This window comes from Drosophila obscura, unplaced genomic scaffold (genome assembly GCF_018151105.1).
Source record: "Drosophila obscura isolate BZ-5 IFL unplaced genomic scaffold, ASM1815110v1 contig_137, whole genome shotgun sequence".
Classification (NCBI taxonomy): domain Eukaryota; kingdom Metazoa; phylum Arthropoda; class Insecta; order Diptera; family Drosophilidae; genus Drosophila; species Drosophila obscura.
The window spans coordinates 2,373,600-2,504,537 of record NW_024542721.1 but is presented as its reverse complement, the minus strand read 5'-3'; the positions used below and the strand labels follow the sequence as shown (position 1 = coordinate 2,504,537).

The window sequence follows — 130,938 nt, the reverse complement described above, 5'->3', positions numbered from 1 at the left end:
TTCTTTAAAAAATTTTAAATCCCCATATCTATCAGAAAAAGTCGGTTTGGATCCTTGAGGAAAAAAAAGTTCGATTTTGTCGAGTAGTGTAATCTAACAAAACCAAACCTTTCATACATGACGTCTGAAGCCGAGGGTCAATTCCAAACCGGGAGTCCTTCAACCCACCCAACTTCCTAGAACAATACTGTGTGATCGAGGAGCGTTTTCCTCAATATCGTTGTTCAAGGATGGGGGTGTGTCAATCTCCAAGTGAGCTAATTAACTCGATGCGAAGAAATCTGCTGGAATCCAATAATAATCCGAAAAGTCGAGGGGGTTCAGTTGAGTGCTAGCCAATGACTATTTATTTGGTTTCTAAGTGCATGAGCACTGAGCATAAGCGGGCTTCTGTGTGGTGAATTCAATTACAAATTTAGTGCAAGAGCGTAACAAAGAGAGTAAAACATGAGCGTAAGGTACTACAAGGCGAGGGTCATTTAAGTGATTATTATATTATATTATGGCCTTAAGAGTTTGATCGAACATCCCGGCCCCGTTGAAAGGATTGCTTTCAAACTACCGGAAGAATTGCCAGCTTGTGTACTGGCCTGCAGCAAGTTCTATTCGCGGTGCGGAGGTGCACCACGCGTACACGACCATCCCTTCCGAGCACTGTAGACTACACTCGGCCTAGTTTCCAGCGTAGTGGGGGCAGGTTGTCCTCATGAATGATGACCATTGTGCCCTCAGTGAGATTCGTTGAGGGTGCTGTCCATTTCGTGCGAGATCGCAATTCGTTGACGTAATCCATCGACCATTGCTGCCAAAACCGTTGCTTGACGGCGGTGATCATGTCGTAGCGGTCCAAATTCGACAACTTGACGTTTTCGAGGGATCTCTCAGGCAACGAACGCAATGATTCGCCAACCAAGAGGTGACCAGCCGTAAGAGCGTTGAAGTCGTTCGGGTCTGACGAGAGTGGTGATATCGGGCGCGAGTTAAGGATGGCTTCTATCTCCACTACGACGGTGCTCAGTTCTTCAAACGTAAACCTTGTGTTTGCCAATGTTCGATTCAAGAGCCCTTTCGCACTCTTGACGGCCGCTTCCCAAAGGCCTCCGAAGTGAGGTGCCCTGGGAGGAATAAAGTGGAAATTAATAAAATCTGTGGCGCAAAATCTATAAATTTCATCTTGGGTCTCCTTTTTGAACATAAACCTTTTGAGTTCAAGCAGTTGATTTGATGCCCCAACAAAATTAGTGGCATTATCGCATAAAATGTCTGCCGGAAATTTTCGACGACCTCCCATCCGCTTCAATGCATTCAAGAACGCCTTCGTTGATAAGTCCGAAACTACTTCAATGTGAACGGCTTTGGTGAGAAGGCAAACGAACACGGCCAAGTATGATTTTGTAGGCCCCTTTCCTCGAATCCGTAGATAGGTATTAATGGGTCCACAAAAATCCACTCCACAGCGTTCAAACGGTCAGGGCAGGAGAGAGTCGAGATGGTGGTAATGAGCCCATAAGTTGGTGTAGCAGCTTTGGTCTGTAGCGAACACAGTGTACACAGGAGCGGACAATTCGACGTGCCAAGTCTCTGGCGTTAACGATCCAGTATTCCAAACGAATGAGAGCGACTAAAGCCTTAGGGCCAGCGTGATAGTTGCGAATATGCAAGTGACGAATATAATTCCAAACAAGTTTAGACTGGCTAGGCAGCAGCAACGGATGTTTTTGACCGTCTGGTAGGTCTGAATATTCCAATCGTCCACCAACCTTGACGAGCTCGAATCCATTTACGAGTTCTAAAAAGGGAGTAAGAAACTTCAAACTACTCTTCAATGGTTTTTGCTTCTGAAGTAAACGAATATCTTCTGTGAAATGAGTTTGTTGAATGTTCCAAATAAGGCAGTGCGACGCAAAACGAAGCTCATTTGGTGTCGGTGAGGATGTGGTAGGCGTCGATTGCTTCCGACATCTCTTTATGAACCTTACCATCCAGGCAATGAGACGAAGACTATGACTGTACGAGCTGACATTATCGACTATCTCGAGGATATAATTTCTCTCCTGTACCGCGGTGAACATGCTTTTTCGCTTCTCCGAGTTGACCACGTCCATGTCAATGACAAGCTGTTTACTGCTGGTGGGCCATTTCAACGAATCTTCCAGCAGAAATAAGGGACCAGAAAACCATGTCGATTTGATAAGCTCGCTAACGTTGCAGCCTCGCGACAGAAGATCAGCTGGATTTTGATATGTTGGGACGTAGCGCCAGTTCCCACCAGACGTCATCTCCTGAATGTCAGAAACCCTATTCCCAACAAAGGTCGATAACGTGATTGAGTGTTGTTGCAGCCAATGCAATACGAGCTGTGAGTCGCTCCAAAAATATGACGTGATGTTGTGTTCAGAGAATATATCCTTGATTTTGTAGAACAGCTGAGACAGCAAATGTGCGCCGCACAGTTCAAGCTTCGGAAGAGACTGTTTCTTCACTGGTGCTACTCTCGACTTAGACGTGAACAATTTCACTGCGACCTGTCCTAGCGAATTCTCAGTCGCACATAAATACAGCAGCCGTATGCCCGAATCGAGGCATCGCAAAATCCATGCAGTTGAATAGTCCTGGCGTCGGGCTGCAAACAAAACCGCGGTACCGATAGTGACGAGAGTGAATTCAATGACTCCAAACAGTTGCTCCATGCATTGCTTAGAGTCTGTGAAATAGACTCGTCCCAATCCAGTTTTAACAGCCACAACTCCTGAAGAATAATCTTAGCGACGATGACTAGCGGCGACAGCAGACCGATTGGATCGAATAGCGATGATGCAGTGGATAAGATTGTTCGTTTTGTGGTGGTAGCAAAGATTTCGTTGGGAGTGAAGGTAAAGCTAAATACATCAATTTTTTGATGCCACGTTACGCCGAGTGTGCTACTACTCTCATTCTCTGATGTGTTTAGTTTCTTAATAGAGTCATCTTCCATCACGCCTGGATGATTGGAATGCCATTTGCATAAGGGAAACTGACCATAAGCGAGGGTAGCTGTGATTTCTGTTTTGAGTTTGAGAAGAGTTTCTATTTCATCAGCCCCTCCCAGAAGATCATCAACATAAAACGCCGTTTTAACAGCCGCAGCTCCTAAGGGCCACATATCCTTACAATCATCCGCCAAGTGATGCAAACTACGAGTTGCGAGGTATGGGGCGGACGCGGTGCCATATGTTACGGTATTGAGTTGATAGGTTTGAAGCTCGGCATTTGGGGACGTTCGCCACAAAATATACTGGAATTTTCGATCCTTCTCCCCCACAAGCACCTGTCTATACATCTTAGTGACGTGAGCAGTGATGCCGAACCTATGCATGCGGAATCGTAGCAATTGCAGGTACAAATCATCCTGAATGGTCGGACCGACTAACAGAATATCGTTAAGTGACTTCTGCGATGTTGTACGGCAAGAAGCGTCAAATACGACTCTGAGCTTCGTCGAGGTGCTGCTTGGCTTGAGAACGAAATGGTGAGGAATGTAATAATGTGGTTCCTCTAAGTTTGGCTTCGGTACTGTGGACATGTGACCAAGACTTTCATATTCCTGCATAAACGATAGATACTGCGAGCGAATCTCCGGTAAACGAGCAAGACGTCTCTCAATGGCATAAAATCGATTACGAGCTGTATCGACTGAATTTCCAAGACAGTTTGGGTCTTCTTGGAATGGCAAGCGCACGACAATTCGCCCACTGGCATCCTTCTGTGTTGTATCCCTATAGTGTTCCTCACAGCGACGATGAGTTGGGAGACTTTAAGCTCTTGAATCGCCGATTAAGTCAACCTTCCATAACTGCTGTAAGTTTTTGTCGATCGCCTCTTCTACAGTCACCAAGCACAACGATGGCTGTATATTCTGCTGGCGTTGGTACCTCCCAGCAACAACCCAACCGAACAGAGTCTTCTGCAACGTGGGAAGATTGGGACCAATGCGAATCTGGCCAACAGCAAGAGCTCCATAGAAGGCTTCGGTTCCCAATAACAAATCAATGCGCCTAGACCTAAAGAACGATTCATCTGCCAGTGGAGTATTGGCAGGTAGGTTCCAATTTGATATGTCGATCTCACTATCTGGCTGGTAGGCAATGTGAGAGGTTATTCCGAACTGGAGAGTTAGCTGATAGCCAGATGTGCGCGACTTAATAGAAGTCGTCGTACGAGCCTTAAGGTTAGTAAGGGACTCTCCGATACTGCGGATTCCGATGTGGTGCTTTTCACGACGAAGGCGAAGTTTTTGAGCGAAGTTCTCGGTTACAAAATTAACCTGCGAACACGAATCAAGCAATGCTCTACCAAGTTTGTATTCACCTGAGACATCCTTGACCAATACCATCGCTGTCGCTAACAGTATCTGATCCTCTGCTGCTACTTCCATGTGTGAATGAGACGCTGCTTGATGAGACTGACTAGCAGTAGGTGGCCAGGAGGGTAGCGATGATTGTGTTTCTTGTGCTGGAGTTGAGGTTTGTCCTTCTGACGATTGTGGTGTTTGTTGCGGCTGAGAGTGATGCAAGGTTGAATGATGATTCCGATTACAGGTACGGCAACGATGAGTCGATGAGCATTGTGCCACTCTATGGCCGTTTCCAAGACAATTGATGCAGAGACCGAGGCGTTTCACATTATCGAACCGTTGATTGCTGTTCATAGCCTTGAACTGCGAACAGTTCGTAATTTTATGACCAGAACTAGAACAAAGGGTACAAGACAAATTAGTAATGGCAAACGATGAGGTTGTATGGTGATTTGAATGACGATTGGACTTATTGGTTTCAGCCTTTCGTTGCGACGAAGTACCAGCCGAGGTTCCAGACGAATGGAGAAACTGACAGTGGCGTTCCAACAACTGTGTGCATTTTAGCCAGGTCGGCAGAGTCTTGTAGTCCAGCGATTCCTTCCACTTAATCCGAGTTGGCTGATCACACTTCTCCATAACTATATATATGAGCATAGCTTGAGCAATATTCTCAGGTTTGCCGATGGATTCCAAAGAGCTGAAGATAGCGGAGGCTTTATCCACTAAACTACGAAGCTGCTGACTGTTAGCCCTTTCCACAGGTTGCCTGAACTGTGTCTAACGCCGGCCCCTTTAGGCAGGTCAGCAAATAATTAAACCTTTCTATGTTAGACAGTCCAGACTCACGCACAATAAGTTGATCGAACGAATTTATGAAATTCTTATAATTCGCATAAGTGCCGTCAAACGTAGGCAGCGACAACCTCGGCAACGATGACCGCGCTGGTAGCGGGTGGTGATCCGGCGTCAATATGCTAGCGTTCAGATCTCCTCCTAGTTTTTCCTTTACGGATAGCTTTATTGCTATGTAGGTATCTTCCAAGTCCGCACGTCCTTCATCGTTCGGACTAAGATCCTCGATGTCAGATTGAACGTTTAGAATTTTCTTGAAATACGTTTCCAAGATGCTCAAGCGATAGCGAAGCTCATCATTACAAATTGGGTTTTCCGATTTGCCTTCCCCACAGATTTGATACGAGAAATATTGCGCTTTATATTGCTCCGTTGGCGTTTCAAATCTTCGAGCGTCGTCATTTTGTTGTGTAGTGTAAATTACACGCACACAGAACTGAGAGATTCCAAATTCAAATGCACGCAACAACAGCAAGCAGGCACCAGATCAGCAGCAGCAAAAGAACAAATTTAGAAGCGAGCGACGGCGACAAAAAAAAGGGTTGAGCGCAATTCCAGTCCAGAGAGTGAGCAAAAATTCCAACGACGGCAACGAAAGCGAAAGTGAAGCAGAGAAATTCGAAGAGATAGATGACTGCGTTGACCGATGGACCACAGCAGGTAGCAGCAATGCAAACGAAACGAGAGCGCAAGCGCCGTTAAATGCGATGTGGGTGATAAGCGAATGATAGAATTAAGCGAGAATGGCGAGAGCACACAGTGAGAGGTTGATGAACCCGCGATCGATCAGTTCGCTTCTGATATGATTTTCAGAAATTTCGACGGCGACTGCGAGACGAAACGAAAGTGTAGTTGTTGCACTTGCAAATTATGTACCGACGAAGCTGTTTGATGGAATATACATAAAATGCGAGTAATTTAATTGTTCACAGAATTAACACACGAGCCCCACGTTGGGCGCCAAAATGTTTGATCGAGGAGCGTTTTCCTCAATATCGTTGTTCAAGGATGGGGGTGTGTCAATCTCCAAGTGAGCTAATTAACTCGATGCGAAGAAATCTGCTGGAATCCAATAATAATCCGAAAAGTCGAGGGGGTTCAGTTGAGTGCTAGCCAATGACTATTTATTTGGTTTCTAAGTGCATGAGCACTGAGCATAAGCGGGCTTCTGTGTGGTGAATTCAATTACAAATTTAGTGCAAGAGCGTAACAAAGAGAGTAAAACATGAGCGTAAGGTACTACAAGGCGAGGGTCATTTAAGTGATTATTATATTATATTATGGCCTTAAGAGTTTGATCGAACAAATACCACAAATCAGGACCAAAACGGCTTACGATAGCCGAGTACAAAATACGACAGGTGCGCCGCCCAGAAGATAAAACGAGAAGGAACGTGTGAGTAGCTTCTGGGGACGCGACTCTACTTGTACCCGTACTCAGTCAGTATATAAATTTTTGAGCTTATGATTTTTTAGAATTTTAAAATAAAAAAAATAAAACTTTTACATTTTACATTTTTTGCTACATCTGTTATCTACATCTACAACTCATCTACAATGTATATTCCACATCTAACATGTAGATTGTACATGTACCATTTAGATTCTACATCTCCTCCGCTAGGGGTTGCTCGCGCACTGAAAGTGGCAGAGTGTGCGAGCGAGAAAGAGAATGAACAGCGTGTCTCTGGCTGGGGTGGCGGGGAAAGCAACAGAAAATTACATTTCTTCATTCTGGCTATAATTATGATCCGATCTGATTCAGATTCGGCAATCTGGTAGATATGGTCATTCTCTACGATACTGCGTTTTTAGTTTTATCGTATCTTTAAAATTGAGCCTGCCACGTTTTCCTAAATATACTTGTTCAAGGATAGGGGTGTTCCAATCTCTAAAAAACGAATTAGATTCGACGCGAAGAATAATAACAATAATAATGCAAGTTTGTATGATAGTAAGAGTTTGACCGAAAAGAATCGTAGAAATTGACCATATCTAACCGATTGCTGAATCGCCCGAACGCAGTGAGAGCTGACTAATCACTGCTAATCTAAATAAAATTGCATTTGTTAAGGAATCCCAAATCTGTTATGGAGCGTAACTGTATTTTAAATTTAATTAAGCGATTATACATTTTCACTAATACCTTAAAAAAAGTTTGTTGCTATTAGATCTCAACATAAGTAGTGGATAGATCATTTTTTAACTCTACATCTTTTTTAAAGTAAACATTTGCGTAAATTAATTCGTTACTCAACATTAGTATAGAAACAATAATTCCACCTACAAGAAATAAGTTTAAGCAAAACTAATTTTACAGAATCAATTTTAACTTACAAATCAACACAATGAAAGCTGCTAGAGCCCCTGATAAGGTTACTGGATATACAGTGTAAAATGATTGACAGGTAGGCTTTCTAATTTGTCTTCGCCGAAGGATTCGTTCCACGAAACCACTTTCCCGTGCCGAACACATTCTAAAATAAGGAGTTTTAAAAAATTAAATTTAAATGTTGTGAATGAAAAGTACTTACGCTACTCGGAAAAGTTCAGTATATTGGCTGTTTTTGTGCAATATCCAATTTAGCATTTCTACATCCATTAGGCTGGATATCTCGCGTAGATCACAAATTTCACTAGCATCAAATAATTCAGCAATCAAAGGATAGGCGTCCACTACCTCACAGTGAAATGCAAAACCACCTAATTTGATATATGGCACAGCTTCTTCAATATGTGCAAAGACTGATATTTTACCCAAAGATCTTGATGAGGACAATTTGGTTTTTATTAGTCTGGTTAAAGCTGGGCTTTTACTTTCCTTGAAAAATATATAAATAGTATAATAACAGTTTGTTTAATGACATGCTATAAGATAACTTACTCGAAAAAATACTTTATAGTAACCAATGTCTTCAAAAGATATTGTAAGTAAGCTAGATGTTATATCATCAACAGTAGCTGGGCCTTTATCGGAAGAACTTAACAATCCACCAACCACAGAAGAAGTATAATAGTTATACATTACAAGTGAAAATAAAAATATTGTTATTACGATGGATGATCTTTTGGGATAGGGTCCAAGCCCTGTTGGCATAGAGCTGCAAACGTTTGCAAGACCCGTTCAGCCCAACTAGATTTGGTTTGAATTTTTAATGTGTAATATTTCTGGGGTTCAGATATGTCCTTGATTTTGAAATTATGATTTGTAGGACTCAATTTGCTGTTTATAATTTCAAATAGCACCCAAATTATGCTAAACACTGTTAGCGAAACAAGAATCAAAATCCAAACCGCTTTGCTAAAGGGAGCCAAGAAATTACCACTTTTTCCATGAGTATCTAAATCTGGAGTAAATCTATAAATAAATGCGGTTTCAAATTTCCAGCTCTGATGTATTACATCAAACTCCGCAAAACGGTTAATTCGATTGAATGCTCTAGATGCTGCAATGTCTGCCTCGTTTCGTTTAATAATTCCTAGAAGTCCAAGGCGAAATGTAGTGTTACCTAGTCTTCCAGCCCATCTCTATCTCTTGAGTTACGAAAATTAACAGAGAAATTAAAACGATCCCGTAAAAGTCCCAAAAGTTCATAGTGATATTTTATAAAGGCGGCCACTCCCGAATCTTTTGTTGGCCGCGAAAGTATAGCTTCGATTTGTTTAGTTGTAGTTATATCCTCTTTGTCAGAACTAGATATTAATGTTGTTTATTATGTAATAAACTTATTAATAGCTAGATGTACCCAGCCACATTTCACTGCGGCACATTGTGGTTGCATGTATGAGAAGTGAGTCGAATACGTTCAACATAAATTTGGATTTGCAATAATTGGAGCATATAAAATATAAAATTCCATTCCCGTTTCCGGCATCTTCAGTTGATCGACTACCATTCCGTATCGTACGCATATGGATGCTTCATGTTATTATCTCTCGTACGGATTCCCGTTCTTCCTCATCCATATTTGAAAACCATCTTCTTGTGCAGAATCTTTATTAATATGTTTACTAGTGTGGGCCAAAATTTTACCAACAATTTTTTTTTTTGTTTTTGTTCAAGTAGACAATATTCAATAAAATTATACAATTTTTTTTCAAATTTTTAGTTTAATGTTTGGGGGTTGCTACCACGAAAAGAAAATATAAATTTTTGGGTAAATATACATTACAAAAAAATTTAATTCGTCGGTTTTATTAAATAATATTGAAACTTAGAAACTAGTTCATATTGATAATGGTATGTTTATTTTTTTTTTTAGTTTCTGTTAAAAAATTAACGATTGATGAAAATTAAGAAGTTTAGCTGAGGTTGATATATTTAGTTAACTAGTTCGCAACAATTTGTGCAGGTTTTTTACTGCCAATAACTGATTAATGACGATATGAATGGTATTAATATATATGCAATAGATTTCACCAATTATCCAACTCATTCAGCAACAATTTTTTTTTTTATTTTCTTTATTAAAATTTTTTGTAGAGTTCGGTGGCTACGTCTAAAAAATAAAAAAAATAAAAACATATAAATTACTATTAAATCCAAGGTAACAAAACTAGGGGGTGTCCCGTTTGAATTTCGAAAAAAAACGTTTTTTGGCCCAGCCTAGTGCAGGTGCATACATTTTTTACAGCGCTGTCGAAATGTACCCTTCACTTAAAAGTGTAAGTTAATTTTGCAAGACGATTAAACCGCAATATTAAAAAACTCTTGCTACCACGAAAAGAAAATAAAAATTTTTGAGTAAATATAAATTTAAAAAAAAATGAATTCGTCGGTTTCTTAAAATAATATTGAAACTTAGAAACTAGTTCATATTGATAATAAGGTATTTTTATTTTTTTTTTTAGTTGCTGTTAAAAAATTAACGATTGGTGAAAATTAAGAAGTTCAGCTGAGGTTGATATATTTAGTTAACGAGTTCGCAACAACTTGTGCAGATTTTTTACTGCCACTAACAGATTATTGACGATATGAATGGTATTAGTATATTTTCAATAGATTTCACCAATTATCGAACTCATTCAGCAAAATTTTTTTTAAAAATTTTCTTGATTAAAATTTTTTGTAAAGTTCGGTAGCAACCTCTAAAAAATAAAATAAAAACATAAATTACTATTAAATCCAAGGTAACAAAACTAGTGTGTGTACCGTTTCAATTTCGAAAAAAAAAGTTTTTGGCCCAGCCTAATATATATAGATACATAAATGCGAGTAATTTAATTGTTCAGACAATTAACACACAAACCCCACGTTGGGCCCCAAAATGTTTGATCGAGGAGCGTTTTCCTAAATAAACTTGTTCAAGGATAAGGGTGTGCCTAGGGATGGGTATCGTCAAGCAAATATCGATATTGACCTAAATCAAAATATTACATAGAATATCATATCGAAGATATGATATCGTAATGAATATCGCCATATCGCCTTGAATATCTATAAAATCGATATTATCAAGCTATATATTTTTATAGTTTTAATAGTATTTATTTACAATGTTTTTATAAGTATATATACACATATATTGTGAGGAATGGAGTTTCCTCACAAGGGAACCAAGTAAGGGTTAAGACGAGAATTCACGGCGAATTCACAAGAGAGTGAGAGCCGGCCGGGAGCCGGGGTTCGTTAGAGTGGCAGGGGTCCAGCGCATGACCATATATGGGCATGAGATCATGCCTCCGGTACGAGCCCGTGGAGGGAGTCGGGAATGGAGGAGCCCGCAAGGAGCGGCGCTCACGTCAGGCTAGGAACGGCGGGAGCGGGCTGGCAGCGGTCCAGCGCATGTCCATGTATGGACATGAGATCACGCCACCAGCCCGGTCCCGTTAAGAACGTGAGGGAATCAAGCGAAGAGGCCGATGGCAGCGGTCCAGCGCATGTCCATGTATGGACATGAGATCACGCCCCCAGGCCGGTCCCGTTAAGAACGTGAGGGAATCAAGCGAAGAGGCCGATGGAAAATTACCAGCGGCGCACGGATTTACCGCTGTTGCTAGGCAGAGGCGCGGACGCTAGCGTCGAAGCGAGGGTATAAGAGGAGCCCGGCAACAGTGAAGGAGGATGGTCAGTGGAGTGCGAGCAACGAGGAAAAAGCGTGAACACAAGCGAGTGCGAGAGACCAACTGACAAGGAAAGTCAACGTGAGAGTCGAAGGAAGAATCAAAGTGAACCATCCAACAGGCAGCAGTGCGCCCCGGCAAGGGGAACAAGGTCTGCGAGGTGCCAAAGGAGGGGCGACAGGTACCGCTTCCGCAAAGGCGATCAAAAGCGACTCAGTGGGTGCGGAGTTGTGTGTGTAGATCAGGCGTGAGCCAGGTCGGACGCATAGCCACAGCACCAGCGAGGAGCCTGAGGCGAGAGCGAGAGAGCGTATAGAGCTGAAGAAACGATCAATTGTTGTATAGAACGTAAGATCCCATAAGTATAAGATACCAATAAAACACCCACAGCCAGTAATTAAACCCACCCGTGCATTCTTTCGTGTCTGTGAGGCAACATACAAATTTGTTGCAACGAACCGTCGGCCGCTGAGCCAGCCTCGCTGATTTAGACGGACAGAAACAGTTCGTTACAACTGGCGCCCAACGTGGGGCCTTACGACAAGCAAAGAAAGGAGTGCATCGGGAAGGGCGGTACTGAGCGAGGTATCTATACACCATGAGGGGCCGACTATGGATCCATTCCCTGAGGAAGGAAGAACTGGTCCGGTGTGCCCTAGAGTTTGGGCTGGAACTGGAAGGCACCGTGTCCGAAATGCGGAGACAATTTAAGGACTGGGTGGAGAAGCACGAGGCGGACCCAGAGTGCGCAGACATGCTGGAGGCCTGGGGGCTCCGGGCAGGTAGAGCTTCACCCTTGCCAGCGGAAGATAGGCCCGACGCGTAGGAGCGTTTGCCATTGCCGGGAGGTGCGGGCGCGTCATCGGTGTGGAAAATGCCGGCAGAGGACCTCATAGCAAGCCTGGCGATACCAGACAGGAGCCGCTCCCCGAGGCCGTCCGTCAGTAGACCACGGCCAAAGAGTGTGGATCCAGCGGAGGCCCGGAACACCACGACGCGAGAACCATCGAGGAGCCGCAACGAAGAGGGGCGGGAAGTTCCCGAGGCGCAGGCCGGGAGGTAGTCGCGCATATTATACGCGAATGTAGCCAAACAGGTGAGGGAGTGGTCGTTCCGTTTCGATGGGACGGCGAAGCCCCTGGAGTTTCTGGAGCAGGTCGAATGGTCGGCTGATATGTACGGTCTGGACGTGAATCTGATTCCCAGAGCGATGCCAGAATTGCTGAAGGGCCGGGCGTTGATGTGGTTCATCGCCAATAATCGGCAGTGGCAAACGTGGGAAGCCTTCGCAACAAGCTTCCAGGCCTACTTCTTGCCGAGGGGGTACTTCGAGAAGTTGCTCCAAGAGGTACGACAAAGGAAGCAAAAATGGGGAGAGCCAAGGACTACATGGACTACATGGTGGACATGCAGACCCTCATGAGACCCCTCAAATGTACTAACGAGGAGCAGATGGAGCTCATCCGCGAGAATAGCATGCCAGACCTGCGTATATTCATCAGGCCACATAGGTGCAAGGACCTGGACCACATGATGATGCTAGCGGATGAGTTCGAGGCTCTGGAGAGGGTTCGCGCAGAGTTCCAGAAGGAGAGTCCAGCGGGAAGAGCGAAGGCGGCAAATCCCTTCTCGAAGTCGGCCGTGACTGAAATATGCCGGAGGTGCAAGGACGAGCCGGCCGCCGTAGCGGGACAAACAAAAGCGAAAGTGGAGGCACCGGCGACGGAAGACCAGACACATTCCAATATAGAGGGGGGATACGTTAAGAATCCCGCCCAAGCATGCCGACGAGGCGGAAGCGACGAGCACTGGTCACAGGCATGTCAAGGGCGACCGTTGACATTCTGCTGGAGGTGTGGGAAGATCGGCGTCACGACATGGCAGTGCTGCAAAAAGTCGGAAACGCCCCGCGACCCAAGCCGAGGAGGGCCGTGCCGGGGTCGCAGGCTGCAGCCCCCGAAACCTAATCGGTGAACTCACCGTGGAGGATGTGCAGCTGTCAGCCGTGGTGGACATCGCAGGGAGGAAATGGAAGGCCACGGTCGACACAGGGGCCACTAGCAGCTTTGTCAGCTGTGAGCTGGCGGAACAGCTGCGAGGGGAGGGGCGCGAGGAGAAAACCGACAAGCAGGTGCGGTTGGCTGATGGACGCCGTCGAACCATCGATACAAAAATCGAAGTGGAACTGGCGTTCGGAGACAAAGTGGTCTCAATGGCGCTTCTGGTGCTGCCAGGAGTCATCGATGCGCTGGTACTAGGCTGGGATTTCATTGCCGCAGTCGGAGAAGAGGTGACCTGTGCGGGGCACAGTGTCGTGATCCCTGCGAGAGGCCGACGGAAAGGGCGGTTGGAAGAAAGGCTGTCGGTGGCAGTAGTGGAGGCCAATGAGGAGTCCCCGGAACGAATGGCGGATGAGGAGTCCGAGGCCGAGTATCCCACGGGAAGCAGGCGCCGCGACAGTGCAGAGGAAGGCCCGTTCGAAGAATTTCTGGCCAAGGAATTGGAGGAATTCAAGAGGATGAAAGGGGTATCGAACGTGGCGGTGCATACGATCACAATGAGCGATGCGATACCGGTTAAGCAGCGATACTACCCTAAGAACCCAAAGATGCAGGCGGAGATCAACCAAAAGGTAGACAAGCTGCTGGAAATGGGGTGTATCGAGCCATCGAAGAGCCCTTATAGTTCCCCCATCGTAATGGTTAAAAAGAAAACTGGTCAGTGGAGGTTGTGCGTGGACTTCCGACAAATCAATGCAAAGTCTATCAAGGACGCGTACCCAATGCCGCGGATTGGCTACATCTTAGATCAGCTGAGGGAAGCACGGTTCATCAGTAGCTTGGATTTGAAAGACGGGTATTGGCAAATACCACTGGAAAAGGATAGCCGGAAGTTCACAGCCTTCACGGTGCCAGGCAAGGGACTGTTCCAATGGAAAGTGATGCCGCTCGGGCTACATTCGGCCTCGGCCACGTTTCAGAGGGCGTTGGACCAGGTTATTGGTCCGGAAATGATGCCGCATGCTTTCGCAATCCAAGACGATATCATCGTTATAGGCCGAACGAAAGAGGAGCACCAACGTAATCTGGAGGAGGTTTTCCGACGCTTAAAAAGGGTCAACTTAAGGTTGAATGTGGAAAAATGCCAGTTCGGCCGAAGGGAGCTGCGGTACCTGGGTCATTTGGTGACGGGAGAAGGCATCTGCACTGATCCGGAAAAGGTGGCCGCCATTGCAGAGCTGAAGCCACCGGCGAACGTGAAAGAGCTTCGCCAGTATCTGGGCGTCGCCTCATGGTATCGACGATTCGTGCCAGGGTTCGCCACCATGGTACAGCCGCTCAGCACATTGCTGAAGAAAAAGGTGAAGTGGGAATGGGCATCAGAGCAACAACAGGCATTTGAGTCCGTTAAGGGTCGGCTGGTAGCCGATCCGGTGCTAACCTGCCCGGATTTCTCGAAGAAGTTTGTGTTGCAGACGGACGCCAGCGACTATGGATTGGGAGCGATTCTCACCCAAGAAACGGAGAAGGGCGAAAGGGTGATCTCATACGCCAGCCGAACGCTGAACAGTGCGGAGAAGAATTACTCGGCTACAGAGAAGGAATGCCTGGCAATTGTGTGGGCCATCAGGAAGCTCAAACCCTATTTGGAAGGGTATCACTTCAAGGTGGTCACCGACCACATGGCATTGAAATGGCTCAACAGCATAGAGAGCCCGACGGGGAGAATCGCAAGATGGGCGCTAGAGTTACAGCAATACGACTTCGAAATAGCGTATAGGAAGGGGAAGCAGAACATGGTGGCTGACGGGCTATCTCGACAGCCCATGGAAGAGCGATGTATGCGAGCGGAGGACGTTGGACAGGAGCCCGAAGAGCAATGCTCATGGATAAAGAAGGTCAAGGAGAAGATGAGAAGGGAGCCGGCCAAGTTCCCAGATTATGTGGAGGAGGCAGGCGGGGTGTACCGGCATATCCCGCACCGGGCCGGCGACGAAGAAGTAGTAGCTTGGAAGCTTTGCGTGCCGAAGGATCGACGGGAGCGGGTCATGAGGGAGAACCACGATATCCCGGAGGCGGGTCACGCCGGCGGCAGGAAGATGATGGCAAGGATAGCTGCCAGGTACTACTGGCCGGGGATGCACCGAGACGTGAGGACGTAAGTCAGGAAGTGTGACACCTGCATGCGTTTCAAACCAAGTCAACCTGACACAAGTACCAGAGGAACCATGGGCGACGGTGTGCGCGGATTTTGTGGGACCATTGCCCAGATCAAAACGCGGCAACGCCATGCTATTGGTGCTGGTGGACCGGTTTTCAAAATGGACCGAGCTGGTGCCAATGAGAAAGGCCACGGCAGAAGCCCTGATAAAGGCTTTCAGAGAACGAATATTGGCCCGGTTCGGCGTACCCAAGGTGATGATCACCGACAATGGGGTACAATTCACCAGTCGGGCGTTTAAAAAGTTTCTGGATCAGATGGGAGTTCGACACCAGTTTACGGCACCGTACACGCCGCAAGAAAACCCGACGGAACGCACCAACAGAACGGTGAAAACCATGATCGCGCAGTTCACCGAAGGGGACCAGAGATGCTGGGACGAGAAGTGGCCCGAGTTAATGCTGGCCGTGAACTCTGGGGTCACTGAGTCCACTGGATTCGCACCAGCATTCATAGTGCAAGGGAGAGAGCCCAGGCTGCCGAAGGCGTTGTACGATGAGGAAACACTCGGCACTGGTCAGGAGACAAACACTCCGGACGAACACGCGGTAAAACTGAAAGAAATTTTTCAGCTGGTGAGGCGGAATTTGGAAAGAGCAGCCCAGGATCAGGCAAGATATTAAAACTTGCGAAAGAGAGCTTGAAAGCCCAAGGTCGGTGAAAATGTGTGGGTTAAACAGCACCACCTGTCTAACGCAGCAGAGGGGTTCGCAGCAAAATTGGCCCCAAGGTATGCCGGTCCCTACCAGATCACTGATTTCGTGTCACCGGTGATATGCAAGCTGCGTAGAGACAGCGATAGGCATACACGGACGGCACATATTGGGGATCTAAAGCCACAGGCAAACGACGACGGAAAATAAGGAATCAGAAACGGGCGGAGAGATCCAGAAGCCAAAGGCGTTCGGCTGACCGAGACCCGGGCGGAGAGATACCCTCGGGGGTCCAGTGAAGTGGGAGTGATAATCCGGGTCCTGGGGTCCAGTGTGCCTGGGTCATCTACAACCGTCGGGCTTGGCCGGGCAGAAGACACTACCCACGCGTTGCTGACGGGCGAGGAGTCGGATGATCCTCGGGTCCGAAGCAGCTGCATGGGGCAGAGGTCACGCCAAAGGCCAAACCGAAGGCGGCAATGAGGTGACGAGCCAGGGCCGATCGTCATGATGTAGTCAGGGGCAGGCATGACGATTGGCATCACGGATCAAGGATGCAAGATGGGCTGGACATGAGATCACGCCACCAGCCCGGTCCCGTTAAGAACGTGAGGGAATCAAGCGAAGAGGCCGATGGCAGCGGTCCAGCGCATGTCCATGTATGGACATGAGATCACGCCACCAGCCCGGTCCCGTTAAGAACGTGAGGGAATCAAGCGAAGAGGCCGATGGAAAATTACCAGCGGCGCACGGATTTACCGCTGTTGCTAGGCAGAGGCGCGCTAGCGTCGAAGCGAGGGTATAAGAGGAGCCCGGCAACAGTGAAGGAGGACGGTCAGTGGAGTGCGAGCAACGAGGAAAAAGCGTGAACACAAGCGAGTGCGAGAGACCAACTGACAAGGAAAGTCAACGTGAGAGTCGAAAGAAGAATCAAAGTGACCCATCCAACAGGCAGCAGTACGCCCCGGGAACAAGGTCTGCGAGGTGCCAAAGGAGGGGCGACAGGTACCGCTTCCGCAAAGGCGATCAAAAGCGACTCAGTGGGTGCGGAGTTGTGTGTGTAGATCAGGCGTGAGCCAGGTCGGACGCATAGCCACAGCACCAGCGAGGAGCCTGAGGCGAGAGCGAGAGAGCGTATAGAGCTAAAGAAACGATCAATTTTTGTATAGAACGTAAGATCCCATAAGTATAAGATACCAATAAAACACCCACAGCCAGTAATTAAACCCACCCGTGCATTCTTTTGTGTCTGTGAGGCAACATACAAATTTGTTGCAACGAACCGTCGGCCGCTGAGCCAGCCTCGCTGATTTAGACGGACAGAAACAGTTCGTTACAATATATATATATATACTTATATATAAAATATAAGTATTAGACTGATACTCTCTGCACACTGAGTCCATCCTGGGGGAACGGTGGGATATTTTGAAAGAAACACCGATTCACATTGACACCATCCACCATCCATGAGAAACAGCTGTTGCTCACAATTGCGTGCGGTGAAAATTTGTTTACTTTAATTAAAATGAATATAAATAACAATTTTAATGGTCGTGAATGTGATTCAGCAGCAAAACATATTCTTGCACAAGCTAATCATGTTGTTGGACATGGACGATGATGATGAGGATAACTTTGACGAGGAGGAGATAATAGAATGGATATCTGTTTTGAAAACACTGAAGCCCGGAAGGTTGTGGTCATTTGTGAGTGCTTCTAATAAATGCAACCAATGTTTAAAGTACAAATATATATGTTAAGTTTTTCAGAAGCGGTTCGGTACATTTTGGGAGAAGGATGTACCCGAAAACAACGAAGCGTTTTTTAAGGAAAGTTTTAGGATGGAGAGATCCTGCTTTTCTCTGTTGGTTACTCGCTTGGAAGTGCTACGGAAGAAGGACGCAAACTGCCGAGCTGCAATTCCTCTGGAGAAGCGTATCGCCATATCTTTATATACTTTGGGATCTTCTTCTGAGTACCGAACAGTCGGTAGGCTTTTCGGAGTGTCAGCCAAAATCGTCTGCAATATCCTGCATGAGTTTTGCAGAGCATTCATCAACGAATTCTCAGAGGAATACATGTCCAAAAACTATCTCACTTCAGAGAAAATTAACGAGTGTGTCCAACCATTTGAAGAAATTGGGTTTCCTCAGTGCCTGGTGCAATTGGTAATAATGCAATAAAATCATCCATAATATATGTATATACATATATGTAAATTAATTTCATCACTTAATTTTTATGTTAGATGGATGTCACATCGAAATAAAACCACCTGCAGCTGATATTTGATATTTTTTTTATTTTTTGCGTGCTTTGTGAGATCTGATGGGGTTATTTTGTTTTATTTTAATATTTTCCTGTCTGTCATTGTTTACATTTTCGTAGTGATCTCCGATTTTTTGTTGTGAAATATGGTTGCATTTGACAATTATCGAAAAAATACCGCACTGAAACGTGAGAATTAGGAACATCCCAGATGGATGGTGGAATAGCTGGAAAATTTTCGTAACGGCAAAACCTTACGGACCATCCCAGAAATGGATGGTGGATGGTCCCCAGTGTGAAAAGGCTATGAGGTCGAAAGTTAAATCCAAAAACAAATTTATTGCAACAAAATCAAAAATATAATATACTTCAAGAAAAAATAACTAAAATATAAGATGAATTCCTTTTTTCTCTATTTTTACCCATATGCTAACACGTAAAAAGTTAACTCAAATGTTAATTTGTCCAATCCTTTCGTTCCAAACTTTCAATTGTGACAATTTTTCTGGCATTAGACGATTTCGAAGTGGGGTGATTGTCCGACCAGCAGCAGAGAATAGTCGTTCGCATGGAACTGACGTAGCTACAATGGGTAATACATCAAGCGCAATTTTGTAGAGAGCAGGATATGTATCCTTGTTTGAAGCCCATACTTGTAGGGGATTCGATTTTGGATCTGCCAATGACGACGTTAAATAGTGAAACATTTCATCCCTTTCGTGCATTACTGGAGTTTGCTGCTTATGGAGCTCAGTTACCATTTGCCAAAACTAAGTTTGATTGTCGTCAACGTCCTTGTTTTCCCTTTGTTTGAGACGAGAAAATAGGTCGATATATCGTAAGAAATATCGATGTTTTCGGCTAATATCGCTGTGCATATCATATCGTTTTGAACTTAAATATCGCATTTAAGTATCGATATATCGATATTGCCATATCGATACCCATCCTTTGGTGTGCCAATCTCCAAAAAACGAATTAGATTCGATGCGAAGAATTTTCTGTAATCCAAGAGTAATCAAAAGTCGAAGGGGTTCGGTTGAGTACTAGCCAATAACTATTTATTCGGTATCTAAGTGCATGAGCAATGAGCATAAGCGGTGGTGAGAGTAACAAGGAGCGTAAGGTCGACTACAAAGCGAGGGTCATTCAAGTGATTATTCATTTAAGTTCAAACATATAATTCAAGATTTTATGACAGTAAGAGTTTGACCGAACAGAATCGTAGAAATTGACCATATCTAACCGATTGCTGAATCGCCCAAACGCAGTAAGAGCTGACTAATCACTGCCAACCTAAATAAAATTGCATTTGTTAAGGAATCCCAAATCTGTTATGGAGCGTAACTGTATTTTAAATTTAATTAAACGATTATACATTTTCACTAATACCTTAAAATAAGTTTGTCGCTATTAGATCTCAACATAAGTAGTGGATAGAGCATTTTTTAACTCTACATCTTTTTTAAAGTAAACATATGCATAAATTAATTCGGTACTCAACATTAGTATAGAAATAATAATTCCACCTACAAGAAATAAGTTTAAGCAAAACTAATTTTACAGAATCAATTTTAACTTACAAATCAACACAATGAAAGCTGCTAGAGCCCCTGATAAGGTTACTGGATATACAGTGTAAAATGATTGACAGGTAGGCTTTCTAATTTGTCGTCGGCGAAGGATTCGTTCCACGAAACCACTTTCCCGTGCCGAACACATTCTAAAATAAGGAGTTTTAAAAAATTAAATTTAAATGTTGTGAATGAAAAGTACTTACGCTACTCGGAAAAGTTCAGTATATTGGCTGTTTTTGTGCAATATCCAATTTAGCATTTCTACATCCATTAGGCCGGATACCTCGCGTAGATCACAAATTTCACTAGCATCAAATAATTCAGCAATCAAAGGATAGGCGTCCACTACCTCACAGTGAAATGCAAAACCACCTAATTTGATATATGGCACAGCTTCTTCAATATGTGCAAAAACTGATATTTTACCCAAAGATCTTGATGAGGACAATTTGGTTTTTATTAGTCTGGTTAAAGCTGGGTTTTTACTTTCCTTGAAAAAAATATAAATAGTATAATAACAGTTTGTTTAATGACAAGCTATAAGATAACTTACTCGAAATAATACTTTATAGTAACCAATGTCTTCAAAAGATATTGTAAGTGAGCTAGATGTTATATCATCAACAGTAGCTGGGCCTTTATCGGAAGAACTTAACAATCCACCAACCACAGAAGAAGTATAATAGTTATACATTACAAGTGAAAATAAAAATATTGTTATTACGACAAAACGCGATGGATGATCTTTTGGGATAGGGTCCAAGCCCTGTTGGCATAGAGCTGCAAACGTTTGCAAGACCCGTTCAGCCCAACTAGATTTGGTTTGAATTTTTAATGTGTAATATTTCTGGGGTTCAGATATGTTGTTGATTTTGAAATTATGATTTGTAGGACTCAATTTGCTGTTTATAATTTCAAATAGCACCCAAATTATGCTAAACACTGTTAGCGAAACAAGAATCAAAATCCAAACCGCTTTGCTAAAGGGAGCCAAGAAATTACCACTTTTTCCATGAGTATCTAAATCTGGAGTAAATCTATAAATAAATGCGGTTTCAAATTTCCAGCTCTGATGTATTATATCAAACTCCGCAAAACGGTTAATTCGATTGAATGCTCCAGATGCTGCAATGTCTGCCTCGTTTCGTTTAATAATTCCTAGAAGTCCAAGGCGAAATGTAGTGTTACCTAGTCTTCCAGCCCATCCTCTTGAGTTACGAAAATTAACAGAGAAATTAAAACGATCCCGTAAAAGTCCCAAAAGTTCATAGTGATATTTTATAAAGGCGGCCACTCCCGAATCTTTTGTTGGCCGCGAAAGTATAGCTTCGATTTGTTTAGTTGTAGTTATATCCTCTTTGTCAATCTACCATAAAAAAGAGAATAAACACAATCGATTAACTTCCGAACTAATACAGTCAAAAGTATCAAAATCTCTATATATGCTTCTTCTTTTATTGAGTTAGATTGAGAAAAAGAACAAAGTGGTGGTGGGGTGTGGGTTAGAGGAAGTGAAAGTTAGAGCAAGTGGTTCTGTGAATAGAGGGGTTGGCCTGTAAGTTACCGAAAGAAGAAGAAGAGAATATAATATAGAGATGAGGTCTTTTTTTTCGGTAATACTACTTCTACTGAGTTAGAAGGAGAAGAATAAGAGTGTTTGGGGGTTTGGTTTGCGTTAGAGGAAGAATTAAAAGATGAGGGGGTGTGTCTGTAAGTTAGCGAGAGAGGAAGAAGAGGCACAGAAAATAAAATATCGTTCGGAATGTCACTGCTGTACTTCTACTTCTAATAACATTACATTGGATTCAATTTTTTTTTGGCTAACAATTCGTTTTATATCATTCATTTTGGTATCAATGCAAAATTATAATGTGTTAATAATGTGCTGTGATCAGAAGAATGGTTGTGTGAGCGAGCGAACTGGGGCTGGCGCTCGAGCGAAGCGAGTGCGCAGGGAACTTGCCTCCTAGTATTTTTTACTACAAATAACACTATGCAACAAAAACAAAATTTTTTATCTGGAACGAAACCAATTATTTCTGATGTCTTAAACTTATATTTAAATAGTTGTGTATATAGTTGGAAATTCTTTTTCGTATTTATTAATAAATACATGTAATACATGTAAGCAGCAAAGGCAGAGGAATAACATAGAAGAGAAGAAGAGCAGCAGAAGAAGAGTAGTAAGAAGAGATTCGAAGCAGCTGGACGTATTGTTGAACAGCAGTAGAAGAAATTAGCCGATATCAAGCAGTTACAGAAAGCCCAATTATTCTTACAATTACCTGTGCACTGCGATTTAATATTAATAAAACTATATCTAAATAATATCTTACATTTGAAGGCTCAACCGGTCGCGTATTGCCAGCGTAATGAAAAACAAAATTTGTATAAAGCGAGACAGAAGAACAGTTGTGTGCAGAGGAAGCAAGACAGCACGTCATCGAAAAGAAGAACCGTGAACAAACGGTTTTTATACCCGTACTCAAAAAAGAGTTAAGGGGTATATTAGATTTGTGGTAAAAGTGGATGTGTGCAACGCAGAGAAGGAAACGTTTCCGACCCCATAAAGTATATATATTCTTGATCAGCATCAATAGCCGAGTCTATATAGCCATTGCCGTCTGTCCGTCCGTCTGTCCGACTGTCCGTCTGTCCGTCCGTCCGTCTTGATGAGCGCCTGGATCTCAGAGACTATAAGAGCTAGAGAAACCAAATTTGATTTCCAGACTCATGTGATATCACACTGCTACAAGTGTATTTCAAAATTTCGCCCCGCCCCCTTCCGCCCACACAAAGGACGAAAATCTGTGGCAGGCACAGTTTTAAAGATACGATAAAACTAAAAACGCAGTATCGTTGAGAACGCCCATATCTACCAGATTGCCGAATCTGAATCAGATCGGGTCATAATTATAGCCAGAATGAAGAAATTAATTTTCAGTTGCTTCCCCTCCCCCTCCCGACCTAGACAACGCAACTCATTTTCCTTCTCGCTCGCACACTCTGCCGCGTTCAGTGCGCGAGCAACCCCTAGCGGAGGAGATGTAGAATCTAAATGGTACTTGTACAAACTACATGTTAGATGTAGAATAGACATTGTAGATGAGATGTAGATAACAAATGTAGCAAAAAAATGTAAAATGTAAAATTTTTTTTTTAATTCTAAGAAATCATGCTCAAAAATGTATATAATGAATGAGTACGGGTATAAGTAGAGTCGCGTCCCCAGAAGCGACTCACACGTTCCTTCTCGTTCCAAGTAGGCATCCACTAAAATATTGCGCAGCAGAATTATAAAATAAAATAGAAGTGTACCACCAGCCGAGAATATGCAGCAAAACAAAGACCCAAAAGGATCAGGGGCAGGCGGGAATAATCGCCTAAACTACACAGGCAATGAAGCGATGAGTTCAACAGTCCTAGAAGAAAACACACTGACGCTCCAACAGCTGGTTTAACTTCTCTCGATGATAGCACTACCCGACAAAATCGAACTTTTTTTCCCTCCAAACCGACTTTTTCTGATAGATATGGGGCTTTAAATTTTTTTAAAGAATTATGGTTTTTTTTTATGCAGAACTTTTTTTGAAGAATTTTTTAGTCTACTATTTTTTTAAAGCTTTTTTTAGAGGTAGCGCTTGTTTTTTTCACATAACTCTAGTATCTTACGTCTGGTTGTAAATAACTTTTGAAAAGATAATTAAAACAGCTAGAAGTTAAGCCCAAACACTTTGTGATTTCAGTTTACCGTCCGGGAAATATAAAGCATTGAAATGCAAAAATGATGATTTTTGTGCGGTATTTTTTACGAAATTTTGACTTTAAAAACTCTGTCCTCTATTTTTTTGTGTATAGGTGCAGTAATTTGGCGTCGTTTAAGGTATCGCTCATTAAAATCTATGGAGAGACTTTGGAGCTAAAATTCGTTAACCAAACCTAAAAAATGAAAAATATGAACAAAAAATACCTTTTGGAAGGTTGCGTCATTTTTAACATTTTTTTAAATAATATGTCACTAAAAGTCCATTTCCTGCACTCCCACTTTGACTTTTTTCCGACAAACCTAGGCGACGTTAGTTATGAACACGGAGAGAGATTTGATCAACAATTTAAATCTATGGAACAACGTTATCAAGGTGTTTGGAATGAGAACATGATGGGCGACTATGTGTGGAATCTCATAAGGAAATCTGGTTCGAATACAAAAGGAAGACAGCCAGAAAACTTAAATTATTTAAAAAAATGTTAAAAAGCATTAGCAAACCAAATGTATCACTTATGTCTAAAAACTTGTAGCAACATAACACCAAATAAAAAAGTTTGTATATCCTTAGAATTGACTGAAAAGACTAAAAATTACTGATTGTTGTATGGGTTAAGGAATGCAATCCCATATCTCAGGTATTTCTACTTTGGTTTTATTGAAATATGATTAGGTAGACGCGACGAGATCCAATTTGTGTGGACCTGTACTTGTGAGAATATAAAGGAAACATTTGACCTGAATAGGTATCCTACCTCAGATAACGAAAAAAGGAACTGTCAACAACATTTCATACCAAAGGAACGCGATCAGGTACCAAATGTACAACCCTTTTTCGTTTGCTTTGTTCCCAGTTGTTGGCAGTTGGGCCCGCAACCTTCCAAAAGGTATTTTTTGTTAAATTTTTTAATTTTATAGGTTTGGTTAACGAATTTTAGCTCCAAAGTCTCTCCATAGATTTTAATGAGCGATACCTTAAACGACGCCAAATTAATGCACCTATACACAAAAAAACAGAGGACAGAGTTTTTAAAGTCAAAATTTCGTAAAAAATACCGCACAAAAATCATCATTTTTGCATTTCAATGCTTTATATTTCCCAGACGGTAAGCTGAAATCACAAAGTGTTTGGGCTTAACTTCTAGCTGTTTTAATTATCTTTTCAAAAGTTCTTTACAACAAGACGTAAGATACTAGAGTTATGTAAAAAAAACAAGCGCTACCTTTGAAAAAAGCTTAAAAAAAAATACCAGACTTCAAAAAGTCTTCAAAAAAGTTCTGCCATAGAAAAAAAAATATCATCAAACCATTTCTAAGCCCCAAACTTTAAGAAAAAGTTGGTTTTGTTCCTTGAGGAAAAATCGTGCGGGTAGTGTAGCACAAGGAAACAAAATTGAACTTTTTTTGTGTTGATTGAAAACTGATTGAAGTTGTTTTACTATATTGAGGTCGCTGATTTCAAATATGATCTCCATTTTTTTTCCATCAGATCGCGTTACAGGTATTAATAGTATTATTGAATTTTTTCCATCAACAAAAGTTCAAAGAGTTAAAACTTTACTCCTCATTCAGCGATTTTCAATATAATTATTTTGCAAAGCTAACAGTTACATTATTAACGAGAAGGAACGTGTGAGTCGCTTCTGGGGACGCGACTCTACTTATACCCGTACTCAGTCAGTATATACATTTTTAAACTTATGATTTTTTAGAATTTTAAAATAAAAACACAACACATTTTTACATTTTACATTTTTTTTACTACATCTGCTATCTACATCTACAATGTATATTCTACATCTAACATGTAGATTGTACATGTTCCATTTAGATTCTACATCTCCTCCGCTAGGGGTTGCTCGCGCAATGAACGCGGCAGAGTGTGCGAGCAAGAAGGAAAATGAGTTGCATGGTCGTTGGCAGGAGGGGGCAGGGGCAGCAACTGAAAATTAATTTCTTCATTCTGGCTATAATTATGATCCGATCTGATAAAGATTCGGCAATCTGATAGATATGGGCATTCTCTACGATACTGCGTTTTATCGTATCTTTAAAACTGTGCCTGCCACAGATTTTCGTCCTTTGTGTGGGCGGAAGGGGGCGGGGCGAAATTTTGAAATACACTTGTAGCAGTGTGATATCACATGAGTCTGGAAACCAAATTTGGTTTCTCTAGCTCTTATAGTCTCTGAGATCCAGGCGCTCATCAAGACGGACGGACGGACAGACGGACATGGCTATATCGACTCGGCTATTGATGCTGATCAAGAATATATATACTTTATGGGGTCGGAAACGTTTCCTTCTCTGCGTTGCACACATCCACTTTAACCACAAATCTAATATACCCCTTAACTCTTTTTTGAGTACGGGTATAAAAACCAAGTACAGGTTTGGATCAGCATCCCCAATTACCTTAAAAACAACATTCAGTTCTTAATCAACAAAACCATTGTTCCCTTGTGTAATTAGTGCTGATGAAATTGTCAAGAAAAACGATGCAAAGCTGGTAGTGGAAAACTTTGCCTAATTAGTCCAGAATTCAGTGGAGAAAATATGTCGGTACGGCAGTGGTTTAATAACTTCGAACTAAACGCTAAAGCATATGGACTTAACGACAAACAAAAATACGTACGAGTCCGAGCAAAAATGACCTGTACAGCTGCTCGTTTCCTCGATTCCACAGCAGTGTATGTACGGCCAGTTACGTCTCCAACTCATACAGGAGTTCGAGATTGATCGTTTATGCAGTGCCGAAATTCAAAATCAGTTGCAAATCCACGCCAGACCCGACTTGGCATTCTACATCCCATCCAGCCAGACCCTACTTGGCCTCCACTTAGCCTACAGGTAAAAAAAAGAAAAGTAACAAAATAGGCGCGTTGACCAGGAAAACTTGATCAGCGATCAGTGATGGTTGTTTCCAGTAGTGTTGGTAAACGCAAATGATTTAGTGTTTGTGATGCAAGAATTCATGGATCAGATTTTGAGAAATGGATCATGAAAATAGTACTATCCATTGGTTTCGTGTATGATGGATTGTTTTCGGCTTATATCGATAGCTTACATATCGATTAGAATATGAACTTAATCGCAAAGAAAAAGAAATAAAAAACCAAATTGATAAAAAATCATGAAATTGGCTCAAACTTCTTCGCGAAGCCAATATCAAAAGGTTCTGAGCCGATTGTAAATTATGGTATGATCCGTTCACCAGGCTGATGGCTGATCAAGTTGTTCTGGTGAACGCGCCCATTGTTTCCTTTGTTCAGTCGCAGAACTAAGTCTATATATAATAACTAGTAAATACTAAACATTGTCACATACAAATACTCATAATTAGAATTGTTCATATCATTTCATATGTTTCAAATAGGACTACACGAAAATTGCATAAGTCTATAAAAATAGATAGCACAATAGCACTTGTAAGTGAGAACCCTCTATAAGGGATCAAGCAATAAACAGTCTAATTTATTATGGACAAGTACCTACATTACATTAGATACAATAGGTTGAGCCAAAAAATAATTTTAAATGGGAAACCCCTAATTTTGTTATCTTGGGTTTGAGAGTAATATTAAAGTTTTTATTTTTATTTAAAACAATTTTTTAGAGGTTGCTACCGAATATTAAAAAATTGTTTTAAATAAAAATAAAAACTTTAATATTACTCTCAAACCCAAGAAACAAAATTAGGGGTTTCCCATTTAAAATTTTTTTTTGGCTTCTCACTTACAAGTGCTATTGTGCTATCTATTTTTATAGACTTATGCAATTTTTGTGTAGTCCTATTTAAACATATGAAATGATATGAACAATTCTAATTATGAGTATTTGTATGTGACAATGTTTAGTATTTACTAGTTATTATATATAGACTTAGTTCTGCGACTGAACAAAGGAAACAATGGGCGCGTTCACCAGAACAACTTGATCAGCCATCAGCCTGGTGAACGGATCATACCATAATTTACAATCGGCTCAGAACCTTCTGATATTGGCTTCGCGAAGGAAGTATTGAGCCAATTTCATGATTTTTTATCAATTTGGTTTTTTATTTCTTTTTCTTTGCGATTAAGTTCATATTCTAATCGATATGTAAGCTATCGATATAAGCCGAAAACAATCCATCATACACGAGACCAATGGATAGTACTATTTTCATGATCCATTTCTCAAAATCTGATCCATGAATTCTTGCATCACAAACACTAAATCATTTGCGTTTACCAACACTACTGGAAACAACCATCACTGATCGCTGATCAAGTTTTCCTGGTCAACGCGCCTATTTTGTTACTTTTCTTTTTTACCTGAGGTAGTGGAGGCCAAGTAGGGTCTGGCTGGATGGGATGTAGAATGCCAAGTCGGGTCTGGCGTGGATTTGCAACTGATTTTGAATTTCGGCACTGCATAAACGATCAACTCGAACTCCGTATGAGTTGGAGACGTAACTGGCCGTCTACACTGCTGTGGATCGGGAAACGAGCAGCTGTACAGGCTTGCGGCCGTCGATTTTGTTTGTCGTTAAGTCCATATGCTTTAGCGTTTAGTTCGAGTTATTAAACCACTGCCGTACCGACATATTTTCTCCACTGAATTCTGGACTAATTAGGCAAAGTTTTCCACTACCAGTTGATGTTTTCTACAATCATCAGCACTAATTACACAAGGGAACAATGGTTTTGTTGATTAAGAACTGAATGTTGTTTTTAAGGTAATTGGGGATGCTGATCCAAACCTGTACTTGGTTTTTTCCTATCAGATCGAGTTTTCGCGATAAACCTTTATATCCAAAATTAAGGCACTTCCCTTACATATAGTGGGCTAACGTGAAAACTGTTAACCGAATTCAGCTTAAAAATATCCAAAACTCGCCAACAAGACAGTCTTCAAGTCGTGCCTACATTGTTTTTGGATTTTCCCAACAGATGCAGTGATATCGTTGCAGTTTAAAAAAAACCAAAAATTAACGAAAACAAAAAATATTTTCTTGTTTAAAAATTAATAAAAACGAGAAGGAACGTGTGAGTCGCTTCTGGGGACGCGACTCTACTTATACCCGTACTCAGTCAGTATATACATTTTTGAGCTTATAATTTTTTAGAATTGAAAAAAAACATTTTTTTTCTACATCTGTTATCTACATCTGCACCTACAATGTATATTTTACATCTAGCATTTAGATTATAGCTGTACCATTTATATTCTACATCTCCTCCGCTTGGGATTGCTCGCGCACTGAACGCGGCAGAGTGTGCGAGCGAGAAAGAGAATGAGTAACGGTTCTCGGCAGGCGGAGGCGAGGAAACCAACAGAAAATTAATTTCTTCATTCTGGCTATTCTGATTCAGATTCAGCAATCTGGTAGATATGAGCATTCTCTACGATACTGCGTTTTCAGTTTTATCGTATCTTCAAAATTGTGCCTGCCACAGATTTTCGTCTTTTGTGGGGCGGAAGGGGGCGGGGCGAAATTTTGAAATACACTTGTAGCAGTGTGATATCACATGAGTCTGGAAACAAAGTTTGGTTGCTCTAGCTTTTATAGTCTTTGAGATCCAGGCGCTCATCAAGACAGACTCGGCTATTGATGCTGATCAAGAATATATATACTTTATGGGGTCGGAATCATTTCCTTTTCTGCGTTGCACACATCCACTTTTACCACAAATCTAATATACCCCTTAACTCTTTTTTGAGTGCGGGTATAAAAATAGCCACAAAAATCAAAGTTTTGGTCTAACAAAATTTAGTTAAACATATTTTAAATGAGATAAAATTTATTTCATTCCAATCGGTAGTAACTAATCAAAAAATTTTCTTTTATAAGATTTTCTTAAATTAGAATTATTTTGTTTAGAGATTAAATGTATATAGAAAGCTACTTTAATATGATTTTTCATAAAGCTAATAAAAGCCCAATTGCCTCCCCAGCCAATAAACTTGACGAAAAGTTAAATTAAAAAAATCAACCAATACTAAGTCATGTTTCATAGAACTTTGTTGAAGTTTTTTACTAATTTGAGGTCGCTGATTTCAAATCTGGTCTACATTTTTTCCATCAGATCGCGTTTTTAAGGTACAGGTATTAAAAGTACTTTTGAATTTTTTCCAAAAATGTCGGGCGATTTAAAAACTAGTTCTTTATTTTTATACCCGTACTCAAAAAAGAGTTACCCCTTATATTAGATTTGTGGTAAAAGTGGATGTGCAACGCAGAGAAGGAAACGTTTCCGACCCCATAAAGTATATATATTCTTGATCAGCATCAATAGCCCAGTCGATATAGTCATGTCCGTCTGTCCGTCCGTCTTGATGAGCGCCTGGATCTCAGAGACTAAAAAAACTTGAGCAACCAAATTTTGTTACCAGACTCATGTGATATCACACTGCTACAAGTGTATTTTCAAAATTTCGCCCCGCCCCCTTCCGCCCAAACAAAGGACGAAAATCTGTGGCAGGCACAAAATTAAAGATACGATAAAACTAAAAACAGTATCGTAGAGAACGACCATATCTATCAGATTGCCGAATCTTTATCAGATCGGATCATAATTATAGCCAGAATGAAGAAATTAATTTTCAGTTGCTGCCCCTGCCCCCTCCTTCCAACGACCATGCAACTCATTTTCCTTCTTGCTCGCACACTCTGCCGCGTTCAGTGCGCGAGCACCCCCTAGCGGAGGAGATGTAGAATCTAAATGGAACATGTACAATCTACATGTTAGATGTAGAATATACATTGTAGATGTATATGTAGATGTAGCAGATGTAGCAAAAAAATGTAAAATGTAAAAATTTTTTGTGTTTTTATTTTAAAATTCTAAAAAATCATAAGCTCAAAAATGTATATACTGACTGAGTACGGGTATAAGTAGAGTCGCGTCCCCAGAAGCGACTCGCACGTTCCTTCTCGTTTTTTAATGGTTTTTTCAGAGGTAGTGCTCCTATTTTTCAAATAATTTAAGCATCTTATATATAGTTGCATAGAACTTTGCATCTATAAATCCATCCCAGACACTTTGTAGCTGTACCTAACGCTGGAAGATATTGAGCTTTCAAATTACAATTTTATCATTTTTTTTAGGTATTTTTTCCCGAAATTTTGAATTAAGAAACTCAGGAAAAGTAAAAAAAAAAAAATTTTCTTGGCATGCATTTTTAGGTTTAGATAGATGCATTAATTAGGCGTCGTTTAAGGCATTGTTCGTTAAAATCTATGGAGAGATGGTGGAGCTATAATTCGTTAACCAACTGCCGATTGGGAACAAAGCAAACGAAAAGGGGTTGCATTTTTGGTACCTGATATTTGGTGTTATGTTTCTACATGCTTTTAAACGTATGTGATAAGTTTGGTTTTCTACTGCTTGTTACTATTCTTCAAATAATTTAAGTTTTGTGGCTGTCTTTCTTTGTCATTCCCCCTCGGAGAACTACCATCTTGCCGCGATGAGGGGGCTTAGTAAGCGTAAGGAACCCAAGAGCTTTACCGGCGGTAGCGTAATGCTGCCAGAAGGGCCACCTAAGCCGGGCAGGTCTTGGGGGAGCGCCGAAGCTAAAAGTAGTTCACCCTGGCGGTAGGGATAAAACGCATCCGTTATGGGGGAATGTCCAATAACGAAAAACCAGTTAAGGTGCAGGGAGTCGGAGACCCAGTACCGGCGGTGATTGGGGGTGCGAGCGCAGGCCCCCCGGCGTCGATATCCTGTGACTGCAGGAAACCCGAGATGGCAGTGGAGTGCTTGGCTGCCAAATCGTGTAATGCCACAAGCAACAGAAGGATCCGCAGACAGAAAGGGACGATAGAGGATCTGGAACCGGGAACCACAGACGGAAGCTTCGTCTTCGCTGGTCCCTCAGTGTCAGAGGCAGAGTTGGCTACCGCCTTCTCTCGACTCGGATACAACGAGGAGCCGCAGAAGGCGGAGCCACAAGTCACGGCTCCCAATATCCATGTCGACTCGGGTCCACTACCTGTGACGGATGAGAAGACGGAGGCTGAGACCCTACGCAAACGGCTGTCGGGATACAGGGCATCGGCAAAATACCTCCGTGGTATTAGCCAAAGACCCCCCGATACGCTGACGGCGAGGAAAAGGAGCCTCAAGAAGAAGCACGAGCAAAACGTGCGGAGGTACGAGCGGCTTAACGGAGTCGCTCCTACCAACGGAGACAAAGCCCCCCCAAGCGCACACGCGGCGGTGACTGGGGACCCCAAACCGTCGACTTCAGCGTCAGCATCAGCTGGCACGAAGACGAAGGTGGACCAACCCTCAAAGTCATCGTCTGCGAACGCGCGAGGGAGAAAGGGGAAAAAGTTGTCCGGGAAGCAGAGGGGGAAGACCACACCTCTGACGCAGAACACGGCGAGTGCCAAGGCACCACCAACGCCCTCTGTACAGAAGGCACCGGTGGAACCGACTGGTCGAGAGCCAAGGTTCAAGCGACAGAGAACGGACGACTCCACAAAAGCTTCCGAGTCGAAGAAGGCGAAACCAGAGGACATTCTGGCCAGCCTAGGATCGCCGGCCGAGCTGCAGGTAGCCATCATCGACCAAAGTCACCCAGAGGGGAAGATATCGGACGTCAATTGGCTGAAGGCAGAATCGGAGATCCTGACCGCCATGAAGGATGCCATTGTGCGCGCAGATAACCCGTTTGTCTGCGAGTTCAAGGGTATCAAGTGGTATAAGGGAGCCAAAGCAGTGGCCTGTGGCAATGCAGAAACTCTTGAGTTTCTCAAAACCACGGTCCAAGGTTTTGGTGAACTTTGGCCAGGAGCGGCACTCCGCGTGGTCCCGACGGATCAGATTCCCAGGAGAACGATCATGAAGGTATGGATTCCTCCCCCGATTAAGGCGGATGAGGACACACTCGTTCTGATCAAGGCACAGAACCGGATCCTGGAGACATCGGACTGGACCATCACAAGAGCGATAGCGCGAGACAAGGGGAACGGCAAGGAACTCTGGATCAGCATTGGTCAAGAAAGCCTGGCCAAACTCCTTGCAACGGACTGCCGCATATCCTTTGGTATGGGCACCCTGGCGGTAGCAGTACCGCGACACCCCAGGTCCGCTGAATAGCATGAAGGTGGTGAAGATTAATCTGCATCACTCAAGTGTACCATCGGCGGACCTGCTGCGGTTTATGGAGGAGAAGGCGGTGGACGTAGCCCTCATCCAAGAGCCCTGGATCGTAAGTGAAAGGGTTCGGGGACTGAACGGTCGCGGATACCGCCTTCTCACGCCACACCCCGCAGGTAAGCCAAGAACCTGTATCGTGGTAAGGAACGAGCTTAATGTTCTGTTTTCTTCCAGGTACAGCACTCCGGACCTAACGGTGGCACTATGTGAGAGGGAGGACGGGAAAAACCTATACCTAGCCTCTGCATACCTGCCGTACGAAGAGGAAGACCCACCCTCGGAGGATGTCAGGGCCCTGATCCACCAAGCGCGGAGGGAGGGACTTGATATTGTCTTAGGCTGTGACGCGAATGCCCATCACTCCCTCTGGGGAAGTACGGGCACAAATTCTAGAGGAGAGTCGCTGTTCGAGTACATTCTGTCCACAAATCTTGTTGTGTGCAACCGGGGAGACCACCCCACCTTCCGCAACAGGAACCGTGCAGAGGTTATAGATATAACACTGGCCTCGAATAGCGACTCCCTTACCATCGATGACTGGCACGTGTCCAGTGAGTGTTCCTTTTCGGACCACTACAGGATAGTGTACAGCATCAAATGGAACAAGGAGAGGCCCAAGGCCTACCGCAATCCCAAGCGGACAGACTGGAACCGCTTCTCCGCAACCGTACAGAAGGTGCTGCCTAACCCACCGGAAGGGGACATAATTCAAACGGAAGCACTAGAGAAAGCTACGCAGACCGTCACTAATGCTCTACAGATGGCGTTTCTCAAATCCTGCCCGATCAGCCGACCCCCAAAGTCCAATCACAACCCGTGGTGAACACGGGAGTTGAGCGAAGTCAGAAAGGAATCGAGGAAGCTCTTCAATAAAGCAAAAGTGACAAACACACAGGAAAGTTGGGACGAGTATCGCCGCAGCTTCAATACCTACAAAAACACCTGTAGGAGGGCGAAAAAGGGAATCATGGGCAGCCTTCTGCGATGCCATAGATGGTACCACTGAGGCCTCAAGGCTTCGACGCGTGCTGTCGAAGGCACCCACCACACCAGGCCTGCTCCGCAGCCAGGACGGTACCTTCGCAGAGAGCAGCCAAGAATCCCTGGAGCTCCTCATGAGTACTCACTTCCCGGGTTGCTCAGATGTCACCGGTGACGAATCCAACGCCACCAACGACACTGAGGATCATCCAGGAGAGGAAATCGAGGATCTCATACGAAATATAATGGCACCAGACAAGATTATCTGGGCCATTAAATCATTCAGTCCCTACAAGTCACCGGGACCGGATGATATCCGACCAGCCATGCTGCAAGCAACTTGCCTGCACCTACTACCATGGCTGAAGAAAATATTCGAAGGATGCCTCCTAACTGGGTACGTCCCCCATGGGTGGAGGGGAGGTGAGAGTGGTCTTCATCCCCAAGGCCGGGAAGATAAACCACATCTCCCCAAAGGACTACAGACCCATCAGTCTGTCGTCATTTTTGCTTAAAACGATGGAGCGACTAATGGATCTATATATAAGAACCAAGCTAGACAAACAAGTGTTCAGTGGAGCTCAGCACGCCTACCTCAAAGGTAGATCAGTTGAGACCGCACTACACGAAGTTGTTGGGCATATCGAAAAGAGTCTAAGCTATAAGGAATATGCCTTGGCGGCCTTTCTAGATATAGAAGGGGCCTTCAACAACGTCAGGATCGAGTCAATAACGGCCGCATTGGCCAAGATTGGCACACACCCGACGGTAACCGGATGGCTAGACAGCGTTCTCAGGAGCAGAACGATAAGCGCCAATCTAGGCTCCTCCTCGTCAAGAAAGACAGTCACACGAGGTCCTCCGCAAGGGGGAGTTATATCCCCTCTACTGTGGAACCTGGTCCTCAACGACCTCCTTCTTCAGCTGGGGAGGAGCGGATATAAGGTTACGGCCTATGCAGACGATCTAGTAATACTGGTAACGGGTAAATTTCTGCCCACAATCAGTGACCTTCTAGAATCTGCACTGGGCACTACCGCCAGCTGGGCATTCCAGAACGGTTTGGGGGTCAATCCTCAAAAAACAGAACTGGTGCTGTTCTCACGAAGATATAAGATACCGAGTTTCAAACTACCAGCAATCGGTGGAACGACACTCGAGCTATCGAGCGAAGCCAAGTATCTTGGTGTCATCCTTGACTCCAAACTCTCCTGGAAGAGAAACACGGAGGAAAGGAAGAAAAAGGCAATGTCACCTGTAGGAAGACTTTTAGACGAACATGGGGCTTACAGCCGCACATCATCCATTGGATGTATACAGCGGTAATAAGACCAATCCTGACATACGGAGGCATGGTATGGTGGGAAGCGGTTAACACCAAATCCCACCTGGAGAACCTCCGTAAAGTCCAACGGACAGCATGCCTTGGGGTCACCAGATCTCTCAAATCCACCCCACAGGCAGCTCTGGACACCATGTTAGGCCTGGAACCGATAGACCTTCATCTTAAGTGCAAGGCTGAGACAAGTGCCGCTAGGCTAATAGCTGCGCAGTTCTTCAAGCCATCGCCTTATGGCCACGCCACTATACTCCATATGGAATATAGTGGAACGGCCAGGTGGAGTGACTACTGTGTCTCAGAGTTCTCATGGAAAAGAAACTTTAAAGGACACATACCGGATAGGGAGAAATGGAAGAGTAACAATGTCCTAGGGCAGAACGACCTCTCCATTTTCACCGACGGGTCAAAGACGGCCGAAGGGACAGGAGCTGGAATCTTCTCCGAAGAACTAGCAACCAACATATCCCTAAGACTACCAGACTGGTGCAGTGTATTCCAGGCGGAGATATATGCAGTATGGCAAGCGGCAAAGTTGGTATACACCTTGGAGATACCTCCGAGGAACATAGCAATCTGCGTTGACAGTCAAGCTGCCATCAAAGCCCTGGTATCCTGCAAGACCACAAGCAGACTCGTACGTGATACGGTGGACGCACTAAACCAGATCAGCGCGCACTCAATCACACTCACGTGGGTTCCGGGTCACACCGACATAGCGGGCAACGAGAGTGCGGACGAGTGTGCCAGAACTGGATCGGCCAAGCCAATGGCGGACGCAGTCAGCGACATAAGGAGACCACTACGAGACATCATCTCGCAGATGATGGGCCGAGCCAGAACGAGATCGGACAGGAGGTGGAACACCACACCCAACTGTGAGATCTCTCGCTCGCTCTGGCCCCACTACGACCTTAAACGCACCAAGACTCTCCTAAGCTTCAGGAAGAGTCGGGTGCGAACACTGACGGGAGTTATAACGGGGCACTGTGTCATCGGCCGCATGGCCACAAGGTACAGACTGCCCCACCATGACTTCTGCCGCAGCTGCAGGGACGAGGAGGAAATAGAGAGCATCCAGCACCTTCTCTGCAACTGTCCTGCACTCATGGGGAGGCGTCACCGAATACTCGGTGGCGCCTTCTACGAAGATCTGGACAGCCTGGCAAACATGCCTCTAGAGAAACTGGTGCTCTTTATAGAGGCCTCGGGATGGTTCGCGAAACCTCCCTAGGCACCGGACAATATCCCGTGACGAGTGTGGGCATCACAATGGGCAGACTTGCCTCCGAGTGACCTCGACTTCAGTCGAGCAGCACTATAAACCTAACCTAACCTTCTTTGTCATTCGAATCACATTCCGTTATGAGAGTCCACACATTGTCACCCAACATATTCTCATTCCAAACACCTTGATACCGTCGTTCCATAGATTTAAATTGTTGATGAAATCTCTCTCCATGTTCATCACTAACGTCCCCTAGGTTTGTCGGAAAACAGTCTAAGTGGGAGTGCAGGAAATGAATTCTTAGTGCCATGTTGGCTCCAGTTTTTTCATAATTCTCAATTAGGTCTTGAACGATATTAACGTAATCATCACTAATGTTGTTACCAAGAAAATTTGTTGTAACCAGTCGGAATGAGTTTCAGGCTGCTTTTTATTCGTAGATAAAATATTTTCAAATCCATCATCTTTTAGTAGTTTTCGAATTTGGGGGCCATCAAATACACCTTCTTTAACTATTTCAAGCGACAGACGTTTAAAAACAGTTTTTAAGTAACTCATCGATTCACCTTCCTTATACAGTTCTTTAACAAAAATTTTCATAAGTCCCAGCTTAACCCTCTAAGCCTACTTTCCAGAATAATGAAAGAAACGAATTCAAATAATTTTTTATAAAGTGAATTGCGGCTCTTGAACTTAAATATGTACTCATAAAAAGTGCAAAAGCTTTCGTTTACCTGTAAGGTGAGAAAAAGTGAATAAGTGTCTCAAGACACTCTTGGGGCTCCGAGTGTACAAAAATGTCATTTCCAAGTTATGAAGTTGAGTTTTATTTATTTTTATGATACTCTGAAAAACAATTTTTTTTTTATGTGCAACACAAATGCAATTTACATTTTGTGCAAATGCACTGCGTTTGAGAAATTTTACAGTATTTGCACCATTTTCTTCCATTATCTCGATCCAACCAATCCGGAAAATGGTCAAACAGCAAGTACCATATTGATTGGTTCGCTTTTGCACCTAGTTTGAGGTTTAGCTGCGAAGGTCTCTGAGAGAGTGGAGACTGCATTGTCCACTCTGTCTGAGAGGATGGTGACTGTGTTGTCCGCCCTGATAGAGAGGATGGAGACTGGGTTGTCCGTCCTTGTGAAGATCGATTGATTGGACGACCTGAAAAGTTTTTGGTTTGAAATGTCACCAGACCTTCAGCAATCGATTCGCGAAATTCCGGGAGTTCAAGCAATTTGCCCATGTTCTCTCTTTCCTTTTCTATACGCCTATATAAAACATAAGCGTTTGTTGCTGCCATATTAATCAAGTGGTAAAAAAGGGGCAAGCATCCCGAGTTTTAGCTCTGATATGATAGCGGCCCATAAGTCCATCCATTAGGTCTACGCCACCCATGTGAGCGTTATATTTGCGAATAATTTGTGGGCAATCAACTTCGATGTTTCGCTTAGATTTCCTGTCGTAACGAGAAGTCTTTGCTATTCCTTCATGCAAATTAGCCCTTTCAAATGGCTGAACACCCACATAAGTCGACAACAAGCGAACTGCCTTGTTGTCTTTCCACAGCACATTACTTATTTCGACTCCATATGAGGAGCCTACGTACTCGGTCGAAAAACCCCTTGGTTTGTTTTTATATCCGTACTCAAAAAAGAGTTAAGTGGTATATTAGATTTGTGGTAAAAGTGGATGTGTGCAACGCAGAGAAGGAAACGTTTCCGACCCCATAAAGTGTATATATTCTTGATCAGCATCAATAGCCGAGTCGATATAGCCATGCCCGTCTGTCCGTCTTGATGAGCGCCTAGGCCCTAAGAGCTAGGGCAACCAAATTTGGCTCATGTGATATCACACTGCTACAAGTATATTTCAAAATTTGTCCCCGCCCTCTTCCGCCCCCACAAAGGACGAAAATCTGTGGCGGGCACAATTTTAAAGATACGATAAAAGCAAAAACGCAGTATCGTTGAGAATGCCTATATCTACCAGATTGCCGAATCTGAACTAGATCGGATCATAATTATAGCCAGAATGAAGAAATTAATTTTCTGTTGGTTCCCTCTTCTTTTCCAGCGCTGCTGACGCTACTGATTCTCTCCCCCAACCCCCCCTCCTTCGCCCCCCCGGAAACTCTGCCGCGTTCAGTAAGGTTCAGTAAGGTTTGTCGGAAAACAGTCTAAGTGGGAGTCGGCCGTGCCCAGTTTTTTCATAATTCTCAATTAGGTCTTGAACGATATTAACGTAATCATCACTAATGTTGTTACCAAGAAAATTTGTTGTAACCAGTCGGAATGAGTTTCAGGCTGCTTTTTATTCGTAGATAAAATATTTTCAAATCCATCATCTTTTAGTAGTTTTCGAATTTGGGGGCCATCAAATACACCTTCTTTAACTATTCCAAGCGACAGACGTGGAAAAACAGTTTTTTAGTAACTCATCGATTCACCTTCCTTATACAGTTCTTTAACAAAAATTTTCATAAGTCCCAGCTTAACCCTCTAAGCCTACTTTCCAGAATAATGAAAGAAACGAATTAAAATAATTTTTTCTAAAGTGAATTGCGAGAAGTGAAGGTGAGAAAAAGTGAATAAGTGTCTCAAGACACTCTTGGGGCTCCGAGTGTACAAAAATGTCATTTCCAAGTTACGAAGTTGAGTTTTATTTATTTTTATGATACTCTGAAAAACAATTTTTTTTTTATGTGCAACACAAATGCAGTTTACATTTTGTGCAAATGCACTGCGTTTGAGAAATTTTACAGTATTTGCACCATTTTCTTCCATTATCTCGATCCAACCAATCCGGAAAATGGTCAAACCGCAAGTCCCATATTGATTGGTTCGCTTTTGCACCTAGTTTGAGGTTTAGCTGCGAAGGTCTCTGAGAGAGTGGAGACTGCATTGTCCACTCTGTCTGAGAGGATGGTGACTGTGTTGTCCGCCCTGATAGAGAGGATGGAGACTGGGTTGTCCGTCCTTGTGAAGATCGATTGATTGGACGACCTGAAAAGTTTTTGGTTTGAAATGTCACCAGACCTTCAGCAATCGATTCGCGAAATTCCGGAAGTTCAAGCAATTTGCCCATGTTCTCTCTTTCCTTTTCTATACGCCTATATAAAACATAAGCGTTTGTTGCTGCCATATCAATCAAGTGGTAAAAAAGGGGCAAGCATTCCGAGTTTTAGCTCTGATATGATAGCGGCCCATAAGTCCATCCATTAGGTCTACGCCACCCATGTGAGCGTTATATTTGCGAATAATTTGTGGGCAATCAACTTCGATGTTTCGCTTAGATTTCCTGTCGTAACGAGAAGTCTTTGCTATTCCTTCATGCAAATTAGCCCTTTCAAATGGCTGAACACCTACATAAGTCGACAACAAGCGAACTGCCTTGTTGTCTTTCCACAGCACATTACTTATTTCGACTCCATATGAGGAGCCTACGTACTCGGTCGAAAAACCCCTTGGTTTGTTTTTATATCCGTACTCAAAAAAGAGTTAAGTGGTATATTAGATTTGTGGTAAAAGTGGATGTGTGCAACGCAGAGAAGGAAACGTTTCCGACCCCATAAAGTATATATATTCTTGATCAGCATCAATAGCCGAGTCGATATAGCCATGTCCGTCTGTCCGTCCGTCCGTCTGTCCGTCTTGATGAGCGCCTAGATCTGAGAGACTATAAGAGCTAGAGAAACCAAATTTGGTTTCCAGCCTCATGTGATATCACACTGCTACAAGTATATTTCAAAATTTCGCCGCGCCCCCTTCCGCCCCCACAAAGGACGAAAATCTGTGGCAGGCACATTTTTAAAGATACGATAAAAGCAAAAACGCAGTATCGTTGAGAATGCCTATATCTACCAGATTGCCGAATCTGAACTAGATCGGATCATAATTATAGCCAGAATGAAGAAATTAATTTTCTGTTGGTTCCCTCTTCTTTTCCAGCGCTGCTGACGCTACTGATTCTCTTTCTCGCTCGCAAACTCTGCCGCGTTCAGTAAGCGAGCAACCCCTAGCGGAGATGATGTAGAATCTAAATGGTACATGTACAATCTACATGTTAGATGTAGAATATACATTGTAGATGTGGATTTAGATAGCAGATGTAGAAAAAAAATGTAAAATGTAAAATTTTTTTTTTAATTCTAAAAAATCATATGCTCTTAAATGTATATACTGACTGGTATACGGGTATAAGTAGAGTCGCGTCCCTAGAAGCGACTCGCACGTTCCTTCTCGTTGATAGTACTATCGTTTGGAAGCTTGCAGTTAGGGATACGATTTACACGTTCAAAAGCTATAAATACCTTTCGCACGCAGATAGACCATCAAAGGCAGCGACGTATAAAAGTTATCAAAGTAAATAATGTGGTGCTTGAAAGTTTGTACGGTTTTTGTTAAACGTTCAACAATGTTGGCCGAAGCACCAAGATCTGGGTGACCAGGCAAGATCACGTTATCACCTGCGCCGCTGTATATCTCAAAGCAGTATGCATAGCCAAAAGAATCGCACAAAACAAATAGCTTTATATCCCACTTGTGTGGCTTATTGGGCATATATTGCCTCAAGTGGTGCTTCATTTTGGTGCTGCACATTTGCTCGTCAACACAAAGGCGGGCTTGCTTTGGAACGGAGTCAAACCTTTGGTTAAGACAGTCGACAAGTTTTCGCGTGCGGAACAGTGGATCGTATCCTGGCTCACCCTTTTTGATCCGCTCGTTCGCATCTCGCAGTGATGGCGAAGATGGCGAAGACATGTTTGCTGAATCGTCCATAATTGGTAATGGCGATCGAGGCCTTTTGGCGGTTTTCCGTGATGGCCCAGGTTCCTGTACTACATTTTGCACATTTTCAACATTACTGTCTATAAATGATACAGTCTCAGCGTCCTCTAGTGCATTGGTCAGAGCTTCTTCCAAATTCAAGTCTTCGTCACTTGATATGTCTGACACTTCCTCATCCGACGGGACTGACTCAAACAAGTCTAGCAACTGTTCATCAGTCAAGTCGGACAACTTGTAACGAATCCGTTTTGCCATATTTTCTAATATTTAACCTTTCTATTAAGAAAAATCATACAATAAACAAAAACCAACACAAAAATTGAACGTAGCTGTGAAACAGCTGCTAACAAAAAAATATAGCTTGGAGCCCCAAAAGAGCCTCCCGACACTTATCACTATTTCTCAGCTACAACACACATATTTATTATACTTGAGTGCCTGTTACTTGATTTTAAAAGCTAATAAACATACCTTTCACGAAAAAAAAAATAATGAGCTCGATTTGTTTTATATATATACTTTTATCACCACAAGAAAACATAAAATTCATCAGCTCAAAATTTACGCGAGAAATAACACATGTTCTGTGCACATGAACAAAAAAATCATAGCTTCAATTATTTGAGAGCTTTCAAAGCTTCTGCACGTAATTTCGTGTTTTTGTTAACAGAAAAACAATATTCAAATGACGTAAAAGCTCTTAGTTTTTTAGATAATGTCAATAATATGATAAGTGTCTCAAGACACCCTTACGTGTTAGAGGGTTAATGTGTAATGGTGGTAAAATAACGTCTATAAACTTCACGAGATCTTCATTTAGTATATTGTAATTTTCCAATGTATTTTCCTCCCGTTTTGGCCAGAGTTTTCTTGAGTAATGCTCAGTTCTTGCTCTCCTATCCCATAGGCACAGAAAACAGAAGTATTTTGTGTAACCACCTTGCAATCCCGTTAACATGGCTACGACTTTTTAGTTACACGAGACATTCCACTGGTCTTCCCTTTTTTTGATACTTTCAAACAATTTAGTCATTGTTTGATATGTTTCTTTAATCTTAACAGAATGGGCGATGGGAACAGACGGCTTTTGGTTTCCATTCTGTAACAAACCAGCATTTAAGCTTTCCTTGATGCTGATCATGATGCTGGGGTTGGAAACGTTTCCTTCTTTGCGTTGCACATATCCACTTTTACCACATCCCTTAACTCTTTTTGAGTACGGGTATAAAAATACGGAAAGTCTAAATGCACAAAACACAATAAAAGCTTGGCAGAATATGTTCCAAATCAACGATGCACTCCCTTAACATACAGAAATAATATACAACATGAGACTGCTCTTAACACAGGTGAAAAAAGCCTTAACAAGCTTTGTCTAGACAGCTCCCATTTTCTTACAGATGCAAATAACAATAATATGAACATAGCTTACTTCTTACTTCTAATAATAATAAGCATCTACTAGAAAATTTGATGACATTATATAACATAACACCTGAAATTTGGATTAAAAATAATGCCATGTGTAGTTTATTAAATTTCAACTTAATCTGTAGAAAGCGGGAGGATGGTTACGGAGGAGTTGGAATTTATATAATGAAAAATATACAATTTACAATTTTTAAATGCAATACTAGTCTTGAACTCACAGGTCTCTCCCAAAACATACATACATATGTATGCACTGTGCCCCAAACATCGACATAAAAAGTTTCGAATCAGGATGTAAGAATTCATTTACATAAAGCAGCTTCGTTAAATGGTCTGACTTTTATAGGAGCCGACCTTGTAGTGGGCAGTTTAGACCCTGAAAATCATACTGAACAGTTTAAGGGATATTGTCTTTACATTCTTGTAGAAGTAATATAAGAGAGCTGGACAGAGAGAGGCGATGGTAAGAGCTTCTGTAGAAAAAGCTTAAGCCGAGTGAATCGTTAGAAGTTAGGAACTCATATGTATATAAGCTTGGACTAGAATCGTATGATTACCCCGTTATTGGCAGATGCTTTAGGTAAGCTTTTATTATGATCATACGATTGCTCCGTTAGTTGGGGAAGTCAAAGTTTTAAAAGTAAAACAAAAGCTTATGCTAGAAACTAAAATTCTCGGTAGGTCATTGCCAGAGCAAAGCTGTTACCGATTAGAAGTGCCTCCACATAATATGATAAAAGTGAATCTGTAAAAAGTTACATAAGCAGACACGTGAATATATCAAACCGAAGACACATAATAAACCTAGTGGCTCGAATTGATCAGTGGTGTTAAATAACATAGATCCCAAATCCCATACTAGTGAAATCCTTCTAAAAAGTGTCCAAACTAGTGCTGGTAACCAGGTCTGTCAGTCCAACAACAACATGTGCGCCGTCAAAGCTTTTGAGTAGCCGTATGTGCTTCTCAAACTGCGGAACAGAACATAAACATGCTGACCGTGCATTATTAAAGCAGAGAGCCAAAACCATGAAGTCTTAATAATTTATTTACATTTTTTTTAGATAATCATATTTTTTTGTTCCTTATTATAAATTTTAGTTTCACATTTGTTTTTGCCTCCGCAAGCCAAAAACAAACCAAAATAAAACTGTATACCTTTGTATATTCGATTGTTAATAGTTTTAAGTTCTTTCCTAATGGAAAAAAGTGACTTCATAAAGGGCCCATATCCAGCAAAATGCTAGTTCCACCTACATGGTGGCTCGAAAGTAAAGACACATATATTCATATTATTTTTCCTTTCCTCAGAATAAGTGAGTAACAAGTGTAACAATAATTGTGTCACCAAACTTTGATTTTCTTGGATCTTCCATTAATTACCATTCTTACTGGATTTTCGCATTTTGGTATTATTATAAGGTCTCTTTCTATAGTTTATGAATTTTTTTATATTCACATTATTATAATTCAATATTATACCTACATACATTTAGATACAAATATACCTAATTTTGTAATATTTACATATCTTTCTTGCTACCCCACTATAGATAAGAACATGAAGTCTATTTTTTTTATATTAAATGATTATCCATAGATATTAATGAATTACTTAATCTGTTGTGTTTGTCCTGAGTAGAGCATGAAGAAGTCCGATGAAAACGAAAAGGGTTATACTGTCCGTAAGGTGGTATGATATATGTAGGTAGGGTGGGTAGAGGGAGGGTTTGACCCCCCTCAAAGTCCTGATTTCCCCGAGTGTTAAGGGATATAGCCTGACTATTTGTCGGTAGTCGATTAATCAGTATAACTAAATTTCCTTCGGTTATAAGTTTGTTCGAGGTTCCTTCTGAACTTTAATGTGTACCTTAAATATCTTTGCAATTGTGTTCGTATGGCACATAGGAGAGTAGGAAAGATCCCACGACATACCAGCGAGCTAGTTAGAGCATAGCTAGAGGTACACGTCCCAAATCCTGCTATACCATTGGTGTATGACCATCTAAATGATAGTTACCAGCAACATCGGTACTTACTATCTTACACCTCTTAAAACTGCACACTACAACCTTAATGCCAAATCGTCCATATGGGGAAAAATCATACAGAATGTTAGAAGTAATTATTTGGAGAGAGCTTTATTGATTTCAGGTTTTACTTGCATAAATAATGGCTCTCCAACTTTTTCACCCAATCCTAATTATTCTTCAGCACTGGACATTACACTGGTAAATAGATCCAATAATAACATAAGCTGGTTTGCTAAACACTCCAAAATTTCAAACAGCAACCATTTCTCTATAGTTAGTGATATTTCAAACTACTCTATCAAACCTAGCAAATAAAATTGTACACAAAAGAGAAATCGACGATTTCTCTAAGATAAAAATAAGCACATTAGAAAACCTAAACAATTCAACCAAAAACATAACCTAAACGAGAAGGAACGTGTGAGTCGCTTCTGGGGACGCGACTCTACTTATACCCGTACTCAGTCAGTATACACAGTTTAGAGCAACTAAAAATTAATTTCTTCATTCTGGCTATAATTATGATCCGATATAATTCAGATTCGGCAATCTGGTAGTTATGCTCATTTTCTACGATACTGCGTTTTCAGTTTTATCGTATCGTCAAAAATGTGCCTTCCACAGATTTTCGTTCTTTGTGGGGGCGGGCCGAAATTTTGAAATACACTTGTAGCATTGTGATATCACATGAGTCTGGAAACTAAATTTGGTTGCCCCTTATAGTCTCTGAGATCTTGCCGACAAACAAGACGGACAGACAGACATAACTCTATCGACTCGGCTATTGATGCTGATCAAGAATATATATACTTTAGGGGGTCGGTAACGTTTCCTTCTCTGCGTTACACACATCCACTTTTACCACAAATCACTATATCCCTAAGAAATACTGCGACGAGGCAAGTGAAAGACTTTTTAGATTAAGAAATGCTAAAAGACAAAAATATTACAAAACTAAACTCTTTACGGACGCATTTGAATATATTAACAATACTCTAAACAATTACATATATAAGATTAGAAAAGACAACATGAACACACTTTCTGATGCAATTTCAAATCCATCATCTCCAAAGGAAATGTGTCAAAAAATTAAAAGTCTTATAAAATGCTACTCTCTCTTGCTCTCTTCGTTTATAGTTAATTATTTGGAGAAAAGGGTTTTAAAATGCGGCAAATAGGAAAAAACTGTTCACAAGGGTGTGTGTCGAGGAAGCCGCCTTAGCCCAATACTTTTTAATATCTATTCATCAGATTTTCATTCTATAAATGATGAAAATTGTATTATTTTTCAGTATGTAGATGCATTTTTTTATACCCGTACTCAAAAAAGAGTTAAAAGGTATATTGTATTTGTGGTAAAAGTGGATGTGTGCAACGCAGAGGTAATGGTATAGACAATATATTTTATAAAATGCTACTCTCTCTTCCATTTGACCAACAAAAAAATCTTCTCTCATTATTAAACAAAATTTTCTTCAGTGGAATTATTTCGGATATTTAGCGAATAATAAAGTTGATTCCTGTACCAAATAAAAATTTAGACGTCTTCATAGTCTCAAACAACAGACTTATCTAATTATATTATATTTAAAAGCTTGGAGGGTATGATAAAGATTCGTATGGAATCTTTTATAAATATCCACAATCTACCGCCCAATATATCTTATGCCTTTAGAAAAAAACACTGCATATTGCATAAATGATGTAATAAATAATGTAGCCAATCTCAAAGCTTTCAGGTTGTTGCAGCGGTTTTGGATATAAGCAAGGCATTTGACGCAGTCAACATACCTCTGATGTGTCGGAAGCTTTGGATTTGGAGATGGACATAGACTATATTAGGTTTATAGTTAGTTTTTTGGAGAAAAGGGTTTTAAAATGCGGAAAACAGGAAAAAACTGTTCACAAGGGTGCGTGTCCAGGTAGCTGCCTTAGTCCAATACTTTTTAATATCTATACATCGGATTTTCATTCTATAAATGATGAAAATTTTATTCTTTTTCAGTATGTAGATGACTTTTTTTTATACTGTATTTATATTTATATATATACTATATATATATTGTGGTAGGATAACCCCTATCAGCCCCTTGGAATACTAACCCACTGCCAATACGGCGGCCCTATCGTATGTAAATAGCCCCTAGATAAAAGGTCACACTGAAGAAAATTCGGTCTCCTTTAGAAAAGTATGTAGAACGACGCGACGGCAATCGAAAAGAGACATTAAAAAAGAAAAGACGTGTTGGTCGGAGTTAAGGAAAAGAAAAAGTGCATACCCTTTTTTTACTTCCACAATCTCAAAAGTGGGCCTTACTCACAGTGTGCGGCATCGAACTAAACCAATTCCCGTCAGCGCAAATAAAGAGATGGCTGGCTGGACTCGGGCTACCAACTCAAGTCTCCAAAGCCGAACTGATCGCACTCGTAAGCGCAATCTCACCAAACGCACGCGGCGATCCACCAGAAGGTTCGATCGACCGAATGGAACAGCAGGAGGCAGCAGGCGAAGCACCAACCTTGGCATCGTCGGTCGAGGAAGAGGCAGCACCAACAACTCGAGCCATGCAGGAGAAAAACGCTCCAAGCTAGGGACAGTCGAGCATTGTGGAAGCCGAGTATGACGCTCTGATAATATTGCGCGCAGAGATTTTTTTTTTACGCGATTTTATTTATCTAATCTTCCCTATTAGAGACTTACGACAAGTATACAAATCTTAGCTTAATATATTTATTTAATTAATTACACTTAATTACTTAGAGTACGTCCCTAGCTAAGTATTATTGCTGGGTGGGGAGGTCTCTTCGCCGGAGTTGTGTATGGCTAGTGTGCCAAGTTAAAGACTGCGCAAGTCTATTAGGATGGGCTTGAAGCTTGGCCTAGTACTTTGCTTTCACTTTGGCAATTTCATCTTTAATTAATTCTACATTTAAGTCTTTATGGATATTTTCTTTCCGTATGTACCATGGTGCCCCAGTGATAGTTCTTAGTATCTTCGATTGAGCTGGATTATTTCTAATCCTGGATTATTTCTAAATAACTAACGCAATTAATTTCCCCATAGCTCGGAGCCGTATGTCCAGATGGGTTTGAGAACTGCATTGTACAAAAGTACTTTGTACTCCAGTTTTAGTGGTGAACGGGTGTTTATTAGCCAATGTAGATTACTAGCTTTAAATTTAAGTAGATTTCTCTTCGCTTCGATGTGTTTTCGCCAAGTAAGCCTTCTATCCAGATGAACACCAAGGTATGTTACTTCGGTGGTTTGTGGAATGTTGATATTGTTCATACATAATGGAGGGCAAGTTTGTCTGTTTAACGTGAAGGTGACATGCTTGCACTTTTGCTCATTTACATGTATCCGCCAGTCTGCTAGCCATTTTTCTAAGGCCACCAGATGAGATGATAAGTGATCCGTGGCCCTTCTTGGGCACTTGGAGCGACTTAATATGGCAGTATCATCAGCAAATGTCGAAGCTGTTGTTAGGCTGTTTGTCGGTAGATCTGCTGTGAATATGATATACAGTGTCGGTCCAAGCACACTGCCTTGCACCAGCTTCAATTGGATGATATTCAGAGAGGAAATCTTTGCATCTAACTGCGAAACTTCTTTGCTGTAGGTATGACGCCAATATTCCATGGATGTTCTGTGGAAGTAATATTTTGATTTTGTGGATTAAGCCATCTAACCAAACGCGGTCGAAAGCCTGGGCGACATCCAGTAAAAAAAAGGTCTTTCAAATCCATTTCGTATCTCAGAGGTTATACGGTTTACTTGTTCAATGGTTCTGTTTTTTTCGTTGCTTGATACGATTCTGGAGCAGCTTTTCAAATATCTTTGATAGGCAACGCAGTAGGCTGATAGGTCTATATGATGATGGCTTGGGCTTGTCTTTTCCGGCTTTATGGATCATTGTGATGACTGATTTCCTCCATTCTTGAGGATAATAGCCCCATTTCATCATGCTGTTGAATATCACAGTGAGGAAATACACTGCACAGCTCGGAAATTCTATGAAATCGTGGCCCGGAGCTTTCTTTTGCTTTGAGATTTGGTCTTTAATGACCCTTGTGACTTTTCCTGATTGGAATATGATAGGCGGAGTAGCTTCGGGATTGTTGGTTGGTGGGAGCACAAAGCTATTTGTTGCTGGGTGTGGTTTGAAGACGTTTTCTAGATGGACGGCAAATGGATTTGCCTTCTCTTTGTTGCTGCGAGCCCACTCTCCTGTTTGTGTACGCAAAGGTGATTCACTTTCGATTGGTGGGCATACGCCCGATTTTGCTTTCCACAGTGGGAATCGTTTGCTAGTTGGGGAGAGTTGCTCCATATAGGATATTTGAGCTCGGTTTTTTTCATCTTCTAGGGCTTTGCGTAGTAGGTGGTTGGCTATTTTTAGCCGCTCTCTCGAGGCAGGTGATCTGTGTGCTTGCCACTCTCGGCGAAGCCTTCTTTTATCGCGTAGCAGCACTTCAATGTGCCTAGAAATACGTTTGCTGTTGGAAAGTTTATTAGATGCTAATATTGGTGTTGAGTGTTTTGCCGCCAGTGACATTGAGGATACCAATGCTTCGAATGTCCTACCAATGTCCTCTTTACAGTTAATGTTTGGGCAGCTATCAATATGAGAGCTTATGTACTTCCTGTATTTGAGCCAATCTGTTTTGCTAGAAGTTAGAAAGTGTGGGCGTTCCGAAAGCTGTGGATGGTCGTAAAGGTGAAGTAGAATGGGCGAGTGATCCGATGATAGATCTGTTAATTGATCTACATTAATCTGAGCTTGCAGCACCCTTCGTGTAACTGCAAAATCAATCAAGTCGGATTGCTTGTTTGGATCTGTGGGCCAATATGTGGGCTTGTGCGGAGAGATAAAGTCTAGCTTGTTTCGTGGCGTTATTATATAGTTGTCTTCCTTTCGGGTTGGTAAGTCTAGATCCCCAATGGGTGTGCTTGGCATTGTAGTCACCAGCTGCTATAAATCGATCACCTAGTAGGTCGAGGAATGTTACAAATTCTGTTTCGGAAATGCAGAAGCGTGGTGGGCAGTATACTTCGACTAGGTTTAGGTAGCCGCTCTGAATTTCAATATGAATTGCTTTTGCTTGTAGATAAGGTGTAGCAAATGAAGGTAATGGATAATGCCTAATGCGATTCTTGATCAGAATGCCAGTACCTCCATGTGCCTTACCATCGGGATGATTTGTCGCATAGAAAATATAGATATAGAGATTTTGGTTGCGCATAAGCTCCTGCATCGTTTGTTGTATTGCTACCATTGTGTGTGATATAGTTACCAGCATTAACTCAATTCCACTAGGATTGGGATTGGGATGGGATGGATTAGCAGGGGTATGTTGGGCAGAGATTTCTGGGATTTGATTTGATGCCTGATGCTGACTTATTCCAGCTGTGGTGGGTTGAAGTGTCGGCTTAGAGACTGAGGCGTACGACCCGTTGTTGTAACTTAACGCCTGAGCAAAAGAAATACCTGGAGTCGTAGTTAATGGTATATATGGTAAGTTTTGTCGGACGACCGGGTTTCGAGCTGCAGCTATTTGTTGGTTTAGGCGATTTTTCAATTCTTTATAGACAGGACAACCTCTATAGTTGGCAGTATGATTTCCCCCACAGTTGCTACATTTTTTGGCAGATGGGTCCTCCTTATTTACGGGGCAGGCCTCAGTGAGATGAACATCACCACAAGTAACGCAGACTGCCCGTAGAGTGCAATAGGTTTTTGTGTGACCATATTCCTGGCAATTTGTGCATTGGACCGGTCCATTTCGTTTGTGTGGTTCCTCAACGGTGATCCTACGGTGCAGTACACATTGAAGCTTGTATATGGGGTGAACTTATATATTACTTATATGCATACTTTCAGGTGTCAGTTCTACTTTGAACATTGACTGGGGAATTTTATTTCTATTTATTATGTATATGGCCATTTTGACTTCGAAGCCCTTATCGTTAAGTCCATCTATTATCTCATTGTACTCTCTCCTCGTTCACTTGCAGTGATGCAGTTTTTGTTGGTACTGCTGCCTTTGGCGAGCGTATAGAGAAGTACGCGTCGTTTTTTGCATGCGAGAGCCGACGCTAGTCTTGTTGCTGTTGCTCATTTTGGCTTTGGTGACAGTGTTTGTGCTCTTTACCGAGCTGGTGCTCTTAAACGTTGACATTTGTTCTTTTCTATTATTTCTATTAATCTTTATTACACGATTGGATGGTATTCATGGGCAGCACAATCACTAGTATCCATGCCTACCCCGAGTGCTTTTTCGCGAATTAATTTACGACTTATCGCGATTAATGGATTTTCACGGCGGAGCGATACAAAAATACGTCTGAAGTCGTTGACGGTTGACGGTTTGACGCGCAGAGATTGAAGCAGGAAAAAACATGCTGCGGCAAATCCATGACGAAATAAACAAGATCGTTCACGTCGGCCAATCCAATGACGTCATCAACGAAGACAACGACGCAGTTAACAGCGACAACGATAACAGTGCTACAGTTAACAGCGCCACAGTCAATAGCACCGCTTGCGTTAACAGCACCAATGTTAATAGCACCCCTGACGTCAGTGATGGAAAAGACGACAACTCAGACGGTGTTGCAAAACGTCAAGACACAAATGTTAGACGTTAGCAAAGGAAGTGGCTATGGAATAAGATGGGACACAGTGTGCCAAAAACTGGGTCATACAGATGGAGAAAATTGCCCATATATACAATCTGGACAAAATTACCAAACGAATGCTGCTGATTGCCAAGCTCAAAGGAAACGCTCAGCGCTGGCTCCATGCAGATTCCTCGCGCATCTTGGAATCAGCTGATTACCTGTGCGAGCCATTGATCGTGGCATTCGGGACAACCATCACCAAAGGAGAACTCAGAGACAGGTTCCATAAGCGCCAATGGCTGTATGGAGAAAATTTTTCCACATACTTCGAGGAGAAAATGATATTGGCTAGGAACATCAACATAGACACAGAAGAATTGAAAGAGAAGATAATCGAGGGAATTCCAGCTTCGGGCTTGCGAGATCAGGCTCGCATTCAGTGATTCTCCGATCCGAAGCAAATTTTGCATGCTTTCTCGGAGATTCGCCTTCCGAAGCGTATGCAGCATGCCACATCATCACGGGGCCTGGAAAAGTTTTCGGCGACCAAAGAACTACGTTGCGCCAACTGCAACTCGCGAGGTCATTTCGCCAAGGACTGCCTTAAACCAAAAAGGGAGCCTGGATCCTGCTACGCCTGTGGAGCATTTGGACATCTGGTCGGACAATGCCCAGAGAGAAAGAGCGTAACATACAACAACTATGTAAGATACTGTAGGATTTTCTTTTGCAACAATGTCGTAACACCATTAATTTCAGCGTGCCTCATAGACTCTGGCAGCCCCATATCGTTCATCAAGAAAAGTTTAATTACTAGAGAAATTAGTTTGGAAACAGTTTTGGAATCATATTTTGGGCTAAATAAAAGCCAATTGAAAACATTTGGAAAAATTGTATGTTATGTTTTGAAAGGTAGAATATAATTTTACTTTTATTTGAACGTAGTATCGAACGAATCTATGAGTCATGGTGTGGTTCTTGGCAGAAATTTTATGAATGCATGCGAGTTAAACTTGGACTTAAGTACTTTAAATATGGTTACATTAGACGCTGTAAATTCGAAAGCCAGTGATAATTTGAGGACAAATTCAAAAATTAAAACGGTTGGAAAACGTACTAGTATAATAAGTAGTGCAAAGATTAGAGAAAATTTCGATAAAATAGTTAGAGATGAGGTGATTAAAATAGATAATATAAATGAAATTGTTAGTGATACCGTTCGTGAAGAAGTTAATGGAATTGCTAGTGATACTGTTAGTGAAGAAGTTAATGAAATTGTTATTAACACTGATAGGAAGGAAGTAAGTGAAATTGTTAGTGATACTATTAGTAAAGAGGCAAACGAAATTGTTAATGAAACCATGAGTTGTTCTGTACCAGAGTTTATATATATTTATATGTATAAAAATATATAGGGCCTCGATATCAGCAGATGACGGAAACTAAATTTTAAGGACGGCGTACAGAAAGGTTTGGTCGGGTGCACTCTTGCTAGGCTCGGATCTAGCTCGCCGGCTTGTCGGGGTTCTTCCTCACCAAACTGTACTTTTGTACTCCACTACATTTAATAAGTACACTTGTAGGGAAACTATATGTGGCTATTGTGGCTATTGTGGCTATGTCGCTGCATTGTCCCCTGTTCAACCTTTTTAATCAGATTCACCACATTTTATAAGATCCTGGCATGGATAATCGACAGACCATTACAGAGGTTTAAAGATTCATTTCATCTTTATAAAGCTTCATATTTTAATACAAAAGATATTTTCAGTTCGGGTAACCATAATGTTACAAACAAGAAGGAATAAATTAATATTAATACATAAAATAGGATACTAATTTATTAACTGCTAGGTATTATTCAATTAAATTCATTAAATCATTGTAAAGAAAGGGAAACTATTGGTATAGATCTATATATAGTAACATATCCATAATACCCTACACCAACATACGCATTAAGTATATGTACGTTAAGCACTTGACATATTCATAACCACACCCACACCTATACACGTTGTGCATATGCCCAGCACTCACCCCTACACCCATGTATTCGCATCTATATGAAATAAGATAAACATAAAAGAAGATACCCCAACACCTGAATAAACAACGCATGATTCGTCCATACCGAAATCAACAGGAAGGCCCATGCAACCCAAAACTCGGGAATGCAATAGAACGTCGCTGACCAATACGTTATCAGCTCGTTCCCACACTCCACACTATGACTAATTCAGAATCAGTCCCACACTCCAATAGAAGGGAGAACTCTTGTTAATAAGTGAGTTCTCAAGATGAAAGCTGACACCAATCACCAGCTGCGGCTGCCTGTTTCATCCAAGCCGTCGCATCTCCCAAGCCTCCCCACACATAGGCCAACGCATCGCTTATCAGCCGCTCTCACCAAAGCAACGCCTCTCGCAACCGAAGCTTCGTCTCTCTTAGCCGAAGCCATCATCACTCAATTACGAAGACGAAATATCAGCCGAAGCCGAAAGCTTAAGGAGATAAGCTTTAAGCTTCCCAACAGAGGTCTCGAGATCAATAACTCGAGAACAAGAAGACAGTTCCGTTTGAGACTTTCTAACATTGAGTTGGGGAATTCATTATCATATCCTATGTTCGGTTAAATAAAATATCTTTTTAAAAACCTACTTTTGAACTCGGGGATTCTTATTATATATATGTATATATGCGTAAGGCAAGGTAAGGGTAGACTTAATTAATTTGTATTATAAACGGAATTCATTGACACTCAGATTTTAGAGTTCTGTTAAATTGTATGGAAACTAAGACAAAAGTGCATTTTAGGCTCTGAGAACGGGATCAAATATAGTTAACCATAAATATGTATAAACGTATTCATACTGTCCAGCATGAACACAAATTGTAATAAAATGACGACATTCTTTTGTTTTTACTCACTTCGCCATAAACTTTATATTGCGTATTGTTGGGCCCAATGAAGACGTATGTGTTGGTGTTGTCTGTTTAAGATATTCAAATTCATTAAATATATATCAACAATAACTAATTCGAAAAAAACCGTTCATATATATCAGCCAGTTGTCTCAGTTTGCATGATTATTAATTTACGTTAATTGTATGATTAAATTCTACGGTCAAAAGAACAATATTACCAAATATTTAAAAAGCATTATTGCAGAAAGAAAATCAAATAAAAAGGGGACTTCATGGTGCATTTACATTTCACAATTCCTAGCCATTAGCGAGGAGTGCTTTTAAAGTTTCACATTCACTGAATCACAATGCTGACGTTGGCAGATGTTAATGGAACTATGAATTTCTTAGTATTTATATAAACTTAGACTGCGTGGGGATCCAATGATGAATGGGTTAGTCCGGGTTAGTCTGTGGTGCTTCGGAAATCGTCTCGAGGAGTTGTAAGGGCACTCGGCGATATATATGACTCCGGTTCACTATGTAGACTCTTGATTAGAGACGAGAGCCAATTCTATAGCCGCGGCCAGCCTATCTGTTCCAAGTGGAAGGGACATCACCTTCAGTAAAACTGTACACAGGCATTTTGACCATAGATGATCCACGAAGGGGGATTAAAATCCGCCAAGGAGGTTGCAGTTGGACTAAACTCGACAACTGTCTACCTCAGCCTGCCCCCAGGTTAGTCTTAGACAGACTTCACCGCGGTGGGGCAGGTTAAGATTTGACCTGCAACATAGGTTATGTAAGCACATGGGCACTGCACGAACATGGTAACATACCTTTGGCAAGAGATACACAGCAACCACTTCAATATAATATCTCAACAATTATCCCAAATGGAATAAGTAGTTCGCTTGCTCCTCTAAAATTCTCTGCGCGTAAAAGCAGGTACAAATATAAAGCACGTGTTCGATCAAACTCTTAAGGCCATAATATAATATAATAATCACTTAAATGACCCTCGCCGTAGACCTACGCTCAGTTTACCTCTTTGTTACGCTCTTGCACTAAATTGTAATTGAATTCACCACACAGAAGCCCGCTTAGCCAGTGTCATGCACTAGAACAAATATAGTCATTGGCTACACTCAACTGAACCCCCTCGACTTTTCGGATTATTATTGGATTCCAGCAGATTTCTTCGCATCGAGTTAATTAGCTCACTTGGAGATTGACACACCCCCACCGAACACGATATGAGGAACGCTCTCATCAAACATTTTGGCGCCCAACGGGGCACGGTGTTAATTCTGGACATTAAATTACTCGCATTTTATGTATATTCCATCAAACAGCTTCGTCGGTACATAATTTGCAAGTGCAACAACTACACTTTCGTTTCGTCTCGCAGTCGCCGTCGAAATTTCTGAAAACATATCAGAAGCGAACTGATCGATCGCGGGTTCATCAACCTCTCACTGTGCTCTCGCCATCTCGCTTAATTCTATCATTCGCTTATCACCCACATCGCATTTAACGGCGCTTGCGCTCTCGTTTCGTTTGCATTGCTGCTACCTGCTGTGGTCCATCGGTCAACGCAGTCACTACTCTTCGAATTTCTCTGCTTCACTTTCGCTTTCGTTGCCGTCGTTGGAATTTTTGCTCACTCTCTGGACTGGAATTGCGCTCAACCCTTTTTTTTGTCGCCGTCGCTCGCTTCTAAATTTGTTCTCTTGCTGCTGCTGATCTGGTGCCTGCTTGCTGTTGTTGCGTGCATTTGAATTTGGAACTCTAGTTCTGTGTGCGTGTAATTTACACTACACATAATGACCGCTCGAAGATTTGAAACGCCAACGGAGCAATATTAAGCGCAATATTTCTCGTATCAAATCTGTGGTGGAAGGCAAATCGGAACCCATTGTAATGATGAGCTTCGCTATCGCTTGAGCATCTTGGAAACGTATTTCAAGAAAATTCTAAACGTTCAATCTACATCGAGGATCTTAATCCGAACGATGCAGGACGTGCGGACTTGGAAGATACCTACATAGCAATAAGCTATCCGTAGGAAACTAGGAGGAGATCTGAACGCTAGCATATTGACGCCGGATCACCACCCGCTACCAGTGCGGTCATCGTTGCCGAGGTTGTCGCTGCCTACGTTTGACGGCACTTATGCGAATAGGAATTTCATAAATTCGTTCGATCAACTTATTGTGCGTGAGTCTGGACTGTCTAACATAGAGGTTTAATTATTTGCTGACCTGCCTAAGGGGCCGGCGTTAGACACAGTTCAGGCAACCTGTGGAAGGGCTACAGTCAGCAGCTTCGTAGTTTAGTGGATAAAGCCTCCGCTATCTTCAGCTCTTTGGAATCCATCGGCAAACCTGAGAATTGCTCAGCATGCCATATATAGTTATGGAGAGTGTGTCAGCCAACCGGATTAGTGGAAGGAATCGCTGGACTACAGACTCTGCCGACCTGGCTAAAGCACAAGTTGTTGGAACGCCACTGCCAGTTTCTCCATTCGTCTGGAACCTCGGCTGGTACTTCGTCGCAACGAAAGGCTGAAACCAATAAGTCCAATCGTCATTCAAATCACCATACAACCTCATCGTTTGCCATTACTAATTTGTCTTGTACCCTTTGTTCTAGTTCTGGTCATAAATTACGACTGTTCGCAGTTCAAGGCTATGACAGCAATCAACGGTTCGATAAGTGAACGCCTCGGCCGCATCAATTGTCTTGGAAACGGCCATAGAGTGGCACAATGCTCATCGACTCATCGTTGCCGTACCTGTAATCGGAATCATCATTCAACCTTGCATCACTCTCAGCCGCAACAAACACCACAACGTCAGAGGACAAACGTCAACTCCAGCACAGAACACAATCATCGCTACCCTCCTGGCCACCTACTGCTAGTCAGTCTCATCAAGCAGCGTCTCATTCACACATGGAAGTAGCAGCAGAGGATCAGATACTGTTAGCGACAGCGATGGTATTGGTCAAGGAGTCTCAGGTGAATACAAACTTGGTAGAGATTGCTTGATTCGTGTTCGCAGGTTAATTTTGTAACCGAGAACTTCGCTCAAAAACTTCGCCTTCGTCGTGAAAGCACCACATCGGAATCCGCAGTATCGGAGAGTCCCTTACTAACCTTAAGGCTCGTACGACGACTTCTATTAGTCGCGCACATCTGGCTATCAGCTAACTCTCCAGTTCGGAATAACCTCTCACATTGCCTACCAGCCAGTAGTGAGATCGACATATCAAATTGGACCTACCTGCCAATACTCCACTGGCAGATGAACGTCTTAGGCTAGGCGCTTGTTTGTTATTGGAACCGAAGCCTTCTATGGAGCCTGCGTTGGCCAGATTCGCATTGGTCCCAACTTCCCACGTTGCAGAGACTCTGTTCGGTTGGGTTGTTGCTGGGGGTACCAACGCCAGCAGAAATACAGCCACGTTGTGCTTGGTGACTGTAGAAGAGGCGATCGACAAAACTTACAGCAGTTATGGAAGGTTGACTTAATCGGCGATTCAAGAGCTAAAAGTCTCCCAACTCATCGTCGCTGTGAGGAACACTATAGGGATACAACACAGAAGGATGCCAGTGGGCGAATTGTAGTGCGCTTGCCATTCCAAGAAGACCCAAACTGTCTTGGAAATTCAGTCGATACAGCTCGTAATCGATTTTATGCCATTGAGAGACGTCTTGCTCGTTTACCGGAGATTCGCTCGCAGTATCTATCGTTTATGCAGGAATATGAAAGTCTTGGTCACATGTCCATAGTACCGAAGCCAAACTTAGAGGAACCACATTATTACATTCCTCACCATTTCGTTCTCAAGCCAAGCAGCACCTCGACGAAGCTCAGAGTCGTATTTGACGCTTCTTGCCGTACAACATCGCAGAAGTCACTTAACGATATTCTGTTAGTCGGTCCGACCATTCAGGATGATTTGTACCTGCAATTGCTACGATTCCGCATGCATAGGTTCGGCATCACTGCTGACGTCACTAAGATGTATAGACAGGTGCTTGTGGGGGAGAGGATCGTTCCAGTATATTTTGTGGCGAACGTCCCCAAATGCCGAGCTTCAAACCTATCAACTCAATACCGTAACATATGGGACCGCGTCCGCCCCATACCTCGCAACTCGTAGTTTGCATCACTTGGCGGATGATTGTAAGGATATGTGGCCCTTAGGAGCTGCGGTTGTTAAAGGCGTTTTATGTTGATGATCTTCTGGGAGGGGCTGATGAAATAGAAACTCTTCTCAAACTCAAAACAGAAATCACAGCTACCCTCGCTTATGGTCAGTTCCCCTTATGCAAATGGCATTCCAATCATCCAGGCGTGATGGAAGATGACTCTATTAAGAAACTAAACACATCAGAGAATGAGAGTAGTAGCACACTCGGCGTTACGTGGCATCAACAAATTTATGTATTTAGCTTTACCTTCACTCCCAAGGAAATCTTTGCCACCACCACAAAACGAACAATCTTATCCACTGCATCATCGCTATTCGATCCAATCGGTCTGCTATCGCCGCTGGTCATCGTCGCTAAGATTATTCTTCAGGAGTTGTGGCTGTTAAAACTGGATTGGGACGAGTCTATTTCACAGACTCTAAGCAATGCATGGAGCAACTGTTTGGAGTCATTGAATTCACTCTCGTCACTATCGGTACCGCGGTTTTGTTTGCAGCCCGACGCCAGGACTATTCAACTGCATGGATTTTGCGATGCCTCGATTCGGGCATACGGCTGCTGTATTTATGTGCGCACTGAGAATTCGCTAGGACAGGTCGCAGTGAAATTGTTCACGTCTAGTCGAGAGTAGCACCAGTGAAGAACAGTCTCTTCCGAAGCTTGAACTGTGCGGCGCACATTTGCTGTCTCAGCTGTTCTACAAAATCAAGGTATATTCTCTGACACAACATCACGTCATATTTTTGGAGCGACTCACAGCTCGTATTGCATTGGCTGCAACAACACTCAATCACGTTATCGACCTTTGTTGGGAATAGGGTTTCTGACATTCAGGAGATGACGTCTGGTGGGAGTGGCGCTACGTCCCAACATATCAAAATCCAGCTGATCTTCTGTCGCGAGGCTGCAACGTTAGCGAGCTTATCAAATCGACATGGTTTTCTGGTCCCTTATTTCTGCTGGAAGATTCGTTGAAATGGCCCACCAGCAGTAAACAGCTTGTCATTGACATGGACGTGGTCAACTCGGAGAGCGGAAAAGCATGTTCACCGCGGTACAGGAGAGAAATTATATCCTCGAGTAGCGATAATGTCAGCTCGTACAGTCATAGTCTTCGTCTCATTGCCTGGATGGTAAGGTTCATAAAGAGATGTCGGAAGCAATCGACGCCTACCACATCCTCACCGACACCAAATGAGCTTCGTTTTGCGTCGCACTGCCTTATTTGGAACATTCAACAAACTCATTTCACAGAAGATATTCGTTTACTTCAGAAGCAAAAACCATTGAAGAGTAGTTTGAAGTTTCTTACTCCCTTTTTAGAACTCGTAAATGGATTCGAGCTCGTCAAGGTTGGTGGACGATTGGAATATTCAGACCTACCAGACGGTCAAAAACATCCGTTGCTGCTGCCTAGCCAGTCTAAACTTGTTTGGAATTATATTCGTCACTTGCATATTCGCAACTATCACGCTGGCCCTAAGGCCTTAGTCGCTCTCATTCGTTTGGAATACTGGATCGTTAACGCCAGAGACTTGGCACGTCGAATGTCCGCTCCTGTGTACACTGTGTTCGCTACAGACCAAAGCTGCTACACCAACTTATGGGCTCATTACCACCATCTCGACTCTCTCCTGCCCGACCGTTTGAACGCTGTGAGTGGATTTTTGTGGACCCATTAATACCTATCTACGGATTCGAGGAAGGGGCCTACAAATCATACTTGGCCGTGTTCGTTTGCCTTCTCACCAAAGCCGTTCACATTGAAGTAGTTTCGGACTTATCAACGAAGGCGTTCTTGAATGCATTGAAGCGGATGGGAGGTCGTCGAAAATTTCCGGCAGACATTTTATGCGATAATGCCACTAATTTTGTTGGGCATCAAATCAACTGCTTGAACTCAAAAGGTTTATGTTCAAAAGGAGACCCAAGATGAAATTTATAGATTTTGCGCCACAGATTTTATTAATTTCCACTTTATTCCTCCAGGGCACCACTTCGGGGCCTTTGGGCGGCCGTCAAGGTGCGGGGCTTAACATTGAACACGGTTTACGTTTGAAGAACTGAGCACCGTCGTAGTGGGATGAAGCCATCCTTAACTCGCGCCCGATATCACCACTCTCGTCAGACCCGAACGACTTCAACGCTCTTACGGCTGGTCACCTCTTGGTTGGCGAACTTGCGTTCGTTGTGACCCCAAAACGTCAAGTTCGTTTGGCCGCTACGCATGATCACCGCCGTCAAGCAACGGTTTTGGCAGCAATGGTCGATGGATTACGTCAACGAATTGCGATCTCGCACGAAATGGCACACCCCAAGAACTCACTAGGGCACAATGGTCATCATTCATGGACAACCTGCCCCCTACGCTGGCTGGCGTGTCGTGTCGGGGGATGGTCGTGTACGCGTGGACCTCCGCACGCGTGAACTGCAGGCCAGTACACAAGTTGGCAATTCTTCCGGTAGTTTGAAAGCAATCCTTTCAACGGGGCCGGGATGTTCGATCAAACTCTTAGGCCATAATATAATATAATAATCACTTAAATGACCCTCGCCTGTGTCCTTACGCTCATGTTTTACTCTCTTTGTTACGCTCTTGCACTAAATTTGTAATTGAATTCACCACACAGAAGCCCGCTTATGCTCAGTGCTCATGCACTTAGAAAACAAATAAATAGTCATTGGCTAGCACTCAACTGAACCCCCTCGACCCTCGACAGACATCTTTAATATCAATTATATGGAAGATGAAAAAGTTGATTACATCTGCGGGGAGAGTATAAGTCATAGGCTTAAGTGTCAACTAAGGCAAACAATTGAAGACTCTTATGTAAAGACGGTTTAACCAAAGGAACCTTTAGTCCTTTAGTTCAAAAAAGGGTCTTTACGAAACTCGATCTCAAAAATGGTTATTTTCATGTATTCGTTAATGAGGAATCGATTAGGTATACATCGTTCGTGACACCTTTCCAGCATCAGCAGTGTTTCAAAGGTTTGTTAATAAAATATTCGATGATTTTATTAGGGATGACAAAGTTATTGTATATTTGGACGGCAAAGATACACAAGAACACTTAGAAACGCTGAAAGAAGTTTTTATTAGCTTAGCTCAAAACAAATTAGAATTGCGTATAGACAAATGTGAGTTTTATATATAAAAGATTTTTTATAAAAGATTTCTCAACTGTTGTCAAACCTCTTTACGATCTTCTGAGAAAGGATACAGAGTTTAAATTTGGTAAAAACGAATTAAATTGCTTTTTATCGCTTAAGGAAATGCTAATGCAAGCACCTATTGCAGCACTTTATAATCACAAAGACGAGAAAGAACTGCATTGTGATGCAAGTGCTCTTGGTTTCGGGGCAGTGCTACTTCAAAAAACTGCATCCAATCTTTTATTTCTCTAAGCGTACAACTGCAGCGGAATCAAAATATCACAGCTTTGAGCTGGAGACAGTGGCAAATATTTACGCATGAAAAACGTTTCAAGATCGTTACTGACTGTAATTCACAAACGCTAACGCTCAACAAAATCGAGCTTAACCCGCGTATTGCTAGATGGGCTTTAGAGCTGCAAATTTATGATTATGAGTTGAGCCAAAGAGAAGACAGCAGGATGCAGCACGTAGGTGCACAAACATTCTCATTGTAGAAATAAACACGTTTGAAGACAACTTAGTTATTTGCCAAGCCAATGATCAAATAGTTAGAAATGTCAAGCAACAGTTAAAAGAAAATGAACACAAGCTTTTCGAAATGAGAAATGGTGTAGTTCATAGGAAAAGTAATGACGGAAGATTGTTATTCTATGTTCTAAGCGAAATGGAAGACCACGTCTTATACAAATATCATAACGAAAAAAGACACATAGGCAGAGACAAAATGATGAATATAATAGGCAAAAGCTATTGGTTTCCAAATGTAAAAGAAAAATGCTCCGGTCATATTGAAAATTGTTCGAAAAGCGTAGCGTTTTTGCCTAAATCAGGAAAAGAAGGATTTTTACACTCCATTCGAAAAGGAAATAAGCCATGTGAACTAATCCACATCGATCATTACGGTCCGGTTGATTCAGGAAGATCAAAGAAGCACATCTTAGTAGTCATTGATGCCTTTACAAAGTTTGTGCGCTTATATGCAAACAAAACAACGAATACACGGGAGGTCATCGTTTCGTACAAAGACTATTTTAGAGCATAACAGCATAAACCCAAATGCATAATTTCAGATCGAGGAAGTTGTTTCACATCAAACGATTTCGATGAGTTCATGATAGAGTCTGACATTAAACACATTAAAATTGCAACAGGATCGCCCCATGCAAATGGTCAGGTGGAAAGAGTCACCAGAAGCATTGGACCAATGATAGCGAAATTAGTAGAACCAGAAACAGGTATACATTGGGATGTAGTGATAGACAAAGTAGAACATGCATTAAATAACACGCAGCATCGGAGCACAAAAAAAGTTCCGTGTAAACTATTATTCGGCATATAACAGAGGGGAACAGTAGTAGACGAATTAAAAGAAAAACTAGAACAGTTAAATGACAAGAAAGCGAAGATTTAACAGCATTAAGAGGAAGCGATGAAAAATATGGAGATAGCCCAAGCGTACAACAAAAAGCAACACGACAAGGGCTTAAAGAAACCGAAAGAATATAAAGATGGAGACTATGTGATGGGAAAAAAGGTTGATTGCACAGTAGGAGCATCTAAAAAATTAGTTCCCAAAAACAAAGGGCCTTACGTAATTGAAAAAATATTAAGAAATTACACGGTTTTGTTAAAAGACGTAGAAGGTTTTCAAGTTTCCCGTAATCCTTATCAGGGTGTTTGGAGTATTCAAAACATAAAACACTGGATAGGCAACAAAAATAAATGTTAATATATAAGAAACACTGTAATATTTTAAGTACAAGAAAGAACTGTAAATCATTGTAAAACTCCCGTATATCTAAGTGAATCAGGTGCTCCAACTGTCAGGATGGCTGAGTTGTGGTAGGATAACCCCTATCAGCCCCTATGTATATTAAACCACTGCCAATACGGCAGCCCTATCGTATGTAAATAGCCCCTAGATATAAGGTCACACTGAAGAAATACCGAATGTACGGTCTCCTATAGAAAAGTATGTAGATCGACGCGACGGCAATCGAAAAGAGACATTAAAAGAGAAAAGACGTGTTGGTCGGAGTTAAGGACAAGAAAAAGTACATACCCTTGTTTTACTTCCACAATTTATTTATTATTTATATTGTATTTGTGGTAAAAGTGGATGTGTGCAACGCATAGAAGGAAACATTTCCGACGCCATAAAGTATATATATTCTTGATAAGCATTAATAGCCGAATCGATATAGCCATGTCCGTCTGTCCGTCTGTCCGTCTCGATGAGCGCCTAGATCTCAGAGACTATGAGAGCTAGAGCAACTAAATTTTGTTTCCAAACGCCTGTGATATCACACTGCTATAAGTGTATTTCAAAATTTCGCCCGCCCCTTTATGGATAAAAGCACAGCCCACGTAATTGTCTGTGACTGTACCATCCGTGAAAATTAAATAGAAGTATTTAGATTTCAAATGAGCTAATTTTTCTTGAGCTAACGAATTTACTTGCAGATCTTTTGTTTGGACATGAGTCCTTGAAAAAATCTGTGTGGGTTGAAATTTTGCTGTTAAAACTACATACATCTGTGATTGGTACAATTGCATTCAAAATATCTTTAAAATCGTCGTAAACTTTGGTGTAGCTGGTATTCCTTGCGGCAAAAGAACTGACCAAAAGCGATGACGGTGGAAGACCATAGGCAAAAACCTTAACCAGCTCCTTTGCTGTAATAAACTTTAGCCTGTATTCAGGTGGAAGCTCGGATGCTAGATTGTAAATTATCAGGAGTGCCACAGAAATCACTAGTGAAATGGGAAAACGCGCGGAGGATTTCCGCTTAAAAATTTCCGCCATGCCACAGAATTCCGAGCGATTTCATTTTTCTTAGCATTGTCACTAACCAAATTCGAACTAAGGCTAGGGTTGACACCTTTCAAGATTCAATTCGAATAGGGTTCATTTTGCAGTTTTATTTATTTTATCATATAAAAATTGGTTTTTATTTTTTTCTTTTATGATATAAAATAATTGATTTTTCAACGCTGTATATTCTGGACGTTGCTATGCAATGACTGCACCATCAAGTGGCCCATGCGACACCAAGCCGAAGCCTGTTACGCGCGGAACCCAGGCAGAAACGCAGCCCTCCTCCCGCCCAACCGACCGAGGGGCGCTGCCGCATGACGCGCGACGCGTGTTACCGAACCGATCGCGAGCATGCAGGAAAGATAGGTGTTAGACTCAAATTCGAGGAAAATTAGAGCTAAACACAACTCAAAGAGCTAAACATGCAAAGATAGCTAAAAAATATAACTAATTACGGGAAAGGTATGTTAGTATTAGTGATTTAAGAAGAGGAAGGGAATTAGTAGTTGATATTATGTGGTAGAGGGAATTGAAGTCCGAGCAAAGTACCCTAAATGGTTCGTGCAAGGAATAATTCGATCTACAAAGCGGAAGGAACAAAGGAATGAAGTTTCTAGTAGATCTAATAGGAATCGTAAAGTTTATGCGGCTCAACAAGTCAGGGCTATCTACGTCACCCTTGATCAGGTTGTGCATAAAAATCACACCAAGCATTTTTCTACGACTAACTAAGGAGGGAAGGTTTATTAAAAGCAATCTACGACGATAAGATGGCAGTCTCACACCTGCATCCCAGTTAAGGCCACGCAGAGAAAAAAGTTTTTCTGGACTGATTCTATACGGTCCTGGTGTACTTTGTACTGGGGGCACCATACACAAGAGCCGTACTCTAAAATCGGACGAACAACCGAGATGTAGAGAGTCTTCGTTATATAGGGGTCGTCAAATTACTTTGACCACCTCTTTTTAAACCCAAGCACACGCATGGCCTTATTTACCATGGTAGAAATGTGTTCAGAAAACTTTAACTTTGGGTCTAATTTAACACCAAGATCATCAACCAAGGTAATTCTCTCAAGAGAACCACCGCAGAGGCTATAAGGATCCAAAAGGGGGCTGGTGCTGTCATTACTTTGCATTTCGAGGCATTTAGGTGTAACATATTTGCACAACACCATGATTGAAAGTTATTGAGATCGGATTGCAAGCGAGAGTGAAATGAAATGTCCTTATACTGGACACAAAGTTTAACATCATCCGCATACATGAGTACTCGAGAGTTTGTTAATACTGAAGGCAGATCATTAATAAAGAGTGTGAATATTAGGGATCCTAGATGGCTGCCCTGTGGTACTCCAGAAGTAACCTTAACAGGTGAAGAGAAGGAGTTTTTGAAGAGGACTCTTTGAGACCGTCCGTGCTAGGACGGAGATATAAGTGATTTGCAGAGATGTTGCAAATGCGGAGTTAAAATTTTTTCAAACATTTTAGGAATAGCGGATAACTTAGATATACCTCTACAGTTATTTGCATCAGACTTGCTACCTTTCTTATGGAGCGGAATAATAAAAGATTCCTTCCAGATGGGGGGAAGCATGAAGAGTTAATGGATAGGGTGTATAGTTTAAGCAAGGGTCCACACAGAGCATCGGCACAGTACCTAAGTACACAGCCGGGAACTCCGTCGGGACCTGGTGAAAACACCGGCTTAACTAGTCGAAGATCATGAAGCAGTGAGCTTTCATTTAACAAGGGGCTGAAGATGCCATTCGACCTTGGTAAACTGTATGGATACGGCGGACCAGAGTAGCTTTCATGAGAATAGGTTGCTTGGAAAAATTTGGCAAAAAGATCGGCAATTGCCTGATCATTGTTTGCTGACATATTGAGAAAAGATAACGAGGATGGATGTGCGGACGTTCTACGCTTACTATTTACGAAGCTGTAAAACTGTTTAGGGTCCTGTAAAAATCGTATCCTGCATCGAGATAGGTAGTTTTTATAGCATTGAGCGTTAAGAACGGAGAAATTTGACCGAGCTATTACATAGTGAGAAAGAGAAGAGGGAGAACCAACTTCTCAAAATTTTGTATAAAGTCTTGATTTTAAATTTTTTAGACTGGATAACTCTTTGGTAAACCAAGGAGGCTTTCCAGATCTAACCGGACAAGAAAGTGGGACACAAGAATCAAAAAATATGTCAAGTACATTGTAAAAAATGTTTGTGCCTTTCATAACGTCGGGCTCGGGTTAACAACGCTATGGTTGGATCCGAGACAAAGCACAGATCAAGCAATCGACCCAAGGAATTTTTCACATGGTTGACTTGAGACAGGGATAGGTCTAGCAAGCCGTTGATTAAGTCATGTCGTGACATGGGCACAAGGTTATTAGACTCGTTTACCCAAGACCAAACAGTACCTGGCAAATTGAAATCACCAAGAACTATCATATGGCCTTTATCTGATAGCGAGGAAAAAACAGTTTTTAAAGCGGTCAGGTGATGCTCGTATATTAAGATATCCGACGAAGGTGGAATATACGAGCAAGTTATGAAAATGGAAAAGCCTGGGAGAATAAGTTTTACGCACAGGAATTCCAGGTCTTGTTGAACCTGGACCATGAAATGTTCTGATGTGAAGTTTGAGTCCACTGCAATGAGGACCCCACCTCCACATCGAAACGAACAGTCATTTTTTAAAATTGTGTACCGACCTGCAAAAACCTCGGAACTAAGAATGTCCGGCTTTAACCAGGTCTGGTTAAATACAATAAAATGGGACGATAATGCGAGACTCTCAAGAAAAAGAGTGCTGAGCTTACTACGCAAGCCTCTAGAAATCTGGTAGGTAACTACAAGAGAGGAAGCTAGTTTTTTGGATGGGTGGAAGTAGAGGTGGAAGATGAGGATGGAGATGGAGCGCTGGTCTGAATGCTAGGAAGAGTAATGGGGGGCCTATTCTTTTTCTTAGCCTTAAACTCTTTAACCACCAAATGCTCTGGCCAAAACTTGGCGGAACAAATGGTTTAAAATTGAGTTGGGGAGACGCTTATCTTGAAGGAAGATATCTCCCTGGCGTAAGAAAAGTTACATTTTTCCACCTTTAAGCCGACGGCTTTTATTTTGCTTTGTATAAAAGCGGTCACATCATTGGATGTGAGGTCAGGGGCTAGCCGCGAGACAAAAACTTGTCGCTTTGGTGGGACTCCCACCAGTGGTTTTGGCACCACAGGCCTAGTACCTGTGATGGCAGTATCCGGTGGTCCTGGACATCTATTAGCTGGTGGGAGCAAAACTGAGGGATAGTTAAAGGGTTGGGTGCGGACTCGATGGACACGGACTCTACAGACATTTCTAACTGCATACTCTCCGAAGTGACGCATTCGGCTCCCGAATCTGCATCACCAGCAGCGATCGTTGCCCTTGGAGTAGCAAACGTAATCAGCTGCTGCACTAAGGGAGTGGCGCACATGAGGCAGTCATCACTTGCAAGTCCCGCGGAGTAGACCTCTTGCTCCTCGGAAACTCAGCCAGCAGCTGTAATCTGCTGAACTGATTGTCCATGGCCAAGAGCCGATCATATTGCTGTTTAAAGCATACGATCAGCTCTTTGAAGCCACTCCGCGTCTGCCTCATGAACGAACGCATGTCGTTTTCCACAGCACGGCATTCCTCACAACTATAGTGCAGGCCGTTGTTTTAGGAAATAGCATCTCCTACACGGCCCGAGATCCCTACACATTTTGCGTGCACTACGCTTTCGCAAAGCCAGCAAGGGATATTGGGCTAGTCATGATCGGCTTCTTGCAGGTTTTTTTGGCACAGACGAAAGCAAACTCCATAATGTCTTTTAATTTTTTTTTTTCGAGAAAAAAATCTTAAAACAAATAGCAATCAGACCAATGTGCAGAGCAAATGCTTAGACCAATGCTTAAAGCCAAATCGGTAAAAATAAGATGAGAGAGGAGAGTGGTTGAAGCAACAGCTTATAAGTGAGAGCGTTACTGCACAGAAAGTTACGAGAGCGAGAGAGAAAGAACAGTTATTGAGAGTTAGGTGATAGAAAGAATGATAGACGGCAATAACTACGGCGGCTAAATGTAATGAGAGGGCGTACTTACGAAAAGCAACAACACAAACACACGACTAGCCGACGCACAAAATTAATTAAATAAGTTGTGTTTTTACACAATTATCAGGCATGCACCCGCGGTAAAAATTGATTTTAATGTAAGTTAGTTAGAGAGTAAAATTATAGATAAAAAAACACCGGCTGTTTAAGTTAAACAAAAGGAAAATGCGGTGCGCAAAACAAAAACACGTCTGGTCACTACGAAAGAGAACGAACGAAACTTTTATAATTTCAAAGCAAAAACACATCCCATATCGTTCGAGTCAAACAAAACAATGTACTCGGCAACTCTAGCAGTTTTCTGGCAACTCTCAGTGCATGGCAGCACTCAGCTGATAAAAAAAAAAACAGTCATCTGAATTTTACGGTAAACTTAATTAAAATGCTTTTACCGAGACTGTTGGCAATCGAAGAACTACGGAGGCAACATATTATACAAACCTTGCAGCGCAGGCTTCTCAGATGCGCATCGTCCTCGTTTTCGCGTTCAGACGATGCGTATGTAGTTTTTGTGATTGTCTTCTCAAACTACTGCTAATTTAGTTCATTACAATTACCAGTTTTTGGTATAATGATCGCTGCTTCTATTTGTGCTGCCATGGGTCTGCGCTTAGCCGAACAGGGGTTTTTGACATAAATGCAATGACAATAATGTGTAGAAATGGCTTGTTAGTTCTGTTTCGGCATTTTGAAGCGATGCCACCTAGTAGAACTACAAATGACTACAAATGTTTTCACAATTTTCACAAAAAGTATGTACACGTTTGAAGTAAAGGAAGTTTTACTGCAATGAGCTATTTTTTGTAATGCTTAATTAAAGAAAAACAGAATTCTTTCAATATTAATATTAATATTAAATATCTTGCTCCGAACTCGGCTTAAAAAAGGTGGTATTACTGTATTAACTTCGAAAGTCCGAATCGCCCTAGGTGGCCACCTCGGGCTGCAGCGGATTAAGCGCGGAATCGTAAAGTGAAAATTCAGTCAGCGGATTGAATAGTGATTTACTTAAATGCTTATTTTATTAACCTAGCATGTATAATGTTTAATTATTTGGATGAGGGTTAATCACCAATTGAACAACCTTTATGGGAAAATAAGATTCGAATCGTTTTAGGTGTGTGTTGTTGGGTGAATTCAAATCGCTGGATAAATTGTGAGTGATTTTCATTCCGATGAAAAATTGGTGTGTGGCACGGCGGAATGGAATTGAGGTGATTTTCCAGCGAAAGTGATTTCTGTGGCACCCCTGTATATTTACCGGGGTGGACTTTATTAGGCCTAGTGCTCGTCTAAGACGAAAATTGATATGGACTTTTTTTTTTTAGATACCACATTAGAAATGTTTGCAAATGAGAAACATGAGTATTCTTATTTGGAGCGTACAAGGGCTTTGTAAAAATTTAAAAGTTTGCTTTGATGCAATCCAAAGTGACATCCACTGAGCATTTGTAAAAAAATGTTGTTCTTATTTGATTTTGAAATTATTTCATCAATGTGATGCACTGAGGAGTTATTGGCAGCACTTATTCTACCAAGGTAATTTACTGTAGCTACCTCTTTTAGTGTTTCATTTTAATGTACTATATTTGATGGACGCCTTTTATTATTAAAATGAATTACGGTAGATTTTGTCGAATCTTAAGTTATAACTGCTGCATACCTTATTGAATTCATTTATTTTCTCTTTTAAAATGTTCTTAGCCCAATCGAAAACTTTGTGAAAACATAAAATAAAACGAGAAGGAACGTGTGAGTCGCTTCTGGGGACGCTACTCTACTTTTATACCCGTACTTAGTCAGTATATAAATTTTTGAGCTTATGATTTATGTAGAATTTTAAAAGATTTTACATTTTACATTTTTTTGCTACAGCTACAATGTATATATATTCTACATCTAACATGTAGATTATACATGTACCATTTAGATTCTGCATCTTCAACGCCAGCGGGCGCTCGCGTACATAACGAGGAAGAGTGTGCGAGCGAGAAAGAGAATGAGTAGCGGGTCTCTTTCTGAAGTAGGCGGGGGAAGCAACTGAAAATGAATTTCTTCATTCTGCTATAATTATAATCCGATCTGATTCAGGTTCGGCAATCTGGTAGATATTGCCATTCTCCCATTCTCTACGGGGCGAAATTTTGAATTACACTTGTAGCAGTGTGATATCACATGAGTCTGGAAACCAAATTTGGTTTCTCTAGCTCTTATAGTCTCTGAGATCTAGCCACTCATCGAGACGGACAGACGGACGGACAGACGGACATGGCCATATCGACTAGGCTACTGATGCTGATCAAAAAAATATATACATTATAGGGTCGGAAACATTTCCTTCTCTGCTTTACACACATCCTCTTTTACCACAAATCTAATATACTCCTTAACTCTTTTTTGAGTACGGGTATAAAAAAAGAATCAACTTCAATTTTTGCTTGATGCATAATTTCACTATTTCTGTTGTTCCGAACGATGTCATTTGGAAGCACGAATTTAATTTTCGAGTGGACTTCAGGAAGATGTTTGAATCTGGATCCGTGCCTATGAGCAAGCTGTTCAATGGTTCCGGTGATGTCTCAATTTCAATGACCAACAAATACCACTTGACTCATGTTTATACTTGACAATGGGGACATTCCTTATCCATAGCACCAATCAACAGTTTCTGATGTGCGGAATATTCAATATCTGGCTCGTATGCGAATGCGATACGAAGGAACGAAGCGGATGTTAATGCTCTATGTACTTGTTAGGGTTGGCGGTAATTTTTTCTGACATTGTCTATTATGTAGCGACGCCCACGTCTTCGTTCCAATTGTCTTTGTTCATTTCGTACTTCTTGTGATTGAGATCCACGCAAGTGCGATATGCCCTCACGCACATTTTTGTTATCTTCTTCGACTTTTTCGACTGTAAGGACCTATCTCAGGCTGGGATAGGCGTCAGTCTGTCCAGGGTCCTGAATTACAAGTTATTTATAATTCGCAAGACTTAATTTGGAAAATCAGGAACTCGGCCAGCAACTGAAATAGAATGGTTAGCGGAATCACAACACTTTTGATTTCTTTGAAGTTTTAATTTGTTTCTTTATTATTTCGTGTTCTTATGTTACTCGGTGGGGGGTTTGACGTATTTTCCGTGACGTGTATGTTCTCCCGATCGACTGCCGATCGACTATGGCTCGGCTGCCTATCGACTCGATCGCGAACTCGAAAGTTAACTGCCGATTTGCGAACTGCTGGCGAACTCCAAGTGAACTGCTAGCTAACTGCCAACTAACTTCCTTAGTACAGGGAGAACTCCAATATATATAGCGTTTTCTTATTCTTAATAGGGCCAGTGCTGCTATGTATGATTCAATGGCACGTGTGCTGAGACTTCGGGTTTCCTGTCTGCTGCGTGTGCTGAGTTCTCATTTCATTGGGTGTTGACCTCGTTATTTGAGAGCTTTGGTTACTTGGTTTTGCTGTTGGTTATATGGGGGTTGGTTATATAATCTTGGCCAGCACCTTTCCGTCGATTGGCCGCGCGTGTGCTGAGTTCGCGCTTTTCTTTTTTTCTTCGGTCGACGTCTTTCTGTCTTTCGATCTGTGCTGTGTCTTCGAATTTTTTGGTGTTGATATACTCTCCTTGGAGTAGCGTTGGTTGCTCCGACTGCTTGTGATGAACCATGGGATCCATGATCCATGATCTCAGAGACGCTGGAATTAACTGCTAGTGATATTTCCGGTATTAATTCGTCCCAGGTGTTTTGGCGATCCTCTACAAATTGGGCAATCATGGTCTTGACCGACCGATTTGCCTTTTCCGTTGGGATTTCCTGGGGGCAGTATGGTTCGGTATGTTGCAGTTCTACTCCTGCTGTCTGTAGAAATGACCGAAACGATCGGTTCGTAAATTGCGTGCCGTTGTCGCACACAAAGCGTTTGGGTATGCCGAAATGGCTCAGTATTCGTTCTCGAAAAGCCAGTTCCAGGGTAGCGGTGGTGGCCTTTTTGAGTACCCACTTCGTGAAAGTGTCAAAGAAGACGAGCAGCATCGTGTCCCTTCTTCGATCGAGGTAGTGGTCGAATGGCGAATGGCTCTTCGGCTTTGCGAGTGAGAATCTGGCCCACCAGCTTGCCTTGTTGAGCTGGCAGCTTACGCAGCCACGGACATATTTCCTCATGTCCCGGTAGAAACCTGGCACAATAGTACCGTTGGGATATTCGGGTGATGGTTTTGGCCATGGCCCAGATGTCGACTTGGTGTATCGTGCGCTGGAGCCAGGGGCAGGCTGTCTTCTCTTCTTCGATCCGTGCGAGTGTTCCTAATGGCTGCCTGGATAGTGCATCTGCAACAACGTTTTGTTTTCCCGCTCGATGCACATCATATTGGTATTGCTGAAGTTCGAGGGCCCATCTCGCCACTCTACCGTATGGGCTGTCAAGCGTATTTATCCATTTTAGCGCGAGATGATCGGTGATTACATCGAATCGGTATCCTTCCAGGTAACAGCGTAGTTTTCAAATGGCCCAAATGACCGCCTGGCACTCCTTGTCGGTAGCGGAGTAGTTTTCTTCCGCCTGGTTCAGTCGTCGGCTGACATATGCTCGTTCTTTGCCTTCGAATTCTTGTGTGAGAACTGCGCCAACTCCTAGGTTGCTCGCATCTGTTTGCAGCGAGAACTTGACGTTGAAATCGGGGCACGCAAGGACGGGGGCGGTCGTGAGAAGTTTCTTCAGTAGGTCAGTGCTTCGGTTCATATCCATGGTTTTCCCTTCTTGAGTAGGCAGGACATCGGTTGGACGACTGTCGCGAAGTTTGGTACAAATCTCCGGTACCCGGATGCCATCCCGATGCATTGACGAAGTTCTTTCAGGTTTGTAGGAGGCCCGAGTTCTTTGACGGCGGCAATTTTGTCGAGGTCGCTATGGATGCCTTCTTCGCTGATCATGTGGCCCAGATATTTGATCCGGCTTTGAAAGAAACTGCATTTTTCCGAATTTATGCGTAGATTTGCTCTTCGTAGTCGAAAAAAAAACACTTCTAGATTGTGTAGGTGTTCATTAAAATCTCGCCCAATGACGATAATATCATCGAGGTAAGCGAATGCGTAGGGTTCCATATCGGCGCCAATTACTGTGTCGAGGGCTCGCTGGAACGTTGCCGGCGCTGAATGTAGTCCAAAAGGCATCACTTTCCATTGATAGAGGCCTCGGCCTGGTACTGTGAAAGCTGTTGCTTCTCGACTTCCGTTTGCCATTGTTATCTGCCAGTATCCATTCTTTAGATCGAGAGTGGTGATAAATCGTGCGTTTTGTAGACGTTCTAAGATGTAGTTGATTCTGGGCAGTGGGTACGCGTCCGGGATGGAATGATCGTTGAGCTGTCGAAAATCCACGCACATGCGCCATTTCCCATTATTTTTACGCACGAGTACGATTGCCGCGCTGTGAGGGCTTCGGGAGGGCTCGATGAGACCTTCCGTTATCAATTGGTCTACTTGTTCGTCGATGATTCGCATCATGGCCGGGTTTTTAGGATAGTATCGTTGCTTGATGGGTGGATTATCCCTCATGACGATGTTATGCTCGGCGATGTCTAAGGTGCCATGAAGGGCAGCGAACTTCGGTAGCTCTTCGTCCAGAAATGCTTGAATTTGTGGCGCCATGTCGGGTGGCCAAGGATCCGGGGCTGGTTCTGACTCGTCTTCGATCTCGGGGTCAAAGTGTTGGTTCGGGGCTTCGTGTAGGATGGTGGTATCAAACGCGCTGGATGGTTTGATTCTGCGGGGGAGTTCGCTGATGTGGGCGGCAATGGGTGTGGTATTGGTGGTATTGACCATGGGTACGATATTTTGGTGTGCTGGATGTAGTACTCGTGTTATACTACAGCCAGACTGGTGCATGAACAGGTGAGTCACGATGACGCCTCTGGTATAGCAAGATCTCGAAGATCTCGGACATGGCTCTAGGCATGACTCGGTGCATGTCGCTAAGAATCATGTCGGTACGAGGAAGGTACTCCAATGGGTTAGCGAAGATCTGTGTGGCGTCGGCCGTGGGTACGACAGGGCTGCGGTCGGTGTATCGTGGGGTCATCGTCCTGGTTTCCGGGCCCTTATTGAGGGGCTCTGTGGATATCCGCTAAATTATGGGCCCCGACCAGTGTGGGGTCAGCGTGGCTGCTTACCCTGTTGCTGGGCTGTTGATCTGTTGCTGCCGTTGTCGGTGTCGATGTTGTTATCTTGGTTCAAGGCTGATTGTCATCTCTGAGGGTGTTTCTGTGTTCACTTTATCCTTGTGTCCTTCCTGTGCCGAGCGCCGGGTTCCAGTGCGTTAGTGCTTGTTTCGTGGATGAGATTCTCGTAGTTTCTTTGGGGTGCGTCCCCTGTGGTTAGCCTAGGACGCAGTTGCTCCGTTTTCCCGGTTGCTTGGTTGTTGTTTCTTGTTGTTGGCTTCGGATTCGTGTTTGTGGGCCGGCGCTGGGGTTCGTATAGGTGTCATGTTGGCGTTGCTGGGTGCCGAAATCGTTGGGGTAGGTTGCGGACGTATGCCGGCTGCCGTTGGCTTCGGTTTCTGGTGTCGGGGTTCGTTGCCTTCTACTCTGTTTGTTGGAACGGTGTGGATAGGTGGTGTGGGGCACTGATCTCGTAATTGTAGAAATGTGGTACCGCACTGGATCGTTGTTTCAATGGCGCATAGGAAGTCCATGCCGACGATAACTTGATCCAACATGTTTGTGAGGACAAGGAGGGGTAGTTGAACTTCCCTTTGATCCAGCCTGATGTGCGCCAGTAGAATCTGGGTTAGATCTCTGACCAAGCCGTCGGTCAGGCGTATGCGGACGCATGCATCTTGTAGGTTGTTGTTGTTGTCTAGTTCTCGGGCGAGGTTTGCACTGATAAAGCTTCGGGATGCCCCTGTGTCGACGGTGGCTTCCGTTGCATGCCCTCCTATGGTTACCATTACCACTATCCGGTTCTCGTTCATGTGTAGCGGGGTTTTTATTCGTGGGTCGGGGGAGACGTCGTTCCCAGCTGATCCCGTGTCAGTCGAGGACGCGAGTCGTTTCCCGACGTGTTTTGTCAGCAACAATCGACGGTCCGTGTGCCGTGCTTGCCACATTCCCAGCAGAATAGGATCGAGGGATTTTGGCATTCGTATGCCGCATGATATGCTTCACTACACCGGCGACAGGCTGCGCGTGGGGGTCGTGATCATGCGATGTGCCACATCGGGCTTTGCCGTACTGGTTGGGCTGGATGGCTGTCTCCTTGGTGAGTCTGCCGAGTCCCAATGGGGCTTCCGGAATGGTGTCCGATTGGAGTCGCCGCTCCTCGGCTGTGTAGCCGGCCTTGCGTATCTGGGCGTGTGTCGTGGTGTTGCGAGAGTGATCGGGATGGTCCGCTCTTGAATACTCCCGAACTCCTTGGCCAGCAGTGTTAGCTGTGACAAGTCTTGCAGTTCGTGGCGGCGCACGTATGCGTTGTCGTAGATCCTGTTTAGCTCCTTGGCTGCGTCGTACCTGGAGTGGTGCATGAATAGGCGAAATCTTTGAACATTTCCCCCGCCACTTGTTTGCGGGCTCGTATCTGGTCCTCCAATAGTTCAAAATACCGTGGTGGCAAGAAGAACGTTAAGAATTCCTAGCGGAAATTTTCCCATGAGGAACTTTGTAGGCGGCTGGTGCGGAAACAACTACTGGCACGGTCTGTGAGAAGTTCGGCCATGGCCCGCGGCAGCTGGTTTGTGTCCACCTTACACGAGAGCACGCGTTCTTCGAGCAGTTCGATGAATGATAGAGGGTCATCTTGGCCGTCAAACTGGATTCCCCACTTCCGGATGCGTTCCGCCATTGGTGCAGCGTGGTTGTAGTGGTGCCCTTCCATGGGTCGGTCGATCGCTGGCAAGACCCTCGGTACGGGTGCTGGGTGGGTCTCTGTAGCTAGGGGCCTTGGAAACGGGGCGGCAGGAGTGCGGTATTCGGTGGCTGCGGGGACTCGTAGTCCGGTCTTAGGATCCATTTGGCGAGTGTCGGATGGTCCAGGAGTAGTGGGCAGTGGTGACTTGGAACGAGAGCGTGAGGCTGGCTTGGCATAGTGCCTCTCGAACTCTCCTAGGCGGACCCAGGCTTCTTGCGCGAGTGGCCCGGCGACTAGAGCGGCAAATTTCCTTCGGCGTTCATCGACCGTTCCTTCGCTGCCAAATCCGAATTCTTCGGCGAGGACTTCTAGCTCGTCCCGACAGAGTTTGTGGATCCAGCCGGTGCTGACCTGGTGCTGATTGGAAAAGTGTCCCGCAGGGTTTGCCTTCTCTGGTTGTTCCTCGTCGTGATATTCCATGGTGGTTTTTCTGTTGACTTTGGCACTGAGTTAAACGGCACTTTTAGGATCGGCACTGCGTATACATTTGCGATTGTTTTCGTGCCCGGATTACGTTAGTGAATTATTGTTGAGTTTAGCTTGTCTATTCAATTTTCCTTTTTCTGGCAGTGGGTCTTTAATCCACGAAGTCCCTGATTTCGGTTTTCTTGAAATTTTCCTTCAAAATCCTTTAAAGTCCCTATCGACTCGAAAGCGAACTGGAAAGTTAACTACCGATTTGCGAACTGCTGGCGAACTCAAAGTGAATTGCTAGCGAACTGCAAACGAACCGCCTTAGTACAGGGAGAACTCAGATATATATAGCGTTTTCCTATTCTTAATAGGGACAGTGCTGTTAGGTATGGGACATTGGTTTTGCTGTTGGTTATATGGGGGTTGATTATATAATATTGGCCAGCACCTTTCCGTCGATTGGCCGCACGTGTGCTGCATTAGCGCTTTTCTTTCTTTCTTCGGTCGACGTCTTTCTGTCTTTCGATCTGTGCTGCGTCTTTGAATTTGTTGGTGTTGATATATTCTCCTTGAAGTAGCGTTGGTTGATCCGACTGCTTGTGACGAACCATGGTATCCATGGTTCGTTACATGACTGTTATTTATGCTCTACTATGTCGCATTATTTGCATTATTTGTTCGACGGTGCAACTGGGCCCCCTTGCGTCTTGCTGGCATTTTTCACCTTAGCACAATTACAAAATTGCCAAAAAACGTAACAAAAACACAGAAAGATATTGGGTCGATATTATATCACAAATCAACACTGACAACTAAATCTCTTGTTCAAAAATCATTAAACATATTTAATGTCAAAAAATAAAATGACAGTTGATAAAAAAAAATAAAATACCGAAATCCCATTTAAAAGTTAATTGGTGGCAATATGAAATCAACGAGAAGGAACGTTTGATTCGCTTCAGGGTACATGCAGATAGCAGATGTAGCAAAAAATGTAAAATATAAAAATTTTTTAAATAATAAAAATAAATAACTCATTGGCTGAAAAATTTATGTACTGACTGAGTACGGATATAAAAGTAGAGTCGATCCTTCTCGTTAGAGCTAATTAACACTCTGTTTGACAAGTATTTGTGTATTTCGCGAAACGTGGTCGATTTTTATTCCTGTGAGTTCGCAGCACAACCGCCCGTGTCTATGTTTACTTATTTTTTAGATGACAGATGTAGCAGCAAAATGGCAACAGATAAAATATTTTAAAATCTGACTGACTGTTCTAGTTGAATCTTTAATAAAGATGTGGGGGTACATTGTAAATTCGAATTATCAGGATATGATCTAATCGTCCAGTCCTACAGCCTTATTTTGTTTTGTCTCGTGCAAAGTATATTCAAAATGTTCTATTTTGTCGCACAGTGAAGTTTGCGCTTAATTTTACTAGAGAAGTGTAGTGATTTTCGTATTACTGCTTATACTTACAACGCTTGCTCCTCGTAGTGTTATCCCATTAAATTGCCCTCGGTATTCTGTGCTTTGTAGCTTAAAAATATCTTGAACTATATTCAGGTAAAAATCTCCTTTATAATTCTTTACCGTTGCTATTAGTTGTAGTTCTAAGCCCGATTGTAGGTGACGTCCTTTTGAATGAATATCCCAAAGATAGTAGTTGTTACTTGTTTTATTAACGTAGGTTATTTGAGCGTTTGGACCAACATATTCCAGTTCCATTGGCAGTAAATATTTAACTTCTACTCCAACACCCCATAATAACCACTGATAGGTTTTGTTAAAGTATTTATTTGCAGAAGCATCAGCCAAAATACTAATTGCAGCATTACATCTGGTATTTACTATAACAGAAGTTCTACCATGGCTATTTCGGGCCAGTATAAAGGGTAGATAGTACCTTTGGTTCATATGTACATAATTAAAAAACTGGTCATTTTTCATAAACGCAGAAGCAATAAGCAGCAAATCTGTTGCAATTTGAAAATGAAACACATGTATATAATTAATTTTTTAGAAAAACTTTGTATTAGTGCCGCTAAACGGAAAAGGTTCAGTAGGTAATATCGCTATATCTTTTCAAAAAACTTATCGATTTGGATCAAATAATTAGTTTTCTATGGAATGATTGGATGTTAATTAAACATGAAACTTTTAATTTTTAAATGTTTCTAAAAATCTACAAGAAACATCTTGTAGATGATGATGATGATGATCTTCAAGAAATTTGTAGATCTGCTGGAATTTAAGGTTCAAGGCTGGCCTTGAAATGACCAAAAGAGCAGTAGGAAAGGTGGGAAAATTGATGAAGCGATAACTTCTGTTGTTTTGGTTATTATTAATGCCTTTACTCATTTTACTTGTTTACAATTCGAGACCTGCTTGTCTTGCTAGTTGTGCTGTGGGCTGGTGGACTGCTCAGTGTAGTGTCTTGAGTTTATGACTGCCTAGTGCAGTGTCTTGCGTTCGGGCTGATGGACTACCTAGTGCGGTGTCTTGCGTTCGTGCTGATCGACCGCCTGCTTCTTTGGCCGATCTTGGCCCTTTTATGCAGCTGGCGATCGCACCTGAGACCGTGATTTTCCGCGGTCTATCTTTCACCCGGAAATAATTAATTATTGCTAAGTTATGACTATTGGGTGACAATAATTGTGTGGGCGTGTTAATTGGGTCGAAGCTTGGTGATTCGTTGACAATTGGCTAGTGGGTTAGTAGTGTTGAGGAAGTGTTTTGTTGAGACTGCAGTTTGGGATTGGGCTTGAGTGATAGCTGAATTTGAGCCGGTGCACAGTGGGCGAAATGGCCATTCTAGCGGCATTTAATTAATAACAAGCGTATCTTAAAAGACATCGCAATGAAATTTGGAACTTAAGACGATTGCTATTAGCAGAATGTCTCTACCAAATTTCATTTGAATCGGTCAACTATATCATAAGGCAGGATCCCGATCGGTCAAAAATGTTCACATATATGATAAAATCGTAAAGATGATTTTATGCATCAGAACTCCATAGCATATGTATAACTTATACATATTCAAGATTTAAGTGGGGTTGCTGGTGTTGTCGTGTTCTTCGTAGTGTGCCGTTGCTTCGTATTCGTTGCGATTGGTTTGGGTGCCAAGTTCTGCGTTGCCTTATTGGGTGCCGTGTGCGTTGTGGTAGGTCGTGGACGTGGGTTCCTTGCGATTTGTTGGGGTTTCTGGTATCGGGGTTCGGCGTCTTGTAGCTGTAGCAGCGTGGTGCCGCATTTGATCGTCGTTTCGGTGCCACCTAGGAAGTCCATGCTGACAATAACTTGTCCCATCGTGTTTGGCAGGACCAGGAGCGGGATTTGAACCTCTCGTTGATCCAGCGTGAACTTGTGAGATCTCTCTGACCGAGCCATCGGCCAGGCGTATGCGGACGCATGCATCTTGCATCTTGTTGTCTAGTTGTCGGGCAAGGCTTGCGCTGATGAAGCTTCTGGATGCCCCGGGGTCGATGGATAGGATGGAGGGATTATGGCAGTCATATGCCGCATGCCCCGCTTCACCGCACCGGCGACAGGCTGCGCGTGGGTTGGTGATGGGGGTCGTGATCATGTGATGGGCTACGTCGGGATTCGCCGTACTGTTTGGATGAGCTGGTGGTCTCCCTGGCGTCTGGTGTGAGTCGCAATTCCTCTGCTCTGTGGACGGCCTTGCGTATCTTGGCGTGTTACGCGGGGGTGCGAAAGTGGTCGGGATGGTCCGCTCTTGGATGCTCTTGAACTTGGTGGCCAACATTGTGAGCTGTGCTAAGCTTTGTAGTTCGTGTCGCCGCACGTACATCTGGTATGCTGGCAGGGCGTTATCGTAGATCCTGTTCAGTTCCTTGGCTGCGTCGTACCTGGCGTGGTGCATGAGTAAACGTATCTCGATGAGGTAATCCTTGAACAATTCTCCTACCGCTTGCTTGCGGGCCCGGATTCGGTCTTCCAATTGTTCAAAATGCCGTGGCGGCAGGACGAAAGTCAAGAATTCTTGGCGGAAATATGCCCATGAGCTACCTTGCAGTTGGGTGGTGCGACTGGCCCGATCGGTGAGAAGTTCGGTCATGGCCAGAGGCAGCTCATTTGTGTCCACTCCAAACGAGAGCGCACGTTCTTCGAGTAGTTCCAAAAATGCAAGTGGGTCGTCCTGTCCGTCGAACCTGATTCCGCATTTCCGAATCTGTTCCGCGATGTGAGCGGTGTGGTGTCGTGTGGTGTGGTGTCGTGTGGTGTGGTGTCGTCCATCTATGGAAGGGTCAATGGCTGGCACAATCCTCTGTGTGGGCGAGCGACTGGTCTCCGTAACTGGAGGTCTGGGCAAATCGGCTGGCGTTACGATGCGTGGTGGGCAGGGTGTGCTGTATTCGGACGCGGTGGGGACTTGTAACCCGGCTTTTGGGTCCGTTTTCCGCTGGTCAGATGGCCAAAGAGTGGTGGGCATGGGTGACTTGGAGCGTCCTGCTGGTTTGGCGTATTGCCATTCGAGGTCTCCCAGTCGAACCCAGGTGTCCTGCGAGAGTGTTCCGGCGACTAATGAGGCGAATCTCTTTGGTCGTTCCTCGACAGTTCCTTCGTTGCCAAATCCGAATTCCTCGGCAAGGACTTCAGCTCGTCCCGACGGAGTTTGTAGATCCAGCTGGTGGTGACGCCTGGATTGGTATGGTGTCCCTCAGGGAAAAATTCATCTGTTTGGCCGTCTCCGTGGGCTTCCATGGTGTATTTCTGCGGTTAGTGGCACTGACTTACGTTTTGTTTGTGGTACTTATGTACGGTAGCACTTTCGTTCGACACTCGTAGAATCGGCACTGCGGCACTGCTTGTTCGCGACCGGATTTTGCGTGGGCGCGGGTTTGGTGCTTGACGGGTATTTCTCCTCGCGAGACTATTCTCTTTCGGTGGCCGTGGGTCTTTAGTCCACGAAGCCCCGTGTTAAGGTGTTCTCAAATATTCCTTAAAGTCGCATTAAACTTATCAAAAGTCCCTGCTCGGGCGCCAACTGTAAGATACCTATTTCAGGCTGGGATATGCATCAGCCTGTCCAAGGTCCTCTACAAGAAATTTGTAGATCTGCTGGAACTTAAGGTTCGGGGCTGGCCGTGAAATGACCGAAAGAGCAGTAGGCCAGGTGGGAAATTTGATGACTTTTTAAATGTTGTGCTGTGGGCTGGTGGACTGCTTAGTGCAGTGTCTTGTGTTCGGGCTGATAGATTGCCTAGTGCAGTGTCTTGGGTTTGGGTTGATGGACGGCCTGTGCAGTGTCTTGGGTTTGGGGTGATGGACTGCCTGCTTATTTGGCCGATCTTGGCCGTTTTATGCAGCTGGCGATCGCACCAGAAGCCGTGATGTTCCACGGTCCTTCTTTGACCCGGAAATAACTACTTATTGCTAACTTATGATTATTGTGTGACAATACGCGTCCGCTCTTGACTGGGATAATTGCATCGCGCAAAGATCCTGGTTCGCTTCAGCAAGTTGTTTAAGCAAGTGTACTTAAAGGTGCCACTGCATCGCGCAAGGGCATCTAGCAGTCACAATAGTAGCAATTAAAGGAGACATGGGTACCACTGCATCGCGCAAGGGTATCTAGCAACCACAATAGAGAAAAAAAAGAAAAAAAAGAAAAAAAAAAAAAGAAAAAAGGAGGAGAAATTTTTGTAATTCAACAAATTAGAGGAGACAGGGGTATCTAGCAGTCACGATAAAACAATGGCACAATTAAAAAAAAAAAAAACGAGAAGGAACGTGCGAGTCGCTACTGGGGACGCGACTCTACTTATACCAGAACTCAGTCAGTATATACATTTTTAAGCATATGATTTTTTAGAATTTTAGAATAAAAAAAAAAATTTTCTATATTACATTTTTTTGCTAGATCTGATATCAACATCTACAATGTATATTCTACATCTAACATGTAGATTGTACATGTTCCATATCTCCTCCGCTAGGTGTTGCTCGCACACTGAACGCGGCAGAGTGTGCGAGCGAGATGGAAAATGATTTGCATGGTCGTCGGCAGGATGGGGCAGGGGAAGCAACTGAAAATGAATTTCTTCATTCTGGCTATAATTATGATCCGATCTGATTCAGATTCGGCAATCTGGTAGATATGGTCATTTTCTACGATACTGCGTTCTTAGTTTTATCGTATCTTTAAAAGTGTGGCTGCCACTGATTTTCGTCTTTTGCGGTGGCGGAAGGGGGCGGGGCGAAATTTTGAAATACACTTGCAGCAGTGGGATATCACATAAGTCTGGAAACCAAATTTGGTTGTCCTAGCTCTTATAGTCTCTGAGATTTAGGCGCTCATCGAGACAGACAGACAGACAGACATGGCTGTATCGACTCGGCTATTGATGCTGATCAAGAATATATATTCTGTTAAGCTATTAAGCGTTTTTAATAGCTATTGTTTTAGGGCCTAATTTTAATAAAAGAGCCGAGAAGGTTTATTATAATATCAATTTATTAATGTTTAGTAGCGGCAGTACGCGTATTGCTAAAGGTATAAAGACCGACGGTTCTGATGATCAATAACAGAATGTGAAAAGGCAGGCGGGCCGAATCGCCCGTGCCCTAATGCAAGTGAGCGAGAGAGCAAAATAAACGATAGAAGCTCGGGCTGCTGCTGACCCGAGTACGAGCAATAGATAGAGAGAAAGAATGCGAGAGAGCAGCATAGATGAAGAGAACGATAGCGCGGATACAATATTTATATGCAGTGGGCAATGCAAATAGCAAACAAAGGTGAAATTACGTTATTTTGCGCCACTGGCTATTATTCGAGGAATTTGTTGGGGAATTTGAAGCTGGGAAACCAGACATATACTTTATGGGGTCGGAAACGTTTCCTTCTCTGCGTTACACACATCCACTTTTACCACAAATCTAATATACCCCCTACATTTTTTTTTGAGTACGGGTATAACAACTGGGGGAATATACACAGCGAAGAAAGGACAGGCAGAAATCAATGTCACAAATTATACAGATGAGGAGAAAAAGTTGTATTTGGAGGAGCCCTTAGTAGCGACACGGTGCAAACCGGAGGAGTATGTAGAAATGGAGATGCTAGAGCCCTGTAAGCGAACAGTGCACGAAACAGAGTTAAATATAAGAAAAAAGCAACGCAGAGGACATAACCTAGAGAATGAACTTGAAGAAAGAGATAAGGATGGGGCATTCGAACACAGAGGAAGCAAAGGGTTTGTGGGAGGTTTGTTCTATGTTTCCCAATATATTTCATTCGAAGGGGGATAAATTGACAACGGATGATATACCGGTGTATAAGAAGCCGTACAGGTATGGGTTCAAACAAAGGGAGGAAATAAAAAACCAAGTGGATGAATTACTTGAAGAGAAGGTGATCAGACACAGCTATTCCCCTTTGGAGAGAACCAGTATGGCTGGTTCCAAAAAAAAATACATATGTCTGGGAAGCAAAAATGGAGGCTTGTACTTAGAAAAGGAACAGAAAAGACAATAAAGGACAGATATCCAATGCCTGTAATTGGGGAGGTGTTGCACAAGTTAGGAATAGCAACATATTTTTCGGTGCTAGATCTAGCTAGTGGATACCATTAGATCGAGATGAGGTGAGGGAAAAAGATGTGCCAAATACTGCCTTTACAACTGAAAGTGGTCATTTCGAATACGTTAGAATGCCATTTGGGTTAACCAATGCCCCGAAGACCTTTCAGAGGGTAATGAACAACATGATGGGAGACCTCATTGAAAAAATATGCCTGGTATAGATGGATGATATCATCGTGTACTCACCATCTCTTTAGAGCCACATGCAGGATCTGCGCACAGTGTTCCAGAAGCTTAGTGACGCAAGATTTAAATTAAAAACAGATGAAACAGACTTTTTGAGGAAAGAAATTTAATGTTTAGGGCATGTGGTGATAGAAGACGGGGTTAAGTTAAACCCGAAGACAGCAAAAGAAGTAAAATATTTCTTGGGATTAGCAGGTTATTATAGGAAGTTTATAACAGATTTTGCAAGGATTACAAAGCCACTAACAAGGAGATTAAAATGGAAACAAAAAATAGAGATAGATGACGAATATGTCAGAACCTTTGAATATTGTAAGACTCTCTTGTGTAATGACCCTGTGTTGAGATATCCAGACTTTACAAAGCCATCTATTTTGGCCACGGATGTTAGCAACTTTGCTATAGGAGTTGTCCCAAGGGGCGATGGGCGCTGATAGACCCATAGCGTTTGCAAGCAGAACGCTGAACGATGCCGAAGCGAATTATTCAACGGAATAGAAGAAGATGCTAGCGATTGTTTGGGGAATAAAGTATTTCAGGCCCTGTCTCTTCGGGCATACGTTCACAGTAGTTACAGATCACCGACCGTTAACATGGCTTATGAGATTTAAGGAACCGAATTCTAAGCCGGTCAGGTGGAAGCTACAGTTATTGGAATATGACTATGACGTAATATACAAAAAAGGGTCGCAAAATGTAGTAGCTGACGCATTAAGCAGAGTAGAGTTAGAAGTTCACACCGGTGAGCAAGACTGGGATCAAGCGACATGTGCAAATAATGACCACATTATAGATATGGAAGTAAACAACAGAATTCACGTAGGTGAGAAACCGATTAATGACTTTAATATACAGGTCATATTTGAAATAGGACCCATGTCTAAGCGTACACTGACGATAACGTTCAAGAATAAATTGAGGCGGGTAGTCATAGAGACGGCATTTGATAAGGAAGGAATGGCTAGACTTTTCAAAGAGTTAGTTAAACCTCATAGGACTTGCGCGATATACGCTTCTGACGATATATTTGAAATAATTAAGGATGTATACATGGACTATTTAGTCAGGCCAAGTTCTATAGAATTCTGAGATGCTTGCCGAGGTTGGACGAAATACAAGAACGGGATGACCAAGATAACGAGATCGCGAGGTATCACACCGCGAGAAATCATAGGGGAATAGATTAAACCTTTTGGCTGAGACGACATGTCTATTTTCCGTACATGAGAAACAAGATAGCACAAATTATTAATGGGTTTGAGATTTGCCAAACGCTGAAGTATGAAAGGCAGCCACAGAAGATGGTATTTCAAAACACAGAGACACCAGAAAAGCCACTAGACATAGTACACACGGATTTATATTCAGTTAATAAGCAGTATGTAATGACCATAATCGACAAGTTCAAAGTATGCTGTAGGATACACGATTCCCGTATATGAAGGGATTCATTTGTCAGCATGGAATACCGAAAAAAATAGTTTGTGATCAAGGGGCGGAGTATACTTAAAATTTGTTCAAAGATTTTTGTAAGCAATATGGAATTGAATTGCATGTGACGTCATTTCAGCAATCATTCAGCAATTCACCCGTAGATCGATTCCATTCAATGATTACGGAAAAACAGAGTTATCCAAAAGGTTAAAAAGGACATGAAGTTAGAATGTGACCATAATGAAATGATGGACGAAGTATGTATCACCTATAATAATGCCATACATTAGCCCCTAAGCTAACACCGTTTGAACTATTCTCACGGAGAGCACATAGCTTTGAGGGAGAAGTACTGTTCAATGATGAACATGAGTATTTGAGAAAGTTAAACATGTACCAAAAAGAAGTGTAAAGGAGAGGATTAATAGTCAGAAAACGGCCAAGATTGAAAAATTGAATGAAGAAAGGCAGGAGCCAATAAAGGTTGAGGAAAATGACATATTATATAGAAAAGAAACGAGGGGGGCGGCCACCCCAGCAACAGAGTGTACAACATTGCCACGACACACGACACACGGACGGCACACACCCCGGGGCGGACGGGCGGGGGGGGGAGGCAGAGGCGGGGGGGGGACCAACAGAGCATCACGGCAAGCCGACTGATCAGATCAGAGCGGGAGGTTCGACGCGCGCATGGGGCCACGCGGGGGGGGCCGGGGAACGGGCCCACCGCCGGCGCAACAAGACGGCAACGGACAGACGGGACGGCAGCGGCAGCGCGGCCGGCAGGGAGGGGGGCCCCCCCCACCCCCCCGCGGGTATAAAAATAGGAGAAATAAGTTGACGCCCAGATTCACAACCCAAGTGGTAGATGAGGATAAGGGAATAACCTTAGTTACGAAAAGGAAATAGAAAATACTCAAATCAAAAATAAGAAAAAGAATTAGAAGGCAATAATTTTGCAATTACGACATTACAGATTGGGCGTGAGTCATGGACAGACCATAGACATTCGGAAGTTACAACCGATAGAAGCGGTGGCAAAGATGGACCTCGCATCAGCTAGCGACAGCCTCCGTGATCAACAAGAATACATACTCGTTGTTAAATAAGCCGCAATTGCACAAGTGCTCCCGAGCTTTACATCCCGGCAGTTCTGGCTGTCACGGCATGAAAGTGTCATAGGAAATATTGTTCGGGCTCGGCGTCGACAAAGGCAGCGACGTCGACGTCAGCATAAAATTCTGACCAGCTTCAACTGCTGCAGATCGAAGCGTAAGAAAGAGAAGCAGATATCCATAGATTTCCCTCTCCCTAATATTTTTAGTTTTCTCTACCTGCATTCGACCCCAACTCTTCTACTCACCCCCTTTTAGTCTCCTCAAAGGGATGATGGGAGAAAAACCGATTAATTTGTGCAATCTTTTGTTGCGAGCGCCTGTGATTTTTATACCCGTACTCAAAAAAGAGTTAAGGGGTATTTTAGATTTGTGGTTAAAGTGGATGTGTGTAACGCAGAGAAGGAAACGTTTCCGACCCCATAAAGTATATATATTCTTGATCAGCATCAATAGGCGAGTCGATAGAGCCATGTCTGTCTGTCCGTCTGTCCGTCTTGTTTGACGCCTGGATCTCAGAGACTATAAAAGCTAGAGGAACCAAATTTTGTTTCCAGACTCATGTGATATCACACTGCTACAAGTGTATTTCAAAATTTCGCCCCGCCCCTTCCGACCACGCAAAGGACGAAAATCTGTGGCAGCCACAATTTTTGAGATACGATAAAACTAAAAACGCGGTATCGTAGAGAATATACCATATCTACCAGGCTGCCGAATCTGAATCAGATCGGATCATAATTATAGCCAGAATGAAGAAATTAATTTTTAGATGCTTCCCCTGCCCCCTCCGGCAAACAACAACGCAACTCATTTTCCTTCTCGCTCGCACACTTGCCGCGTTCAGTGCACGAGCAACCCCTAGCGGAGGAGATGTAGAATCTAAATGGTACATGTAGAATATACATGTTAGATGTATAATATAAATAGTATATGTAGATGTAGATAACAGATGTAGCAAAAAAATGTAAAATGTAAAATTTTTTTTTTTTTAATTCTAAATAATTATATGCTCAAAAATGTATATGCTGACTCAGTACGGGTATAAGTAGAGTCGCGTCCCCAGAAGCGACTCACACGTTCCTTCTCGTTTTTTTTGTTTTGGGTCGATTTAGATGTTTATTCCTTTTAAAAGTAGTTTTTCAGTGTTTCTAACCGAGTGTTTCACTGCGCGTGCTTGTTTTTGCTCGAGGAAACCCATGTAACTGCAAATACTGGATTTTTCATTAAAAAATATATGTGCAATTTGACTTATTTATTTACTGTGAGGTCCTATTTCAGGCTGAGGTATGCATCAGTCTGTCCAGGGTCCGCTACAAGAAAATTTGTAGTTTGTAGGTGACTTCAGGTGTCGGGCTGGCTTGAAAAATGCAGTAGGCAAGCGAGAAATGATGATGCGAGAGTTTTTGTTTGCTGGTTTCTTGGTTTTATTCAGTATTCTTTTTCATTCACTTTAATTCTTTTAGGTTGCTACTTTGACTCGTAGTTGAATGGTGCGCTGGTGGACTGCGTAGTGTGGTGTTATGCTTTTGTGACTGCCTAGTGCAGTGTCTTGGGTGTGTGACTGAAGACTGCCCAGTGCAGTGTCTTGTGTTCGGGCTGATGGACTGTCTACTCTTTCGGCCGATCTTGGCCCTTTTATGCAGCTGGCGATCGCACCTGAGACCCGGAAATAATTGATTATTGCTAACTTTTGATTATTGGGTGACAATAATTGTGGGGCGTGATAAGTGGGTCGAAGCTTGGTGCTTCGTTGACAATTGTTAGTGGTTCAGTGTGTTTTGATGAGAGTGTTTTGCTGAGACTGCATCGCAGTAGGTGCGGGCTGCAGTTGGAAATTGGGTTTCGAAATGAGGTTTTGCGAACTCGACCTGGCGGAGGGTGCTGGCTGAATTTTGGCCGGTAGGTCGATAATTTTATGCTAGCTTGACTTACTGTGAAATAACGCAAATGCTATTTCTTATGTATGCCGTCGATTACGAAATGTCCCAAAAGGTGGGGTTTTTTAAATTGTTGTGTGGACAGAAATGGGTAGAGTTGTTGATCGAGAGTTCTTAATTAATTGGGTGCCTTGCTTAAGACTAATTTATTTCCCGAAGTTGCTGACACACCGCTATTTGGGGAGAACCATGGTTCGTTACACCCCCCCCTTTCATCCGGGTGGGTGATGGAGGTTAGGGCGCGCTTGGGGTGCTGAGGTTCGCCTTTTCCGCCTTGGCTGCCGAGCTTTGGACGTCGGTGTTAACCGTCACTTTAGCGTGGCGCGGTAACGTTATATTTTCTACTGCTGCTGTGATCGTGGAAGTTTTTCTTCTGTTCTGGGTGCTTTGTAGTTGGAGTCTGCTTGGTGGGTCGATTACCCCATATGACAATGGTTTTCTCGGCGTTATTTGTCCAGGCATTCTCGAATCTGCGGGGCAATGTCGGGTGTCCAAGGATCCGTCGGTAGTTCTGGGTCGTCTTCGGTGGGTTCGGTGGCTCCGGGGTCAAAGGTTTGATTCGGGTTTTTGGGTGGTATTGTCTCCAGACTGGTGCATGAACTAGCTGGTCTCGACGATGTCTCTTTTGTTGGACCAATGGCTTGTTTGTGCGACGGATGCTTGGGTCTGCGGGGCCAAGTCCGGCGGCCACGGCTCCGGGACTGGTTCGGGCTCATGTTCGGTTGGATCGGTGGCTTCGGAGTCAAATGGCTGGCTGGGGTCTTCGGGTAAGAGGGTTGTGTCGAAGGCGCTGTGCGTTTCGATCCTCCCTTGGTAGTCGCTTATGTGGGCGACGATGGGTGTGGTGTCGACCATGGGTATGATGTTTTGGTATGCCGGGTGTAGTACTCGTCTTATACTACAGCCAGACTGGTACGAGAACAGGTGAGTCGCGATGACGCCTCTGGTATCGCAGCAACGACTTGTGTGGGCGACGAAGATCTCGGACATGGCTCTAGGCATGGCTCGTTGCATGGCGCTAAGACTCATGTCAGTACGCGGAAGGTACTCCAGTGTGTTGGCGAGGATCGGGGTTGCATCAGCCGTGGGTACGACAGGGCGGCGGTCGGTGCATCGTGGGGGTATCGTCCTAGTTTCCAGGCCCGCGTTGAGGGGCTCTGTGGATATTCGATTATGGGCCCCGACCAGCGTGTGGTTAGCGTGGCTGTTTCCCGTGTTGCTGGGCTGTCGGATGGTGGTTGCCGTTGTCCTTTTTCGCTGCTGGCGGTCGGTTTTGAGGGTGTCCGTGCGTTCCCTCCTTCTGGTGTGGATTCTCTGCGTGCTTGCTCTGTTGCTTGTCTTGGACCTGTGTCGAGCGCCGGGTTCAAGTGTGTTTGTCTCGTGTGTGAGACCCTCGTGGTTTGTTTGGGAGGCTTGTTCCCTGTTGTGGGCCTAGGACGCGGTTGCTCCGTAGTGGCCGTGGGACTCGTTCTCCCGATTGCTTGCTTGCGGTTTGCTGGTGCTGGCCTTGGATTCGTGTTCTCCGTTGTGGGCCGGCGTTTCGTTTTCGTTGCCATTGGTTTGTGTGTCAAGTGCTGCGTTGCGTTATTGGGTGCCGTGTGCGTTGTGGTACGTCCTGGACGTAGGTTCGTTGCGATTTGTTGGGGTTTCTGGTATCGGGGTTCGGCGTCTTGTACGTGGATGGTAGTAAGCACGGGTTCAGTGGGCAAGGGGTGACGGTCTCGTAGCTGTAGCAGCGTGGAGCCGCATTAGATCGTCGTTTCGGTGGCACCTAGGAAGTCCATGCCAACAATGACTTGTCGTAACATGTTCTGCAGGACCAGGAGCGGGATTTGAACCTCTCGTTGATCCAGCTTGATGCGCCAGTAGAACTTGTGAGATCTCTCTGACCGAGCCATCGGCCAGGCGTATGCGGACGCATGCATCTTGCAGGTTGGTGTTGTTGTCTAGCTTCTGGATGCCCCGGTGTCGATTGTGGCTTCCGTTGCGTATCCTCCTATGCTTACCATGGCCACTATCCAGGCGTTGCTTACGTGTAAAGAGTTATTTAGTAGCGGGTTGGAGGAGGCGTCGTTCCCGGCTGATCCCGTGTCAGTTGGGGACGCATGTCGTTTCCCGACGTGTTTTGGCGGCAGCAATTTACGGTTCGTGTGCCACGTTTGCCACATTCCCAGCAGAATAGGATGGAGGGATTATGGCAGTCATATGCCGCATGCCCCGCTTCACCGCACCGGCGACAGGCTGCGCGTGGGTTGGTGATGGGGGTCGTGATCATGTGATGGGCTACGTCGGGATTCGCCGTACTGTTTGGATGAGCTGGTGGTCTCCCTGGCGTCTGGTGTCAGTCGCAATTCCTCTGCTCTGTGGACGGCCTTGCGTATCTTGGCGTGTTACGCGGGGGTGCGAAAGTGGTCGGGATGGTCCGCTCTTGGATGCTCTCGAACTTGGTGGCCAACATTGTGAGCTGTGCTAAGCTTTGTAGTTCGTGTCGCCGCACGTACATCTGGTATGCTGGCAGGGCGTTATCGTAGATCCTGTTCAGTTCCTTGGCTGCGTCGTACCTGGCGTGGTGAACAATTGAACAATTCTCCTACCGCTTGCTTGCGGGCCCGGATTCGGTCTTCCAATTGTTCAAAATGCCGTGGCGGCAGGAAGAAAGTCAAGAATTCTTGGCGGAAATATGCCCATGAGCTGCCTTGTAGTTGGCTGGTGAGGTACCAGCGACTGGCCCGATCGGTGAGAAGCTGTCATGGCCCGAGGTAGCTGATTCGTGTCCACCCCATATGAGAGCGCACGTTCTTCGAGTAGTTCCAGAAAGGTAAGGGGGTCGTCCTGTCCGTCGAACCTGATTCCCCATTTCCGAATCTGTTCCGCGATGTGAGCGGTGTGGTGTCGTGTGGTGTGGTCCATCTATGGAAGGGTCCATGGCTGGCACGATCCTCTGTGTGGGCGAGCGACTGGTCTCCGTAACTGGAGGTCTGGGCAAATCGGCCGGCGTTACGATGCGTGGTGGGCAGGGTGTGCTGTATTCGGCCGCGGTGGGGACTTGTAACCCGGCTTTTGGGTCTGTTTTCCGCTGGTCAGATGGCCCAGGAGTGGTGGGCATGGGTGACTTGGAGCGTCCTGCTGGTTTGGCGTATTGCCGTTCGAGGTCTCCCAGTCGAACCCAGGCGTCCTGCGAGAGTGTTCCGGCGACTAATGCGGCGAATCTCTTTCGTCGTTCTTCGACTGTTTCTTCGTTGCCAAATCCGAATTCCTCGGCAAGGGCTTTCAGCTCGTCCCGCCGGAGTTTGTAAATCCAGCCGGTGGTGACTCCTGGATTGGTATGGTGTCCCTCCGGGTAAAATCGGGTCGTCGGGTTGACCGGCTTCGTGGGCGTCCATGGTGTGTTTCTGCGGTTAGTAGCACTGACTTACGTGTTGTTTGTGGTATTTCTGCTTGCGACCGGATGTTGCGAGGGTGCCGGTTTTTAGTGTTGGCCGAGTATTGGTCCTTGCTAGCCTGGTTTTCTTTCAGTGGCCGTGGGTCTTTACTCCACAAAGCTCCGTATTAAGGTGTTAGTCTCCTTAAAGTCACCAAAAAGTCCCTGCTCGGGCGCCACTTGTGAGGTCCTATTTCAGGCTGAGGTATGCATCAGTCGTAGTTTGTACGTGACTTCAGGTGTCGGGCTGGCTTGAAAAATGCAGTAGGCAAGCGAGAAATGATGATGCGAGAGTTTTTGTTTGCTGGTTTCTTGGTTTTATTCAGTATTCTTTTTCATTCACTTTAATTCTTTTAGGTTGCTACTTTGACTCGTAGTTGAATGGTGCGCTGGTGGACTGCGTAGTGTGGTGTTTTGCTTTTGTGACTGCCTAGTGCAGTGTCTTGGGTGTGTGACTGAAGACTGCCCAGTGCAGTGTCTTGTGTTCGGGCTGATGGACTGTCTACTCTTTCGGCCGATCTTGGCCCTTTTATGCAGCTGGCGATCGCACCTGAGACCCGGAAATAATTGCTTATTGCTAACTTTTGATTATTGGGTGACAATAATTGTGGGGCGTGATAAGTGGGTCGAAGCTTGGTGCTTCGTTTACAATTGTTAGTGGGTCAGTGTGTTTTGATGAGAGTGTTTTGCTGAGACTGCATCGCAGTAGGTGCGGGCTGCAGTTGGAAATTGGGTTTCGAAATGAGGTTTTGCGAACTCGACCTGGCGGAGGGTGCTGGCTGAATTTTGGCCGGTAGGTCGATAATTTTATGCTAGCTTGACTTATTGTGAAATAACGCAAATGCTATTTCTTATGTATGCCGTCGATTGCGAAATGTCCCAAAAGGTGGGGTGTTTTAAATTGTGGTGTGGACAGAAATGGGTAGAGTTGTTGATCGAGAGTTCTTAATTAATTGGGTGCCTTGCTTAAGACTATTTTATTTCCCGAAATTGCTGACACACCGCTATTTGGGGAGAACCGTGGCTAGAGCCATTGTTCGTTAGCTCTGTGGATATCAGTTTGATTATTGTCTCCCGCCAGCGTGGATACGCTGACCCTCCGCCGTTTGTGACGAGACATGGCTAGAACCATGGTTCGTTACATTACAGATCAAAAAGTAAGGAAGTTGCTGGAGAAGGACCCATTGTCTAGGTGCCTCAAAAGTGTGCTGGACGAATCAGTAGTCCAGGAGTACAACCTAAGCGGGATTTGCGGCAAAAAAAATGTTTAAAATGCCCCGCCAGACTATATTTGGCTCTCAAAAGTAAAATCAAATGATACGTGTATTGCTTTTTAAAAATCAGAACATAACTTTGAAGTTAGTTCAGAAAATATTACCTTCTTTGGCTAAATATTTGTTATTTTGTATATCATTTCAGGAGCATTGCTGCATATTAAACCGATCGAGTCGGTTCAGGAAGGCCCTACAGATAATTTTTCGTATGAAATTATCCGTGAAATTCATTTTAATTTCATGAGAAGTTTCACAGGTTTTCACTCGTGGCATGTCTCAAGTGATTTCACTCATGGCTTTTACGTATATACGTGAAATCAATATAAAATTCAGTGAAAATTACATATGAAGTTTCACCAGTGACAAAAGCGGACATGCCGATACAAATTTCATCTGGAGTTTCACCAGTGAGTCACCAGTGGCTTAGGACATGCCATGAGTGATTCACCGAATGAATCACGAGTGAAAAGTGACTTTTTGAACTGCAGGGATGCGTTTGGACATACACCAATACCATTGCTAGGGGAGCTGCACACTGTGGCAAAGTGTGGTCAAAAAGAGAAAGAAGTGGTGATCATTGTAGCAAACATGCAAAACGTCAACGAATCTTTTCGACATGGATTTATTTAATACATTCGGGTTCGATATTATGCAAGTAGCAAACATTTATGAGGCGAACAGTGACAAAATACGTGACATTTCTAATAAATATAGCGATGTGTTCGAGCCTGCCATGGGTATCATTAAAGATTTTAAAGCGAGTATATTTTTAAAATCTTCGCCAATATCAAAGATTTATAAAAGCCGTCGAATTCCGTTCGCGCAAATGGACCAATTTAAAGCAGAAGCAAACAGATTAACACAGGCCGGAATTTGGAAGCCGATCAAATTCAGCAATTGTGATTGCGATTCAGATTTGTGGTGACTTTAAGCATGCAGTAAACACACAAACCGATATAGAGCAGTATCCATTGCCTGCAAAAGAAGCTATTTTTCACATCATTCGTCACGGTAAGCAATTCAGAAAAATAGACTTAAAGGATGCATATCTTCAAATGGAATTGGATGAGGCTTCGAAGCAACTCATGGTCGTAAACACACCTCTGGGACTTTTCCAGTATCAACGCCTTCCTTACTGGATTGCCAGCGCACCTGCGATCTTCCAAAGATACCTTGAGCAACTCCCAAAAGGGATAGAAGGTTGTGGAAACTATTTAGATGATATCATCATCTCAGCTCCGACAAGCGAAGAGCATCTGAACCGAATCGACCTAGATATTAACATTCTTTAGGAGAATGGCATCATATGTAAAAAGGAAAAATGCTTCTTTTTCAAAGTTGAAATTGAATATTTGGGTCGCAGAATCAGCCAAAAGGGGATTCTTCCAGACAGCTCTGGCTTTGAGGCTGGGTAAAGTAAATTACTATTGCAACTTTATTCCAAACTACTCTCATCTGGCTTTGCCTCTGAACCAGCTTTGCAGAAAAAACGTTCAATACCGTTTTGATCCACAACAGCAGCAAGCCTTCACATCTTTGAAGTCTAACATTATTAATGCGTCGCAGTTAGCTCACTTCGATGAAAATCTACCTCTTTTACTAGCAGCCGATGCCTCTTCATTTGGTATTAGAGTAGTCCTTTCTCATCTTCAGAACGATGGAACAGAGAGACCCATTGTTTTTGCACCAAAAATGCTTGACAAGCATCAAGTAAGGTACAGAAAAATCGAAAAAGAGGGCCTGTCCATAATATTCGGAGTAAAACGTTTTCACCAATATCTTTATGGAAAAATGTTCACATTAGTAACCGATCATAAACCGCTTGTAAGAATTTTCAACCCAGGCAAGCATCCTCCATTGATGACTTCAAATAGGCTAAAACGCTGGGCTATCAATTTCGATATTCAGTATCGATCCACATCTGCCCATGGCAATGCAGATGCCCTTTCACGACTTCCAGTAGGTACAGATCCAGAATTCGACAAGCAAGAAAAAGCTTGCCACACTGTAGAGGAACTTAAACCACCGATTAATTCAGAAACCATACTCAAAAACATGGACAACGACAAAACTCTCAAGAAATTAATACACTATGTAACTGTAGGATCACCAGAAAAACTTGAATCTGGTAACGAAACCTTATTGCCTTACTTCAATCGTAAGTTTGCTCTAACCATCAACCAACAATTGATATGCCTTCATAAAAAAACAAATCGAACAGTAATTCCAACCAGTCTACGTGCCCATGTCCTGTAACTTCTACTTGAGGGACATTGGGGCATTGTTCGAATGAAGCAGCTAGCCAGGGAAAATGTTCTGTGGCCTAACATCGACGAAGACATAAAAAACCTTGCTCAATCATGCAGCATCTGAAAATGTAATAACCCTGCAACACCAAAAGAGTACCTTAGTTGGCCTGCAGCAACAACCTCTTGCGAGCCAATCCATATTGACTTCGCTGGTCCCATATTTGATGCTATGTGGCTAATTTGTGTAGATGCCTTTTCACAGTTTCCATTCGTTATTCAAATGTCGCCTACAACAACTCCAAATACGATCTCAGCATTATTCTCTATTTCGTAATCGAAGGATATCTTAAAACCATGGTCAGCGACAACGGGCCGCAGCATACGGCTGAATCCTTCAAAGATTTTTGCAAGCTAAATGGCATCAAGCACATCACTACAGCACCGTTTCACCCAGTATCCAATGGATTAGCAGAATCTGCAAGATGGGCTTCCAGCTCGAGCAGCAGTAACGAAGTATCTCGCTCTCTAAAGGTTCACTCCCAACGCACAAGGAAAAACTCCAGCTGACTTAATTCACGGTCGTCCAGTTCGCACAGTATTAATCAGGCAAAGCAGCAAATCTCAAAGTGCGTTTCGAACCAGAGGGTCTTCACTCGTAACTATTCAAGGGGAAAAAAGTGGATTGAAGGTATTATCGATGGTCCAATTGGAAAAATGATGTACATTGTTCGCAAAACAAATAGCTATTTCAAGCGGCATTTTAATCAGCTAAAACCAAAGTTGCCGGCAAATACTTCCAACGGCAGTTCCGCAAAGTTTTGCGGATTCTTGTCAACAACCACAGCGCCAATATGAACTGCTAGTCCCGCCACCATTTCTGCATCCGGAGCCTGGTTCCTCCGAATGCTCAGTGGAGCCTATCCATCAGCCGATACAGATAGCTTCACGGCGCCAGTCCTGCATACCAGTTCGTCGAAGCACTCGAACTCGCCAGCCAGTTAATCGTTTCTCACCTAATGATTTGAGGTCATAAAAAAACTACTACTAAGAGTACCTAATTTAATGGAGGAGATGTGTTATGTATCCATATTCCTAAAATAACCTAACGCATTATATCATATTATTATAATCCGGCAACTCTTTATAATAAATGGTCAGTCTATACCTAGAACTCAATTGTGCTCCTCAAATACAATATATAAGGTGTAGCAAATGATGGCAATGGGAAATGCCTGATGCGATGCTTGATCAGAACGCCAGTACCTCCATGTGCCTTACCATCGGGATGATTTTTCGCATAGAAATTATAGCCATCGAGGTGAGTCTCTGATATGAGCATAGCGTCAATGTCGTGTTGAGCGAGGAACTGTAAGAGCTCGCATTTGGGCTGCGAAATGCCATTTGCATTCCAGAAACAAATATTAAGACAAGCCATTTTAACAATTTTCCATTTAATTCGAAGCTATAGGAGTATATTCTGGTTCCGCATAAGCTTCTGCATCGTTGGTTGTATTGCTACCATTTGGTTTGTTATAGTTACCAGCATTGACTCAATTGCACTAGGCAATTGGGATGGATTTGCAGTTATTTGTTGGTTTAGAATTTTCAACTCTTTATAGACAGGACAACCTCTATAGTTGGCAGTATTTTTTCCCCCACAGCTGCTTCATTTTTGGGCAGATGGGACCTCCTTATTTACGGGGTGAGATGAACATCACCACAGGCAACGCAGACTGCCCGTATCATGCAATAAGTTTTCGTGTGTCCACGTTCCTGGCAATTTGTGCATTGGACGGGTCCATGTCGTTTATATGGTTCTCCACGGTTCAGAAGATATTGAAGCTTGTAGATTGGAGGAACTTCATTTTTACATATATGCATACTGACGGGTGTCAGTTCTACATTGAACATTGGCAGCGGAATTTTATTTCTATTATTATGTTCATAGCCATTTTGACTTCGAAGCCCTTATCGTTAAGTCCATCTATTATCTCATTGATTGGGACTGTTGCTTCGATTCCTTTGATGAAATCTTGTAATCATGTGCTACTTTTAAGTTTTTTTCATTTTCGAGGTATTTTGCAAACTGATTGATAGTTTTGTTTGTCATTGACCTGTATTTTTGTTTCATTTATGTTACCCCTAGACGTGACTAGTGCCTTATGTGGCACAGTGTTCTCGGTTATTTTAGCGGCATTATTATTCTTCGCAGTTTGTGGGCTAAATTTTCATATGATTTGCACATAGCGATCGAGCCCAGTCTGAATTAACGCTCCGTTAAGCGTTTTTCGAGAGGTGGTTGCGAGAGGTGGGCCTTGTCGCAGTGGGTCGACAGTACCGGGCGCTGAGCAATTTCAGTGGTTGTTGTTGTGGTCGAAGGCACAGTTTGAGCGAGGGCATTGTACTAGTTGTTTTCGATATTAGCAAATAGGCAGTACGAGTCGGGCGATGGGCTCTGAGCGATTGCTCAGACCCACTGACCCACTTTGCAATGCAGGGGAGAGAGAGCGTGCTCTCTCCTCGTTTAGTTCCAGTGATGCAGTTTTTGTTGGTACTGTTACATTTGACGAACGTATAGAGAAGTACGCGTCGTTTTTTGCTTGTGAGAGCCGACGCTCGTCTTGTTGCTGTTGCCGGGCTTAGCTCATTTGGACTTTGGTTACAGTGCTTGTGCTCTTATAAGATCACATTTGTTTTTATACCCGTACTCAAAAAAGAGTTAAGGGGTATATTAGATTTTTGGTAGAAGTGGATGTGTGTAACGCAGAGAAGGAAACGTTTCCGACCCCATAAAGTATATATATTCTTGATCAGCATCAATAGCCGAGTCGATATAGCCATGTCTATCTGTCCGTCTTGTTGAGCGCCTAGATCTCAGAGACTATAAGAGCTAGGGTAATGATATCACACTGATACAAGTGTATTTAAAATTTTCGCCCAGCCCCCTTCCGCCCCAACAAAGGACGAAAATCTGTGGCAGGCACATTTAAAGATACGATAAAGCTAAAAAAGCTAAAAGTATCGTAGAGAATGCCCATATCTACCAGATTGCCGAATCTGAATTAGATCGGATCATAATTATAGCCAGAAGTAATAAATTAATTTTCTGTTGGTTCTTCCGCCCCCTCCTGCAAGAGACCCGCTACCTATCTCTTTCTCGCTCGCACACTCTGCCGCGTTCAGTGCGCGAGCAACCCCAAGCGGAGGAGATATGGATCTACACAATCTACATGTTAGATGTACAATATACATTGTAGATGTTGATATCAGATGTAGAAAAAAAATGTAAAATGTAAATTTTTTTTTTTTTAATTCTTAAATTCTAAAAAATCATAAGCTCAAAAATGTATATACTGACTGAGTGCGGGTATAAGTAGAGTCGCGTCCCCAGAAGCGACTCACACGTTCCTTCTCGTTGCTGGCTTGATTTGTTTACATAACTTAAGACTTTTAATTTTTTGCCACATTTCCTTTGGAGATGATGGATTAGAAATAGCATCGGAAAGTTCATGTTGTCTTTTCTAATCTTATATATGTAATTGTTTATAGTTTTGTTAGCTTTAATATATTCAAATGCGACCGTAAAGAGTTTAGTTTTGTAATATTTTTGTCTCTTAGCATTTCTTAATCTGAAAAGTCTTTCACTTGCCTCGTCGCAGTATTTTTTATGAATATAGTTTGTTCGACTAAGCGCCTGCCCATGGCAGCACAAAGGGTAGTTGAGCATATGTAACATCTCTTAATATAATGTCTCTCTTTATAACCGTTTGTTTGCTTGTGCTTATGCTCTTGCTGGTGCTTTGCTCTTTCTCGGCGTTCGTCAGCCGCTGTGGGGAAGGCACATCAGAAAATGCAGAAGACACTTCAAGATCAATCACCACCGTAATTAAACGTTTTGCTTTCTGGCACAGTGACCTGCCTGCCAAAAGTTCTATACGCTCATAGCATAAAGATATCGCTTTTAACAGTCTTGAACCGGCCCCGCGTCTTCAATCGACCCATCATAAACTCTCGCTAGCAAATCCATCCATTTCGCTAACCAGTAAACTGTAAAATATTAACTGAACAATCACCGCCTTTTTAATACCTCGCAAATCAACGCTACTGAAAAAGCTCAGTAGCTCAACATTTGGTGAACCCGACGTGATATAAACTAAACTCGTTACATTTTATCACAAAAAACATAACATTTTCGTTGGATAAATTCGAACCACGGTTTTTTCGGTTCGTCCTTTGTGCACAAGCAAGAGAAACGGTTCTCGCGCCATCTGCTTTGCGGTCTGCTTGCTTGCTCTTGTTTCGTTTCGGTTTCGTGCTCTCAGTGTGCATGCCTTTGTTGTTTTCGGATGCACAAGTGCAGTGCGTTTCAAACTGTTAGCTCTCGCTGCTGATCTGTAAAACTGCAAGACCGTGTGTCTGAACGCTGCGATCGATTGTACAGTTCGTGTAAAACTGTTCGAGGTTATTCACCGGCTGTTAACCTCTACACTATCTCAGTGACTCTGAACCCAGCTTTTCTACTGAACACACACGATGGCTTCTAAAAGCACCCCTTCAATCTTGCCCCCCTCACCATTGTTCATCGATTCGGAAGCTGCATTCTACAAGTCATGCTGGAGATTCGAATGAAGCGGGAGTTAAACAAGCAGCAGCCCACAATGCTACCATGCTCAACAATGCCGACGGACCATGTAAGAGAGGCCCCAACTATGGTCGTAGTGCAAAGTCGGCCACGCCTGCCGGAGTTGAAGCTTCCTGAGTTCAGTGGGGGCTACGCTAAGTATTCCTCGTTTTTTGGCATGTTCTCCTCCATTATAGATAAGGACCCTGACCTTACGAATGTCGAGAAGCTGCAGCATCTACGATCATGCCTAAAGGGACCAGCGCTGGACACGATCTCGTCGCTGGAACTAAGCCACGCCAGCTATCCCATTGCTCTAGATCTACTCAGCAAACGATTTAATAACAAGCGTCTCATATTTCTGGCACATGTCACAGACATTCTGAGCTTTCAGCGGGTCGAGGCCTCATCTGTTTCCCAACTACTGTCCCTTTACTGTATCCGGTAAATGCCAATCTGCGAGCTTTACAAAGTAGCAGATTGCTGACTGCATCTTAATACACAGCCTGCTGCAGAAGGTGGACAGTGCCACACAAACAAAGTGGGAGGAATGCTCATCTTTGGATAGCATACCCTCCAGCCAGCAATCCGCCACGTTTCTGGAGCAGAGGTGCCAGAGGTTGGAAACCCAAGAGCACGCAAATGATATGTACAGTGAACACCCAGAGCAGTCGCTAACACTGTCTAATCGCAACCAGCTCCAAGGTCTGTACATTCTGCGGTGATCCAGGCCACTCCATTTCTGCGTGTTCGCAATATGGGAATCTGTCCGCTCAACTTCGGCTTCACGAAACTAAGAAGTTGTCCCTGTGCACCAACTGTCTCCGAGCAGGCCACACGCAGGGTGCATGTCATTCTCGATTCTGCCGAATATGTGGTGCTAGACATCACACTCTACTTCATTTCGAGTCTCCGTCTTACGGTTCTCAATCCATTCTGCCTTCACTGTCACATTCTACATCGGCTCCGCAATTGCCCGCGGGACCCTCTGGCGTTGACATACTGCAACAGCGTCAGCCACATCGCTTTTGGTCCAGAGTCACAGGAAGGACATCGTACTTCTTGCCGCTGCCATAATCAGCGTGAGGAATTGATCTGGTACACTCATTCCATGCCGTGCCTTGCTCGATTCTGGATCGCAGGTGCATCTCATTAGTTCTCGCCTGGCTCAGCAGTGGCAGCTTCAAAGGAAAGAGTCGGATGTTTTGGTGTCTGGTCTCGGCGAGTCGCGTGCCACATCGGAAGGATGCTGCGTAGATATCAACCTGGAATCACGCACATCAAGTTATGCCACGACCATTTCGGCAGTAGTTGCTCCCACCATTACGTCCAGTCAACCTAACTGCAATATCGACCTAAACAGTTGGAACATTCCCTTCAACACACAGTTAGCGGATCCCAAGTTCTACAAGTCCCAACCTGTGGACATTCTTATTGGAGCGGGACTGTTCTTTGAGCTTCTCTGCATTGGCCAAATCCAATTGGGAGCTGGTCTGCTGCGTCTTCAGGAAACCAGGCTAGGATGGATAGTTGCAGGAGAGGTGTCTCAGTCTCGCGCAGCAGATCCACTTTCTTCTATTTTATTTCCAGTTAACAGTCTGAAGTGGCCCCTCGCTCGAGTATTGGACCGCCTCGTCGAGTCATGCATGGTTTTTGGAGTGGCTATACTAAAGACGTCACCTGGATCAACAAATGAACAACATGGATGCCAAAGAAGGATGCTAAAGAACCGTGCTCTTCAACGGGGGGAGTATGTTCGGCTAAGCGCCTGCCCCTGGCAGCACAAAGGGTAGTTGAGCATATGTAACATCTCTTAATATAATGTCTCTCTTTATAACCGTTTGTTTGCTTGTGATTATGCTCTTGCTGGTGCTTTGCTCTTTCTCGGCGTTCGTCAGCCGCTGTGGGGAAGGCACATCAGAAAAAGCAGAAGACACTTCAAGATCAATCACCACCGTAATTAAACGTTTTGCTTTCTGGCACAGTGACCTGACTGCCAAAAGATCTATTCGCTCATAGCATAAATATATCGCTTTCAACAGTCTTGAACCGGCCCCGCGTCTTCAATCAACCTCATACACGCTATTTTTCGATACAAAACATATATGTATATATAAACTTAAGTCCAGTAAACTGTGAAATATTAACTGAACAATCATCGTCTTTTTAATACCTCACAAAACAACGCTACTGAAAAAGCTCAGTAGCTCAACAAAGCTGCTATTTACAGATAGTTTTATGGGATTTTTTTATTAGATTATGTTTTTGGTTGAATGGTTTTCTAATGTGATTATTTTTATCTTAGAGGATTCGTTGATTACTCTTTTGTGTACAATTTTATTGCTATGTTTTATAGAGTAGTTCGAAATATCAATAACTATAGGGAAATGGTTGCTGTTTGAAATTTTGGAGTTTTGAGCAAACCAGCTTATGTTATTATTGGATCTATTTACCAGTGTAGTGTCCAGTGCTGAAGAATAATTAGGATTGGGTGAAAAAGTTGGAGAGCCATTATTTATGCAAGTAAAACCTGAATTCAATAAAGCTCTTTCCAAATAATTACCTCTAACATTCTGCATGATGTTTCACCATATGGATGATTTGACATGAAGGTCGCCTCCTATAAAAGTCAGACCATTTAACGAAGATTCTTTAGTAACAGAATTCTTACATACTGATTCGAAAGCTTTTATGTCGATGTTTGGGGCACAGTACATATGTATGTTTTGCGAGAGATTTTCTGTACTTAGACCTATGAGTTCAAGACTGGTATTGGATTTTTTTTTTTAATTATTACATGATTTTATTTATCGAATCTTCTCTATTAGAGACTTACGACAAGTATACAAATCTTAGCCTAATATATTTATTTAATTATTTACACTTAATTACTTAGAGTACGTCCCTAGCTAAGTATAATTGCTGGGTGGGGAGGTCTCTTCGCCGGAGTCGTGTATGGCTAGTGTGCCAAGTTAAAGACTGCGCAAGTCTATTAGGATGGGCTTGAAACTTGGCCTAGTACTTTGCTTTCACTTTGGCAATTTCATCTTTAATTAATTCTACATTTAAGTCTTTATGGATATTTTCTTTCCGTATGTACCATGGTGCCCCAGTGATAGTTCTTAGTATCTTCGATTGAGCTCTCTGGATTATTTCTAAATTACTAACGCAAGCATTTCCCCATAGCTCGGAGCCATATGTCCAGATGGGTTTGAGAACTGCATTGTACAAAAGTACTTTGTACTCCAGTTTTAGTGGTGAACGGGTGTTTATTAGCCAATGTAGATTACTAGCTTTAAATTTAAGTAGATTTCTCTTCGCTTCGATGTGTTTACGCCAAGTAAGCCTTCTATCCAGATGAACACCAAGGTATGTTACTTCGGTGGTTTGTGGAATGTTGATATTGTTCATACATAGTGGAGGGCAAGTTTTTCTGTTTAACGTAAAGGTGACACTTGCACTTTTGCTCATTTGCATGTATCCGCAGGTCTGCTAGCCATTTTTCTAAGTCCCCGAGATGAGATCATAAGTGTTCCGTGGTCCTTCTTGGTCACTTGGAGCGACTTAATATGGCAGTATCATCAGCAAATGTCGAAGTTGTTGTTAGGCTGTTTTTCGGTAGATCTGCTGTGAATATGATATACAGTGTCAGTCCAAGCACGCTGCCTTGCGGTACACCATCTTTAATTGGATGATATTCAGAGAGGAAATCTTTGCATCGTACTGCAAAACTTCTTTGCTGTAGGTATGACTCCAATATTTAATGGATGTTCTGTGGAAGTAATATTTTGATTTTGTGGATTAAGCCATCTAACCAAACGCGGTCGAAAGCCTGGGCGACATCCAGAAAAACAGCGGAGCAATACTCCCGTATTTCAAATGCATTTCGTATCCCAGAGGTAAATCCAAATTGGTGAGTCGGGATGGCACCGTTGATGTGTAGGTGTTGCTTGATACGATTCAGGAGCAGCTTCTCAAATATCTTTGATAGGCAAGGCAGTAGGCTGATAGGTCTATATGATGATGGCTTGGACTTGTCTTTTCCGGCTTTATGGATCATTGTGATGACTGATTTCCTCCATTCTTGAGGATAATAGCCCCATTTCATCATGCTGTTGCGAACCCGCCGGAAATTCTATGTCATTGAGCCAGCTTCTGCAATTTGCTTTAATCCCTTGACCTTCTCCTGATTGGAATATGATAGGCGGAGTAGCTTCGGGATTGTTGGTTGGTGGGAGCACAAAGCTTTTTGTTGCTGGGTGTGGTTTTAAGACGTTTTCTAGATGGACGGCAAATGTATTTGCCTTCTTTTAGTTGCTGCGAGCACACTCTCCTGTTTGTGTACGCAAAGGTGATTCACTCTCGATTGGTGGGCATACGCCTGATTTTGATTTCCACAGTGGGAATCATTTGCTAGTTGGGGAGAGTTGCTCCATATAGGATATTTGAGTTCGGTTTTTTTCATCTTCTAGGGCTTTGAGTAGTAGGTGGTTGACTATTTTTAGCCGCTATTTCGAGGCAGGTGATCTGTGTGCTTGGCACTCTCGGCGAAGCCTTCTTATATCGCGTAGCAGCACTTCAATGTGCCTAGAAATACGTTTGCTGTTGGAAAGTTTATTAGATGCTAATATTGGTGTTGAGTGTTTTGCCGCCAGTGACATTGAGGATACCAATGCTCCGACTGACCTATCAATGTCCTCATTACAGTTAATGTTTGGGCAGCTATCAATATGAGAGCTTATGTACTTCCTGTATTTGAGCCAATCTGTTTTGCTAGAAGTTAGAAAGTATGGGCGTTCCGAAAGCTGTCACCTAGTAGTGCCTGTGCCTGTAGATAAGGTGTAGCAAATGAAGGCAATGGATAATGCCTAATGGGATTCTTGATCAGAACGCCAGTACCTCCATGTGCCTTACCATCGGGATGATTTTTCGCATAGAAATTATAGCCATCGAGGTGAGTCTCTGATATGAGCATAGCGTCAATGTCGTGTTGAGCGAGGAACTGTAAGAGCTCGCATTTGTGCTGCGAAATGCCATTTGAATTCCAGAAACATATATTTAGACAGGCAATTTAAACAGATTTCTGTTTGATTAGGAGCTCCAGGAGGAGATTTTGGTTGCGCATAAGCTCCTGCATCGTTTGTTGTATTGCTACCATTGTGTTTGTTATAGTTACCAGCATTGACTCAATTCCACTAGGCAATTGGGATGGATTAGCAGGGGTATGTTGGGCAGAGATTTCTGGGATCTGATTTGATGCCTGATGCTGCATTATTCCAGCTGTGGTTGGTTGAAGTGTCGGCTTAGAGACTAAGGCGTACGACCCGTTGTTGTAACTTAACGCCTAAGCAAGTTGGTAGGTGTAGTAATTCATTTTTTCATTTTCGAGGTATTTCGCAACTGATCGATAGTTTTGTTCGTCATTGACTTGTATTTTTGTTTCATTTATGTTACCCCTTTTTATCGACGTGACATAGAAGTTGTTTGCGCCAATTGTATCAGTTATTTTTTTTTACCAGTTCAGCACAATTTGCCTGTCGAACATAAATAGGTGGCGGTCTTAATTTTTTGGCCTTGGGTGTTTGGCCGATCTCATCTTTATTTGGGACACTTGGTATCACAAATCTATTGTTTGCTAGTGCCTTATGTGGCACAGTGTTCTCGGTTGTCTTAGTTATTTTAGCTGCATTGTTGTTCTTCACATTTTGTGGGCTCAATTTTCTTTTGATTTGCACATAGCGATCGAGCCCAGTCTGAATTAACGCTCCGTTAGAATTTTTTGAACTTATTGGTTGGGAGAAGTGGGCCTTGTCGCAGTGGGTCGACAGTATCGGGCGCTGAGCAATTGCAGTGGTTGTTGTTGTGGTTGTTGTCGTTGTTGTGGTCTAAGACACAGTTTTGAGCGAGGGCATTGTACTAGTTGTTGTCGATATTAGCAAATCGCTGGTTAGGCAGTATGAGTCGGGGTATGGGCACTGAGCACTCCATGACCCACTTTGCAATGCAGGGGAGAGAGTGCGTACTCTCTCCTCGTTCACTTGCTGTGATGCAGTTTTTGTTGGTACTGCTTCCTTTGGCGAGCGTATAGAGAAGTACGCGTTGTTTTTTGCTTGCGAGAGCCGACGCTCGTCTTATTGCTGTTGCCGGGCTTGGCTCATTTTGGCCTTGGTTACAGTGCTTATGCTCTTTACCGAGCTGGATGGTATTCATGGGCAGCACGATCACTAGTACCCATGCCTACCCCGAGCGCTTTTTCGCGAATTAATTAATGATTAATCGCGATTAATTGATTTTCACGGCGGAGCGATACAAAAATACGTCTGAAGTCGTTGACGGTTGACGGGATGTTCTATTGCATTTAAAAATTTTAAATTGTATATTTTTCTTTATACACCAACGAATTCGAAGACGCAGCACATGTCGAGAGACAGAAAAACGTAGACCGAAGAAAGAAAGAAAACCGAGAACTCAGCACATGCGAGGCCAATCGACGGAAAGGCGCTGGCCAGGATTTAATAACCAACCCCCACCACAGCAAAACCAAGTAACCAAAGCTCTCAAATGACGAGATCAACACGCAGCAAAAAATCGAAAACTCGGCACATGCCAAAAGACAGGAGAACGGCAAAAAGGGGCTTACGCAATAAGTATCGATAATAATATTAAACGAGAAGGAACGTATGAGTCGTTTCTGGGGACGCGACTCTACTTATACCCGTACTCAATCAGTACATACATATTTGAGCATATGATTGTTTTAGAATTTTAGAATTAAAAAAAAAAATGTTTACATTTTACATTTTTTTGCTACACCTGTTATCTACATCTACTATGTATATTCTACATCTACGAAATTTTTTAAATACACTTGTAGCAGTATGATATCACATAAGTCTGGAAACCAAATTTAGTTGCCCTAACTCTTATAGTCTCTGAGATCCAGCAGACTTGGCTCCATCGACTCGGCAATTGATACTGATCAAGAATATATATATTATATGGTGTCGGAAACGTTTCCTTCTCTGCGTTACACACATCCACTTTTACCACAAATCTAATATACCCCTTAACTCTTTTTTGAGTACGGGTATAATAAATAAATATTCCTTAATATATATTAACGAAATTCCTTTCCCATGGTACCGGTGCACACCGATCACCCATTGTGATTTCGCTAACCATTCTATTTCAGTTGTTGGCAAACTCCCAGTTTTCCCAATAAAGTCCTCGTGAATTGTAAATTGTCTTGTAATTCAGGACCCTGGAGAGATTGATGCATATCCCATCCTGAGATAGGTCCTCACAGTTGTTATCACTTTAACAAAAAACTATTTGCCAAAAATAAATTTAATCTATATCCAGCACTAGAAAAATATTTGCCTTGTTTTTTTTTGACGATTAATTATTATTATTTTTTTTTTCGCACCAGGCTGTTCACCTTGAAGGCTTGATTCCGACTGTAAATATCGCTCTGCTCCACAATTGTAGAAATGGCGACAACACGGCGGCATGCCTAGAACTACAGGGACACACCTAAGCCTGGTTTCGTACTACATGGCTCACGAGGAGAGCGTTCCTCCCAGTGACCTCGTTCGCAAGAATGCCAGCGACAGCGAGAGGTCGGACACAGGCCTCATAATAGGCTGCGATGCCAACGCTCACCACACCCAATGGGGGAGCTCGGATACAAATATAAGGCGGTGAGTCACTTTTCAGTTTCATCCTAAACTCCAACCTGGTTATTTTTAATCGGGGTAACGCCCCACATTTATTATAAAGAACCGTCAGGAGGTTATTGACCTCATTTTATTGTCTCTCAAACTGTCAGATATAGTTAAGAGTTGGAAAGTCCTAGAGGACCACTCCACTCTCGAAAGCCCTAAACCTACCCCAGAAAAACCAACTGTGATATATATAGTAAAAAAATGGAGGAACTACTCCTCCCTTAGCACCAAAGTGCCCGGACACTCAAGACGATCTTAATCGTCTAGTAGACAATTTCACGGAAGCATGCAACATGGCTTTCACGGCAGCATGCCCCTCAACCAAACCTAGAGGCTAGCTGGCGAAACCGATTTGTATTGAGCTTCCAGGTTACGTAAATGTTTGTGTGCCACATATTCTTACATACTGTGCTTGTGTGTGTTCTACAATTTTTGGCCGCTTGAACCGAAATATTTCGCTTTTGTTTTGAGGGAGCCAAAATGTCGACGAATTTTTTTCAAATCAATCACACTATTTAGAGACGAATAAAATAATATCCGCAGGAAAATTCGAAACGCTAATCAGGGCAGCAAAGGATCTTAAAGTAGACACCAATGGCAAGAAAGTAATAGAGCTGTGCGAGGACAACAGCTTCACGGTCCTAAACGGAAGAACGCAAAGCGACAGGGACGGAAGTTGCAAATTCATAAGAGGCCAAGCGGTGTCCACAATAGACTTCTGTCTTATAAATGGCATGTGGCATAATCTCATGGAAGATATGCAAGTAGTGCCCGAAATTTTCTCGGACCACTCACCGCTAGCGATACAAATCGACCTTCGCGCACAACCCAATCAACAAGACAAAAACTGCTGCCGAAACTGAAATGGAACATTAGGTACCGTCAGCAGTAAAGAGCCCAACTCGAGAATAAAATCGAGCGGCGAGACTGCCAACCGGAAGCACCTAATATTGAGACCCTAACAAACTGGATAGAGATACGAGCGGCAGCCTGCAAGCAAAAACCCGCCCAACATACAAGAAAACAGTCCTTCTCGGACCACAGGTACGTAGAAACTGTTTTCTCATTCTCCATACCGAGCCCAGTCCAATTCCGGAACCTCAGGCGGACAAACTGGACTCGTTACTCAAACCACCAGAACAGTATTTTCCCTGAGTCCCCCACGGGGAAGATATCCCACGGGAGAACACGACCAGTCTGGTGAAAACATTTACCGACGCCTGCAATGCGGCGCTCGACAAATCCTGTCCCCCTAGTAAATCTAGTGGACTCCGAAACTGAGGGAACTCCGGAAAGCCCTAAATGTTGAGCAGATCTGGTCCGAGTACAAGGTCAGTCTGTCAACCTATAACAAGGAACTTAGGAAAGCCAAACGCGCCTTATGGCGTAAGTTCTGCAGTGAAATCGAAAATAACTCCGAAGCATCAAGCTTGCGCAAAGTACTATCGAAGTCGACCCCAACCTTGGGTTACCTGAAGAAAGCCGATCAGTCATGGAAGACGTCCAGCAATGAATCGCTTAACCTTCTCCTCAACACACACTTCCCAGGCTGCGTTCTAAACAACCAAACTACAGCGCACCTCCTTCTGTCGCCTCAAGATCCATTCTAAGCGTGCTGAGTAAGGAGAACATATCCTGGGCAATCAAAAGCTATAAGCCATACAAGTCTGCGGGAACAGATGGCATCATCCCAGCCCAACTGATTCACGTCGGACAGAGGGCCATAAAGTGGCCCAAACAGATTTACGAGAGAGTCTTCTCTCACGGACAAATCCCAGACACATGGCTTTAGACCAAAGTCGTTTTTATACCCAAGACAGGTACCCTCGCACACTACCCCCAAAGATTTGAGACTAATAAGTCTTTCGTCCTTTCTTTTAAAGATGATGGAACGGCTTTTATGGATGGATTGTCAGCACGCCTATCGGAAAGGAAGATCCACCGAGACGACCCTACACGCGATCACATCGATCATTGAAACGTCCCTTAACTGTAAGGAATACACATTGGCAGCCTTCCTTGACATAGAAGGCGCTTTTAACAACATCATCCCGACCACCATCACGGGTGCACTGACGGACCTGGGAACTCATTCCCGGACGGTGAGTCTCATCGATCAGATGCTTCAATGCAAGACCGTTGAGGCCTCACTGGGGACGTCAACTTCAACCAGGTTTGTCAGCAGAGGTACGCCACAGGGCGGAGTCCTCTCCCCCCTCCTATGGAACGTAGCAGTAAATGAACTGCTGCGGGAGATAGATGGGGGTGGATGTCACGTGGTGGCGTACGCTGATGATGTTGCCATAGCATTCTCTGGGAAATTTCCACAGTTGCTATGCAAGTGAATGACAAGCACTCTCATGAAACTGTCCCAGTGGGCAGACAAATGCGGGATAGGTTTTTATCCGTCTAAAACGGAACTAAGACTCTTCACCAGGATGTACAAGATTCCGACACTGACTCCCCCAAAAGTCTGTGGGGAAGCGCTAGTTTTTAGCAATAATGCCAAATATCTTGGTCTGATCCTCGATAGGAAGCTCGATTGAAAACTGAGCATAGAGGATAGGGTAAAGAAGGCCACTGTGGCCCTCTATACCTGCAGAAAAACCATCGGACTCAAATTGGGAATGACCCCGCACATAGACCAATCCTAATGTATGAAGCGCTTGTATGGTGGCCAGCACTGGACAAGAAAACTTGTCTTAGCAAACTCAGCCGTGTTCAACGCATGGGAGAGCTATGCATAACGGGCGGACTACGCACAACCCTAAGCGAATCCCTCGATACCATGTTGTACCTTCTCCCTGTAGAACTCATGGGAAAAAAGGTGGCAACTCTTTCCGCTCTCAGAATGAGAGAATTCAAACTCTGGAAAGCATCCACGTTTGGACTTTCGGGAATCTTGACGAGACTCCCGCAACTATCGGAGGGGACAGATTACTGTATATCGAGTGTTCACCTCTCGCCACCCTTCCAGGTTTCAATCCCACTCAGGGAGGACTGGGAGAGGGGCGAACCTGAACCCGCAAATGCGATCTAGATATACACTGATCGCTCAAAGTTAGACAGCCGGGTGGGTGGTGGCGTCTAGACTCCCGGACTACTGTAGTGTGTTCCAAGCGGAGATTGAAGCAATAAACGAGGCTATTTCTATCGTCTCCAAACTTTCTTTAGACAGACACTAAGTGTGCGTCTTCTCAGACAGCCAAACTGCTCTGAGAGCACTTGGCTCAATATCGTTGAACTCAACGACTGCCAACATATGCCGCATGTCTCTTAATGAGACCGCAGAGCATTTAGATCTCTCCCTAATATGGGTTCCCGGACACAGGGATATCCACGGGAATGATGATGCCAACGAACCAGCCAGGCAAGGTACTACCACACCTCTCCTACCGGAGAAGAAGCAAGTAGCGATGCCTTTGGCTACGTGTAGGCTACTAACTCACGAAGCCTTCGAGCTAATGGCCGATAGACGATGGCAGCAAACCATCACCTATAAATCTTCCAGGTCGATTTGGCCGAGTCGATCGAAGAAACGCTCTGAAGAGCTCTACAAACTCAGCAGAGTACAGTGCTCTACCGTCGTCTGAGCCATCACGGGACACTGGCAGATCGGCACAAACGCTGCCAGACGACTTTTGTAGAAGCTGCAGGGACGAGGAGGAGGCGGTCCCCCACTTCTTTGTCACTGTCCGGCCCTGGGAAACCGTAGGCTACGGCTTCTTGGGGCTCCCTTCCTCACCGACATTTCGGACCTGTCCGAAATCAGACCAGGGATATTGTCCAAATACATCCATGCCACCGGATGGGGCTGCCTTTAACTCCGCAATCAGATTGCTCACTACGGTGTAGGGGAGAACGGGTACACACCCATGCGGCATCACAACGGTCCTGTAACAGGACCAAGTGAGTTGGGGTGGGGGGGATTTCCCCCTCTCACCAACTACCGCCTTAACCTAACCTAACCTACAAGAAAATAGCCATGGTTCGACTCTGAATGCCATCGGACGAGACAAAGATCAATGATCACATTGAAACGGTCACGCAGTGAGGAAGATAGGCAGGAGTACCAAGAAGCCAACACAGCCTTCAACACAATGTGCAGGAAAAAAAAGAATGACCACTACAGAAATATGGAGCTTGAAATCAATAATATTAAAGATAGCAAGGGTTTTTGGGAGTTTGTCAGGAGGTTGCATGCAAATCAGCGTTTAACCGGACAGCTTAGCGCGGCATTTTAAAAATCTACTCCTGCAGGACAGCCAGCGATACAGCACTATTTTATATATAGAGCTAGACAAGGAAATATCGCAGTGGGAAGTCAAAGCATCAGTGAACAAGAGCAAAAACCGTAAGGCCCCCGTAATCGACCGAATACCAGCAGAATTCCTAAAAAAAAACGCACCAGAAAATTTTATTTGTTGTCTTACGAAGGTATTAAACACAATCTGGAATACAGAAAATGTCCCAGAAAGTTTTCGGCAAAGCATTATTTACCCGATACCCAGAAAAGGCAATAATTTTTTTGAATGGTTTAAGCTAAGCAAGGACACAGAACGAAAAGTGGACACTTAATAGAGAGATACTGGAAACGGTCCGTGAGTTTATGTACCTTGGAGTCACGCTAACTCAAAATATGAGCTTTGAGAAGCACATGCAAAACAAGCTGGCGGACGCAAAGGTGGCTTTTAATTTCAGATGTAAACACCTGCTGGCGAAAGCACAAAACATAAAATATACATGGCAACAGCACAAACCATAATGGGCTGAGCTATAGGGATACGAGCGCTATAAAGCAGCAAAAAAAACTCCTGCGATTTTGTATTAAACAAATCTTCAGACTCCCACAAAACATCCATCTGGAAACTGGTCTCTCTGGTGTATTTATATATACGCTGCAAAAACAGTTCAGCTATGCATCCAAAGTGATGGATATGCCTGACGATCGACTCCCAAAAAGGGCACAAACAACAAAACCAATTTCATCGCGAGCTGGGAAGCGATAGCAAACGACCGGGAAACTTCCAGAGATTCCCAAAACCCTGCATTGTTGAGAACTTGGCATGACCAGATCATAAGAGCCACAGACGAGGCGGACAGACAAGCTTGCGCGCAACGAGCGTATCAAGGCCTTTATACAGTAGCCTTGTCCACAATCTGGAAGACTAAAACTATTTCACAGATAGCATAGATGCAAAAAGCACGCACGGAAACGCTACCACTTAACGCGTCTCCATATAAATGTCTCGCTGCAGCAGAGTACACAATATGCACGCACCGGAGGATACAATGCACTTTCTGGCGACATGTCCTATCCTAAAGGAGATTAGTGTACAACACTGAGGAAGTTCATCTCTAAAAGTCCAGGGCTTGACTGACCTGCTCAACGGAACGAGCTGGCACATTTCGCCAAGGAAATTTTGCTTTACAGAGAGGATGTATTAAGAGAGCGGTTTTAGAGTGGGCGAAAATATCAAAAATTGTATTAGGTAAAGTAACAATACTAATAGGGCGAACGGCATCCACGACAACAGATCTTTCGAAAATTTAGTTTAATTATTTATATTTATCTTTAATACAAATTAAACAAGGAACTACTACTACTAGTATTAAAAATATGCAATATGGGCATTTCTCTGAAGGAGAACGAACGTCCCGTATGCATTAAAAGTGGTAGAAAGGTCAAAATTAGACGGATTTTTAAAAATTCTTTTACTTTTATGACACACTGTTTGACTAGCCCTATTCGATTCCAAGATTTTTACAGAAAACCAAGCCAACCGCTGCGATCAATTCAAACTCAGATTTCAACGAAAGTTGGGGCAATATATTTATGCAAATATGATTCGTAGTTTTTTTTTAAATTGAATTAAAACTATATTCTCACGGTACATGTCGCAAGGCACAAAAATACCTAAAATATACTAGCTAAAAATATACCATTAGCCGAAATAGAACCATTTTTATTGTATTTTTCTAGCTTTTCTAAGAGATAATAATATTAGAAAACATGCCTAAAACCAAATCATAAATACCAACAAATTCCGAAAAAGTTATTTTTTGCTTTTTGAATTCTTTAATTTAATTTAGACTATAATTTCGAAATATGGAATTGTGTTTTTGTAGATTTTGCATTTTTTGGTCTCGGTGGACTTCGTCAGAGAAATGCATACATGGGCCTATCCTGCGTTACGGATGTTCAAATTGACACAGTTGGCGTTCACATTAGTATTTATTCATGAAATTTTTACGAACTGCATTCTTTTAAAATTACTTACTCTTGAGAAATAATTTTGCTTGCTTAAAGTTCCGTTACGGACGTTAGAAAAAATGGAAGTCGACTTTGAGGCTGCATGCATTTGCACATTTTTTTTTCGAATTTGGCATAATAAACAAAAAAAATATCACAAGCAAGAAATTAAATAATATATGATCAAATTAATCCAGCAAAAAAAAAAGCATAAGTAGTCCCGTTGTAAAGAAATCTTACTTTTTGTCTGTTATGGACGTTACGTTACGGAACTTTTTCCATCAATCCAAATTGTGTAAATAAAAAATATTAAACTATTAATTTATTAATTTATTACTTACAAATAAGTGTCAAATATTTCATTACTATTATATTACATGTTTGAGTGGATCGCATGTTATTTAAACACACTTTTTGTTAATTTGAGGTAAAGTTTTTCGGATTTTCGGCAACCTAGACCTATTTTAAGCCCAGATTCAGATTCAGCAGGTGAAAATACATTAGAAACACCTACTTTCACCTCATAATATAAGCATTTTTTCAAATAGGGTGGTAACTGATTCCAAAGACGTATAGCCCAGATCAAGTAGTGTCTATTCGAACAAGAAAGTTTGGTTCTAAAGTTTGGATCTGTCCTGCGCGACAGATTGAAACGCAACTTCTCAAAGAGGTAATCTAGAGCTTAGTGAAAATAATTTTGTGAAGCTGTATTAAAATTTTATAATTCGTCCAGTTATTTATGTCCAAGTCAAATATTCTATTAGCAAAACTAGTAACGTGATCTGTACGACCTAGTGAAAAGACGAATCTAGCTATGCTGTTAAAGGCTACTTTCATCTTTTGCTGGCTGGCGGCATCACACTTACAAAAAATTTCTATACCCTACATTAGGACTGGAATTATTAATGCTTTTGCAATTGTCATTCTAATATTGATTGGCAAAAATGGTTGTGCCAAAGACAGTTGGCGTAGGACACCGTACGTCTTTCCTACAGCTTGTTTGTATTGTCTCTTCAGGAGAGAGTGTTATTAAAAGTTTACTTAAATTGTCCGTGTTCAGGTACTTTTTGTTCTCGCCCACTTGGACACACAGGACAGTTCATAATTGCTTAATCTAATACATTAATTTATTTGACTAAGGGGACGACATACATATAAATTAATTATTCGATATTCCCGTTACTTAAGCCGCGGCATTAGCCATCGGCAGAGAAAGATTGGATATGTTTTATATAATTTTATTCCGGCCTACTGGCACGGTTCAAAGTTAGTAAAAGACTAAAAGTACAAAATGATATAATTATGCATAAGTCCCCCCAGCCTGGGCTGCGCTGCGCGAGCAGCGGTCTCCTGTTTCGCTGCGTAAGCGCCTCGTGCGGACTCCGTTGGTCGAGCGGATGTTTATGCAACATAGTAATATGTTGCCGCCCCTTTCCATGCCAGCGCTGGGTCAGCATTCTTATAACTAAGAACATTGCCGATACCTTATGGCTGGTGGGGAGTGTTAACTACTCCCCCTCTTCAAGAGTGGTCGCCCTCGACCCTCACAGGTTCTCCAGCATCGTGCTGACCTGGGCCAAATCCCTTCTCTTCTTGAGTAGGGATTTGCAGTAGATGGCACTGCCAATGGCTCCGCACAAGATTATTCCCAATCCAAGGGCGAGGATGGTATCCGCCTTGCTCGCGGTGGTTGAGGTTGGCCTCACTGAGCTGGTGTAGGAATGGCAGGCTCAAGACCTTGTGGTGCTCCGTGATGTTCAAGGCAGGCACCGAAGCGATGCCGGGTACTCGCCGCATAACGTTGTCTCGATTCCGGAACCGGGAGCCGTTAATGGTGGCGAATTTGGGGAAAGCAACCAGTTGCGTGCCGGTAGTTTTTACCAGCGTGTAGGAGTCGCAGCTGATCGTGGCAGGCCTGTCGTTGACGATTATGATCCCGTCGTCCACTAAGGTGACGGGTCCCAGGTGGCTGGGTTGAGAGCGGCAATGGGCCGTGCCTCCCGAGTGTAGCCCCTGCGCACAGGAGCCACTTAAATCCTTCTTGCAGAAGGTGGTGGTAGAGGTTGATACGCAGCCCGTAACGGCCCACACCTGGCTTCCGCATTCGGCTATGATATTCTCCGTTAGCTGTAGCACGGTGCCGTTGTGCTCAACCGGGAATAGCGTGACTTTCTTACAAGCTAAACTTACTCTAGGATACCCTATGATAAAGTGGATTACCTTTTTTTATTGTAAAATCTTAATACTAGATACTTCTAACAGATTTGAAGTGGAAACCCCTGTGAACTGATTGCGCAAAATGGATTCTGTATCAGCGTGGTCGAGAATGGAGGGGGTTACTAGGTTGGCTTTGGCCAAGGTTACCGTGAGCATAAGGTTCCCTAACTCCGTAATGAGAATTCTATTCCTGGCTAAAAGTGATTCATACAAATGAGCTGAATTTATGTGTTCTTTTTTTTCTATACTGAGGATCTGATTAACCGTATCGTTGAGAGCGTTTAACTGGCTCTGCACCTTTGTATTGATTGCTATCTGTCTATTGTTTGACTGTGTCAGCTGTGTTTCCGCAACCCTAATGCTCTCCAGGTCGGAGGCGTCTGGCGTACCGGCCACTACTTTGAGGGCAGTCCCTAGGAAGTCTAGACTCCTTGCCAGCCTATGGTGAATACCAATTTCGGCCAACATGTTCTTGACGTGGTTGGAGTCAACTTGCAGCAGTTGTCTCATGTGAGATCTTGGGAAGAGGTCTGTCATTCTTAGGGTTTCGTCGGCAATGCGGCTGTATTCCGTTAGGTTGGCTATGTGTCTAATATAATCTAATTCTTCCCAAACTAGTACAGTTCCATCTGTAATGGGGATGTAGTGGGAATGGGAATAGTCAGTGACGCGGGCCACAACTATTGTCAAGAGATGAAGTACCCAGAAAACCCTGCGGATAAAAATTAATATAAAATACATGAATAAAAATAAAATCAACTGGTAAGGATCACCACCATTTATGTTCTTAAACCTAACGGGAGTAATAACTTAAGGTTGTACTTATGGACCACCCTCACTTTAATCAGGACTGTTGTCCCCAAGTCCTCCACAGCTTCTTCCACATATAGCGGGGTTAACTTGTTTCTTTACTAACACTTTTTCTCCTACCCTAAAAGTTATATTTTGTCTGGATTGGTTCATTCGATTGTTTTGCACGACCTGAGCTTTCTGGACCCTATTTTTTATTTCTCTGTGAGAGTCTGCCGCAGCGGCGTGAAAAACGTCTACGGGTCTCTTGTTCGTGACCGAATGAATGTATTGATTTGTTGTATTCCACCGTTGCCTGCAAGAATAGGTCGACTGTGTCGCCGATGCCCTTAGCCATTTTAAGGCATCTGGCAATTTCCACCAACGTACTGTGGAACCTCTCTACCTGTCCGTTAGAGGTACTGTGTAGTGGGGGCGCGTTTGCGATGTAGACCCCAAAGTTATTTTGCAAAAGCGATCTGATCGTCTCAGAATTAAGCGACGGTTCGTTGTCGCAATAAATCTGTTTAGCATGCGGGAACACGTTCATTAGTTGCAACAGTGGAGTTTTTAGATCCGCAATGGTGCGGGAAGCTATCGGTTGCGTGATGGCGAATTTCGAAAATTTGTCCACACACGTGAGGACTACCTCGCTTGCAAGTTTAGACATCTTGGGAAAATAGTAATCAGTTAACACCTCTTTAACGTTTTCCTGGGCCGCCCTATGGGCCCGATTGTGTTCTGCTGTGATGATCTCTTTTTTTTCGTTCTCATCGAACACGTCGGCGACAAGATTCTTGCAATGCCAGAATCCTGTCGACGGAAAGGCTCTTACCAACTCATGCTGTACGCATGCTAAGGTTGGTAAGTCGCAATGGATTGCGTTTACTACTTGTGGGTTCACCACGGACCATTTCAGTGAGAGCGTCCTTGTCGTGGAACTGAATTACGTGGCGTTTTTTTCCCCCAAAAAGTACGAAAATCTGTTTCAGAGGGAAGCGCGCCTCCTCTAGGATGATCTGGTTCCTAAAGCAATTGACGGGCTTGTCTGATGATTCTATCGTGTAAGTCATTGAAACCTCACTGTGAATCGTCGCTGCGTCTGACCGCGGTGCGCCGCTTTCCAGCGCGCAAATGTTCTGTCGAGACAGTGCGTCTGCTACGAAGTTCTCTTTCCCCGGCTTATAGAATAGCCTGGCGCCCATCACATCGATGCGTGCCTTCCATCGCTTAATATTTGCGTTCGGATTTCCCTCCGACACCGCGAACGTGAGCGGCTGGTGGTCAGTGAACACATTTATGTCCCTGACGCCATAAATATAATGGCGCAATTTCCCCAAGGCCCACACAATTGCTAAAAGCTCCCGCTCGTTAGTAGCGTAGTTGAGCTCATTGTCTTTAAGGGTTCTTGAGATCATTGTTATTGGTCGGCCACCCTGTGACAGTACCGCTCCTATGCCATAGGCAGAAGCGTCTGTAGTGAGGTCGAAAGGTTTTTTGTAGTCTGGGTACATCAGCATTACGTTTTCTGATGCCAGAATGTTTCTAAGTTTTTGAAACGCGTGTGTTTGGATTTCGTTGAAGGATATGGGGGTTTTTTTAGATTTATATTTGCTAATTGACCCATTCTCCCCTTTCAGGATGTCGGAGAGCGGGCGGGCGATTGCCGCGAAATCTTTCACGAAACATCTGTAATAGCTTGCCAGGCATAAGAATGATCTTAGCCCGAAAAGTGTTGATGGCTCAACGTATTCCTGGATAGCTTTCACTTTCTCAGGGTCCGTTCTTGTGCCTTCGCTGGTTACGATAAATCCGAGGTATTCTACGCTCGTTTTAAAAAACTGCGACTTCTCTTGAGCCACCCTCATGTTGGCTTCATAGAGGCTTTTTAATACCCAGTCGACGTGTTTAACATGGTCGTCCTGAGACTTTGAAAAAATGATTACGTCATCGACGTAGACGTAGCATGTTTTGCCGATTTGTTCGCGCAAAACATCGTCGATTGCCCTCTGAAAAATGCTGCCCGCATTCCTCAGACCGAAGGGCAGTCGGCAAAACTCATACTTCCCTCCATTTACGAAAAGGAGGTTTTTTCCCTATCGCGCTCCGCCAAAGTTATTTGGTGGTATCTGGATTTCAGGTCCAGAGTTGTAAAATACTTTGCAGTGCCCAGATTTGCCAAGATCATTGAAATGCTCGGCATTGGGTATTTGTCCGCAAGTCCATTACGAGACGTTTCTTCCTATTGCCCTTTTCATCAATGCCCTTCTTATCCACCACCCATATAGGATTGTTATACGGCGATCTTGATTTTTGTATGATGTTGTCTTTCAGGAGGCTCTTAACCTCGGAATCGACAAAATCAGCTACCCCCATCGGGTAGGGGTATAGCTTGGAATAAATTGGTTCGTCGTCCACCGTGCGAATGGTGGCCACGACCGAAGTATTATAGGGCAGCGACCCGTTAGGGTCGGCAAATGCCTTACTTCTTTTCTTCAGCATCTGCATGAAGTTTGCCTTTACAGCTGGCGGTGCGTCGATATCAACAACGCTGGTGTGGTTGACATGTGCGAATTTATGGAATTGGATCATCTCAGTTGTGTTACCAACCTTGAGTGTCCCATTCTTCAGAGATAGCGTGGCCCCTACCTGCGTTAGCAGGTCAAGGCCAATGATGCCATCAAAGCCCGTTAGCGTTTTTAAGAGAAAAAACGGGGTAATTTTGCCGAACATTGACAAGGGACATTTTTCCGTTATGTTGTTAGACCCGTTAATTGAGTGAACGGGGAACGGTGATTCGACGGGGGTGACGCCGGGAAGCCACCTGAATGGCTTGATGAAATTCTTTGACGCAACCGTGTCGATAAGGAGTTTTATCTTCATCCCCGCTACTCTTCGCCAAATGAATGGCAGCAGGGACCTTCCCCTAAAAAATTGATTGAATCGGACTCGTATTCATTTTCGGCGTCGGCTTCTATTTCGGCGACTGCCTCAGTGGCCGCATCGTCGTATGACGCCGAGGACCGGTTGTTCCCGGTAACAATGTGCTCCACCCTCTGCCGCCAGTTTCCCGACGTGCGCTCCGACGCGTTCTGTTTTTTCCCAAAACTATTGTCGCGCTTACCCGCCCCAAATGGCTTTTGGTGAGCCGTGGGCTGTCTAAATTTTGAGGATGAAGGGTCCACCTCCATAGGCTCAGGTGCCGCTTGGCCCTGAGCTCTGGCTTGTTGGTTGGGGCCACCTTGCGTTGGATGTGCCCGGACTCTTGAAATAATGAGGGCTATATTGCTTGGCATTGCTTAGATGTGGCGCCTGGGGTTTGCGCTCACTAAATCTAAATCTAAATCTTTCTCCTCCATTGCCCTGGCGTAATTTGCTGCCAGAACGCAGCGGTCTTCGCTGGATTCAGCTGATTGGGCCAGAGCCAGCGCGGTCGGAAGGTCTTTAGGCCTTGCTGAGAAAACCGGAGTTTTTAAGTTTCTTCTCAAGCCTGAAATGAATGCCTCTAAGGCATCCTCCCTGGCTCTGTCATTTAAGATGCTCGCTGCGTCCGCCGTATGTTTTATGATGTTTTTATTAGTCATGAGAGAGAGGTGCCTCTCGATGTCATCATAGTAATCGGTGAGGGACATATTTTCCTGCCGCATGGTTGCTAGCTTCTGTTGTATCACGCTCACTGGCGTTTTGTCAGAATACGAACTATCTAACCTATTGATAATGGCTCTAAAGTTCAACACCGTGCCAAAAGATGCCAAAATATTGTTCGCGGCTCCTTTCACCTTATTTCTGAATATGCCCGTAGCCATATAGTGTCTCGTGCTACCCTCATAGGGCTCGAACACCTCGTAGGCCGCCAGCGCTGCCTGGCGCCAGGCAACATAATGTTCCTGTTTCCCATCAAATTCTGGAACCGACTTCACCATGTCCAGTGGCTGATCACACTGGACCCCAGGCCTGATTTCTATTTTCATGTACACTTCTACCTCTGGTACGGCGACAGGCGCTTGTAACTGATTAATTGTGGTCTGCATTTGTTGTAATTTAGCCTCAAATGTTGTGGCCTGGCTTGTCAGTGCGGCCTCGACGGCTGCGAGAATGGCAGGATCCATGACGTTGGGCGGTCTTTGAGTCGTACGTTTGTAAATGTCTGCCGCTCGGAGGCCTTCGATCAAGGATTTCAGACTATCGTCACTATCGTCGGCACTTTCCCTATCACTCATATGGTGCAAACTGCTGCGTGTAGCACTGCACTTAGAACACCGCGCTCCCTAGCATTAATCTCAAGGGGAAGAATTTGACTGGTTTTTACAACCGTATTAAAGAATCAAATGTTTCTTATTTTATCTTTATTTTCTTTTCCATTAGTTTTTTTTTGAGCTATTCTAGTAAAATTTACGCAATTATCGGTGAACTTTTATTTTAAACAGAGATTTAGGTTGGCTGACACAGGAAACATTTAAAATTCAAGCAATTCACTTACATCATTGTTACTGCCTATATTTACTTTGACGATTAGTTTGGTTTAGTTTAACTATGCACCGGTTGAGCGTTTTGGATCCGTAACGTTGGGCGAGGGAATTCCCTACAGCCGTGTAGATTTTTTTTATTATATTTTCTCTTTCGAGGCGAGGGAGGGCCCTTAAGCCTATTTTTTCCTTGTAGATCTTTCGATGGGAGCGAGGGATTGCCCTTCAGCTCTTTTGACTTCGTTTTCGGCTGCAATCTATCTTCAATTGGAGCGAGGGGTTGCCCTTCGGCTCGTTTGTGTTTTGTTTTCGGCTGCACTTATCTTCAATTGGAGCGAGGGGATGCCCTTCAGCTCTTTCCTTGTTTTAGTTTTTGATTTTCATTCGGGTGTTGCACTATGGAACGTTCTCACTCGTTTGTGTTGTAATTATTCAGTTAATTTTCACTTTTGTGTTTGAAGGAATTTTTTCGGGAATTTTTGTTTTTACACTTTTCTGGCTTATTATACCCGTACTCAAAAAAGAGTAAAGGGGTATATTAGATTTGTGGTAAAAGTGGATGTGTGTAACGCAGAGAAGGAAACGTTTCCGACCCCATAAAGTATATATATTCTTGATCAGCATCAATAGGCGAGTCGATAGAGCCATGTCTGTCTGTCCGTCTGTCCGTCTTGTTTGACGCCTGGATCTCAAAGACTATAAAAGCTAGAGGAACCAAATTTTGTTTCCAGACTCATGTGATATCACACTGCTACAAGTGTATTTCAAAATTTCGCCCCGCCCCCTTCCGCCCCCGCAAAGGACGAAAATCTGTGGCAGCCACAATTTTAAAGATACGATAAAAACGCAGTATCGTAGAGAATGACTATATCTACCAGATTGCCGAATCTGAATCAGATCGGATCATAATTATAGCCAGAATGAAGAAATTAATTTTCAGTTGCTTCCCCTGCCCCCTCCCGCAAACGTCAACGCAACTCATTTTCCTTCTCGCTCGCACACTCTGCCGCGTTCAGTGCGCGAACAACGTCTAGCGGAGGAGATGTAGAATATGAATGGTACATCTATAATCTACATGTTAGATGTAAAATATACATTGTAGATGTAGATAACAGATGTAGCAAAAAAATTTAAAATGTAAAAAATGTTTTTTTTTAATTCTAAAATTCTAAAAAATCATAAGCTCAAAAATGTATATACTGACTGAGTACGGGTATAAGTAGAGTCGCGTCCCCAGAAGCGACTCACACGTTCCTTCTCGTTTTAAATAATATTGAAACTTAAAAACTTATTCATATTGATAATAAGGTATTTTTATTTTTTTTTTTAGTTGCTGTTAAAAAATTAACGATTTGTGAAAATTAAGAAGTTCAGCTAAAGTTGATATATTTAGTTAACGAATTCGCAACAACTTGTGCAGGTTTTTTTTACTGCCAATAACTGATTAATGACGACATAAATGGTATTAATATATATGCAATAGATTTCACCAATTATCCAACTCATTAATTTTTTTTTAATTTTCTTGATTAAAATTTTTTGTATAGTTCGGTAGCAAACTCTAAAAAATAAAAAAAAAAAAAAAATAAAAACATGTTAATTACTATTAAATCCAAGGTAACAAAACTAGGGGGTGTCCCGTTTCAATTTCATACGGACATCACACATAGATAGGACTTTAAGCAGATCATCAACATACATTGTAAACCAAAGCGGGCCTAGTACCGATCCTTGAGGAACACCACGTAAAATGACTAGAACATTAGATCTCGACTTATTTGTAATTACTGCTTGCTTTCTATTAGTTAAGGTAGAGGACATCAATTTAATTGCATTAGTGGAAAGATTATATAGTTTTATTAACTTGTTTGAGAATCTCATGGTTAACCGTATCAAAAGCCTTACTAAAGCCCAGTAGCGTTAAAAAGGTTACTTCACTATTGTCCATTTTTGTTCTAATATCCTCAACTATTTTAATTATTGCTGTCGTGCAGCTTCTATGTACCTTTTTTGAACCCGGACAGCTAATTACACTACTCGACAAAATTGAACTTTTGATTTTGGCTGTGAACCAAAATTACTTTTTCTGATAGATTTCGGGATTTAAAAATTTTTGTAGTACTTTATTATTTTTTTTATGGTGTCATTTTTTTTTAAAGAATTTTTAAAATCTGGTATTTTTTTTCTTGGTTTTTTTCAGAGGTAGTGCTTCTCTTTTTCACATAACTTTAGTATCTTATATCTTGTTGAATAGAATTTTGCAGTTCTGAAAAGCTGACAAACGCAGCTATAAATCAGACCCAGACCTGCAGAATCTGCAGCTTAACGCCTGGAAGATATTAAGCTTTCAAATTCAAATTTCATCATTTTTTGCGGTATTATTTTTCGAAATTTTGACTTTAAAAACTCGAGAAAAGTCGAAAATAGTTCTTGGCATGCATTTTTAGTATTAGATAGACGCATTAAGCTGCGGACTTATAGCTGCGTTTGTCAGCTTTTCATAACTGCAAAGTTCTAAGCAACCAGATATAAAATACTTAAGTTATGTGAAAAATAAGAGCACTACCTCTGAAAAAAAAACAAACAAAAAATACCAGATTCTAAAAAATTCTTAAAAAAAAACTATTCCATAAAAAAAAACCATAATTCGTTAAAAATTTTTTAACCCCAAAATCTATAAGAATATGATTGTGTTCACAGGGTTAAGTCCAATGAACGCCATTTCATTTAGTAGATGTTTCTCTTTTAATATGTTACTATTAAGGTCAACTGTTAGTATAATGTCCGTGTACGTCAGTGTTAGGTTAATTACACTACTCGACAAAACCGAACTTTTTTTTTCCTCAAGGATCCAAACCGACTTTTTCTGATAGATATGGGGCTTTAAAATTTTTTAAAGAATTTGGTTTTTTTTCTATGGCAGAACTTTTTTTTGAAGAATTTTTGAAGTCAGGTATTTTTTTGTAAGCTTTTTTCAGAGGTAGCGATAGTTTTTTTCACATAACTTTAATATCTTACGTCTGGTTGTACAGAACTTTGCTATTTTGAAAAGGTAATTAAAACAGCTAGAAGTTGAGCCCAAATTTTTTGTGATTTTAGCGTACCGTCTGGGAAATATAAAGCATTGAAATGCAAATATTATGATTTTTGTGCGGTATTTTTAACGAAATTTTGATTTTAAAAACTCAGGAAAAGTCGAAAAAAAATTATATCTTGTGTCCTCTATTTTTTTGTGTATAGGTGCGTTAATTTGGCGTCGTTTAAGGTATCGCTCATTAAAATCTATGGAGAGACTTTGGAGCTAAAATTCTTTAACCAAACCTAAAATATGGAAAAAATGAACAAAAAATACCTTTTGGAAGGTTGCGAGCCCAACTGCCAATTGGGAACAAAGCAAACGAACAAGGGTTGTACATTTGGTACCTGATCGCGTTCCTTTGTTCCCAATTATTTTCGTCTGGTAAATACCTTTACCAGTCCTTCGTGTCTGAAGAATGAGCACTAAGCACTGAGCATTTAACTTGTCTAAAATTTCGGTCTGATTACACTACTCGACCAAATTGAACTTTTTCTGATAGATTTCCGGATTTAAAAATTTGTTTAGTACTTTGTAGTACTTTTTTTTACCAACGGAAGCCCGACGTCTAGGAGGGAGACCTCGTCCTTGTGGCCGAGGACAACATACCTCCACAGGAGTTCCTCGGGAGAGTCATCGCCACGCAAGCCGGAGAGGACGGCATGGTAAGGTTGGCGCCGCTACCATGTTGTTGAACCCGCGTTCAACGGGGCCGGTGTTTCTTCATGTCATCGTCTTAGTCAATGTTTTATGTTAAGATTATTTTTGAATTGTTTGAAGTCTAGTGTAAGTAGGTTTGCAAGGTGGGAGCGCAATAAAAGCTCGCTCTTTCGCTCAAGGTGAATTCGCCCCGCTTTGCCACCGTATGTTAGCTATGAACGAAATTTATGAATATGTATGTATGTATGTATGTTAGAATATAATCTTAAAATTGAATTCGATCGAGCACGTACCATATTTTCGTTCCGCATTTTAATTAAACCTTTACGCCCATAGTATTTCGGAATTTCTCAGTTAGAAAAAGAATTCTAAATTTTCAGTTGGTTTCATCAATTGTAATTTTAAATATTCTAATGCTTTCTGACATATATCCGTCCATTTGAAGCTAACATGCTTTGATAAATAAATTGTAAACTTTATTTAAATGTTCCTAGTGCTACAAGTTATACACTTTTCAACTTAACTTATCTTTAACAACTATAAAATTATAATTTAACTTTTAAAATACTAAACAAGTCACATTAAAAAGCAAATAATTTAAAACATTATTCTTATATATAAATTTAAAATTTTGGTAATATATGGCAGTATTGTTAAACAGTGGTGCGCTACTAATTGTTTTTAAATAGGGTGGTAACTGATTATAAAGTCGTACAGCCCAGATCAAGTAGTGTCTATTCGAACAAGAAAGTTTGGTTCTAAGGTTTGGATCTGTCCTGTGCGACAGATTGAAACGCATCTTCTCAAAGAAGTAATCTAGAGTCTTAGTGAAAATAATTTTGTAAAGCTGTATTAATATACAAAATTAAAATTTTTGATAATCATGCCGTTACGGACGTTACACACTTTTCCATTAGTATTTTTTAAAAAACATGTGTAAACATGTGTGGAAAACAAAATTGTTAAAACCCATTCTGTTAAAATAAAAAACCCAATTTTCCGTTACGGACGTTACACACAGTGTACCCATTTTTATACCCGTACTCAAAAAAGAGTTAAGGGGTATATTAGATTTGTGGTAAAAGTGGATGTGTGCAACGCAGGGAAGGAAACGTTTCCGACCCCATAAAGTATATATAAAGCGGAGGAGATGTAGAATCTAAATGGAACTTGTACAATCTACATGCTAGATTTTGCTCATTTTGCTCATCTCTTTTGAAGCTTGAATATGTATGCTATTATTCCATTAACAAGCATTTGGATTTTGGACAACTTTAAATTTCTCCCTTTGGCTAAAAACTTTCGATCTAACCATTATGCAAAATTTCTATGTGAAACAAATAATGCGAATCAGAGTGGTGGTATACATATTTAACCTACTTTTAATTTAACAATCAGGATTACTGCAATCAAATATTTAGATGAAAAAAGTTTGAAATTCGTAATATATTTGAAAATTGGTTAGCATAAGCCTGAATATTAAAATTTCATCTTTTTGTCATAAGTTTTACAAATTATTTTGTTTCCATCAATTTTAAAGCACTTTTCGGGAAGGCTGTTAAAACCTTTTCCTATCAAATTTGTCTTATGTCTGTTGATTTTCGTCATTTCACTTGACTCCACTTCATTCAAGCAAAGACTATGCAAATCCAAGATGTTGCATGTTGTACCAAAAAGCTGTCTACTTGGCGTCGTCTGTTTGAAATCCTAGAATCCTACAGCAATTACAAAGGCCCAGAATAGACTTACTTTTCGTTTTAAAAATGTACAGCATCAAATACACAGTCTTTGGCGACGCGTAGAACTCAGTACCTTCGCACAAACAAATGGTTTAAAAGGATTGTTTGGTTTGGTTTGTCCTGGGCAGTACGGGCTCGCTATTGACAAACAGACAAAAGCCAAGTAGGCAGCGGAACTGCGGTCAGAGACAAAGGATAGCACAAAAGAGAATAAACGAGACTCGTTTAAGACTTAGTCTTAAAATAAATAAGCTGCACCAGTTTTTGGCTACATTTTGTCTGTGCTTAGCATCAAGTACAGCTATTTTGTTTTCATAAAGTGGAAAGTGGCAAATGAGTCTCGTTGTTGATTGTTTAAAACAAAAACAGAAATAATATTCTTGTATATTGCTCGCAGTTTAATTTTAAATTTTTCGATGAATATTTTTTTGCATATTTTCGATATGCATTAAAATTGTTTATATTTGAAAGATAAAAAGAATAAATACAAATTTTGATAATAATCTGATGAAAATTTGCAAATCCACGGTCATTGAAGTAAACTTTATGTATTCTTTTATTTATTTTTATAATCCTTACCTTTGTCTGAACAGGAAAAAACTATTGCTTCATTGGTCCTAACCAAGTTCACAATAAAGCTTGTCAAAACCGATATCTCCATATTTGGCGTTGCTCCACGCGCAGCGATAAATACAATCAAAGCAATGGAGACCCTCATTGTTTATTCTTATTGCGTAGTAAACAGCTACTGCTTTTATATGGCTACGAAGCCAATGGATTGACAGCATAAATGCAGGTGAAAATATAAATAATTGTTTGAGTTTATAATGACAACACTGTCCTACAAATTATTAATTTTTTATAAAAAGTCAATAGTACTCTTGACTTTCTTACTTACTTTCTTCATTAATTTGATGATTAACAGACAACAGAGCTAAGCGCAGACAATAATTAATTAATATATTATTATTTTTTATTTTCTAAATTTATTTATTTGTCGTATCAACACATTTACTTAAATACTAACAATAAAACTATGCAAAAAAAATTGTATTTGTTTAAACTTAACGAAACAATAGTTTTCGGCTCTACCAATTACATTTTTTTTAACTCCAAAAAGATTGTGCTTTTAGATTTTGTAAAAGAAAAGAATATACAGGGGTGCCTAAAGGAAAATTGAATGTGTAAACCAATCAATTTTGAGAATTATTTCCAAATTGTGATCGGAGCAACCTGGAAGATGGTATAAGTATAAAAAAAGTAGATTAATATGATTTTGATGACGGAAAACAAAAGATGCGACATGAGGCAAAAGAACACGAGGCGGAAGGCTTACCAGGAAAACCGGTATATAAATAGAAAAAATAGAATGCCGGTACAAATTTGTACGACAGTTACAGGAGGGCTTAGGTTACGACACACGTGTGGCAGAAGAATTTCTGACCAGTTCGATCAGTGCCTGACTCATCGCTTTAGATGGTGGGCCAATCCCAACCCAGCGAACATCAGCACCTCCTTGGCATTTGACCTTGCCTGCCGGCTAAGATACAGCTAAACCACCGTTAACAGCATCTACATACATATTTTCACACCGATATATCTACATACACTTCTCAGGTCGATTAACTAACAAAAAAAAAAACAGACAATTATAATATATAGTGCCTTGCTTGTGGTGACTGTCACGGTGCTTTGCGTGATTCTTACGAAAATTATATCAGCGCCCGTTGCCCATGCGTTTTGGCCGTACACTTATGCGCACATAGATATATAGATCAACATGTCACCAGAGCAAGAATACCATAGCCCAACAATTAAATTATCAGTTCAATTAAAATATTTTTATATTATCATTAATTTTACAATTCTATAAGCATCTAAAAGAAACAAAAGGCATCATTAAAAAAATATTAAAACGAGAAGGAACGTGTGAGTCGCTTCTGGGGACGCGACTCTACTTATACCCGTACTCAGTCCGTATATACATTTTTGAGTTTATGATTTTTTAGATCTTTTAGATCTGTAAGTTTTCTCGGGTCGTTTTAATTAGTTTATTTTTTCGTTGATGATAGGTAATGATGATGATAGGTTCCTGGGGTTCCTGGGGATCTCCGAGGTCTCTCCCAGCGCTGCAAAAAGGTCGAGGGACTTTGCTGTTCCAGTTTTCGGTGTCACTCCGTATGGGAAAAAATAGTTGGACTTAGGACACAAAACTGTTAGAACGGTTTCACTTATGAAAGATTTAAGTACCTTTTATCTTCTTTAAAACACAACTGATCAGTTCAGGCCACCAGAACTATGATCGCCTTTGAACGTCTCTGATTATGTATATGCCTTCACAGATTCACTCAGTTAATAATATGTTGAAAGACACTGCTGATCTAATGCAGTTTCGCTTTGATTGTGATCCATCCAAAATTTTCGTTACTACCAGCTCTTACGGGGACTGTTGGAACTTTATCTCCACAACCAACGGGGTAATCGTTTGATTCTTTTTTCCTTTCTTTTTCCGCTTCGAATCAAACCAACTTTTTCTGATAGAAAAACTTTTTTTAAAGAATTATGTTTTTTTTCTATGGCAGAACTATTTTTAAACAAATTTGTTAAGTCCTTTATTTTTTTGTTAAGCTTTTTTCAGAGATAGCATCAGTATCTTACATTTGGTTGTAATAAACTTTGCCATTCTGAAAAGCTAAGAAATGCTTGTAATTTCAGCTTACCGTTTGGGAAATATTAAGCTTTAAAATGCAAAAATTGATGACTTAAAAAAGTCAGGAAAAGTCGAAAAGTTGTGTTCTTATATTTTTTGTGTATAGGGGCCTTAATTCGGCGTCGTTTAAGATATTGTTCATTAAAATCTATGGAGAAACAGTGGAGATAAAATTGGTTGACCAATGATGATTTTCGGAGGTTTAACCCTTTACCATTGCTGGCCCACCAAGCAATGCAATACTTTAGGCAAAGCTTACACAGAGCTTCCACGATTAACGGAGTAATCATACGAGTCTGAGTAAAGCTTTTACATACGTAAATTCTTCCGATCCACGCTGATTCGCTATGTCCAAACCTAACTCTGCAATAATTACTCTCTTCTCTTTGTAAGGAACTTATTTCAGGCTGGGGTAAGCTCAGTCTGTCCAGGGTCTGCGAGGCAGAGCAGTGCGTTGGCGGGCTCAGGGGTCAGGAGGGCGGGCGCTGCGTTGTCGCAAGGCTCAGGTGGAAGTGTGTTAGTTGTTAAATTGAATAAAATTACTCGAGAGACGTGTGATT

At 42.8% G+C, this 130,938-nt stretch overlaps 2 protein-coding genes and 1 pseudogene across 2 annotated transcripts; 1 reads left to right on the top strand and 2 right to left on the bottom strand.

Moving 5' to 3' along the window:
- Nucleotides 1–7,355: 7,355 nt before the first annotated feature.
- Nucleotides 7,356–12,502, bottom strand: LOC121405089 (annotated as a pseudogene).
- Nucleotides 12,503–19,641: 7,139 nt separating this feature from the next.
- LOC111076210 (ionotropic receptor 75a) lies at nt 19,642–128,386 on the bottom strand. The gene is made up of 6 exons (XM_022369899.2): nt 128,248–128,386; nt 78,370–78,866; nt 20,527–21,339; nt 20,177–20,463; nt 19,980–20,119; nt 19,642–19,925 (listed from the first exon to the last, which is right to left on the bottom strand). Exons 1-6 carry the CDS (start codon nt 128,384–128,386, stop codon nt 19,810–19,812), a joined length of 1,992 nt encoding a protein of 663 aa, XP_022225591.2. The 3' UTR covers nt 19,642–19,809.
- On the top strand, nt 50,949–52,415 carry LOC111076211 (cellular nucleic acid-binding protein homolog). Its single transcript, XM_041595921.1, has 2 exons — nt 50,949–52,029; nt 52,085–52,415. Exons 1-2 carry the CDS (start codon nt 51,826–51,828, stop codon nt 52,094–52,096), a joined length of 216 nt encoding a protein of 71 aa, XP_041451855.1. The 5' UTR covers nt 50,949–51,825; the 3' UTR covers nt 52,097–52,415.
- Nucleotides 128,387–130,938: the final 2,552 nt, after the last annotated feature.

What these genes read in the sequence shown, in the direction of transcription:
- LOC111076211 (XM_041595921.1), top strand. Translation starts at nt 51,826, where the DNA reads ATGCAGCATGCCACATCATCACGGGGCCTGGAAAAGTTTTCGGCGACC.
- LOC111076210 (XM_022369899.2), bottom strand. Translation starts at nt 128,386, where the DNA reads ATGAGGGTCTCCATTGCTTTGATTGTATTTATCGCTGCGCGTGGAGCA. An exon ending in ACTATAAAGTATTATTTCGA is followed by an intron (nt 20,464 to 20,526) that starts GTAAGTTATCTT and finishes ATTTTTTTCAAG; the next exon opens with GAAAGTAAAAACCCAGCTTT. An exon ending in ACTGAACTTTTCCGAGTAGC is followed by an intron (nt 20,120 to 20,176) that starts GTAAGTACTTTT and finishes TCCTTATTTTAG; the next exon opens with AATGTGTTCGGCACGGGAAA.